The sequence below is a fragment of the Strix uralensis genome, chromosome 22, assembly GCF_047716275.1.
Source record: "Strix uralensis isolate ZFMK-TIS-50842 chromosome 22, bStrUra1, whole genome shotgun sequence".
Taxonomy (NCBI): domain Eukaryota; kingdom Metazoa; phylum Chordata; class Aves; order Strigiformes; family Strigidae; genus Strix; species Strix uralensis.
The window spans coordinates 11,662,313-11,803,002 of NC_133993.1; the positions used below are offsets into that span (position 1 = coordinate 11,662,313).

Sequence of the window (140,690 nt, forward strand, 5' to 3'; positions counted from 1 at the left end):
ATTATACCCCACCCCCTACTGCTTTAGCCTTCTCCAGGCTAAACAAACCCAGCTGGAATTTCTAGCACATGGACTCTTCCTGCCTAACATGCAGCCATGCAGGTGTTTCCAACACCAGCAGCAGCTGTGGTTGTGTGTTAAAGAGTTCTGAGCAAGAAACTGGACCAAGGAGGGGGAAAAAAAAAAGTGACACCCTTGTGCAGGAAGTGTCTGGTATAGAAAGGAGAAAGGCATCAGAGGTACTGCACAAACATCTTGGATACAGATGTGCTGCACCATGTTCCAGGAGAAAGTCTGCTGTTTTCTTCTCTTAAGGACCAGAAACTCCCTTTGAGAAGCAATAGAATCCTATGAAAAATTCAGTATCGCCAAGCACAAAGGGTGTTTGAGTACTACTTTTACTTTGATGCCTAAATTATTCCCTACAGTCCACAGACCTCTCCCCATTGCCTCAGTCTGTAGCCTCCACAATAGCTATGAAGCAAACAGCAATTACACATTTATTCCAACACCACTGATGTAACCCGACCGGGCTCTGTCAATGCATAACTCCGTGCTGCCTAGCAGGAAAGTGTAAAGGACAGTCTGAACTGGTAACAGGCTGCTTACTCTGCTGGCCTCCACATCAGCCCAGCTGATAAGGATGAAGACAAAGCTACACCTAGTTAACATACATGAATTCTAACCAGGAATCCATTCCCATATATTAGAAAATAAGTCCTGGACAGCTTCTGCCCCCCCATGGCTTCTTAACACTTTCTCTGGTATGATAAGGCAGCCTCACAGAAATATTTCAACTCATTTGTGCTGATGAAAAGGCAGGAACAGAGCCCCAGAACACCTCTGCAGTGCCAGAGGCTTTGGGCTGTACCTGATCTCAGATGCTATAGTAGATAATATCCAGGCTAAATATTTTTGATGAGCCTGCCTGGTGTTACAGCTGTGATTCCTACTTCAGAGCTGACGGCTTAGTGAAGTAAAGAACAAAAGAAACTGTGCACAGCATAGCCAGGCACTAGGCAAAATGCATTACCCAGAATCAGATGCTAAGGATTCTCAGCAGCACCTTAAGGGGAAAAAGGGACAGGCTGCAACAGTGCTGGTTGAGCAGCTGCAAGACGAAGCCAGCCTGTTACTGCCCCAGTGCAAGGTTAGCTCTCTATGTTGTTCCCCAAAAGTAGTAAATTCCTCCCCTCTGCATTAGGAATTTAGTAGTCTAGAGAAGAGGGGAAGGAAAGAATTCGATCGCCCCCCCATGTAGTTTTGAAATACTTCCATAAAGCATTATTTTGGTGCACCGGCTCCTACTGCTTCAGAGAAAGCACGGCCTGAACTCGGCGTCAGGGAAGTACTGGAAGTACTGACCAGAAAGACTGGGGCAAGGCTGTGTCCAACAGATCCTCCTGCAACTGGGACCATGGGAGGGGTTATGTACACTGAACAGCAAAGCTCAGGTTTCTTGGAAGTTGACACTGATGCAGCTGCACGGAGAAAAGCTCCTGTTAAGTTACAAAAGCAGAGCAGTTTTAATTACAAATATAGTACTTACCTGATGGCAAAGCCTCAGGCAAACCTACAGCAAGCACCAGACTTTCCTTTGTTTCTTCCCTTACTCTAGTGAGTAGTATAAAAGGCACATACTGCTTACTAGGACAGTTCGTATGCAGCCCCTTTAACCAGGTGTCCAGTTCTTTAATGATTCTGCTACTCATCACCCTCAGGTAATTACTGTAAAAGGCACAGCATGGCCTAGTCATGTCTCAAAAATGCATTCACCTCAGAGGCTTCCTACCCTGGGAAGATCATAAAACAAGCTGCTCTTGCATATGAGCAAACAGGGAGGAAATGCAGCTTGATCCTCATGTATAAAATGGCATTTCCAACCCATGCAGTGGCTGTGAAGCTCCTAAGAGCTAGGGCTTTATTACCAAAGCTGGAAGTCAGACTAGAGAAGTCAGTATGGATTCCATGACAGAGGCTGCATCAGCTCCCCCTGAACTGCCTACTTCCCTGGAAGCATCTCCTTCCTTTTTCTAGCTGTTCAGTCAAAGACTCCAGTGAAGTCTTAGATGCAGATTGCTACAGAAGTTCACAGATGATACTTTATTAGAAGCAGAGTTTCCACAGACCTAGTCTATCACCTCCAAGGAAGGAGGACATCATTCCTACAGACAAGGATCTAGCTGGAGCTAGTGCCTTATCTGCTAGGAAGGACCACCTTCATGTCAAGATCGGAGGGGCCATTTCACAAAGGCAGATGCAAATGAGTCTTGCTTGGCCTTTTACTCCCATCTAAAGGCAGCATTTAGTCTTCCCCCCCAGCTATCTTTTCAAATGTAGATTACAAAAAAAAGACAAACAAAAAAAAAATCAACCAATGTGGGCTCTAGAGATAAGAGCAGACTTAGTCTGAAGGTGAGGCTGTGTTGAACAGCCTCAACAGTTATGAAATATTGTCATATAGAAGAGAACAGCAATGTATGTCACTGAGCCGACGCTTCTGGCACTTACGCTGCCAGTAGCAATGCCTCGTTGGGCTACATTTGCCTCCACTTGGCAACTGCAAGACACTTGTTAACACATTTGCTTCTCAGGTTGATGGAAATTACAATTCTGATTCCAGCTCTGAAATTCTAATTTACATTTTTTTTACCTCCTCCAGTAAGTCTCCACTCCCTTTCCCCATCCCAGGAGGCTGGACTTCAGATATTTTTTCACATATGCCTCAATGCAGAGACCAAGTGACTGATTTACATAAGATCTAAACAATTAAGTCAAATACTTGCCAAAATTTTGTTTCCTTTGATCATTCCAATATTTATAAAAATACTTTCTATAACTTTCCAAGCAACCTAGCAGCATCTGAGCACTGAACAATTCTCTGAATGTAGCTACAATTTTTTTTTTTTAAACAACAACTTTATGAAAACAGGTTCTTTTTCTGCTCTGAAAGTACAAAATTATTTATGAAGTTGAACTGCTTAGCAACAGAAACAAGCAACATACTTTCTTCCATAAAAAGCAATTTATTTTCTTTGCAGTCTCGTTTTGCAGGCAGGGATTATTAGAAGCAGATTCTTATAGGACTTATTATAGGTCACTGGGATACTAAAGTGCATCTGTTTATTATCTCTCCATAGGTGCCACATACACTTCTCAGAAATAAGACTGACAACAGTGGTATAGGCTCGTGGTTTTAAGAATTGATTTATGTTGAAAATCAAGTGTTGGCTTTTCAGGGGCTGTACTTGTTGATAATTCTCCTGGTTAATGCAAGTTGACACTTTCATATGCAACAGGAGAGCTGTTTGTATAGTTTGACACAACTATAATCCATGGTTTAAGATTAACCAGGCCAATGCGTTTGTAATTACAAGATAATATTCCATTGTACTGGTATACAGACTTATTATTCCAGGTATGTTATTTATGCAAAACGAAAATATGGAGGTTACTCGCGAGTGCAAGTACATTTTAATTCAAGCCTTGAGCCCAATATTACTCTTTTAAATGACTGTCTCCCAAATATCCTCAAGTACATAAACGGGAACTGGCTGCAATGGTAAATAATACATTGCCATCTCTTTGATGAGACCGTGTTCTAAATTTTTTAACTTTTAAAGCTTTGTTTACATTAATTTAAATGACTATTTTGAAATGAGAAATCTTAATCTTTAAAGAACAGCCAGTAATTCCATCTTTATATGGTAGTCTTAAGTAACTTTATTGTTAATAAAAGTATAGTTATTTTACTCTGAACAAGAACACTACATGCACATAATCTCTGCATAAGTGACTTAAATTCTCAGTCCTTAAAATAATTACCAAGCTATCAGCACTGATGAGAATTTCTGAGCAATGGAAAAAGAACTGCAGATCACCCTCAGGACACAAGGTAAGCTTCGAACTCCTGGCACTCATAGCAAGCAACACTGTCTAATACCCACTCTCGAGTCACCATGGCAACATTGTCCTTTTGCTGGATTGCTGTAAGACAAAGACACAAACATGAAACTGTTAGCAGTGAGTCAAAGCAAGCTTAAGGTGAGCTTTCAGATTAAGCTATCTGCTTTATCTCTGACATTTTAAAGGCCTTGAAAGAAAACCAGTAAAAACTGATGTGGCGCTACTACTCCTTTTAACAATCCAAGTGATATTGCTGCTTCAAAAAGAATAACTATTTGGCAAATTGTCAGGCAGGAAGTTTTCAACACCACACAATAAACACTAAAAGCAAAGAGTGCAGTGCTTGTTATCTTTTAATTTAGGACCTCAGTGACAGAGCCTCAAGCTCCTGTCTGCTCAGGCACACTGAGTATGTGACAAGCATTAAGTCTCATTAAGAGAGAAGAAACAGAAAATTAATGAAGTGCTCCCAGACTGCTCTTCACAGTTTCAGGATCTTTTTCTTTATTTTCTCATTTTCCCAGTGCCATGGAAACAGCTGTTGTTTTTACATCGTCCTCCTGCTTCTTTTTTTGTGTTGAACTCCACTGTAGACTAACTAGCTCCCATTCATGCCATAACTCCCACTACCTCATTTAGAAGTAAGTCAGTCTGGAACACTTGCACTTCCCAAGTCTCATGGTTTCTCTGGTGTATTTCAATTAAAAAAAGAGGTGGGGAAAAAGGAAAAGCTGTATCAGTTAACGCTTTGTAGCTAGATATTCTTTCCAGACCAACAGAATCTTGTCTCATCTGAGACCTTCTCCTAGATCTTACTAGTTCCCCGTCCGACCAGAAAAGTTTCTGTATAGCTGATGATACGTAGGACAGCTGAGCCAAGAATAGGATTTGCCTGCCAGACTACCTTTTCAGACTCTATTGTTGATTCTTGAGATAATAGACCTTGTCCTTCCAGATTTTTCTTCCAAGACATACCTCCATCTCCAGATGCAGTAGGATTCTGACTCCTCTACAAACCTGACATGTAGCTACTAAAAGGACTGAGGTGATAAAGACACTCAATGTGTATCAAACCAGTCCATGACAGAGTGTCATTTTACCTCTATAATCCGTGTTTTCCATCCAAGCATCTGGCTGCACAACCACAACAGCAGTAGAATTCTAGGATTTCAAGAGAAGAAAAGAATAATGCTACTATTATCTGTCTCATTAAATTACTCTCACCCCTATCTGCAGAGAGCAATAACTGGACTAACTCTGCTTCAGTGCATCACTTTGGAGAGGAATTTAAGAAGTGGCAGTAGAGGAAGACAGACATTAGCTCCTAAGATTTTTGTGGCTTCTCTCCAGGAATGCTGTGACTAAGTTAAGGCACTAAAGGCTTTTTGTGCTGCAAAGTGAGGCACAGAGCTAATCTCTTTTGAAATCAGCAATCTGGCCTAGAGCCTCTGATCAGTTTTCACTATAAGTTAGCCTGTCTTCAAATACCCATGGCCAGAGCCTAGAACAAGAACTGCTGCCGTGCAGTTTGGCAGCTCTCTACCACACCTGTATGCACAAGTCTTCAACAAGCCCACAAAGGCCCCGTCATCATCTTCCAACACGCTGTGTATTATCTAACTGCAGAAGTGTAACATTCATTAACGTACTGTTGGATGTGTGAACAGATGAAGTTGCTTCACAACGGAGGCACCACAAAGCTCCACCATCCATTCTAGGTGTTCTGGAGAGGTCAGATAAACAGTCTATTACTTCAATGTTTTATATCACATTGAAACTGATACTATTCCCTAAGCCCTCATGTGTTTGTTCCAAGTTATAAACTATCATTATTTGAAAGAAATGTAAGCCTTAGTAGAGAGTAAGTCCTTTCACTTTCTAGCCTGCTGAGGAACATCAACTCACTTGCTTCTCTCACTCTCTAGTCAGCACTAGACAACACAAAAAAACCCTAAAAAAGCAAAACACCTCATGCCCAGAACTTAAAGAGAAAGTCACTAACAATCTATTTCCTCTTATCATAAGGATGCAAGACATGAAATTAAAAATCAGAAGTTAGAACTGTGATTATCTCATTAACAAAAGTAGCCAAAGTATTTAATTTCCACCAATTTGTTGAATTTATAGTGAAGATGATAAATAAGTCTCTCAAGTATAAGAGCCATAATTGATGATCACTGCAGCAGGTGAAAGCACTGCATCCTCTGTAGTAATTACTGTAAATGTCAAGAGATGTGAGGATATTTTACCCAGTCAAAATGAAGTTATATTGGACAAATCAGAAAGTACCTGCTGAATAAGCCACAAGAACAGGAAGAAAGGTACAAATATTTTAAGTAGAAAAATTCTAGCTTAAATTTTCAAAACATCTACTATACTTTAATTCAACTTTAAACTAACAAAAAGAAGCTATCCTGCCCAGCTTTCTTTGTATACAAACTTCTTTGTTGTGTGTTTCACTTTTAACATCTGCTGCTAAGAGATGACTACACTGAGGATGTGTCAACTGCTAGAAAAACAACACTTCAGAACTGTTTAGTAAGACAGAAGAAAAAAATGCTCAAATACAAGTGTTCAATAGCATCTAAAGCAATTACCAGATAGTATATTAACACTTCTCCTTCATTGCTAGAGAATTGGAGATAAACTAGATAAAAGGCCTGTTTTGATAATACCGCAAAATTGCCAGAGCAGTTCTCTGAAGACATCCAAATAGAAGAGAACACTGTTTCCATTCTATCTGGAGACAGAACTGGATAAAATTCTTTACCTACACTATACCTCATGTAGGTATCTTGAAAGTTTCAGAGTAAAAGAGGTACAAGAGTATCCACGAGGAGGTCAAATGTAAAACTCTGGTGAATGCACACAATCCCTCTCCAAGTATTTTATGTTAGGAGTTTATTTAATTCCACTAAAATGACACACCTGTAGTCATATCAGTGAAAGGTCCATAGCAACAGATCTCAAAGTCTTTAAAGATCTGAAAAACAAGGAACATGTTAACAGAGTACATATCTTTAAAGGACAACACTTAATATGCTGATTTCATTGCACTTCTAGGACTGGTTATCAGGCTACCACTGCTGCTGACAGAGCTCACCTTTCATGTATAAAAATGCTTAATTTATACAACTCCATATATACAGAACAGCAGAGAAACTGGAAGAATTTCCAGATATTCAGCTAGCATAGCACGTAACTGAAACAGTCATAGCAGGACAGGATTTTCATCCCTGATGTGCTCATACCTTTTCAGTCAGAGACTGCCTGGCCCTCTTCGGACCTTGGTGGTTTCTCCCATTGATTACATCGCCTCTAACTTCAAAGTTCTCCTGGAACATAACATAAACAAGCAATCAGAAGTTAGAGACTGAGAACACTCTCCTGGTCAGAGTTCTGCATCAGAACAGGAAGTTGTCAGATTTCAGAACTGGAAGCCTTACAATTAAGTGTGCACAGAAAATTAAGTAAAAGGATTTTCAAGAAAAATGATGGAGAGCAGTAATGAAACACCTGCAGCATCAGACAATTTTTAAAGAAACAAGTTATAGCTAAACTGTATAGTAGTCTAGCAAACTGTATAAAAGAAGGGGCACACTCCAAGACTGTGAGTAGTCTTCTTTGATAGACATTATCAGTACATAATTTCTAGATGTTCAACATCTATTTTATTTCCAAGCATTCACTTAGTATATACATTAACAACAAGTACAGTGCTGCATTTGATAACTTCAGGCCTACATCTGACTCAAACTCTCATTTCTCCAATACTTTCATGAAACTTCCAAAACTTCTATGCAGTCTAACCTGCTACAAGAGTATAAAGAACTGCATATTTTCAGTTTACTTGAAAAAAGTTTGGTTTTTGTTATAATTGGAGGCTCTTCTCCTTGCTTAAAGCAATGTGAGAGTGTCTGACAATGTTAACAGGTGTCCCATATTCTGGCACTCCCAGGCAATTATGCAGCAACTTCCCCCTTTCACCCCAAGCACAGGAGGGCCTTTAATACCCCTTCCTAGAGTGTTTCTGGGGCTAAGATTTTTCTTGTTCACCCTTGGCTTGGCAACAGGGCATGTGGACGCCATACCAGAAAGTGGACATTTCTGCTCATTAGGTATATGAAATCCATACTGGGTCACTAATATGACATTCTTCAAAAATACAAATACTACCCAGGAATACAAAAATCCACCTAAATCAGGGTCATATTAAATAAGCCATTGCTACTAGGAAAGGTAGTAAATGCTGGAACAAGTTTTCACTAGTTGGCTATTCTAAAGTTTAAACAGAAAACAAAGCTATGTATATAGCTATGTTCCAACATTATTTACTTAAGCAAACAATAGATCTCTTCCCTATGCTGTAATCCATCAATACCCATAGGGACACTTAAAAAATATGTCTATAACCTGTTCCAAAAAATAATAGGGACCCATTATGTCTTCAATAATAATGAATATATATAGCTTAAGTGAAACTTTTGGTCCTAGCATTTTGTCAAACTAAAATCCCAGTTTTCAGAGTCAAATTTCCATATGTTAAATGTTTAGACAATACTGGAGATTACCAATAGGTCTATCAGTGTAACGCCATTGCTTACATATTTGACATTTCACTCTTAAGAGAAAAGACCTACCTCATCCAGTATCCTTCCTTCTTTGAAAGACTGAATTACCCCTAAATAAAGAGATCAGAACAGGACAAGTCATTTTATCCAGCAAAATTGTTACTTATTTTTTATTTTAAAGTATTTAGAAGAAACTCTGCAAAACATCAGATGCCAGGACATGAAGATTTTTTTTTAATAAGTGAAGAGTACACTTGTGGTAGAAGAGCAGAGACCATTTAGCTCCAAAACAAGGTATACTTACACTGATAACTAACTACCCATTTTCTTCCTGCAATACCCAGAAAGTACTTCAGTGTCCGCTCACACACCAGCTCCTTATCTGCAGAGCAAACAATAAGATCTTTCAGTTATCCCATGAGTGAAAAAAACAGCTCTCGTTACTTGCAAGTAAAAGCAAAAGTTTTTAAGTGCAGCAGCAAAATATCAAGACCATCTATAGAAAGGTTCCAAAATTCTAGTGTCCTGATTCTACTAAGCTGACGGAAATGAGCAGAAGCTAAATCACATGTTCAACCTAACCTCTGAAACCTTTTGTAGCTATTCAGTAAAGGGGCAAGAAAAAGCATGAATGCTAGCCAAAACAGAGGATGCTAACAGTAGGATTCAGTGCCTGACACTGTCATAAACTTTTATATGACCATCCATTTAAGACCATCTTCTACTCTACCAGACCAGGCACAACTTCAGAAGGCAGTTTATCCTGTCTGTATTTGTATGAAGACAGAATAATCTACCTCTCCAAAAACACATGGTCATGGTGTCTATGATACACTTCCTGAAGAAAAAGGCAAAAATTGAGTCCATAGATTTTGAGTAACACAATTTTCTGGCTCCTTTTCTAGGTTGGTTTTCAGAAGCAAGAAAGGCTTATGCGATAGTTTGTACCCAAATACAAGTCAGCTAGAAGTGCTTCTATGAAGCAAAATGCAAGCACAGTATATAGCATACACACACCCAGATTTAGCTCAAAAGTATTTTGCTTTTTAAGAAAATGTTGATTAAAAGCTAGGTGGTAGCTTCAGCAGAGAGCTTAAATGTAACCTATGCCTAGACACAGTAGTATAGTAGCTTAATTTTACTGATGAATATTATGCTTTTCTGAAGTCAATATAATGCTGTTTCAGAATACAATAGTCAAATTTGAAACTGTAGTATTGTACTGAAGTTTCTATAAAGTTCCTTCAAGCTTTTAATAATGGATTTTTGGAGCTCTACCAAAGAGCAAAAACTTGAAGTACCTTAATTAAGCATGCAAATAATGGTTACAATGAAGTGTTAGTGCTGCTCTGTTCCTATGGAAACATGACTTCACTATCAGCTACCACCAGTTACACATACACTTAAGTCCCAGTTTTCTATTAAAGATAAGTTTCTTTCAAAAATTTAGAACAAATCCAGCATTTATCATCCCTACAAGGAATTAGGAAACCAAAATAGCATCTTATTTTCAAGAATGTCTATATCCCATTTCTTTAGAAACTATCTTGCCTTTTTTTATTGGTTCTGAGCTATTTCATGTTAACATGTTGTAAACACCTAAAAATTGTGACCAAACAGCTGGAGAAAAAATATTCAGTAACATTAACTTCAAATCACACAAGGAAACAAAACATACCCTCACTCTGATTCTATGAAATAGAGAAAGAAAGATTCCCAACTTTAAACAAAAAATATTATGATAAACTATTAATACCTTCTCAAAACTATTCTAACTTCTTGCTGAACTGTCTGCTTGTTTAGACTGAAGTTAAAATTCCATATGGTATAAAAATATAGGATTTGTTCACAGAGCTCCCAACAAACCTGTTTTCATTATGACATGAGTTGTTCCTTCAGTAATGTGGTTAGATAAAGTGCTCTGAGTTTTTCTCACAAACTTCCGAACCACCAACTGAAAAGTAGTTAAGAAAATTAATAGCTAGCATACCAGATTAAAAACCCCAACAATTCCATTTTATAGAAATATAACATAATAAGATAGTTAAACTAATGGTTTTATTTGTGCTGGCACACAGAATATACATTTCCTTTAAAGTCAATAATTTTGGCATTCAACAGGCTAAAGGGCAGCTCTCAGTCAGTAGTTTGTAAGCCAAAAGCTCCTCCTCAAAATGGATCGTAGAAACAGGTATATTAGCAATTCAGAACTGAAAAATTACAGAAATCCTCACTATGGATCAGAATTTGGGTCAAGAAGCAACATTTAAGAACATTAAAGAAACCAACCAAACAGCCCCCTCCCCTCCAAGCCCCAAGGCTTTCCAGGAATAAATCCTCTTGCTTTGGAACAATGTTTTTCCCCTAGACACTAGCCAGTCATTTAAAAAGTTCAAACTTCACTAAGCTTAATAGTGCCATTTACAGGCAACATTCTTCATATTTTTAGGACTGAAAGAGTTTGACTTGAGTTGCTGTATTACAAATCTGCAACTCCTGTAAGATTAGTTTCCATTATACTTAGATCTCTCTATGTTGAGGACTACAGTGGTAATCAGGGACAATTATCAAGTGATCTCTAAAACTTCTGAAATCTACTTACATGTTCACTTTGATTCAGACCCGATGCAACAATTGACATTTCTCTCCTGTTAGTCACAACTGCACTTGTAGCATTTTCTTTTCCAGCTGCATTGTGCAGAACAGATATAGGAAAACACACAGTTCTCTTCGATTTACACTCTTGAGCACAGCTTTTATTAGCATCCTGAGCTACAATAGAACTATTTGTTGCTTCTGCAGCTCGAGGGCTAAGCACCCTTACAGAGGAGGAAGACTTATTTGGGCTCCTGGTCACATTTCCAGAGAGATTTGATAAGACAAATGCACTGTTTAGCCTGGTCCCAGATTTCTGCTCATCTGTGTTTTCTGAAGGAAAAGATAAATTACTCCTTGAAACAACTTCATCCTTCTTGTAGTCTTGGTGGAAAGCTGTTGCTCTACCTTTTAAGTTTAAACACTGCAGTCACTTCCTCTCCTTATTTATTACTTCACCTTTGCCTTTGTCATTACTTTTTCCTATCTATAGCTGAGACACTAGAATACCTGTGAAATTTTTAGTAGCGTATCTGTCAAGAAGTACCAATTTATATGCAAGACAGATAATAACTCCTATTACTGTCAAAATGTTGTCCAACCCCATCCTGAGGGGCAGCTATACAGTTGGGCTACCAAAAAAACCCCAAACAAGAAGTGGCATCTTTTTAAATTGACCAGGAATATATAAATTAAAATCCTTGATTTACAAGAAAAAGTTGTATCTTGCTGGTATGTAAAAACATGAAAAAAGCAGAAATCAAAATGTGTTGGATCCCTCTTAAATGTTACCTGCTTCAAGCCAACAGTGACTATAGTCTTGCACTACTTCCTGCACAGGTTTTATCATCCCAGAAGGAGCTTTGCTCTTCAGAACACCATCACACTGAAGACCTTTCTCCAAATCTGGTCTCTTTAACAAACAGGATTTAGAAGATGGAAGCAACAATTCTGGAGACCTTGAGAGGGGGAAATTGGTTTGAATACCTTTTTTACTCTAAGTGACAGAACCATGTAGCAACAGCTAAGCTATTGTAATTGCTCAAAAGCTGAGAGGTATTTATGTACACATTTTTTCTTTTCCTCCTTTTTAAAATACAAGATTAGAAATTAAACAAAACAAAAATGTTTACCTTTCTTTTTCTAACTCTTTAATTTTACTGTTGAGAGAATCACTTGATATAACATGGAAATCATTGGCTGAAAATCCCTTTGAACTGCTGCATTTGTGATTTTCAAAATTTCCTTCTGAGGTTGACTCTGCTCCTTTAAAAAAGAAAACATTCTTAAACAAGCCAAATAAAAGCAACCATTCTTAATTGTTTCTTCAGGTAAGAAGTCAAGCATTCTCTAAAATCTCATCCAGATACACTTGAGAGAGGCAAGTGTCCCTAAACAGAAATCTACACAAAATACTGAGAAATTTGAAGCACAGATAAAAGCTACATTTTATTTCACATATTAAATCATCTACAAAACTAAGACGTTCAGCTATGGATGTATTAGGTGGAAAGAGCAGGATATAAAATAGGTACACTATTTAGTGCAGTTTGTTTACAAATCTCAACACATACCACATCTCTGTTCACAAGCAGTAGAGGCATTTATTTGCTAAAGGTGCCTGTAATTTTTATCAAACCATCAATAAGTCCAATCAGTTTAAGTTTTTACAAGTTAAAAATCCATATTCTAGCATAACAATGTGAACAGGCATTGTATTAATGAAATTATTTTAATTAGTTTTCCCATCTAAAGGAAACTAATCATCAATTTGCTGACAATCTTCAAGCAGTCTATAGTTATCCTATGAATCTGGCCTGAGGGGCTTAGAAGTGTCACATTTCAGTCTTGTCTATGAAATAACATCCTCAAACCCTAGCCAGGTTGAGTGCCCTGCAATTCAGCAAGCTTTGTTAGCTAACCATGGGCTGTAAGCAGTCTCTTAGTGTCAGTATACTGTTAATGTTATAATGGCTCAGGATGACCCAAAGATGAGAGAGAGCAGGCTGAAAGCACAGTGCAGCTGTTAAATCAGTAACACAAAATCCGAAGAGGATTACAGGGAGTTTCTTCCACAATAAGCAGTCCCACTTTCCTGTCAGGAATTCAGGTATCGAAGCAGCAGCCACAGCAGGGAAGGATGCTGTTACTTCAGATTTTGCAATGAATTGAACTAACCACTGTGTACGTTTCAAAGGCTCAGCCTCTTCACTTTTTCTGTCTCAGCTCCTTTTCGCCATGAAGGAGCTCTGTGATGCAGACAGACTACACTGACAGCAGAAACCAACTTGGAAGCAGAAGACCTATTGGTATAGCTGCACCATACTGGCTGACTTTTTTTAAATAGAGGTTAATCTAAAGGTCTCATACCTCACACAGCACAATGTCATCTTTTAGGAGATCAAAAGCAGTCTACAGATCATTTTGTGATATTTGACTAGCAGCCACAGCAGTGATGAAAGCCTTTGAATTTAGACAGAAAAGACTCCACAGTGAAAGCCATACACAGTAAAGGCATGGTAAGACACTAAGTAACTTTGAATTCCAGGATATCAAGTTATTCTAGCTGCCCTCGGAAAATAAAGATAACTGACTGAAACAAGACCACAGAATTAGAAATAAATTTTTAGCAGCAAGTAGGATAAAAAAAGCACTGGTACAATTTATCTAAGAGTTCAATAAGCATTACGTCTTTGGAAATCTTTAAATCAGCATTGGGTGCCTTTTTAGAACACTGAGAAGTTCAACAGTGAGCATCTCTACTTACTGTAGGCTTTGTTCAAAGAATGCTCTATGCTCTGTTGCAGAGCAGTTGTCAGAACAGTAATCTCAATGGCTGTCTTGCCTTAAAGAAAAACCTTAAATAAAGCCCTCTCACTATTACTTAGATAGCTGGCAGTAACTCACTTTATCCTCAACATACAATAAGGCTTCAGCAATTACTAAAGTATTATTCACCATTTATTTCCTGGCTTGTGTACTTTCCAGCTAGAAACTCTGTGTTCCTGTCCTGTTCAGGGCTTTACACACCAATACAGGTATTCTCCTCCTCTCTGCCCATCACCAGCCTGACCTATACTATATTACTTTTGACAGCCAGTACATACCTAACCAATTTCTGTCTTGTTCCTTGATAGCCAAAGGACAATTTCTACCACAGCAATAGAGGCCAAGTCCTTCTGGGTGTTCAGCCACTCTCCCAGTCCCTTACCCATTCCAGTGAAAGAAAACAAGAGTACAGCTAGAACTGACAGAACAGCAACATGGGTTAGTACTGCCAAGCCACAAACCTACTCAAACCATTTAGACAATTACACCATGTAATCTCACACATATTTGTAACAGGAGTCTTTTTAGGCTAAGTGTAGCACCTAAGTTATAAATAAAACATTTCATTGAACAGCTGAATTTAGGCAAAATTGTGCTAACATACCAATTTTAAATTAATACTATAATTTGTGGTAGAAGGAAAAAGAACTAGTAATAGTCACACAACTGTTTGTAAGAAAGCTGGGAAAGGTTTTCACTGCTATTTACCTCTCTGTCTCATTTGTTCCATTCCAAGTGTTCCTTCACTACTGGAATGGATAGGTAAAAACTCACAGGCCTGACTTCCATGCTGCTTTAGCACTGCTTCAAGTACAGCCATTTCTTGCTGAAGTTTTCTTAAGTTATTTTGCATAGCATTCTTCTGCTGCAAAGGATACACAATTGTGCCAACATTAGCAATCTCAGTTTTAAACAGTAAGATTAATTTCTTTAACAAACACTTGAAAATTAGAAACAGTAAAATTATTTTGAATTATTTTTTACCCCGTGTTCAAGAGGTGACCATGGTGCTTTTACTGTAATAAATAATGCATACATGCTATGTCAAAAGCAAAAACCCGAACAGCCACAGTTATTTTACTGTTCAAATCATTTCAGTTTAGACAGCTCAGAGTTTAATCAGTCAAGAAAAAAAAAAAACTTCTGCAAAGATTTCTTAAAGGCGTTTTGTCCCAACTGCATTAGTTTGCATTAGCCACTTAATTTAAAATTTAATAATGAACATCAAGTATTGAGCCTCTGCACTTTCCACCATTACTGAAAGCCCCAAAGATTGTCTAAAAGGAATGAAATATTTAATCCTACTCTTCCTTACTTTCTCTCTCAAAAATTACAATACCCTCTATTAAAAACATGCCATACACACCTCGTAAGAAGAGCTCAGGGCCTCAAAGGACCCTTTCAAAAACCTGAAACCTTCACCACACAAAGCAGTTTCTACAGCACTAACACTAGGCTTGCAGCTCTAGCACTGGCACCACAGGGAACTTCCTTGTTACTGAATCAATACAAAAACCTCAAACAGAAAACCCCCACCACACAACAAACCAAAAAACCCCCCACCAACTCATACTGCCACTATTCCACTCAACCCTAGAATATCCTAGAATCTCTATCAATGAAGCTACATCACGGGGCAATGTCCTGCCAGCTGCCAACATTTTGCACCAATACAGTAAACAGAACAACCGGCCATGAAACACAGAAATGAAATTCAATCTTCTTTGACATACATTAAAATCCACAGGGCTGTTAATGCTCAAGAGAGATTTGGCATAAGACCTGCCTTGAAGTTAGAGAACAAAAAAACCCAGCCCAACAAAAACCCCACCAAACAAAGCAAAACCCCAAAACCAAAACACACAACAAAAAAAATTCCCAAAACCCCCAACCAAAAAGCCTCCACAATCACCCATAAAGTCATGCCATTAAGCAGTAATCAGGAAATTAATAGTAAAGAAAACCCTGTGCTAAATACACCTTTCATTGGACACTGCCTGTTGGGTCTTTTATCTAAAATATTGTAATATGGAAGGATTTCATTTAATCTTTACTCTTAGAAGGCAAGTCTCCATGCTTCTAAATATCATAATGTAGCAAATCCAATCCTTATCACCAATCATTATAAATTCCTATCAATGAAGCTTTTAAATACAGGAGGCTGGAGTTTTCAGCATTCATCAAATATGGAGATTCATTAACTAGCATCTCCCACAATTAAGCACTGTAATCAATACCACATAACAAGTTATAGCCATTAGCATGCAATGTTACCATGGAAGGCAAAGTTGGACAATTCTTCATTAATTATGCTCTTGGAAGTCATCTAGTGACACAAAGAATTATGAGAAAAGCAGTTTCCCACTACACTGACTTCACAGCTTTCATGCACTTGCTTGTATCCTAGAATGCAAACTACTTTTAGAATTTAGTGCATAAACTCACTTACCTGCGTAGTAAGAATTTCACCCTGAGAGAATGGTCCACATGAATCTTCTACATTACTTGTTTCACTGTCATATCCAGATGCTTCACCTTGAAGAAGATGGAAGAAAAATCTTAAAAAACCACCAAAAACCCAACAAACATTATCCATAATCTCTTACCACACAGACCTTTTAGCCAACTGTTAACTATAATGATAAAGCCACAAGTTTTGGAAACACTTAAGTTAAAAGCACAGATCTACTTTAAGTGAACATTTTGAAGAATACCATGTCACACGTATGGCAAAGTCAATAGAACTCAAAGCCTTTCAATAGTGATGAAAGAGTCCTAAATATTTATGAAAGTCAAAAAAGTCAAAATAACCACTACAGAATTCTACAGCCAATTTCAACAAATGTTTCATCTGGGGAAACAGCTTAGGTAGGTTTTATGAAATTTTGCTGAGACGCAAGTATCACATTGCAGTAAGAAAGATTGCATTTCACTCAAAAATTAATTCCCATCAAACTCACTCAGTCCGGGCTCTAGTGCCCAGTCTATCTATTTTTGCTCCAAACAGAGAACACTGGAAGAACTTAATTTTCAGGAAATTAACCACTGAGGGTTTTTCATTTGATTGTTTAGGGCAGATACATTCCTTTAAAAGAGCAAGCACCACATAAATACAGAACAAAGTTCCCATGCAAACACCAAAACCCTAAGTGCAATGACACCATAGACACAGCTGCAGAGATTAAAATTTTGGTTTGTACCTCGGTTTGCTCCCATGTTTGGGTCTTCTTGGCATTCATCTCTGAAGTTAGTTTTGCTTCTCTTCAGACCTCCATTACAACTTTGAGAAGTTTCTTCACTCTCATTCACATTGCTCACTTGTTTGCATGTATGAATTTGTATTGAAGGTTTCTCCAGGTCTTGCGCTCCATCAAGTGATTCTTCAGACAGGTTGGACTGGGAAGAAAATAAGTTGACAGAGCGTTCTGACCCCTGGCTTGGTGAAACACACCCATTACTTAGGGCAGCTTCAGCCATTTTCTGCATATTATTGTCATCGTCACTTCCATTGTGAGGCGATGTGATGGGACTTACTGAAGACTCTACCACAGATGTCACTTGTTTATTGATCTGCAACGGTGTGCTTACTGATTTGCCAAACATTAATGTCTGAAAACATGGTAAATCTTCATCCTCACTAGATTCTTCATCTGAAGATTGCAGTTTCTGCGCTCTCCTTCGAGATCTTTGAATACCTTGAGATCTTGGCTTAGAACTAACATTTCTACTGTTTAGTTCATTTACCAGGGCATTGTCACATCCTTTTACAAACACAGCAGATCTCTCTCTCCTATCAATTTCAGAAAAGCTGGTGTTCTCTTCAATCTCAGAGCACAGTAAGCCATCAGGGGTTTCAGACAAACCTGTAAAATCACTATTCCCTTTAAGAGGCTCTTCTAGAGCCTCTGTACCTGAACACTCAGGCACCCCTGTGCTACCAGTTTGGGTTGCTTGTTCTTCATTCCCTTTTCTTTCTCTTCTGCTACTTTTTTTCCAAACGACTTCATGGCTGAATTCAGCAGGCCTTTGCTGACAAGTTGCAGGACAAATCATTGATCTGGACTGAAGATACAGTATTGGTCCTTTGCCATCAACAACCTTGGTCTTTCCTGCTTGATCATTTTCTGAGCTGAAGCATATTTCATCAGCTGTGTTTAAATCAGTTCTTTTGAAAGTGTGCTCTTCTGTATTACTCACATCACTCTGGCTTCTATTACTTTTGGTTGGATTCTGTCTCAACTCGCATTCTATCCCTATGTCAGTCAACACCATCTTTTTGTTTCCTTGCTCTCCTTTTTGCGATTTGTTGTTGCTTTCAGTCTTAGCAGTATCCATTCTTACTGGTGTCAGAGTCCCTTGATTTGAACCCTGTGAAACATCTTCTTGATGTTCCCCAGTGTGCGTACGGTCAGTGTTGCCAACAAAGTAAGTCAAGGGATTAACACAAGCGGATTCATGTGTCTTAAGCTTCTCTTTCTCACAAACCCTACTCAAGCATTCAGCAGCTGTATTCTCTTCTTGCAAGTCTTCTGTTTTTAAGTATCTGCTATGCTTATTTTCTACCTGTTCAGCACATGATATCTTTAAAGTTGCAGAAGCAGTATCTTCTCCTGCACACGCCTTCATGGGAGTAGGATAAAGGCTAAAAGATAGGCGTTTTGAATGCCTAAATATATTTCGCAGATACTGTGTGTCTAACTCACTATCTTCAGCTTCCTTGGTCAATTCTGAAACATTTTCAGCCATCGGCAACTTCTCAGTTCTGAGGTCTCCTGGAACATTTTGTGTGTCATGTCCACTGTCCTGGGGAGCAGCAGTACATGGTTCAGTCATCACTTCAGTTGGGTGGGAAGTGGTTTGCACCACAGTCACTGAAGGAGACTGTAGGATGACAGGGCTACCTAGTATTTCACCTTCTGGAGAACCTGCATCAGGTGCAAAGGAACTACAACTTGAATGCTGACATGAAGATGTAGGGTTGAAGACACTTCTTCCAGTTTCTGCAGTGTCAGATGAATTCTTCAGACTAACCTGTATTCTATTCCTTTCCAGATCATCAGCCTTTAGATTAGTGAGTGGCTTGTAACTCAGTGTACCCGGGGGCTCACACTGGGCTTTGCATTCAGAATTGTGAACTAACACACTCCTCTGGACTGCAAAGGAAGACCCTTCATGATTGCTATCATACTTTCTTACTCCCTTAATTACTACTCCTTTTCCAGTTTTTGTCATTTCTTCAGAAAGTAACTGAAGCCTCCTGCTGCGCCTGACTTGTCTTTGCTCAGACTCCACTTTCCTTGGTTCTTCACTGCTTGGATAGCTGTCAATCTGCGGCTCTTCTGGATCAGGAGAAAGAGAGTTTCTATCCACTAACTGTAGAACACACATGGTTCTAGTAGAACGTCTGCATCTTTTTGCTGCAGAACTTTTCTTAGTGCTTTTTTGATCACAGTTACTCAGTTCCAGCTCCCCATCACAGTGCTTGCCAGCCATCTTTTCAGTAGCTTTTTCCCATATGGATCCTCCTCCTTCCTCAAGTTCTGCTAGTGTACTATCCACTCTATTTTCAGAGAGCTGACTCTCATTAACAGCAGAGCTTTCATCACATCTTTTCTTTTCGGTATCTCCAAAGTTAACACTTTGAGGGCACCCATCTGCCTCTTCTGTATCTTTTTTGTTAATGAAATCCTCAGGTTGCAGGACACAGGAAGTCTTCCTTTTTCGTTTCAGTCCATCTTTGCTGGAATTATTCAAGCACTTCTCATAAGCAGCCACATCTTCCTTTTTTGTAGTAGGTAAAATGTCTCTCAAGATAATAGGGTGATTTGACTTCCTCTCTCTCTTGTATGTTTTCCCAAATATTTTGTCTTCGATGCTATCTGCTGTTTGTTTTGACCATCTCTTGTTTCCTTCAACCACTGCAGTTTCCATGGAATCTACCATAGGGTCAGTCTTTTCTGAAATACAGGAATCTTTATCTGATAAACACATATCTCCTTCACCTGAAACATCAGTTGCTCCAGCAGAATCATCCTGGGAAGAACTGGAAGACAGAATGTCGTTGCTTTTTGAAAACCATTCATTGACTTTCTGAATGCTTCGCTTCATTCTCTTCCTAGAAACTTGATTCAGGGTAGCACAGTGAAGCGTCTCTGGCTGAAGTAGTTTCTCCAGAGGAAGTTCTTTTTCACAGAAAGAATCATTCTCAGGTTCATACATTTCCACAGCTTTTACATTTTGTGCAATAATATCTATTTCCTTGCTTTTATCCAACCTGCTCTCTGAGCTATCTTTTAAGTCAAACTCTTTGCTTTCACTATTGTATTGAGTTTGCTCTGCATCCATTCCTTCTGTGTTCTTAAAGATAGATGTGTCCCCATTCCTTAAGGGACTGGCACTACCTACTCCATCACACTGCTCTATGATTAGGTCTACAGCAAGAACATTTAAAGGAGAACTCTGGTATTCAGTCACATTCACTTGGCCAGGTTTGGCATGTTCACCAATGCTGCGAGTGCTTTTCTTGCTCAAGCTTTCCTTCGAGAAATCACTTTCACCTGAAGATTTATAGGTATTATAAATTATTAAGCCCTATTTTACATCCACGAGAACAATGACTAGCTTAATAGCTACTTTGTTTTAAAAGAACTGTTCTTATTTCCCCCAAAACATAGTATGACACTGCACAAATCTCCCTCTAGAGAAAGGGAGAAAGATGAAAATACATGACATATGTTCATCCTATTTCTTACATGAATTAGCAGACAGCGCTCTTAACTTGTATTATAAGGGATAACATGGCTTATGTAGAATAGAATAAGTTTTGCACTTTGATCAAGTTATTTTTCCCCCTTCTGTTCCTGTGCACAGAATATCCACATTTTAAGTAACTAGTCTACAGGCAGTCTTGTATTATACTGTCACTAGTTGTAAGCATCAACAGAACTACAACATACGGGATGTGAAATCAAAATGTTAACTTGTGGTCTTTCTTTCAAGCTTAATCATTTTTGTCACCAAAACAAACACACCTATGACATTTGGTAGAATTATTTCTTCAGCACCTGGCTTGCCAGGCTGCGTATTGCAAGAATATTCATTCCCCTTCTCAGCACTCTCCAGTCCTTCTAGCTTTTCTTGAGACAAAATCTGAAGCACTTCTTTGTCTTCTAACCTGTTGGGAAGAGAAATCTACTTTCATTACAGAGAAAATGTGAATAGACATAATAGAAGATGATACTTAATTTTCCCTTTTTGCTCTGAAAGTGTTTTTGGAGAAGTCAGGCTGTATGATTGACACTTGCCACAACTAAGAACCCCTCCCACATTCCTGAATTTTACATTTACTTTCTAAAGCATAGGTATGTGCTTTTCTCCTGAAGATCTAATGTCTGGGTAAGCAACAAAACATTTAGAAAACAGCTTTAAAGCATATTATATGACAAACTGACGGGAGTCAGCTACCTATTCTACCTTGCTGCCCCCAAAGTTGAAAATCACTTGTCAGCTTGAACAATTCTATCAGTCCTATGCAAAGAAACTAAAACATAGGGATGAGAACACTGAGCTACTGTCTTTAGAAAATATGAATTCCTTAAATCACCTTTACTTACCCAGTATTGTTTGCTTGTTTCAAAAGCTCTTCGGATGAATCAGAGCCTAGAAACAAATCAGCTGTTACTCCAGTAGAAATAGTTTAGAAAGGCGACTTGCCAGATACAGTGTCTATTATCACAGAACCATGCATGCTTAGTTCTTTCTAGAGGTAGAAGCTTTCAACTTTTATCAGATGAAATCAAGTTTAATTGCACAGTATTCTACCTAATTATAATGACTTCTATGTATAAATATCTGCACTGCTCCAGCATATAATTCTGTTTAAATACAGTGACTGGTAACAGAGAGCTACTAAGAATTAATTAGCTAAGAGTTAGTTTCTAATTTCTAAATTTATACATGAAACAGCTGCTAGTATTTAGACTTTTGAACCAGAAGTCAGAGCAATATATCTGAATATCTGACTCGGATCCTTTGATTGATATTTGCAGAAGAAATAAGGAAAAAAGCAAGGCAATGAACACTATCTGTTAAGAAGAGCACTTCCTTCCTTGAAGTAACAGGGAGAAAATAAACTATGCACAGCACCTATCTTGTTTCTCGCAGCAGTGGGCACCAGATAAAAAGGAAGCTCTGAAAAGCTAGGATAGAAAGAAATGAAGTATTCTTTTCTCAATTAGATTTCATTCTTATCTCTGGTTATTCACTAGAGCCTCAAGCACTGGTGACAAGGCTTAATATTTTTTACAAACCAGCAGTTATTAGTTATAACAACTACAGCTTTTTTCACATCTGTAAGCATCTTCTCTTCTTTGGATCTTGTACACTGAGCCTTAAAGGTTTGCTACAGCAGCGTTATTTCCTACAATATAATAAATGAGATAAAAGCCCCTTTGGTTTACCAACTTGTAATTGTCCATCATTTGTCCCTTTGTTTTAATTTTGGATGTTACGGAGGAATTAGTGTTTATAAAGATTTTGAACTTCATCACCTCTCATTACTTTGCAAGCATTATACATACACTCAACTAGTGTGGATCTACAACAGATCTTACCAAACTCTATATAAATCCCTTTTTCAGAGTCATATTTCTGGGTTTTGTTTCTTAGGGAACACCTTCTGACCCCAGTATCTGTAAGCTGTGTATCCACATTAGCTTCCTGCTGACAGGAGAACAGAAAGGAATACTTATTGATAACAGTAAGCTATTTCAGAAAAGTAAGAATTACTTAAACTACAGCAGGGAGTGCTGATGCATATGAACTAAGCATTTAAATTGGCAGCCTCTACACAAAAACCTAACACATGTAATTAATCATACTGGTATCAGTAATGGAATGTGTTACTAGAAACAATTATGCATTTAACAGCTCAAATCATTAACAGTTTTATCTTACTTAGCATTCTATTCAGCATCGAGCAGAGGAGACAAACAACATACCATGAACAAACTCACACATACAGAAATCACTTTAAGTTGGGTAATGTCATAAGAATTCTTAAGATGTATTCATGGTCTTACCACTAGAAAAGTAAAAAGCCTACCAATAGTTAGACAATCTAATTAAACAAGCAGTATGAAAAAGCTTTCAATCCTAGTTTTAGTAACAGAATATATTATGGCAATATTATCTTTAAGTTTGGATTGCTTAATGCAAGCAACTATTTGAAGTAGGTTAGGAAGACAAAAATATTTAGACGACCTTGCCTGAAATATTAAAGTCAAACAGTAATCTGAAAGCAACCCAAAATCTCCTATTCCATTCATTTATGTATATGCATGTATGCACATTCCAAATAAAACACTAAACAATCCACAAAAATAAACTGGGGAAAAAAAATACCAAGGTGCAGTTTTCTTGTCCATTTTCTTTAGCACTTTTTCTCCTGTTTCTGAAGCCCTTACTTTGGATGACAGAACCTTCTTTATACAGGAACTCAGCAGCAGTGGGTTCTGTGGATGTTCTAGGAAAGTGATGACTGTTTAAAACTGAAAAATGTCAACAGGAAAAAAAGCAAAAATATTTTCTTACAGTGAGCATGACAACAGGCATGATATATTAATAAAATAGCCTTGCATAAACCCTATGCAACTAGCACACATACAGCTAAAATACAATTATCAAAGACAGACATCTGATCAAATTATTAGTCTGATTGTTCTTTATAAGTACTCTTGAAGTATTAAGTAAAATCTTGATCTTGCCAACTAATTTTCCCAACCAATTTTGCTTCTATGGATAAGCTAGCAAGAACAGGATCTAATATTAGTGATTTTAGAAAGACTGAACAAGTTGAAAAGAATTTGAAAAGAAAGTCTAGTTTAAAAAAACCCGCAAACCAAAACCCACAAACCACCACCCACCCCCAACAACATCTTGTTTCCCATAACATAAACAAGCATGCGTCTGACTTGCCAATACCCTTTACAAGGCACCAAGCACTAGAAAGGATAAATTTGGGTTCCAAAAGGAGATATATATATCTGAATGACACAAGTTAACTTACACTGTTATAGCACTTGCTCATTCAGGCTCTAAGACTGAGAAGTTAAAGCTGGAAGGGTGGCAAGAACAGGACTTTGCCACAAAGATTATTTGATACACACTCAGCCATATTTCAGGAACTAAAAATAAGACTGGTTGAAGTCATCAAATGCACAGTTTAAACCCTTAAGACTGTTCAAGAGATTATTGTATGAACCTTGGGCACTTAATGGAACTTATGCTTCTACATCCAAGAAAAACTTCTCCATATTGAGTACTGCACAGTAAATGAGATACCCTGCAAATAATGATGATGCAAGTGCCAAAATATTTTTTTTAATAAAAGTAGGATGTATGCATTCACAACACTTACACTTTACTCCAGTGTCAAGCTCAAATGCATGGACAGTTTCTAATAATCCTTCAATTAGTTGTTTAAATCTGGAATTTTCTTTCAGACTTCTGAAATAACATCATCACATGAGTTGTTTTAAGACAAATGAATGGGTCAACTATTAATAGTTCTCCAAGAATTAGGTTCAACAAGAAAAGGAGTAAAACTGAAGTGGAAGATGAGACAATTAGAAATTGTTGCCGAGGAATAACACAATTCTCCAAAGCAACTATTACTACAGGAATTAAAACTACCACAAAGTGAAAATCTCATATTTTTCCTCACATAGGTATAGCACTGAGAAACTAGTTGTAACAATTGAGTAATACAGTCTATAATTGATAGCACAGACATTTGTGAAGAATGGTGTCATCATCTGTGACCACTTGAAAATAAGGCACTAGAGAGTTACTCCGTTAGAAACCGACAGTTTACTTCACTCTTTCTTGTTTGTTTCAGGCTGCTGCTAAGACTTTTTAAAGACAATGATTAATTTTTCCTTAGAATTCAAACTTCTCATCCTCAAGCCCACTTGCAAAGATGCATTACCTCTTGGTAACTTCTGTCTTACACAGAGGACACTGTATTACACCTTTTTTCTTTTTGCTGAGGAGTTTGAACATGCAGAACCTAGGAAAAAAGAACAATCACAATGGTAACAAAAGGGAGGATTTTATTTTCTTAAAAACTGAGCCTAGGCATGCACCACTTTGTAGAAATCCCTCATTATCAAGTTGAATGCCTGTATTCTTGTTCTGGTGTTAATCAATCCCCTTTGATACATCTGTGAAACTACAATTATTTTTTATTCAGAATTGATTTCTCCCCTAAAATTGCTAGACATTAAGTTACCAAAAGACAGCATACATCACTAGCACTAAAGAAAAGAAGTATACATAGAAGATAAGAACAGGTTGACTAAGCATTGCAATTACAAGTTTTCAAACCTACCTGCAAAATATGTGATCACATTTTGTTGAAACTGGCTCTTCTAGCACATCCAAGCTACCAAAAGAAAAAGGCGGGAAAACAAGAACATGGAAGTTACATATAAAATAGGAGCAATGAAATAAGATTCATAAATAGTCACTTTCCTGAGCTTAAGAAAAAAAAAATCTTGGTGGAGAAGAGAATTAGGACACATTTAACGATTTTTCATTTGAGAACCAGGTACAGTAACAAATACTCATCAGACATTCTAGCTATCTAGGCTTTAACTACAATCTATGCTATTTCAGCATTTGTTTGCATTAAAGAACTACAGACCTTACTTACCTTTTAGAGACAAAGATCCAAAGCTGCTTTACAAACAAAACTAATCCAATCAGCTACATTTGTTTCATAACTGGATAGAGGACTGACACATTTAGGTTTTAATAGAAAAGCAAAATTTACTAGAATATAAGAGCAAAATACAGGTTCTGTCTTACTTTCTCACTTGAGCCTTACAAAACATACTTAGCCTTAAAATACAATTCTGTTTGCTGTCTGATAACCCACAGAACTGACAAAGCATTTGAAAAGAATAGAGAAGAGAGAGGGAAAAAAACAAAGACTCATTAACTACTCTAATACAGAGTTCATATTATTCTCCTGGCATACCATATTGGGCACTCCAAATTCTTCTGCATAGCTGAAAGCACATTTTGTATCTCTCCAATAGCAATCACTGAAAAGTCCATCCTTCACATCCAAAAATACCCTACAGAAAAACAAGAGTAATCAACTTTGTGAGCTGTTGCATCCCATGACGATGTTTTCTCCTGTATGGCTTTTCTGTAATATGTGGAACAGTATTGAACACTTCACTGCTATTTCTTGAGTTTGGCTTTACAGCACTGGTGGAGTTCTTACTCTGGATGTTTACAATTAAAACCTGTCAAGTCTCTTGTAGTCAAAGGAGTAGACTGAAATAGTTTACACGAGTCACATTCAGCAGAAACTCAGCAAGGGTATGCACAAACATAACAACGAAAAAAAAAAGAGCTTTTTAAGTGAAAAAGGATGTAAAGGAGACAGCAGACATGCCTATGCTAAGGACCCTGGGAACTGCCGACACCAAGCAGCACAGGTAAGACCCTACAGCAAGTATCGCAAACCCAGAACACGAAAAGAAACCACTTGACCTTTACTCGGCGGCAGCTCAGGAGCAGGGACAGGCCCTGCAACAACGCCTATCAGCAGGCCGAAGCGAAGCGGCCCAGCACCCAGCTCGCCGTACTCCAGCCACCCGGCCCCACCGTCCCGCCGCCGCAGGGAGAGCCAGTCGCTGCTGGTGCGACTCACCAGGACACTGCCGAGACAGAAACAGAAGGAAACCGAGACCGCCAGGGCCAGAGCCACTCGCCCGACTCAGAGGCGCTCACGCACCCTCAGGAGCCGCCCCGCAGCACCACATTTCGCGCCCTTTCCACCGCCCGAGACACGGCCGCCCCCAGCAGCCAATCCGACGCCTGGATCACAGCACGTGGGCCGAGAGGCGGTGTCTTATAATCGCCTTCCTATCACGTGACACCGCACTTCCCGCCGGGGAGGGGCGGGGCGGGGCAGGGCACGGCTGATTGGCTCTGCCGCTGCCGCGTGACTCCGCTGCACGTCTCTCAGCGGCGTGCGCAGGCCTGGCGCGGTGCACTGTGGGAGTCCCGGAAGTGCGTGTCTGCTGGCGGCGCACCGCCCCCGCCGCTTGCGCGCTGCTCGGCTGTGTTTGTTGTTGTGGTTCTGCAGCGCCTGGCCCCAGCCAACCAGAGTGGTGAGGAGGATGAGTGGCAGGCGGAACCACCAATAGTATCGCGCGGAGGATGGGGGGGCTGGCCGCGTTCGGTCCGCCATGTTAGGGTCGTCGGGCCGCCTGCTAGGGCTTCGCTCGCCTCCTGAGGAGCGCGGCATGGAGCCGCAGGTGAATCTCCGCGTTAGCTGCTGTGGGGAGACGCAGAGCTTCCTGGTGTCGGACTCGGCGCACACGACGTGGGCGGATGTGGAGGCCATGGTGAGCGCTGCTCGTCCCGTCCCGCCAGGGGAGGTGGAGCGGAGGGCCCGCCGCGGGGCAGCGGTGCTGCCGCCGTGAGGAGCCGCGTTGGTCAGGCGCTGGGAGCGGGAACGCCTCTCCGAGGGCCCGGCATCTTTACTCCCGGCTTCCGAAGCTGTGCCCCCTGTTTCGCAGGCTGTTAGAACTGGTGTTTTATGGTGCTGCAGTCTCAGTTTTTTCTTTTAGAGTTAGCCGTAACTTTTACTCCTGTTATATACTTAAAGGGGCGTGAGAAGCCTGTTTTGAATAAAATTCGTGGGTCGCTTGTTTTTCTGTGTGAGCGGGTGGCCTTAGCTTTGTGCTTTGCTCCTCTCCACAGTTATGAATACTTGGTTTTGGCACTGTACCCCTCTAAAGTACAGTCTGTTCCTATTATGTGTTCTTCTACTTGTTGAAGTAGATATGTTGAAGTAACACTCTTCTGTTGCCTATAGAACGCTTTCCTGAAAATTTATCTGTGCTGTCTAGGGTACTGAGTCACTAACACATTCTTGATTTGTTGCTTCTCGGTGCCTTCTGTGTGCTACTTCGGATATAATTGTTTTTGTTACTGGGCCATGCAGGCATAGACAGTTGTTTATGAAGGTCTGTACATCACGCACTCGGTATATTGAAGAGTTTTTGTTTGGATGTTTTATTTCCAGTGCTATTTAGTGAAAGTTCCTGTTTTGGCTGAGGTTGAAATTGTGTAGTAAGGATTCCCTTGGTTATGATGAAGCTGTGATGATTTTTTTTTTATTATTCTGTAGTAACTGTTCTGCTTTTTTACTTACTCTCAAAGCTGCATTGTAAGAGTATTTTGTCTCTTTCAGTGCTTTTTAGATAAGGTATTCTAGCGTAATTTGTAGGAGGTTCTTGTGTTGTGAATTACTCAAATTCAAAGTTTGAACTGCATCATCTTCACTCATTGTATTTCAGTTTTCTAGAAGAGGTGTGAGTTCAGGCTTAAAATACTTGGTGGCAAGTAGACTGTGCAGGAATGTCTGAACTAGTCGGAATCCTGACTGCATCAAAGCTGGAAGCAGATTGCTCTGTAAGCATGGTGTTGTCCTTAATCTGAAGTAGTCTGAGAACGAGGGTGTGTTTGTTCAAGGTGTGGCGTTCTATTACAGTAATGTTTCTCTAACCAAGGGAGTACCACTGGGTGTCTTTGCACTGTGTTGTGTGAATCGCTGTTTTAAGGTAGTATCAGTTAAACTGTGTCTTTGCTGTTTTAATGTATCATTAAACATGTATGGTGTTTATAAGGGATAACCTGATGTCTGGTTCTAGCTTGAGTTTTAGGGAAACAATCTGTGGTACTAGACATGTAGGTACAGACTACAGTTTCTTCTTGGCAAGCTGAGTTGGTTCTCTTGCTGCACTTCCAAAATTAATTTGGGACGTATCACTGGAAGAATCTGCCTGTAGCACAGTCATTGCAGAATGTATGTAGCTATGTCACTGGGCTCTGTGGTGCTATGTAAGTCCCAGCCATCTGCTGTCTTCTGAGACTGCTAGTGTTCTTCTTTTAGGTCCAGGCAAACAGAATGTGGCTTAGATGTATCAATTTTTCAGAGTTTCTGTCAAGAAAAATGCAGCTTGTGTAGGTAAATGATATAAAAATGCATGTGAGCTTCAAAGAATGTTATTCAACATAGGGAAACACCTGCCTTCATCTATGGTTTATTTGATGCTGCTTGTTTGCCCTATTAATGCAAAATATAAAATAGCTGCTCAGCTTTATTCTTCTAATTATGATTCCTGCAATGGTTTATGTGTTCACAAGTACACTGCATCAGCCAGTGAGTAGTAGAATGAGATCCTTTGCTCTTTTTAGTAGTTGAATGAGTCCTCGTTTCTCAAAACACAAATAGGTTTCTGGAAAAATGGCTTTGTGAACTGTCTTCCTGGTGGTTTTAAATGTAAAAGTTAGCATTTGGTGATTGTTGGCTTCAGCCTTTGTATATTGCAGTGTTTACCATGCCTGAGTTCACTAACCCTGAGTTAGTCTTCTTATAATGGAAAGGTTGTTGTTATTATTTATTTTGGGGTAAACATTAACTAGGGAAGGTGAAACATGAAAGAAATGAATTTTTTCTTCTCACTATAGAAAGTTAGTAGAGGTTGGAGGCAAGGCACTGTGGAGAGTTGTTCAGCCCTGGAAGAATGGACTTTGTAAGACAGTGTTTATTTAAACTGAGAAATTGAAGGGAGGGGCAGAAGGGTTAAAACATTTTTCTACATTAATAATCATGATTAACTGAAAACATCTGTAGTGCTGTCTTGTTTTGTGTTCTCTTTTTCTTACAGGTTAAAGTTTCCTTTGACCTGGACAACATTCAGATCAAATACATTGACGAGGATAATGATGAGGTAAAATACCTGCCACCCCACCCTCCCAACAGTTGGTCTACCAGAATGACTGGTGTGAACCTTCCTGTCACTTGATAATTTGTAGTGGGTCCTTCAAAAGTGTCTGTTATGCAGATCAGAGGTGACTTTTTTTTTTTTCCCCTTTGATAAGAAAATAGCTGTTAGTCTTGTGGTTTCGCTCTTAATGTAGCATGCTGAGTTTAAGATTTTTTTTAGAAGCTACTGCCTTTCTTTTTCCCACCCCATAGAAGCAGCTGGTGGTTCTGAGGGGGGATGCTTCTGATCAGGGACTCTTTTATTTTTCATTTTATGAGAATAAGGTAGTTGTAACTATTTGTGTCTGCAGCCATGGTAAAGCCCTGCCTCTTCAATCTACACTCCTTCCTTTGAAAAATGTAGGTCCCCTGTCATTAGCATATGTTTCCTTCAGTGATCTGGTGTACTCAAATCCTCTGCTTGTTTTATGCAAATGCTGTAATCTCCAAGCAGATTACTGACTTGGAAAACAAATTGGTTACTTCTAGTTGTCCTTGTTGAGTAACTTCCTGCTTGGCATAACCTCACCCTCTCATATTCTTTCTGTTTATCTGGAGATTTACAGTAGAATGTAGCTCTCAAACAGAACATAACTTTTGCAAACTCCTGTGTTCTACTTGTTGGTTTTTAGCTCTACTAAATTGCCGAAATGGGGATCTTTGTGTTTGTTTGTGTTTTTTTTTCCCTTAGAGGGGAATGTCAAGATGCTTCCAGCAACATTTCAGGGAAAGATTCTCCCCTTATTTTCCAGCCTGTATCTATAGAAATATATAGAGGCATCTGTTAAAGATCTTTATCAAATACTAATAAACATTGGTCAGAATCATGCAATGCTGTCGTGATTAAATAGCTTCTTGTATTAGTAACTTCTGTGTGCAAAATTAATAAATGAGCACCTGTAGAAGACAGGCTTAGCTTGTATCTGAAATGCTTAACTGTTCTCTTGTGGACATTAAAAGCAACCAACCTCTGTGTACTTGTATAGCAAACCCAGTGGTACTGGTGCCAGTTTACTTCCAGTAAATGAGACCACGCTTGCTCTGGGTGCTGGGAGGTGTCAGAGACCTTGCTGTGCAAATCTGGTAAAGGACATGGTCTGCTCAGAACACCACAGCATTGATTAATGATTAAACATGGCAGCAATAACAAATATCTGGAGGAGTGGTATTTTGAAAACTCTGAGTAAAAGTACATTTATTCTGAAAGTGTGTTAATTTTAAGACAATTACAAAAATATATCCATGGCTATTACTCACTGTTATTTCTCTTTGCAGGTCTCTGTGAATAGCAAAGGTGAGCTGCTACTTTACTGAAGTGAAATCAGTAAATAGACCCCAGCTGTTGCTCATGTTTCTGGAGAAGCAGTTGAGAATTCTTATTTTTTGGTTTTTGGATTTTATATATATTTGGCACCAAATCCTTCCCAGAGGAAGGAGTTTTTGATCCATAGGAGCAAATTGGAAATGGCTAAATTAATGGAATGTTAAGTCTCTAGTTGGTGAGAACACGTTTGCTTGTTGCCATACATACAACTTCTTCTTTCAGTAGTGCTATTTTAAAAGATTTTGCAGAAGTTATGGGAGACACTCCTTGATGTAAGGGTCCCTAAATACTGTGTGCTAAACTTACATCTGTTGTTTGAGATGGGGAAAATTCACATTTCTTTCCCTTTTTCTTTAGAGGAATATGAAGAAGCTCTGAAGGTAAATACTCTCTTTGACTTTTTTCAATATATTCATTCTTCTCCAATTAAAATTGGTGTAGCTGAGGGGAAAAAAACAGCATTACCTGGCCCATGGAAATCAGAATAACTCAGTTTTCTAGCTTTGGACACTAGCTTGAATGTGTTGCTACAGTTATTTTCCATCTAGGCTAATCTTGATTTGTCTGAATTAGTTGAATAGGCAGTTGTGGTTCAGGCCCCTGAGCAGCCCATGCATTGGTTAAATGACAGGCTTTCTCAAACACTTAAACACTAATCCCATGTTTGGAGATACTGGGCTCTAATGGGGTCCCTTTAAAAATCTTGCCACAAAGACTCTATTGCCATAGAGTACAACATGAAAACTCTAATTGGTATCAGTGCTTAGTTATGTTATAAGCAGTTAATTTTACTTAGACAAAATAAGAATTGCATTCCTTTAAGTTTCGTACAATATTAATGCTTTCAGAACTTTTTTCTCATGGTCTGAATTTCAAATTGATAATTTGAAAATAATAATAATATTTAATAAAGTTAATGTAACTTCCTAAACAGAATATCTATTGTTTACTGACTCATGTGAACAGCTTTATTGTAGATTGAAAAATTCCTGTGGAGTATCTGCATAATTATACTTTGGCTGATAATAAACTTTTTAATAAGCATACTGGTAGCCTTTAAGAGAGTCAGAATAGAGTTATCAGCTGACTGTTTCTTGGCATTTCACTCAGTCTTTCTTTTTGTGTGTGTTAGTCTTTCTCCAACTTCTCCAGTGTAGTGTAGTGCTGTATTTTTACAGGATTTTGTATGTTGGTTGTAAGTGGAGTAAATATGGTGTGTGTAAGTACTGTTTATTTAGATTGCAGTTAAACAAGGAAATCAACTTCAGATGAATGTGTATGAAGAAAACTCTTCTCTGAAAGAAACTTCGTATTCTTGTTCTTTGCAACTACATGAAAAAACTGTGACAGAAAAGTTGGCACTTCTTAAAGATGAGAAGAAACCTCTTTTGCACTATTCCATGCTAGCTCAGGGGTTAGAGGAAGACTTAAAAAATGAAAAGGAGTTGACAATTCAGGTAGGATGCAGAGCTGGATTATATATTCATTAAAACAAAGAATTCGTAAGTGTAATTTGCTTTATAGACTGGTTGTCATCTTTACCTGTTCATAAAACCTCTGAGTTCAGAAGTTGGTCTTCATTTTCAGCTACCTGCAAAATTCTTGAATGTCTTCAAGAGGTTATTTTGATGCTGCATTTAGAAATACAGATTCTTTCATGGTGACCATTCTTAAGTATTTTGATAAAGCAAATGGTCTCCTGAAGCCCTAATTGCCATCTAGTAACTTCTGGTTGACTTGATTTCTTTGGTTTTAATGTGTAATTACACTCAAATGCTAATAAGGCAGAAACCTTTTAGGAAAATGTCAGTGGCTTCCTTGTATTGCTTTTGCACTGTTTTCTGAAGAACTGGAAATCTTTTATTTTGTAAAGATGCTTGAGGGAACAGCTATTTGAAAGTGGTTAACTTGCTTTATTGAGGTTTTTTGCAGCTTTGCTTACTTAAGGTCTGTGACTTATTTTTGTGGTGTGTTTTTTCATTTTGGGTTTTTTCCCCAGCAAAAGTTAAATCAGACTAGAACAGGAAGAACAAATGAAAATCCTCCAGAATGGTTTACTAGCTACTTGGAAACAGTAAGTGTATTTTCTTCTGCATTTTAGTATTCTTAAAGGAATACATAAGAGGCTGTGGGTGGAAAGGATACCTGTGGTGCCTAACTGTATATATCTGATCACAGTTGCTCTCAGTACTTATGACCAGGATCTTAAAGGGCATTTAAGCACCTAATCACTTTGCTTTTGAGGTGATAAATGGAAAGTAGATGTCTAACTATGAATGTACGGTGTAGGTGTTACCTTAAAAAGTTTGATACGTGCCACTTCTTGTGAAAAGGGTATTGTTTGGTTTATGCACTTGATTGGTTGGAGTGTAGTTTCAGTAGCTCCCATGAGAGCATCCTTATTGCACTCCAGATAGCTGTAGGAACTTCGACTATCGAGGGCCCTCATCATAAGGGAGAGAGCATGAAGTAGTGTTGCTGTTAGAGACTTGTTTGACCAGTGTCAGTAGGGTGATACTTAAGGTCTCCTGAGATTTGAAGCATCGCATTTGATGACCTTGCTTTTCTTGATTTTTCAGCTTAAGAAAATACTTTTAGGAGAGCGAGTATAACCTATAGGTTGATATGATGTGGGTGTTAACTTGTTTTGAACAGCTAATGAACATCACTGAGAAGCAGTTAGATACGACTGCTAAGGATTAATTAGCTAATGAGTTGTTGAAACTAAAAGGTACAGTGTACAAGAGTATATGCATTTATCTTTAAGCTTTTTCTCTATAGAGTCTCCCTTCCTTTGCCACCTCTTTATACAAACTAAAAATAGGGGACCTTAATGGTTGTGTTTCAAACATCCCTGGTGGACAAAATCAAGACTTAATGACAGAGACTCCAGAGGGGTTTGTTGGGAGTTGTGTTAATTGTCTTGGAGATTAGTTTCTTTCCCTTAGTGCAAGGTTATGAAGAACCACCTCGATATTGTAAGCATAAGTTTACGATTTTTAATTTGCCTTGTTAAAAGCTATGGGCTAGTATTTTCTAGAATACAGATCGTCTTTGAGGATTGTGATACTTCGTTTAATTTCATCTGGAATGCGCTGGGGGGATGGGAAGTGGGTTCTGAACAGCTTTATGAATTATGGATTGGGAGAATTGGGACAGTGTAATCCAACTTTTAAAGGCATGTAGGTGGGTCTCATCCATGACTACTTCAATTTTTTTCCAGTTCAGGGAACAAATAGTTAAGGAAACTGTTGAGAAACTGGAGCAGAAGCTGCATGAGAAGCTTGTTCGTCACAGTCAGCCTCCAGATTTTTCTGAGAGCTCTATTACAGCAGCACCTCCAACTTCAGAGAGCCAGTCAGGGAATGGCAACCCGTGCGACTGGCTGATCTCCTGCTGCAACTGCCAGGCCCGAATTGTTGGAGTTCGCTACCAGTGCAGGTAGAATATCGTGAGAGATGGGCGTGTGAACGAGTCTGAGAAACTGTCTTGGTGTTGTAGACTTCTGTAGCATGCTGCGTGTTCTCTGCTGTGGCGGCTAGACCTTATCTGCGTAAGAGCAAGACCAATACTATGTTAAGAAAACGTGATTGTTAAAGTGAGAGAAATTTATAACACTTGCTATATTCTGAAATGCTCTTTGCATATAACATGAAGTAATTGTAAAGGAAAATGTTTTGTTCAGGTAAGTAAACAAAAAAGCAAACCTTACAACCAGCAGTCCTTTAGTCCTTTAAATAGTCCTTTAGTTCTGACAGTCAGTGGGACTAAGGCAGGTCATGCATTTTTTAATGATCTCACCGTTGTCAGTTTAATAATATGAAATAGGTTTTGACGAGTGTCAGAAGTAAGGTTTTTAATTGAATGAGACAATTGCTGTAAAAGTAAGTATTTTAGGGCTAGGCAGCAGCAGTGAATGGAATGACAACAGGGGTTTTCCTTTGGATGTTTATTTTTCTTGCTGGTAGGAGGTGACAGTTGTCTTTTTACCAGTCCTGTTCCTGCAGGACCAATCTGCTTTGCATCCCTGAATACTTCAGTTGACTTATCCTCTGTATTTTCATAAGTATGATGCTGTTTCTGGCACTGGATTTCAGTATAATGTTTTATCATTTATAGCAACAATTGTTAATCACTTGTGCTAAAGGAAGCATCAGGTTTTTGCAGTGTGTATTCAAGAAGGAAGTGGGAACTGTGTTGCAGTTTTGCCAAGAAGAGATAACCGATCTAGATATTCCAGGTGGCTCCAAATATTGATGTGTGAGAGAACCAGCTTCTGCTTCACTTGGGCATTGCTTATAATGGTGGTATGATAGGGAGTTTTTTCTCTGCAGAAATGTAAGGGTTAATTATCCTTCAGTGTATTTTTCCAGTGCATTAATTCTTTGTCTGCCTTTTAGTAACCTTCTGCCTTTTCTGCTTTGCAGCCTTTGTCCAGCCTACAATATCTGTGAGCAGTGTGAAGCAGGAACATATGCCCATGACCCTAATCATGTCTTGTTAAAGCTACGAAGACCTGTTCTATGTATTGCTGAGAATTACAGCCTTGCAGAGTTTTCATCTGCCCTGCCTGCTACTCTGGAGCAAGTTAGGTAAATGGTGGCACCTGTCAGTCCCTGCCAAGGTTATCCTGATAGCAAAGTGGAAACATCTGTATCAGGGTTGATGTTCAGGTTTTATTTTGGATTTAGAGATAACAAGAAATGGCACTCAAACTTTGTTGTGAGTAGCTAAAAATAGCTATATACTTAAATGGCCTAAGTCATGAATCTTACAGCTTTTTTAATAACAAATTAGAAAAGACAAAATTTCATGTCATAGGTGGGTAGCAAACTTTGAGAGCTTGCTCTTTCTTTGAGCATACTAATTTACTTTGAGCATACTAATCTGCCTGTAGGTTTGCTCTTTCACTGAGACAGATCAAAATATCTTCACAAGCAGCTATGAAGATGTTCTTTTAAAAACATGAGAGATCCAGTCTAGACGCATGAGACATTTCCTAAAGTGTTCCCTTTGAGACTAAGACCATGTTGGCTAAAACTAAATTCCAATCAGTTTAATGTATTGTAACAAGGTGGCTTATTCTCTCTGCAGGCTCCAGAAACAGATGGACAAAAGATTTCTGAAGGCAGAAAAGCAAAGATTACGAGCAGAGAAGAAACAGCGAAAGGCAGAGGTCCGAGAGCTCAAAAAACAGCTAAAATTGCACAGGAAAATTCATCTGTGGAACTCTGTCCATGTATTGGAAACTAGTGGCTCACCTACTCTGAAATCTGAGAGTCTCCAACCTAATACCTTCCTGTAAGAGATGTTGTTAGCTGAGCATTTCTTATTGTGCTGTCTGACCTGTTGTGATGAGACCAAGTTAAAGTAACAGAAGGAAGGTTATGAAATTGCTAATTTGAAGTATCATTTGTCATTGGACCCTGTGAGAATTTTGTCTGAAGGGAATTTGCAAGGTGAAGTGTTTCTACTTGGGAGGAGAGTAGGAGAAGAAAAAAAGCAACTGATGGTTATTATCAGGAATTTACAGATTTATATAGATTTAGGAGAAAGGGGAATGCCTAGGATTACATATTTAGGCATGCATGCACATACAGCGTAAATTAATGTTACTGTCAGTTTTAAAAAAGTGTGTCTTCCTGCTATATTGTCTGCATAAAGTCAAGTACATTCTGTGTGTTTATGTTCAGTGCTCTTTCTTCTTTCTATGTCATCTTAGGCTGATGATCGTTAGACAGCAGCCTTTGCAGGCAACCACTTTACATTTTCCATTCCCTTTGCTTTTATGAATGTACAGGTGTAAAACTTGTTTTGCTTTAGGTTCTGTCATTCATCCCTTCCATTTAGGGCATTTAAAGGTCAAATGAACATTAATCAATTACATTTGTGGGGAGCTTGAAATGGCTATCTTTGCTTCCTTTTTGCTGAACGGGCTTATTAGAAGAACAAAACCAATGTAATTTAGGTGCATATTTTTTCTTTTGGATCTTTTAAAGTTGGCATGTGTATGAGCTGCTTCGCCAGTCCTCTCTGTGCCCAAATTAACAGTGAAGCTTTGGGTTAAATCTAGTTTTGAGCCCCTTTGCTTGTAAGGCCAAATAAAAGATACTAGTGCTTCGACTATAGCACAGTCTTTTTGATTCAACACCATGAAGGTAACGACTTCATTCTCTTAACAGAATAGCACAGCCTGAAGTGCTGTGAGACTAAATCAAATCGAGAGAACAGTGAACTTTTCTGTTAAACCTGAGTTCTGTAATTACAATAATATTCTTCAAAATAAGCAAATCTTAGTTTGATGTGTTTCTTTTTTCCTTAAGCAAAGGAAAGCAAACTGCGATGTGGTGTTTAGACTTAAGATGAAAACAGTAGGTAAAATGTTAGAATTTTGAAACACTTCTAGAGATAGGAAACAAACTTAATGTCCTCCTCTGTTTTTAGCCAGCGAAATAGCAGCTGAGTGACTTCCTCAGTTTTGGTGTTTTTTTGGTGTATTTGTTTGTTTCCTCCCCCCAATCCCAGGAATCCTAGTCAACCCTTCCAAGCAATTGTCCCAACACTAAGTGCGGTATTTGTGGATGAGAATTTGCCAGATGGGACTCACTTGCAACCAGGAACAAAGTTTATCAAACACTGGCGGATGAAGAATACTGGCAATGTGGAATGGAGCGCGGACACAAAGGTATCTTGGCTTTGCTGTTAGATATTGCATACATGCATGAGGAATCTGAATTCTGTTGGAACCTGTTTAGGATTTAATTTGGCCTGTGAATTCACAGGCTGGGAGTTCTGGGGCAATAAGCTGTCTGGGTACTCTTTACAACTGCAGACTGTAGGAGGAAAGCAATCAAGGTTAACATCACTGAACATGTCTTCCAGTGCTGTTATAATGCTGCAGTTCAACCTTGTTTGCAACAAGTGTGTTGCTTTTCTGACTCAAAAAAGCCTTTCTTCTGTGAGTGGCTGTGTTCATGTTGAAAGATGGGGGGGATTATCTTACTTTGTGGTGATAGTGACTAATGTGAGAATGTTTATTAGCAGCCTCTCTTCTCCATGCCTAGTATCTACAAGGCCTTTCAGGAGAGGAACTTTAAGTGCTCCGTACTGTCTACAGTTTGCAGAGAAGTTTGTGAAGTTAATTTGTGCTTTTTCTGTTGTATATTTCAGCTGAAACTTATGTGGGGAAATCTGACCTTGGCATCTTCTGAAAAAAAAGATGTGTTAGTGCCATGCCTTCCATCAGGACAAGTAGGAACTGTCTCAGTTGAGTTTGTAGCTCCTAATATAGAAGGAACTTACACCTCTCACTGGAGATTGTCACACAGAGGGGAACAGTTTGGGCCCAGGATCTGGTGCAGTATTGTTGTGGATCCGTCCCCAGCTACTGACTATCTAGAAAGCAATTGGAAGGATTCTGACTCCTGTCAGAAGGATAAAGCTTCCAGCACCAAACAGGCAAGTAACTCATCTGGTATTTGGGGCAGTTCTGAATTGCCGAGTGGAAGGAGCAGTGTATATGGTTTGGTGCAATGGTGTAGTGTCCCTAACTGTATTGATTTCTAAGGGATTCTTTTGGTTGTTTGCTTTAATTTTTATTTTTAATAGAAAAGATACACAACTCATTGCATTTGTAAGTTCTAAATGGGCATTCCTTTTGACAGGCATGGGATTAGTTATCAGTCAGCAGCTCTATGTCTAGTTCTTTGAACTGAAACACTGCAGGATTTCTGTTTATGTTGGATCTTGTCTTTTTGGCTCTAAGATCAGTTGAATTAAATCCCTTAAGTTACTTGTGTTCTTATACACAAAATTCAGGCTTTACATTTCCTGTAATTGTTTTATTTGTTGCCTGCCTAAGGGGCTCCTGGAGACATTTATTTTTTTTTTGCTTTTGCAGGATGCTTCCTTAAAGACAGAGGCAGGTACTCGACTGATGGGTGAAATCATGGAGCAGACTGAAATACCTCTGCCAACTATTCCTTTAAAGATCAAAAATCTGCCAAGTGAGAGAGAATTTTATATCCCATCTGTTGATCTCCTCACGGCACAGGTAAAGCACTAAAATTCAGGTAGAGATTAAAAAAAAAAAAAAACCACCTTGGGTTTGATGCTAGGTACATAGACATCAAAAGAGAGTTGCAGAGTTGGGTCTTTCTCTGGCCCCTAACAAGGGAGTACTTGGCTTTGCCTCTTGCTGCCCTAACTGGTGTGCTATATTCTGTGATGTGGATGTACATTATGGGAAAACTGTCCTCTGAGATCATGCAGAGTAATTAACTAAGTAGAGTTGAGTTACTTTTAAGTTAATGGGATCTGATGCTGGGAAGCACAGTGTAGGATTCCATTTCAGGGTTTGCTGATGAGAACTGTGGTGTTTCTTTCTGTAGGATTTGCTGTCTTTTGAGCTGTTGGACATCAATATTGTGCAGGAATTGGAGCGGGTGCCACACAATACTCCTGTTGGTAAGGTTCTCCTATTCTGTGTGCTGTCTCTAGCACAGACAGCTGTCCTTTATGTTTTTCAGTCTTGGCTTCTTTTCAGCTTCACATCCTCAAGACCATAAATTCCAGACGTTGAAGGCTGCCATTTTCTTTGCTCAACCAGTGCCAGTGTAATACAAAGCTAGTTGTTTATTTCACCTAATTGTCTTGTAAGATAACCGGATTTCTTCAGTCTTGGAAGAATGTCCCTTAAAAAAAGGATAAAAGGTTGCCTCCTGGAGGAAGGAAGGTTCCTACTCAGTGACAATTACCTTTGCTACCTTTGTTTTTCAGACATGACTCCATGTATGTCCCCTTTGCCACGTGATAGCCCCTTGCTGGAGAAACCTGGCTTAGGTCAGATAGAGGAGGAGAATGAGGGGAGTGGATTTAAACCAGTACCTGGTAAGTAGTAGTCATGGGGAGCCTGGGGGTGAGGAGAGGAGGATATTGTCACTTTTACGCAGTCAGCAGACTTGATGTCTAAAAAGAATTCTAACTCTGGTCTTTCCCTTCTGTGGAAGAAAAAAATTCTTTGGCTCATAAACCTGTAGTCTGACGCTACTCTCTGATTGTAGAGATTGGAGCTTAATATATGTAGAATTCAGAAATACAAACATTTCTCCTGATTTGTCTGACCAGTAGAATTGTTGGGAGAATTAACAATTTGTCCTTTATAGACTAGATTATACTCAAACACTCCAGGTGTGGCCCCCATACTTCTCAATCATTTTCACATTCAACTTGAATTGAATTTCAAAATCTTTCAATTTTTAAAAAGAATTGACACATAGTTGATGTTAGCCTTGACTAGCCTAAAAAAATTCTTCTTATGCTTGCCTTGTGGTGGTGCTAAAATAATCTGTTGTGTTTCCTTTTCAAAGGAGTGATGGAAGCCTGCTTTCCTGCAGATACTTGCATAGTGAAAGTGAAAGCTGAACATCCACTGAACCAGGAGGAAGGGGAAGAAGATATGAGCGGGACTCAGTTTGTCTGTGAAACTGTAATTCGCTCTCTAACCCTGGATGCTGCACCTGACCATAAGCCCCCACAGAAAAAGAAAATCCTCCAGAGTAAGTACTGTCTTTAGCTGGCTTCTGTGGCTTTACTTTTTCTGCAGTCAGATATTTGGCCACAAATTGCCCTGCACTGCAGATGGTGATATCTCTTTAATTGTTTTTCACTATTGTTTTATTAGACTCTTTACAAGCATTTCAAGACACCTTCAGTTGCAATATGATAAATGAAGAATCTCCTAGGATAAAAACTAACTCCACTTCCAAAAAGGAGGCAAAGATTCATCAGTCAAGGGCAGTGACAGAAAATTATTGTGGTAAGTTAAAATAGATTTAAATTTAAGGTAAAGCTGTAGTAAAACTATAAAAAAAAAAAAATCAGGTGTAAAGATCTGACACTCTTCTAGGAAATTGATTCTCATTAGACCAAGAGAATCATTATTATGTCAGAAAATTGGTGTCAGTACTCTGAACGAGCAGCTAGTTTAACAGCTGCTTTAAAAACAGGGGAAATTGAGACAGAAAGGTTCTAATCAGGTAATCAAATTAGTGCTCATATGTTAAGCGTGGCGGGTGCTTCCGTATTTTGTATATGTAGGTTGAAGTCAGCACTTTTGAACTGTTTCTGGTGCATGTAACTTAGGAGCTGAAAACTACTGTCTAATTCTCAGTGGAGCTCTTTTCCTGTTCTTATTATAAGCAGCATATATATATCAGCAGTGTATCTGCACAGGCTTAACAGTAAGATCCGTTACTCTCTCACACTACACCCCCACCCTCCCCCCCAACAGACAAAGGAAATGGTACCATTAATACCAGCAGCAAAGGTTTACAGTTGTTTCTGAATGCTTGTCTCATATCTGGGACAATACTGTCTGCAGTTATCCATACAAAATAGACAGTTGTTAATACTTCACTTTTTTTCCCATTAGGGGACCTTGCACTGTCTGAGAGAGCAAGCCCCTGTAGTGATACCGGCAATTCTGATGAGGAAGATGATGATAAAGATGATGTTCAAAGTCAAGGCTCCTCTGCTTCATCAGAGGATTATATCATTATTCTCCCGGAGTGCTTTGACACCAGTCGTCCTTTAGGGGAGTCCATGTATAGTTCAGCTCTGTCTCACCCCAGCTTGGAGAAGACAGGAGAACCTGAAACAGGGCCAGAGAATCCGGAAGGGGGAAGCCAGTCACAGATTCAGCATGTCAGTGATATTCTGACAACCTCACAAACACTGGCTGTGGTGCCACTAACCCCAGAGACTGCGGACACCTTACCCCAGGCACAAAGGTACGCTGCTTGGGCAGGAGCAAAATGGTTATGTTGGTGTTGCTGTAGAGTCTGTGGGGTGTTGTGCCTAAGTTCAGTGTCCAGACAGGTTGTTGCAACAAAAGTTTTGTCATGTGCTGGAGCGAACGTCCTAAATCCTGCAACTTTTTATAAAGTTTGTACTCACTGATTAGGTGAGTACAAGAGTGGGAAAGAAGGGAGCATGCGAAGCTTTTCCTTTTGTCTGTTGATCTTGACATACCTACATGTGTACGTGCAGAATGAAAGTAGTAAAAGCATTTTTTTTTGCCTTACGTTCTCAGGAATCTTGCATCTCTTCAGAGTGCTGTCTTCCAAGAACCAAACCTATCAGCTTCAGAGAATGTCTCTTCCAGTCCTCATAATCAAATAAGAGAAGGTATGGACAGTGCTTGATGAAGGATGCATCCTGTTGTTATTGCCTGTTCCTTACACCTAGTATTGGATTTGATGTTTTGTTGTTCTTGAGGAGAGCAGAAGCATACCAAGTAATGATTGTTTTTTCTCTAGGTGTTGAAATTTTACTATATAGAAGATTTGAATAAAGAAATAATTGGCTTTAAGAGCTGATTGGCTCTTAAGAAATGGTAGGAGGGTACTCAGAAGTATTTGTATACATCTGGAAAATTACCTTGCTCTGGAATGAATGAACTGTGTATTTAAGCTGTTACAGTCACTGGGAGCTCAGACAGCAGTTCATCTTGTGTTAAACACCCACTGACTAATCGGCCAGATGACTTCTGAAATTCTTTTGACTGCAGTGAGAATCCTGTATACTCAGTTTGTGTCTGGATAACTAAACTTGAAAGTATTCATTTTGGACTGAACCCCATTTGTTTCCATTTATGTACATGTAGCATTTCTTCAGCTCTCATTAACTGGACAGGTTGATATTTTTTTCTTCCTCTTCCAGAACCCAGTGGTGAAGACAGTCATGGACCAGGATCTTCTGGATTTCTAACTAGTAAACAGAAGTGCTCAGAATACCCAAGGTAATGAAGCTGAAGCTGTGACTTCACAAATACTGTTTTAAACTGAGAACTGCTGAATTAGGCACCTAGGAAAAAGCACTGGCTTACAGATTTAATGTAGTCAATTTTGGAGAAAGGCCTGTCTTAAAAGGAAACACATGCTGAATTATATAATGCTATATTTTCATAAGATCTCAGTTTCTATTTATCGTGAATATGAAGGATGAAGACTTGGCAAGCAAAAGTGTATGAAGAGCTCAAACTGAATCTTAAAATTCTGTGGTTCTTTTTCTGGAAAATCTCAGGATTCTTAAAATAGGGATTGTGTAAGTTAGCTGCAAAGTTTGAGCATCTTAAGATACTGAGACTGGAGGAATGAGACAAAACATTGAGCAGAATATTAAGTGACTTAAGAATTGGTAACAGAAGTTACTCCGGCCTGAATGGATATGTCACAGTACATAGCTTTCACGTATAGATGTGCTCTTCTGAGTGAGAATACTTAATTCTTTACAAAAGGTTATGTTATGGAAAGCAAACTAATGTACTTGAGCATACAACCACAATTTAATAGAAGGTATCAAGAAAGAAGGAATGAGCTTCCTACATAGCTCAACTGCTGAACAACAAGGGTCAAAGGTTGTTCTCTCCACAAAGACTAAATCTCAGTTAGCACATCAACAGGGAGAGACTTGCATTTCATGTGGAGCAAACACTTGGCTTTATTGACCGTGAAGTAATACCTGACTTCTCTGCAGATACCCTCAAGGAAGCAGCATTGCAGGAGAACTGGTTAAAGGAGCTTTGTCAGTTGCTGCTTCTGCCTACAAAGCGTTGTTTGCTGGACCACCCATTATAGAACAGGTAAAAGTCTGTCTTGTGTGCTACGAGTTTCATAGAATGCCAACCTGAAATTATAGGTGTATGTTTTTTAAATGTATCAATACTCTGTGTAGGGCTTCGTGCAACAGTAAAATGTTAAGCCTGATGGCACCCTTTGAGGGATGCTGCTTGACCAGCAGATGGGGAAATCCGTGGCATGTCTCTTAGTGTCATATAGGAGTAGTAATTCACCACTGAAAGTGAACATAAACAGCTTAATTGTGGAGAAAAGGGCTTCTGTGCCTCAACTATATTCCAGTTTAATGCAGGACCACTGCTTCAAATGGCAGAAAAGTTATCTTACTACCTTTTGTTTTCAGCAGCCTGCGGCTACAGAGGAGCACACTGCCACTCTTCTATCCAGTCTGTGTGAGATGGGATTCTGTGACAGGCAGTTAAACCTGCGGCTGCTGAAGAAACACAACAATAACATGGTTCAAGTGGTAACTGAATTGCTTCAGATCAGTAACAGTGACTGGTACAGCAGCAGGTGCTGAACCTTCCTGGTGGAGGGGAGGATTTGTCCTCACTGAGTAAACTGTCATTGAACACTGCAGCAGTAGCAGGCTGCTCCTCAGCTGCTTTCTGTTTGGAGGTGTGACTAAAACTTTGGCTTTTCTTTGAGCTTTTGACTTTTTTCCCTCATGGAAATGTCAAACAGTGATTGTCACAGCATCTTATGAGTTGGAGACCAGAATTTCAACTGTTAATTTGGACCTCATAGTTAAATGAGTAGCCTTTAAGTCTCTAATTTCATACTGAATCCTTCTATCAGGGAATCCTGTAGAATCACTTAAATTTCTACCCAGATGAGAACTTCCCCTTTTATTGCATGTAAGGATTTTTATTTTAGGCAGCTGGAAACTTGTTTTCTTGACTTTTAACAAGTTTTGGAATAGGAACCAATGTAAAATGCTGCTGTAAACTGTAGTCTTGCCTAATTTACAAGAGATGCCCACAACTAGCAAGTTGTTTCTTCTGATATAATTTAGTAACTGATTTGTCCAATGCATGATAGTAACAGACTAAAACTTTACAAATGATTCTTAGAAGAAAAAGGTTGCTCATACACAAAAGCGATCTTGAACCATGAAACAACTCTTTAACAAGTGGTGACATTTTCAGGCTTTTCAACTGATGAATACCAGGAAAATCATTGTTTCTTGTAGCAGAATGAAGCAGGAGAGTGAATTTACCATCAGCGATTGAACCAGCTCTAGTAATGATAGTGCAAAGCGTCTAACAGGAAAATATAGCCTACATAAATATTTTGTTAAAAATGGAGTTTAAGGGTAGGAAAGGACTAAGAATCTTTACAGGCTCTTTGTAACAATGTTAAAAATTTGACCACTATCATTTTTCAGTATAGTGCAAACCTCTTACTCTGTTAATACCACATAGAAGAATTGAAGAATGTGTAGAAACCCAGACCTGAATTGAAGTACAAATTCTGGTAATGCTTAGGAATGGGAAGAGTGCTTGAGGTAGGGATTGTGTGACTTACATTATAGTTTGAAAAATGGATTAACTTAAGCAGTTTTCAGTGTACAGTCTCCTGTGATGGTTCTAGCTGCTGTGTTTCAATAGACACATCTTTAGGTTTAATTTTTCTCAAGATTTTGCTTTAAATGCCCATATTTAATTTGGAAATCTAAGAATTCCGTTCTGAATGTACTGAGAGAGATTTGATTCTGAAGAATCATGAGAAACGAGCAACATACACTGCTGTGCAGTGGTGTATCCATAGATAATTTTTCAGAGTCCAGTCCCTCTGAAGGTGACAGCAGTGTTGGCTATGTTCTTACTTTAAAGCAAACTTTTTTCCTTGCTGCAGTAAGAGACCATTGATCCTAAAATATTTTATATTACTGCTGCTTCAAACTAAGGTGTTCCTGTTTTGTCACGATGTAGCTGAAGCAGTATAAGTATTGTGACTGACCAGGCGATCAGTAGTAGTAATTTTTTAAAAGACATTAATACCCTTAGAGATAAGATACCATTAAAATAATTGAAGAAAATGTATCATACCATTTTTGTTTTAAACCTATTTTTATAGATTGTGGAAGATATACTCTTAAATGTTTATTTTGAAATACAGTAGAACTATTTTGCAGTGTTTCCCATCTCTCTGTACACCAGTACAGCTGTCTGCTGTGGACCAGGTAAAGATCTTTCTGTAACTTGAAGCCACTGTTTTTTTCCCCACCTTAGCTTAGGCGTACTGCTGTGAGTACCTCTTGGCTTATGCCTGCTCTAGATGAGGAGGAGGGAGGGCAGCAGCTGGTGAAGTTTCGAAGCACAGTGTGGTGATCTGCTTTGATCTGGAAGGCCCAGCAGGACACGTGTTCTTTCTGTGTGTACCTTCATACTTAGAATGTTAATGTGTTACATAAATTAACAAAACACTAAAACGTGTGAGGAACACTTCATTGCAGATTGAAATGTGAAGTGTGAAATGCTGTTTTCCTTAGGTTACTTTTTACTAGGGTTTAGACAATGTATGCTCAGGCTTAAGATAGAGATCTCTGTTGGCTTTGTATATTTTGTTAATGGATGCATGGTATAATTTATAATATATTCTATAGTGCAGACATGATCTCTGTATCTTATTTAGGGTGAGCGCTTTAGATTCAGCTGTGCTGAGGGGGGAGGAGGGGGACGACCGGCAGCACCGGAACAACCTTTTCCTCCGTCCTTCCAATAAAACTTTCTCCCTCGGGCTCCTCAGAGGTGGGTCCGGGGGCCCGGGCCGCCCCTTCCCGTCCAGCGGCGCCCTGAGGGCCGCGGCCGCCCCGCCCCGCCCCGCTCCCCGGGCGGCCGCTGCACTTCCGCCTGCCCTCGGCCGCTGCGGTGCCGCCCCGCGGCGCTTTCGGTTCCGCCTCGGGCTCGGCTGCTGCCCGCGGCGGGAGCCCGGTAAGCGGGGGGGGGGCGGAGGGGCCGGGCAGTGCCCGGGGGGGGCGGTGCGGGTTCGGTGCTGCGAGCGGCGGGGTCGAGCCGGGCCCGCGGTGCTCGGTGGAGGCGGGCGGGGGGGGGGGGTGTGTGCTGCGGTCTCGCCGGGCTCGGCCGCCGCTCTGCGAGCGCTCCCCGGCAGGGCCGCGGGCGGGCGGGGTTGCGGCGAAGCCGGGAGGCGGCCGGGGCGGGACGCGGAGGGTGAACTTCACCCGCTGCGCCTCGCGCTCGGTGCTGCCGGGACCCGCCCCTGAGTCTCCGGGTTCCGCGGGGCTTGTCCCGGCTCTGGGAGCAGCCGCCGCTCTTCCGAACGGCCGGGAAACGGTAACGGGCAGCGCCGGTGAAGCTGCAGCTTCGCTGCCTGCGGCCCTCGGGAGACCGGAGACGGGGACGTGCGGTGTCGGTGCAGCGAGGCCCTGCTTGGGTCAGAAGGTCCCGGACCCTTCAGGCATCTCTGTTCCGCCCCGCGTGCTGCGGGAGGCCGGGGAACGCCGTTACCTGGAGCCTCCCAGCAGCGTCTTGCGGGATCCGCAGTTGGGGCAGCGGCTGCGGCCCCTCCGCCGCCGCTGCCGCTCGCACGAGACCCCGGGGCTTCCTTTGGCCTCAAAGAAAAACCTCAGCTGCTGCTGGAATCGGCCCACGCCCTGAGCCCTTGCTCTGCCGCGGTGGGTGTGAGCCCCGGTGTGTTTCACAGTAGAGCCCTGAGGGTTGTTTGTGCGGAGCCTCCGGATCCTCGGCAGATGTAGCAGCTGCTGTTTATCAAAGCAAAACATCCCACCGACATCTGAGCTGCTGAAACGAGACTGCCTGGAGGAACGACTGGCACAGGTAGGAAACTGCATTCACCTGATGTCTTTGTGATGAAAGATAGTTGCTTTTGCTCAGCTTGGTATTGTTAATGCTTTTAGGAGGATTACTGGGAGCTGATGTAAAAATTTTTGATTGTCAGAAGCCTGGGAAAATGAGTTCATCTGTATTTTTAACTCTTAATAGAATCTAAAGATAGTCTGGTTTACCTGTTTTTAGATTCTGCTGTGCACTGTTTGACTTTAGTCAGGCTACTGTAACTAACAATGTGCCTGACTGAGAATGCCAAGGCCTTGGTGTTCAGGTGAGTTCCCTGCTGGGTGTAGGTGGATAATGACCAGTCAGGAACTTGGCAGTTCTGGGCTATGTTGGTCATCTCAAAACCTTCAGGAGCTTTGAGTCAGCGTTCCCCTGTCTTACCAAATACTATGAGATAAAGAAGAATCTGTTAAGCTATCTGGTATTCTCAGACACTTCTCCTCCAAGCAGGGTGTCTAGAAGATTGAATGTTTAAAAGAATGAGCTACTTGCAGTAACTCAGCTTTTAAAGCAACTTCAGAGCCGTGCTTTAAGAAACTTGTTAAATGGTAGGATGCTTGTGACCTACTGCAAATGCTAATGGTGCTGTTCTTGGAGGCTGTTCACAGAAACAATTTTGCTTATGTATTTTTGTGTTGGACACCTAGTGAGAATTCTTCTTGGAACCATGGGTGGAAAACTGTCACTGTTCTGGAAAACACCTGACCAAAAGGAGAGCGAAGACAAACTGATCTTACCCAGGCAACTGGATGCTGAAGATGAAATCAGGGATTACGCCAGTATCAGTGACTCTGCCACATCCTGTGCGGGCACTGCACGTCGAAGCTACATCAACTGTCCAACCTGTCAGGGAACAGGAAGGATCCCTGGGGGTGGGTGGTGTTTCTGTGTGCTGTGTCAGTGCTGCTCGAGCCTCTGAGCTTGATACGTGTCTCATTGCCCGAAGACCTTGGCTGAACCAGTTGGTCTTTATTGCATCCCGTCTAGGAACGTCTGTCTTGGTACCTCCAGCTCGCTGGTGGCTTCTGGGGGCTGCCTCTGTTGGGGGAGGATGGGGTGGGAAGGCTGGTAGTGCTGTTTCTGGGTGATTGCTCAGAGCCCACCCTAGAGCCCCTGGGGAGTTTGTTGTTTCTGCCCAGAGATGGGAATGCTCAAACTGAAAGTTTAGTTGCATCACATTTGCCTTCGGACAGCATCACCTGTGAAGTGAGTGCAGATGGACACCGGCTGCTGTGCAGTGTCCTGCAATACAATTCACTTTATCTACTTGTGTGCTTAGTGTGGTCTCTGATCTGCTGCCATCTCTTTCAGAGCAAGAGAAGCAGCTGGTGGCTCTGATTCCGTATGGTGACCAGAGGCTGAAGCCTAGACGAACGTAAGTCCTGTTAAATTTTCCCCTTTTCTCATCTTTTGAATGTTTCTTCTGCATATGAAGGAAAGTCTCAGTCCTCTGGGTGTTTTGTGCTCTGTCCTGCAGCAAGCCTGGTGTTTACTGTGTGTTTCCAGCAATAGCAGATGTTGAACAGTCTGCATGCAGCTGTTGGGGGTTCTCTAGCATTTTGTACTGTAATGCACCATGTCAGTGTGTGGGACTCTACCCTGCTTCTGCTGTGACCTGGTAGCTGGCAAATGGTTCTGCACAAACCCATCTGTTTCTGGCACCCAGGCTTTTATTATCTCCTCCCTCTGAGCAGGAGCAGAACTGCAGGTGCTTGCCTCTGACCAAGAGAATGATTGTGGCCCTGGTGCTGTTTTGTAGGAAACTCTATGTATGTCTTGCTGTGACAACCTGCCTGCTGACAACATCTCTCAGTATTTTCTTCCTATTTCCTCGCTCCATTACTGTGCTGCCTGCAGGACTGAACGCCTCCTCTGTTGGCTTCAATGCCACCACCACCAGTATATACCTCAACATGACGGTAAGTGCTCAGCTCACGGTGGATCTGAAGGGCTCCCTGCTATCCCCAGTGCCACTCCACGTGTAGGCCTGATTGCTGTCTGAAGTTAGTCTCGCCATTTCCACCATCTCGGTCCACTCTGGCTGCTCGGAATCGATGTCCAGAGCATATTACAGCGTCAGAGGCGTGGCTGGCCTGGCTGCAAGCGAGCAGGTCGCACACAGTGGCCCAAGGGGCTGTATAGAAGAAGCACTGTGACTAATTCTGGGAATCCTTTTTGTCTTGCATCCTTGAGCTGCTCGGTTGTCTCCCTTTGACTGTCACGGGAGACAGTGCAGCGTACGTGCCTTTGTGGCCTGGCAGGATGGATGTCTGAGGGTTGGAAAGGGAGGATGCAGCCGGTGTTGGCTGTGAGGTCGTAGCAGGGATATAATTTAAAGTAGCTTTGCAATGGTAACGAATGGCCCTGCTGCAAGGTGATTTGTGTTTTGGGGTTGTTTTTTTGTTTCTCTCTAGAACGTGCTGAACATAACTAATAACAACTTCTACCCCGTCGCTGTTGCGCAGCTAGACATAGAGGTTTTGCACCAGTCCCTAGTAGTAGGGAAGAGCACCATGAAAACCCTGCTGAATATGAGCCCTTTGCAGAGTGGCCAGGTGAGCTCTGCGGTTTGTTGCATTTTCTCCTAAACTAATCTGGACGTCCCAGACAGGGAGTTGCTTATTGTATGCTTGATCCATTGTCATCTGCCTGCCTGTTACTCAAAGCTTTCCCACGTGCAGCATCCCACATCCCGCTTTGGGAAGGGGTGTTGTAAGAATTTCTGTGTTGCTGAGTGTGAAGCTAATACCTTCCTGAGCACGGAACATCTGTCTGCTCTTCGGGTAGTGGGCTGGGTTGTGTTCTTGACTTAAAATGATGGCAAGCTTAAAAACAGGTTAGGCAGAACCCTGGTGGGAACAGCTTGAGCGCAGCTGATCCATTCTTGGTGTAAAGGTCAGGTTTGTGGCCTAGATGACCTTTTTAAGGCCTTTTTAGATATAATTTCTGATTCTATTTTCTTACCTACTGTTAAAAACAATTGTTAGGCTAAATCTTGAAATTCAGGTTCAGAGACCTAATGAGAGTCCAGTTGTCCCTATTTCAGCTCTCTGAATTGCACACAAACTAACTGTAGTTCTTGTGTACTTCCTACTTTTTCTTCTGTTTGTATTTGTAGATCTTTTATATGGTGGCCAGTAGGATAGTGGACGACAACACCTAGTGAGTAATTCTTGAAGATTTCTTCCCTTGGTTAGTAAGTAACATTAATGCTTATAGGCTTTTCATGACTAGGTTTCTTGTGCTGGTGCTGCCCGTAGAGTAAAGCTGAGCGAGTGTGTCCTTTTCAGTTTAACGTGTGGAGCTGATCTGGATATAAGCCTGGCACGTCCATTTTAAACTCATTTCCTTTGCAGTTTATTGGTATTCTCTGCTTAAGTGTTGGCTCAACAATGTTGTTTTCCATACTTTCTGATGAGTAAGTGATGATACCAATTTGATGTCTGGGTTGTCAACTTTAAATGCTCCATTTGTGAGCAGCTAAAGGTACCTTGTACGAACTGCATTTCTCTGCAAAGGACCAGCAAACTATGTGAAGTTCATAGCAACCAAAGCTTCTGTGCAGACAGGGTGGTGCCCGTGCTTACTAGATCCACAGCTGGAGTCACAGCAAAAACATGTTTTACTGGGGTAGATACTGTTGTGCTTGAAGAACTTTGCCTGCATAGCTGTTGTCAGACTATTGTAAAGACAGACCTTTTTGGAGAAGCAGAGAAGTGGTGGAATCATTGAGGACAGGAGACGCGTGGTACAGGCAGCTCCTGTGAAGTAAACTTTTCTCTTTTCTCTTCTAGTAACATTTGCACCTGGACAAAAGTCAAAGTTCACAATGTTCTGCTGCATATACAGTAAGTGGTGCTTGGTTCAGAGCTATAACTAACATCTGTGTCACCTACATTGTTTCTCAGCTCCCTTTAGGAAGGTCTGCAGTCACTGTTCTTCAAGACCAGGGCTGCCTACAGCGTGCATGTGCTGTTACCCACCTAGGTGTGCTGAGGTGTGAGGAAGAGATAGCTCTCCAAGCTGCTGCTGCTGCCCTGAGAAGTCCCTTGGATTCAGGCTTACTGACAACTCAAGCTGTCCCTGTTGCTTCAGGCAAGCTGGCCTGGCAGACTTCCTCCTGGAATATTGATTGTAGCTCTTGGGAAGTAAGAGCTTGGTCTAGAGCTAGAAGTACTGACTGGTTCAGTTATGCCTTCTTGCCTTGTGGTGTTGGGGGCAGACTCATTCGGCCCAGGCTCTGTCTGGGTGTGTGGGTAACTGCCTCCAGGTGTGCCGACAGCAGCTGTGAGGGCAAGGGAGGACAAAGCAGGCTCTTCTGCAGATTCCGTTGCCTGAGGCAGCTCCTGTTCAGGGGGTGGACCGGAGGACCATGCTCAGCTTGACTGTTTTAGAGTATGACAGGCCCTGCTGGGAAAGCAAACACAGGTCGGCTGATCCTCTCTGCCAAGGAGGAAGGAGCACAACTGCAGTTTTTAATACAGCTCCTACTGGGACAGGTTGTTACTGTTGTGGTCTGAGTTAGAACTAAACCAGGTATGTGAGACGGAAGCTCTTACAAGGTATGGCAGTACTAGAACACCTTCACACGGCCATGAAAGAAGAATGGTCTTCATTAGCTGAGTTTAAGCCACTTCAGAAAACTGCAGCAGAGGTTGTTTCCTCGTGTGGCCTGTGTCCAGTAGAGATGTCCCTGCACGCTCCAGGTTGTGAGCCCGCTTGTGCAGGATGGACCTCTAGGTTCACCATCTGCAGACTGTTGTCAGTGAGTCTGTGATTTCTTCAGGAAGGAGGAACTGCTTTTGCATCAGGGTCTCTTGTGCTTATCTAAAGCCAGGGCTTCACCTGCTGCATCTGGAAAAGGACTGTGAGTATTAGGAAAAGTGTTTGATTGGAGAAAGTATGTGGATCTCTTGGAGGCACGCCAGGCTGGAATTCTCCCAAGTCACTAAAGAAACGTCACTGGCAATCTCCTGAAACACAGGTGTTTAAATCTTGGCCTTCCATTGGAATTTGAAGGGTTGTATTGTCAAGTTTCTTGTTTTATGGGTCTTAATGCAGGTTTTAACTGCACTCAGTGCTGAGTGATGTGAAGTTTAAACAGGTAAAGTATGCAGAGAAGCCCCAGGCTACTCAAAGCACGGTAAAAATTTTGGACAGTGTGGAGAACGGCTCTGGCTGTTAAGGCAACCTTGTCCTCCTTAGCTGATGCTGTGGGCTGACAGGACCTTTGCTCTCTCTACCTGCCAGCTCCCCATTAGCCAGAAGCTGAAGATGATTCCAGTCATCTTTACACTTTTCTGCACCACATCTCCTCCTGCTGATATTACCCACCGATGGATTGCATAGTGTTAGGAAAAACTACTTGATGCAAATGGCTCTTGAGGTGGCACAGGACAGCGACTCAAACACACATGCTTTTGTTTCGCTAACTCCTTGAACAGCCATCCACTGTGACACTTTGGGAACAAGTAAATGGTGAAATGGCACAGGAGTGTTATGCTGAGGTAGGAGGTCTTAATGGGCTTCTAGAACGGCCAAAGCACCTGCTGCAACGGTAGTGATCTTGTAAAAGTTTTCTTTAATGCAGTCTGAAAGATGCTTTCTCTAACACGTGAAATTTTGCTGAGGGTGTTCTGGGGCTACGTAATAGGGACAAAACCAGATGGCAGTGGGAGCTCACCATGGGACCTTTACATTGTAAGAAGTCTCATCTGGGACAATCATAAGTGCAGTTCTGGTCTCGTTTTGCCTTGCAGGGGTACCCTGACCTGCGCGTACCTGTGTCATTCAGAGCAGCTGGCTTTTGAAGACTACCAGTACGTGGACTGCCGGGGGAATGCCACGCTACCTCGCCCATCGTACCACCGCCTGCCATGACTGGGACAGGTGGGCAGAGCTTTTGGGTGTAGCATATTCCACCACAAAGGCAAGTCACAGGGAGACAAACTTCTGGGATGACTTCTTAATCTGAGCTTAAAACAGGAGACTCGGTGTTTTCTGGGTAAGACTTCCATCTCTCATGCAAAGATAGTAACACACTTGGCCTTATGAACATGGACTCTGCTGCCCTCAGATTGCAGCTTTCGTTTTTCAGTGCCTTATCGTGGCTGACGCCTCGGCAGTGACCAGGGCATGGGGTGTCTCTGCGCGGCTCATCGGAGTGAGCCACGCTGTGTTTCACTGCTACTTTGGAGGCAGCACCCTACTAGTCAGACTAACTCTAGTTGTTTTCTCCTTGCATAATTTTGCACTTCTGTCCTCAATTTAAGTGTTTCATAACTTCAAAAAGGAGGACTACGATGAGACTTTTTGGCTGGATTGCATCTGCATCACCAGAATCTAATGATACTTACCTGCACAAGAGCAAGAAGCAGGACTGATGTCTCTGAGTCTTAAGAAAAACTACTACATGTCATATCAAAATGAGAGTGACTCTTGGGTGACTGCTGTTTTAAGCTGTCCAGTATAGCAGGTGAACATAGGCGTTTCTGTATATATGTGTTTTTAAAACAAGCTCATGCATAGCTGTTCCTTAACAGCGGCCGTTTCCACAGGAAGAAAATGCATTTTGTATCACGAACCAAAAGATTGCTGCTTTCCCGCCAGTGGTGTTTGGTGGTCAGCACATGCTGTTTGTTGTATTTTCTTCTATGTTTTGGCATTTAATGCTTTCAACTTGAAGAAGCATGAGAGAGTTCACCTCTGACTAGAAAAGCTTAGTTTGCACAAATGTCAGGAAACAGCTGGTTTTGGGGCTGTGGTGTGTTAGGGTTTTGGTTTTTTTTTTTTTTTTTTTGCCTAAAGCTGTAGAACTACCCAACAGACTTTACAGAAGGAACAGCCCTGCAAGCCTTCTCTCACAGTTGTATCCCCCAAACGATGGAGGGGTTAAACGTTATTCCTGAGGTTCTGGTTTAGATGCTGCCCGATGCATTCTAGATGGTAAAATAGGAGCCTGGGAGTTACTCAGCAGTTGGGCATTTTCCTGCATCTGTCCCACTGAAGGATAGAACCAAACTGTCGGAGTAGTTGAAGATTATGGAAGAAAGTCTCTGATCCTGTCTTTGAAATACGCTTCTTAAACCACCACCTCTTAGAGCTGTTGCAGAGGGGTGCTCCCCTCTCGTGCCATCCCTTGAGATCACACTGAAACGGGAACGAGTCGCCTTCCTCCCTCCAGCAGGGATGAAGAAGCTCCATGTCCCATTCCGAAACCCTCACGGCTCATCACCTCTCTTAAGTCCTTTTTGTTTTGCCCTGTCGTTGATTCTGCTCTGCACCTCCCTCCCCTGCTCTGGTGCTTCTCTACAGCTCTTCCCTGTCCACCAATGAAGGGCTCCTGCCGCCAGGGACCGAGCTCTTTGCGGGGCGGCTCTTCGCCCTTGTAGCCGCTGCGCAGTCCCCGGGAGGCGGCAGCTTCTCCGTCAGCGGGAGCGGAGAGCCTTCACGGCCTGGCCGAGACCGGCGGAGATGGACGGCCGCCGGGGCTGAGGCGGGGAGCGGCGGCCCGCTCTGCCCCTGCCGCCGGGGCAGCGCGGGGGAGCTCTGCGGCCCGGCCCGCCCCGCCGCTTTCCCTGCTGAGGGCGGCCGGGCGCGACCCATCGGCGAAGGACCCCGAGCGGGCCCGGCCCGGGCCCCGCCTCCCCCCGCCCCTCGGGGCCCCGCCGCGGGTGGTGCCGGAACCCGCGTCCCTCGCGCCCGCCCCGGATGCGGAAGTGGCGTCGGGGCGCGCGGCCGGGCGGGATCATGGCGGAGCTGGTGGCGGCGGAGGAGCTGGCGAAGCTCGAGTACCTGTCGCTCGTCTCCAAGGTCTGCACCGAGCTGGACAATCACCTGGGCATCAACGACAAGGACCTGGGTGAGCGCGGCACCGGCCCGCGGCGGGAGGGGCTGTTGCAGCCGTTGCTGTCGGCCAGGACGCGCTTTGCGAAGGGCCTTTTCGAATTCAGAAAAAAACCCTGATTGTTCCTCAAAAAACTTGTCGCGAGCGAACGCCTCGGTCTGGGCTCCCGCGAAGGAGCGTGGAAGCCGCTGCGGGCAGATGGACCGGGCGGGTGACGGCGCTGCCGGGGGAGCAGCCGGTACCCAGATAGGAAGTGCTCGTGCTGCCTTTTCATCGTCTGTTCTAATTTATTTTCTGCTTCTTCTTTACAGCCGAGTTTGTGATAAGTCTTGCTGAGAAAAATACTACATTTGACACATTTAAAGCAGTTCTTCTAAAGAATGGTGCCGAGTTCACTGTAAGCGAGATCTGAGCGTTATTTCTGTGTCGTTCTTGTCCTGGTATATTTTATAGAGCTTTTTGTTTTAAAGAAATAGGTGTGAGGAGTCATTGGTTTTCTTCAGTTAGAAAAATATGCACTAATTAGCTTCTAAGTATTCCTGTATCATTAAGCCAAGCTTCCTCCTCCCTCCTTCCTTTTTTAAAACTTTTGTAGTCTTTGCAAAGCATCTTTCTGAGGACTCGAGCTGCTTATTGTCTCGTTGAGGGTATAAAATATGGAAGGAACAAATTTTCACAAAGGCAAATGTTGTTGTAGGGTTTTCTGTGGTACTTAGATGCTGGGTTCATGAGTTCCTCAGAAATAACTGGGTAGATTAAACAGGTCTTTAAAAAATGACAAATAGAAAAGTCACTTACATGGGATTATCATAATGATTTTCAGATTCAATTTATTATGTCATCTTAGGATGTACATGAAGACCAGTGATACTTTCTGAAAATAACCAGCATCTTCAGAATTGAGGTTTTTTTGTCCTGCTAATAAACCCTCAATTGTGCCTTCTAATACAAAAGTGTTGCAGTTATTTCTTAAAGTATTTTATTAAATTTTTCAGGATTCCCTTATTAGTAATTTGTTACGGCTCATACAGACAATGCGGCCTCCACCGAAACCATCTACGAGCAAAGGTACACACAATCTTGTCCGTCTGTCAGTTCAGTGTAAAAAGAAAAACAAAACCTTTTGTCTTTTGTAGCTTTTGGCTATCTTTGGTAAGATTGATATAGTTATTGTTCTAGTCTTGTAAGGCGAGACTTTGCAACGTACTGTTGCGGTGGGAGTCTCTCTGTTGTTAGTGGTAGATTGACAAAGCCGTTTAAGTGCCAAAAACGTGCTGAGTACACTATTTAGAGTATTTATGTATTTTACAGATTCACTAATAATCAGAATTTTATTTGTAGGAAGGTAACATTGTGATCTTTGAGTTAAGTCTCTGTAAAATATCAACATTTGTATTCAGGTGAAAGTTAAACTTTATATTCAGTTACAGAAAAATCAAGAGCGAATTGTTCTAGCTCTTCTGAGTTTTGGCATTTTTTTGTTTGTCTGTTTTGTTTTGAATCTCAAAATCAGAGACAGTTGTCAAACCCAAATCAGAGAAGGAAAAGTTGAAGGAATTGTTTCCAGCCCTTTGCAGGCCAGACAATCCCAACATCAGGGTAAGGTCCTAATTTCAGATTTCTTTTGTATGTGAAAACATAATTTATTTTTTTCCCCGTTTCCCTTAGTTTTAAGTTCTTTCACGTTAACATCTCTCCTGCTAACACATGGATAGAAGCGAACGATGAGAAATGAAATACAGAAAAGGTAGAAGGCTGGTATTATTGCATACAGTTGTTAAGACTAGCTGTTACTGTTTTGCAGAATACCTGGAAGATGAGGCTCTTGTGACATGAAATTTGTAGCCTGTCCTTTTTTACATAATGTCTAAAAAAGTAACAAGGGATTACAAACTAGATAAGAATTTTGGACATTCATTTGCTACGAGGGACTTGCATTTTGTATTTCTGTAATAATTTGAGGTGTTGAGATGAAGCTGTCTTTTGTATAAAAGCAGAATTGGCTCAGTGTTGTGGCAGAATAGGGGGACAGCTTTATTACTTTTTTCCCCCCTACATCATGTATTTTATCTGATCTTTTTTTAATCTTATATTCCTTCTAAATAGATATGTATGTGATTATCCTTTCTGTAGATTAATTCTCTGTGACAGACTTTTTATCAGCCCTCTTAGAGGATGGTTCTCTGTTCTTGCAGAACATGCTGGATGAAGATGATGTGAAAGTTGCAGCTGATGCCCTGAAGGAACTCGAAGCTCTGATGCCTAGTGCAGACAGACAGGGCAGGCAGAGGAGCAGCGACCACCGGTGGGTTTCGGGTGTGTCTTTGTGGGATGGGTATTGGCAGTGGTATTGCTTGCTTGTTCTCTTCTTACGTGGAATTTCACTGCAAATATGTAATGTTTGTTAGGGCAAAGAAAAAGAGGAAGAGCCGGAGTCGTAGCAGGGACAGGAAGCGAAGGCGCAGATCTCGCTCTAGGTCTCGCTCTAGGACTTGGGATAGGAACAGGGGAAAATCCAGATACCGGTCAAGGAGCAGAAGTCAGAGTCCCAGTAGGGACCGTAAGGATCGAGAGAAGTACGTGGAGAAGAGCAACGAGAGGTGGAGAGACAAGCACATTGACCGCCCACCGCCTGAGGAGCCTTCCATTGGAGACATTTACAATGGCAAGGTCACAAGTATAATGCAGTTTGGATGCTTTGTGCAGCTGGAAGGACTAAGGTACCTTCTGACGTTCACAACAAATCTGGTACTATTCCATCTGAGTTCTCTTTTCTGCTAGCATCTTAAAGAGGTTGAGGGGCTACAATAAGGTATGCTGGGTTTTGATGCCAAACTGGAAGTCTGTTTCAGAAAAATAAATTGGATAGCAGAGAATGTTGTTCTTATAAAGAACAGTTTATGAACGTACACAACCAACCAGTTGACAACAAAATATTTTAATCGAGACTCTGACTGATCTGAAAGACTGTCGAAGCAATAACATACAACATTTCACGCCCTTCTGTTTCGCTGACAGGAAGCGTTGGGAGGGCTTGGTCCACATCTCAGAGCTTCGAAGAGAAGGACGGGTTGCCAATGTCGCCGATGTTGTGAGCAAAGGACAAAGAGTAAAAGTCAAAGTGTTATCCTTTACTGGATCCAAAACCAGCCTGAGCATGAAGGTATGGAACACATTTTATAGTGCTTATAAGTAAAGTTTGTGGTGCTAAAATTTTTGAAGATTATGCCTCTTTTTGCTATTTTTTGCTCTTTTTGATGAAAACTAATACGTAACCCTTGAAGTGGGAGTCTAAAAAAATTGAGTTGCTGTTCTGTATTTAAGTGGCCTATTACTTTTTGCTCATTTTCTGTAGGTTCACAGAATCAACTAGGTTGGAAAGGACCTTGAAGATCATCTAGTCCAACCATTAACCTAACACTGCCAGTTCCCATCTACACCATATCTCTCAGCGCTATGTTGACCCTACCCTTAAACACCTCCAGGGATGGGGACTCTACCACCTCCCTGGGCAATCCATTCCACTGCCTAATAACCCATTCTGTAAAGAAATACTTCCTGACATCTAGTCTAAACCTTCCCTGGCGCAACTTGAGGCCATTCCCTCTTGTCCTATCGCTTGTTACTTGGTTAAAGAGACTCATCCCCAGCTCTCTGCAACCTCCTTTCAGGTAGTTGTAGAGGGCGATGAGGTGCCCCTCAGCCTCCTCTTCTCCAGACTAAACATTCCCAGTTCCCTCAGCCGCTCCCCGTACGACACGTGCTCCAGACCCTTCACCAGCTTCGTTGCCCTTCTCTGGACACGCTCGAGTAATTCAATGTCCTTCTTGTAGTGAGGGGCCCAAAACTGAACACAGTAATCGAGGTTCTTTGTTTTGATGCATTGTTCTTAACAATTTTTTGACTTGACATGTTAGCTGAGTGGCAAGGCAAACCTCAAGCTGCTGCTATGTTTGTCTTCCTTTTTCAGTACGAGAGAAGCTTTTCATTTTAAATGAAATCATTGCTATTGCCAAGGCAGAGTGTTTCAGGCCTTGGGGTAACTTACCTCACAATACCAGCTGGGGGGAAAAAAAAAAGTATGCAAAATAGCATTTTATGTGTGTGTGCTGTTGTTGGTAGTAGTTTCTCTGAGAAACGTGCTCTGCTTTTTCTCTTGTGTTAGAATAAGTACCAGTGTTAATAGATAAGGAGATGTGCAATATAGGTAGAGCTGATTGATTAATCAATCTAATGTAGGATGTTGATCAAGACACTGGGGAAGACTTGAACCCAAACCGGAGGAGAAACCTGGTTGGAGAAACCAATGAAGAAACCTCTATGAGAAACCCGGACAGACCCAGTCACCTGTCCCTGGTGAACGCCCCGGAGGTGGAGGATGATAGCCTTGAACGGAAACGCCTCACCCGAATTTCAGACCCGGAGAAATGGGAAATAAAACAGGTGCATTTTCTACTCAGGGAAGTAAGAGTGTCAGTCAGTAAAACTGCTAGGGAGTTTTCTGAACTAGAATACGGCTCCTTGATTGTCTGTTTGTGTAGCTTATTCCTTACCTCTAAATTGCTGCCTTCCTGTGATTTGGGCCTTCAACCTTAGTTCTATCTGTGAAGTTAGCCCTGCTTTTGAGCAGGAGGTTGTGTTGCGGGAGGATATCGGACTTGCACAACTCTATGAGAATTACATCCAGCAAAGCCATTTATTTTTCCAATAGTACATACTTATGCTCTCGCCAAAGCTTTTACTTCATAATTAGTAAATCAGCAATTAGACAGCTATCAACCTTTTCTCCGACCACCATCAGACCACTCTAACACGCGCTGTGCAGACTCAACTTCTTGTCACGCGCTGTTCACGCAGCGGTAACTTCTCACAGTTCAGCACTTTCCCACAGCTCAGTGTTGCAGCTGTCCATTGTTTTTCCCTGCCACCTTGGCACAACTCGGCAGTTTCTTATCTTTCTCCCAAGGCCTGTTTCTCATCAAAGCCTTGCCGCTTCTTCAGGGCTGTGCAGGGCTGACAGGCTGATGTCTCCCACAAGGTTGGACCAGGTAGCCCCCAGAGATCACTCGGACCTGGAGGATCACATCTTTATCCAGTGACACTTAGGTGGTACTTGTTCCACTGACAGTATTTAGAATAACAAAAGGACTGTTTGCTCAGAGACTGGATGACTTAGAGACTGGAAGAGATGTGCCACAGTGCAGGACCTTTCCTTTGTTCTGAAATCACAACATTCCTTTGCTCCTGTTTTACAAGTCTGGCAATAGCATTAGAACTGAGACCTCGTGGGCGTGGGTTGTGTTAGTTCATGGGGACAAATTCATGTTGTATTCATTCTTTTCCCAGATGATTGCAGCTAATGTGCTTTCCAAGGAAGAGTTTCCTGATTTTGATGAGGAGACTGGGATTCTTCCTAAAGTTGATGATGAAGAAGGTGGTATTTCCGAGTAATCTTCTTGGTGTTGTAAATTCCTTGTGTTTCTAGATGTGTTTTGATTCAGAAAGAGGTGATGATATAAGTGGATGTGAAGTATCTCCTGAGTTGCTGTCATCTTAAACATTTGGAACTAGGGTTGCTCTAGCCTTATAATTAGTGATGTTCGAATGTGCCCTGTCTGTGCGTTCTTTTTGCTTGTGGGGTTTTGACTTTTAAAACTATCTAAGCACGTAACAATCAAGAATACACAGGAAGCACTGTTTGAAGAGGTACTTTTATGTACCTGAAAGATGACGTTTAACTTTTCTATAAAAATTGTCACTTGCGGATTTTAGATGAGGACCTTGAGATTGAGTTAGTTGAAGAAGAGCCACCGTTCCTTCGAGGTCATACTAAACAGAGCATGGATATGAGTCCCATCAAAATAGTAAAGGTAAGAGATTTCCAGGACTAAACCTAATCCACTTGATTTAATTAAATAAATATTTGGGAATTTAGCAGCCATTTTTCGACCTGGACGTTACTGAGAGCCCTGAAAAACATTACCACTGAACTGAAGATCCTTTCTTTACTTATAAAGCTGGGTTCTGACTTAACTGGTGACAGTGAAGTGGAATAATAGAACCGAAATGCACATTAGCCTGCAGCAGCAACCACTTCACATAACTGTGTTAGAACACACTTCCTCTGTTCTACTTTTTCTTACCTTTTGAAAGTAGAAGGTAGTAGAGAAGTACTTAATTTTTGTTGGTTGTGCCCATAATCCTCCTGACAGGACAGTGTAGGGGTGCTCCATATTAGTCATGACCATGGAAGTTCATGAGGCTGGGCTAATGGAAATATCCTGGAAGTCAAATAGATAAAAGGTTAACATCTTTTAAAGCATCTTCAGAAGGTGCTTCTAAAGGACAGTGATGACAGAGACCTAATCGAAGTTGAAGGGTTGGGAGTGCTTGAAGTCTTAACTTTTTCTTGCTTTTCAGAATCCAGACGGGTCCTTGTCCCAGGCTGCAATGATGCAGAGTGCTTTAGCTAAAGAGAGACGAGAACTTAAACAAGCCCAGAGAGAAGCGGAGATGGATTCTATCCCCATGGGACTCAACACACACTGGGTGGATCCCCTCCCTGATGGTATGTCTGGACACATCCAAGTGTGAACTGTGCCTTTTTTGTGGTAATTGAGCAACCCAGGAGAAATGTGTTGATACTGTGTTTGTCTGCCTCACTTGAAAAGGGAGGCAAAGAAGAAATGTTTTTTCTACAGAAGTGGAAATAGGAGTCTCAAGGGAAATGTACAGATATATCCTGCTGTCTGTCAAGGATGTGTTACTAAAAGGTGTGCTGGGTGGTGAAGCAGTTTTTTATGTGGAAATTAATGTAATAATGGGGGTATGCATGTAGGAACTTAAAAAACACTTAAACACACAAGTATAGAAGGCATAGATGATGAAACAATAGGAGCAGGATCATCAGGGTCTGTGCTGTGTGAACCTAGATGTATTGGTGAAACTGTTTCTTTTCTAGTGGATGGAAGACAAATAGCTGCAAACATGCGAGGTATTGGGATGATGCCCAATGATATCCCAGAGTGGAAGAAACATGCATTTGGTGGCAACAAAGCTTCTTATGGTAAGAAGACCCAGCTTTCCATCATTGAGCAAAGAGAGAGTCTCCCAATCTTCAGACTGAAGGAGCAGCTGATACAAGTAAGGGTCCTGAAATGGCATTCTTGTTTGAACAAGCAATATTTTAAAATAAATATTCTTGGTTTAGTTTGTTGACAGGTGAATAGCCAATTAGATAATTTTAGGTGCAGAACTGTAGCTTGGCGTAATTGTTTTAAAGAATTAGGTATATGTGTATTTTAATAAAACTCCAGATATTTACTGACATAAGTCAGAATTGAAACTAGGATCGTCGGCAAGGGATGAGTCAGCTAAATGGTTAAGTGGTTTCCTGGCTTGATCAGTAGGAACACTTGTATGATTTTTGGTCTGGGTCAGCTGGAGCAAGAGCACTAGGTGCTCAGTCTAGTCACTGTGTTGATTTTGTTTGTTTTGTGTTTATAAATTTTGACAGTTGTATCTATTACAATCTTTTCTAGGCTGTGCATGACAACCAGATTCTGATTGTTATCGGAGAGACAGGATCTGGGAAAACAACACAGATCACCCAATACCTGGCTGAGGCGGGGTATACATCAAGAGGAAAGATTGGGTGTACTCAGCCCCGCAGAGTGGCCGCAATGTCTGTTGCAAAGAGGGTGTCAGAGGAATTTGGTTGCTGCTTGGGACAAGAGGTGAATTTCCACGTTGAAGAACATGCCAGAATAAGTATGCGGAAAAATCAGTACTGGAGCTAGTTTGCTTGTGTGGGCATGTGTCTGTTCCCTTACAGGCTGGAAAATGAGCTTGCAGAATAATCAAATGGGAATTAATGGTGCTAATAAGTTTATTCTGTATCTTCAGTTTCTGCGCAACTCTTCTCTCTAGGTTGGCTACACTATTCGATTTGAAGACTGCACGAGCCCTGAGACTGTTATCAAGTACATGACAGATGGTATGTTACTGAGGGAGTGCCTGATCGATCCTGATCTGACCCAGTATGCCATTATTATGCTGGATGAAGCCCATGAGAGGACCATACATACAGATGTGCTCTTTGGACTCCTGAAGAAGGTAACGGAGCATTTAATTTTTATTGCTTCAGTGTCCTCTGTGTGCTACGTGTGGGTAGGAGAACATAGGGAAAGGCAGGGTCACACAAATCAAGTTCATTCATGTGCTGTCTCAGTCTCTTCTGAAGCAATAGGATTTGTAATCCAAATTTTCATAGGATGAGCCTCTGTGTGAAGACAAAGCAGGCAAAATTCAGCAGAAACAATGGGAATTGGCAGTCCAGAATGCTCATAATGATGGATGAGCAGAGGAGTGTCCTTGCTTTGCTCTTTCTTCTCTGACATAGGCTTTCTGTGATAGGTGCTGCTAGGAAAGGTTTGAAATGTGACCTTGGCAGTCAACTTTTTTAAAATTCTGCATACTGGAATGAGCTGCCTTTCTGCTCAGACGTTAAAACACATGATAGTACTGGCCATGTTTCTCTGACTTAAGTGTTATATGTTAATAGTCCCAAAGGCAATAAATGACTTGAGAACTTTTTCTTCTGCTGTAGACAGTGCAGAAACGGCAGGATATGAAGTTGATAGTGACGTCAGCAACACTGGATGCTGTGAAATTTTCTCAGTATTTCTATGAAGCGCCGATCTTCACAATTCCTGGCAGAACATATCCAGTAGAAATTCTGTACACAAAAGAGCCAGAGACAGATTATTTGGATGCCAGTCTGATTACAGTAATGCAGATCCACTTAACAGAGCCACCAGGTGAGTGGGGAATTGTCTAGGGTTATGAGCAAAATGCTCTCAGTGCTATTCTCTATGGTTCGTAAATAAAATGATGGAAAAGTTGGATGAAAGACTGAAGTATGTAGCTTCTGGCTAAGAGCTGTTGCCCAGGGACTAGCAAAAATTGGGGATTCTCTGCTTTAAATGGAAAAGGTGAGGGATGGAAATGTGGAGTTGTACTGAACAGTATTCATTCTGTGAATGTTTGAATTTGCTTCCTGTGTAGGTGACATTTTGGTATTTCTAACTGGTCAGGAAGAGATTGACACTGCCTGTGAAATCCTCTATGAGAGGATGAAATCTCTAGGACCTGATGTTCCAGAGTTAATTATCCTACCGGTATATTCAGCTTTACCCAGTGAAATGCAAACCAGGATCTTTGACCCAGCCCCACCAGGAAGCAGAAAGGTAATTTTAGTTGTGTGGCTTCATCTTCTACCGATGCGTTTTAGTAGTGGGTGTATTACACTGCTAATCATACTTCTTTTCATTCTTTTGGGTTTTTTTCAGCACTTCTGATTCCATTAGTTACAACTTCAGACAAAATTATGTAGTTATGAAGAAAAGGTGGCTTACATGCAGCTTAGAGCATGTTTTTGGTTGTGTACATGGCTATACATGTTATCTAAGCCTTTGAAAATGTATATAAAAACACCTGGTGTAGCAAACCTCTGCATGGAATGTTCTTTGTGTGTTTTTTAATGCTGCCTTTAAAGGATATTATCTTTAGTGAAATCTAAATGCAGTTCCTATTGGATGGATGTAAGTTTCCTACCAAACAGCTAGTGAATATCCAGAGATATATTCTGTGGAAGATTCTTCTCTAAATATGGACTGTGTTTGAGTAATAGGCAAAAATTCTCCTTGAAGTCCGTGCAGTCTACTTGCAAACTTACAATGATTTTTCACTTGCTTTTAATTATGGATTTTATCATGCTCTTTTCTCATATTGCCAAATCTAAAACAAATGTATATACTTAAATGCTGTCGATCTTTAACTGTAGATAAAGCTGCTTTCTGTTTGTCTGTGAACACATTTTTCCTTTCAATAGTGAATGAGTGTTGCATTTCTTTACTGCTCGTATCATGTAGAATGGACTGTTTAAGTTGAGCAGCATGGTTGCCTTAGCAACCAGACACAGAACTGGTACTGAGTCAAGCTGTTGTTGGCAGGTTGTCATCGCCACTAACATTGCTGAGACATCTTTGACTATTGATGGAATATATTATGTAGTGGATCCTGGCTTTGTGAAGCAGAAAGTTTATAACTCCAAGACTGGAATTGACCAGCTGGTTGTTACGCCGATTTCACAGGTAGGCATTCTGTGTTTGACTTTTTTTTTTTTCCCCCCTGCCGGTAATGTGTATCTTGATGACGTGGCCTCCAAGCCCATGGAAGCAAAGTGAGGCAGTGATAAAACCACACTTTCGATAACATCCTGAGACTCCTTGAGGCTGTGCCTAAGGAACACGTACTTTCCTGAGTTGTATTGGAAATCTCTTTCTATTAATACAAATAAAATTGTGAACAATTAATCATTTTATTTTGCTTGTGTTCACCTGTGCCTGTTTGCACCTGTTCACTGAGATGCCTTCTTACCTTTAGGCTCAAGCAAAGCAGCGAGCAGGAAGGGCTGGGAGAACAGGACCAGGAAAATGCTATAGATTATATACAGAGCGTGCTTATCGAGATGAAATGCTAACCACCAATGTGCCTGAAATCCAGAGAACAAATTTGGCCAGTACAGTACTTTCCCTGAAGGTAGGTATTTCACCAGTTTGTGGCAAGCCAACATAATCATAAGCATTTCAGTAAATGAGTCTCTGCCTTTACGAGCCTCATGAAGTACTTCTGCAATTTCACACCCTTCTAGTGAACAAAGGTGTTTTGGAAGGGAGACTGCATCAGATGCAGTTCTCGGGCACTGAACTTGCTCCGGTGTTTTTCTGTTGAGGGTTCTAATGTCGAATATCCCCCAAAACCACAAGTCTGAGCTGCACAGAACTGTTAGTTGCAGGAGGCTTGAGAAAGAGGAATCTTACGGGCAGTACACGTTTCCTATGTAAGGTATATTTGTGTTGTTAACAGATAAGACACACTGTTTTAGAGTGGTTTTTGATCTCCAAACATACATCTTCAAAGCGTGTACCATCCCTCTGGGAGTCTGCAGACTGGATCTAACCCAGTACATAGCAGCTGGGGAAGCTACTGCCTTTCCCCCTTTCTGGGAACAAGGGGAAGGGTGGAGACACATCTAGTGTCCATTGGAGCTGTCAAGCCACACTGGTCTACAAGGCAGGAAGTCCTCAAAATCAGCATTTAGCCTGTATGTCCCCTTGATGGAATCATCTTCCTCGAGAGAGATGTGCCAGAGCAACAGACTGGAAGACTGAATGGTGGGTGAAAGCCATACGTAGAAATACAGCCAAGTGTTCATGGCTGTGGTTACAGTCAGGATAAGGACGCACGGCTAGGGCTGCTTAAAGTTCTGTAGTGCCTCGTTGTTTGATGGGTATGTATCTCTGGCAGGAGTTTGGTGTCTTCCTTCTCGGTGTTTTAACTTGGGTTTTCCCCACTCCCTCTGTTCAGGCTATGGGCATCAATGATTTGCTCTCCTTTGACTTTATGGATGCTCCCCCAATGGAAACTCTCATAACTGCCATGGAGCAGCTGTACACCCTGGGAGCTCTGGATGACGAGGGACTGCTCACTCGACTTGGGCGCAGGGTAGGCAAAACAGAATACTGCTTAGCACTGGCTGGGTTGTAGATATTTAGGGGGTGACAGGAGAGTAGTTGTATAAGGATTTGCCTAGCACTGTTGGTTTCCTTTTCCTTTTATTGTCATGTTTTATTGGTAGCTTTTCACTTACCATAGTTAAGTACCTTCTGCTTTTTAAGGAGCAGCTATTATTTCTCCTTATTAATAAGGTTACTTTTGTTAATGTCTAAAAATTTCCTGTGAGTATTGGGATATTCTTGCAATAGTGAGTATAGACAAATAATTTGCTTTGTGTTGAGTAAAGTTATTCTGGGCAAAGCACACTGCTTTGGAAAGGAAGCATGGAAGAAAGGGCATTGCTCTCTTTTGCACTGAGAGAACTCGAGATTTTTCCAAGATGTTGGAGGGTACCCTGAAACAGGTTTCTTGCAGATGGCAGAATTCCCCTTGGAGCCTATGTTGTGTAAGATGTTGATCATGTCTGTACATCTGGGGTGCAGTGAGGAAATGTTGACCATAGTCTCCATGCTGTCTGTGCAGAACGTCTTCTACAGGCCAAAGGTAAGGAATGCAGCCAAGGAGCAGCAGTGTTCCAGCTTGGGTGGTTTTGTGTGCCTGCCTCAAGTGTTAGTGAGCATATTTGCCAAAATAAACCTGTAGCTTGGTTAGACTGTTTGCTCATACATTACATTTCTAATGCACCTTTTGGTTAAACACCCTGTAGCTGTGGATGTTGGTAGTTTGTTTGCAGATGGGAAGATGAAAGTTAGAACTCACATTCTCTTCTGTATTTTGCAGTAAACACATACAACCATAAACCAAGTCAGTTCCATCTCTGGAGCTCAGAGTACCTTTGTCATTTGTAGATACAGAGAATGTATTTCATCGTGGCAATCCTGTCCTTGCTGATTTCTTTTCAGTCAGCAAGCATCAGACTGTGCTGTGGTAGGATTCTTCCACAGCACACTTGTGTTTCATCCATTATTTCTTCATTATGATGGCCTGCTGCAGTTCAGTCTGTTAACTTCAGTTTTGGTCTATGTAGTTACAGTGTTTGATTAATGATGATTTATCTGCAGATTGGAGAAGTGGTGAGAGGTGGGTAGGTCAGCAGGGTCAAAGCTACTGCTTCAGCACTTTTGTTGATGAGTAATTGAGGTTGCTTCTATAGGAATAAAAAAACTAACTAGTTCAGTGCGTGCATATACTTCCTACAGTATAGGTGAGCCATTTACCTTGAAGTCCCCTTTCAAAAATAGGGACTGAAATTGAATAAAAAGCATCAAGGAGGGTGTGGGGGGGAAGTTCTTCATCTTTTCTGGTCAGGTCCTTGACACCCATGCAAGAGTGTTTAGGAGAAGTCTACGTGAGGTCTTTCCTTGGCAAGAACAGTTCTAGGCTTTGCTTTCATACGGGCATAGTTTTGGCTTAGGGAGAACAGTCCCAGTGACCTTTAGATTTTCATCACTTGGTTCTTAGTCTCTCACCATGCAAAATTGTGTCTTCTCAGTCTTATATCATCTGTTTCTTGGTAGACTTAAAAAGTCATGGTATGAGTGACAAGGAGCCCCTGTCCTTCATGATGCACAAGGATTGTCTCTGTGATGTAGATACCTGATTGATACATGTTTTATGTGTTAGGATAAACAAGCACTTGCTGATCAAAAGAAAGCCAAGTTCCATCAGACAGAAGGTGACCACCTCACTCTGCTGGCTGTGTACAATTCCTGGAAGAATAATAAGTTTTCAAATCCTTGGTGCTATGAAAACTTTATCCAGGCCAGATCCTTACGCAGGGCACAGGACATCCGCAAGCAGATGTTGGGCATTATGGACAGGTGAGCATGTCAAGAAGGATGAGTAGCAACTTTGTTTTCTTATTGTTCTTACATTTAATAGATAAACAAAATTTGCTAATCTGATGTTGGTAGCTGCACCCAAATCTGGTAATTTTTTTCTCTCTCACTCTTGTCAGGCACAAGCTGGATGTGGTATCCTGTGGGAAGGCAACAGTTCGAGTCCAGAAGGCCATCTGCAGTGGCTTCTTCCGAAATGCGGCAAAGAAGGATCCCCAGGAAGGTTATCGGACGCTCATTGATCAACAAGTAGTCTATATCCACCCGTCCAGTGCTCTCTTCAACAGGCAGCCAGAGTGGTAAGGAGGCACTGTTACATCATTTTCTATTGCAGTTCAGACTTTCTAACTGAAAAGGTTGTGGTGTGCACTATTTGTGGAGCACAGATCAAAGTATAGGCTGCTTTCTCAGCAGTCAGAAGAGTGAGAAAAGTTTCAAGTCTGCTTTTGGCTTTTGCTGCTGCTAAAATTAATGCCTGTGGCAGAGATGAGGTTTACTTTTTGAGCTAAGTCCAGGCCTGAAGCCTGCAGTTCTGTGTTTCTGTATTGTGAAAGTGAGTTTAAAACACTTGAGTGTTGAGGCAGCGGAGGGAGAAGGGGGGAAGTGGGGGGAGAGAGAAATGTTTTAAATGGAATGAAGTAGTTCTGTGCTGAAGAGTAGTTGTGAAGTAGGAGAGGAACAAGAAGATAGCTCTTCTGGGTGGTTCTTTTGGAGCTTATAAGGAGCCTTATGCTGCAGGAGAGTGAAACAGAGATAAAGGGGCCAGCCTAGGTACTCCAGCACTTGCCTTGTCTATTCCTGTTGGAAAAACTCAGTTCCAGAGTTGCTGTCCCTTTTCACAGGGTGGTGTATCATGAACTGGTGCTGACCACTAAGGAATATATGCGTGAAGTGACGACTATTGATCCTCGCTGGCTGGTGGAATTTGCACCAGCTTTCTTTAAGGTTTCTGATCCAACCAAGCTGAGCAAACAGAAAAAGCAACAGCGGCTGGAGCCCCTGTACAATCGCTACGAGGAGCCCAATGCTTGGAGGATATCACGCGCGTTCAGACGGCGATGAGCCCGGCTCCCTCAGGGACTCTTTTGGGGTTATGTTTGTGGGACTGTGATTTTTGCACTGCTGCAAGTGTCCCGAAAGAAAGCTTACCTACAAAATGAACAGAAAATAAGTGTTCCAGAGCAAAAGCACAAGGGGGCGATGTGTGCTCGTGTCAGCTGCCCCTCAGATTTCACAGCTCCCTGACAAATGTCCTGGGTCTCCTCAGTGTGTTGCATCATTTCAGAAATGGTTCTTGGAGCACTTCTTTAGTCATTCCCCTTTTAAGAGACAGAATCTTAGACTCGGAAATCAGGGCACTGAGATGAACAACAACAAAAAGATGATTAAAAAATCGTTGTTCACCAACCTAACTGTGTTCTGAATGACCAGACAAATAGAGGCTGGAATGGTTTGTTTCTTTACCCTGCTAAAAGGGTTTTATTTCTACTTAAGATCTTGGACAGCGGCTGTTTTTTGGGAGCTGCTTGTTCTCCATTTTTCCTATTTTAGGCATTTTCCTGTTCAGTGTAACTATTTGTCTTTTATGCAAGCCATCTGTGGTGAGATATTTAGTATCTGTGGCTTTGGGATAAGGCAGGAAAGATCCCTTGAAACCCAGCTAGAATGTCAGTTATACTTGGACAATGGCACAGGTCAGACTGCAAGTCTTATCCTTCATCACCATCTCCTCCGTGCTGAAGGCTAGTATATCAAACGGTAATTAACCACATCCACCCTGTAGCACGGCTCTGTCTGTGAACTAAGTGGTTACAGATGTTTAGCCTTTCTATACAATATGTCATGTGTTTTATTTCCACTTACAATGTTTGGTGACATCACAACTGTTGGTTTTTTTTTAATCGAATATGCTCTTACAGCTAAAATGTCTGTAAAACATTGTGTAACAGTTCCTCATTTAAAAAGGATTGACTATCCAGTGTGTACTATGTCATGCTGAAGCTGTCTGTAAATTATTTTTTCTGTTGCAAACAGATGAAACTTACTTGGTTCCATAGCTGCAGATACCCATTTGTTTTTTTTTTTTCCCAAAGCTGGGACATTTGCTGAAATTATTGTTGAAATGAGTAGTATGAAGTTGGCTGGTTGTTTTACACTCACTGAATTTGAAGAATGTTTCACACTGGGAAGCAGCTATATTGGAAATCTGTATCTGTGTACAGAGGTGGGCAGGGATGTTGTGTATACTGTTTTGTTATGTTGTATAAATGCCTTGAGCTTTCCTGTAGCGTTACATCTTCATAAAGTTAAATAGAATTAGAAAGTTTGTAAGTCTTTTCATTATGGCATTAGGCAGAGAAGGTTGTCCTATTGGATACTCTTCCAAGCATATTTTCCTTCCACGAACTCTGCAGCTGTGTCTGTTACTGTTTTCTATGAATATTTGCACTTGACTTTCAAGAGTCAAATGAAAGATGTAAAAGAGAAAATGTACACAATGAAAGTCCCAGTTGTACAGCATAACCTGAGGTATTTCTGTTCCAAATTAATTTTGTATTTGCCTCTCCAGTGTAGCCTCTTTCTGACTTATGGCAGGGGGAAGATGCATCAACAGAGAGGACTTTCTTTTTTTAAGTGAACAATTGTCATCTGTTTTGTGTGCATTATTTCTTTCCTTGGTGTAATTTTTTCAGTAATATCCTTTAATTTGTTTACAGAAACTTTTCCATGTCGACCTCAGCTGCTTGCTTTGGGAATACCTCACATCTAAAACTAGCCTGTGAAACAAGAATGCTGGCTTACAAACTTGAACCACTCACACATTTACTTTTTTTTAAAGCAAGTTTTATCAACTTGTTACTGCTCTGAGGTTTCTGAGTGTAACATCCTAATGTCTCCTACTGTTTATGTGATCTTTAGTTGTTTATATTGTGTAAAAACCTGAAAATAAGCTGCCTGATCCTAGGATAAAACCACAGATTTAATGCTTTATTCTGGCAGTATTTACATAACTGAATAGCCATTTTAGCCCCTTGCTGGGGCAAGTGTTCCTTGAGCTCTCCTGTGTTGAGGTGCTTCTGTAAGCACTTGCCAGCCTGCCTCTGTCTAAATGAACTGCATTATTTTAAATGGTATAAACTGTAGATCTGGTTCATTTTGGCTGTACTAAATGCACTAGCACTGGTAACACAAGTTTCTTACCTAAAGGCAAAATTTCTGTCAGCAGAAGCCATGTGTCTAGTCTGGAATGTTTTCGGAGGTGTTAAGTTTAGCATAACTGCTAAAAATTTCCAGAGTAAGTACGTATGTGTGTGTGCACTCTGTCAGCAGTAAATAGCCTCCTTGCCTTTAGCAGGTCTCTGCTGCAGACTCTGCTGGTGTGGGTGGAAGTTTCTGTAAGCATGCTGGGAGGTGAGCTTGCCCTGTCTCCAGCAACAGCAGCAAATAGAGCCCCTGAAAGGCCATCCCGCAGGCCTGGGTGGCTCCCTGCTCCCAGCAGTGTTTGGTTAAATTTGGTTGCAAAGAGGCTTCAGCTGTAATTAATGGGGAAAGCTCAGTCTGCCAAAGCACTGGGGTTATTCTTATACCTGGTGGCAGAGAACAAACTTAACAGTAGTGAGCTACAAGTGACTGGGGGGAAAAAATGGGGATACAGACAGGGTGAGAATAACTAAGCAAGAATAAATTTAAGGATCATCTTGAGTGGCATTCCCACAAGAGGTTTGCAAAATGGCACGAGCCTTCAGGGGGTGGAGGGGGTGGAGGTGAAGGCTCAGGCTATGGTTGCTGAATGGTTCCTCAGGAATTGCAAGCCATCTGTGAACCTCTACTCCTCAACAATATTGTGGCTTGTGGAACATTTTAATGCAAGTCGCATGGACTAAGCATTGCTGGTTCCTGTTCCCTGCTGGTTCCCCAGAGCTTGATGTGTCCCTCACCTAGCCGGGGACCTCGTTCTGCTTGTGGAGATGTGAATCTTTCTGAAGGGATGCAGCAAACAATCCTTTGTCTCAGACTCCAGCAGCATGTGCCATAGGCCATTTTCCATGTGTTCGTTGATGGTCATAAGCAAAGGATTTGCAGCAGAATAACTCACACATTCAAGTGTATGCACACACACCTTTTGCCCTTAATCCAAGAAAGATAAATACGACTTTTACAGCCAGCCCCACACATGCTCCATCTGTTATAGTAACTACCTTAACCTTACTAATGGGCTTGTTACCAGAGCCAGTGTGACAGCAATGTGCTACTTACACAATGGGGGTTTTGTTTTTCAGTAATTCAGTTTTCATGAGATTTCTGTGACAATTGCAGAAGGCTGTGATACTGACCCATTAGCAGTTTCATGGAATTTTTCATTTATGAATGTATTGTTCTTTCAAGCCAGCTGGGAATACAGTGAGTGAGTATCTGATTTTAGCAAATGTGTTTTGTATGTGTATGTTCTGTAAGCTACATAAATCCTCTGGCTGGTCTGTCCATACACTGGCGGTGGAGAAGCAGGGCTGCACTGATCTGGATATGCTGTTTTATTTGGATCAAAAATGATTTTGTAGTTCTTGTAGCTGGTAGGCCTGTGGGTCTGTCCAAACACAGCTTTGCTCGCCTCGGTGAAAGCAGTGCTTTTTGGTTTAGTGTAGAAGACTCTCCTACTTGAGTTTATTATTAGTTCACTTTTACTAGAAAAAAGGTAAGGAGGTAGAAGTGAACTGGATCATAGTCAGTGGCAGATCCTGGCTATTTTGGAATGTGAATGTTAGTTTCTACCATTTATGTCTGTCATAGTGACAGTGTCTGAAAAGCCTGTTGATGGAAATCCAGTGTTAGATTTTATGTTTCCTAAGCTTGAAGAAAATCTATCAGGGGTGTGGGGAGAAGCCTTATAAATTCTTACGCCTCTCTTGCCTTTGCCTCCACCGTGACCATTGAGGACTTAAACATGCATGTTGTAGAAGCTTCTGCTCTGCCCTAACCCCCTCCACGTAAGCCTGGCTCCCTGAAAAGTTGAGGTGGATTCATGGCCCTAAGGTGGATTTGTTTTTTACTTAAGCAATTTGAATGCTGTGTTTCTCTCCCCCGGCCTCTGGGCTGCACTCATGTTAGAGCTCTTCTCCACAGACATGAAGTGCTCAGCCTAGCTCTGAAGCAGGATCAGCAAGAATTCCCTGGCCGCTTTTGCATCCAGGATTTCTGGCGTTCAGGAAAACACCAGCTGTCACCAACCACAGGACTGCAGGTAGCCTGCCCTCTGAGGAGGCCATGTGCTGAGGACACATGCTGTGCTGCAGATGAGCTCTTGTGCAGCAGAGGTAAGGAGCACTCGCTTGCACAGCTGAGTTGAGCAGAGCCAGTGAGAAGATGAGGATCTGCTGGGGGACACAGGTGCTGATCCGTGCCCTGAGGGCACCCTGAGGCCTCTGGCCTGGGTGCTTCCCCAGGCCCCACCAGCCCCTGAGCCCTTGCTGCTCACAAACACGACCCTATGTATGGTCTACGAAGGACAGTGGGTGACAGAGTACGAGGCACTCAAGACCATATTTATTGTGTCTTGAGAAGTGTCGTGGTCTGAGCCCAGAGGGCAACGGAGCACCACGCAGCGGCTCACTCTCTCCTTCCCCCTCAGGAATGGGGAGGAGAAAATATTTGGGGTCGAGACAAGGAGAGGGAGGGATGATTCACCCATTATGGTCATGGGCAAAAGACAGGTTTGTTTGAGGAAGCAAAGGAACATCAATTTAATTTGACCACCACACCATCAACACTTAAGCCCTTCCAAGAAGTGGGGGTGACATTCAGCTAAAAGTGCAGGTGTTGAGCCAGGGCAGCCAAAGGCACCTTGCTACCACTGTTCTCTGTGTCACAGGGCCAGGCTGAGGTGATGGGTGGTGTCAGGGCAAGCTGGGGTGAATCAATCTTCAGCTGGCATGGGCCCCGACCTGACAAGGGAGTGGACTGACCTCTTTATCTAGGAACAACCCCTGAGGCTTGCTAGCCCCTGAGCCTGGGGGACCCCCCCGGTGACCCTGCAGGCTGGTGAGGTCGCTTGGTCCCTACAGACTTAAATGATCAGTACAGGCACTCCTCAGCCTCTGCTGAGATGTTAGCAGTTTGCTGTGCTGATTTCTTGCTATGTTTCTCTTAACAAAAGTAGGCAAATTTCATGATTTCTCAGTTACATCTTTCAAGTGCTTTTGAAACACCGTATCTGCTGGACTGTTTACAAGAATTTTTTCCTTCAATAACTAAGCCATGGGGTTTAGTTAATTTGCATTGGGATTCTTTAATTGTGTGGAAATCTTCAAATAGGTAGAAATCAGTTTAGTAGATGCCATGTCAGCCAGTGGGACATGCCCAGGTAATCCTGGCTGAGGGGAGATCTGTGTTTGTCTCACAGAATCAAAGCAAAAAGGACAGCAATGGTTGTACCTCCAAAACATGCTTGAAGCTAATTCAGGGAAATGGAAACAGGTGCCACAATGCAGCAGCTCAGCAAGAATGTCAGAGGCACTTCAGGTGCCATTAGCTATTTCAGCTAATAAGCTCCCCTGAGATGCCTCCCTTTCTACTGCTTTTCTTTCTCACCTGATACCTGTCCGTAGTTCCATAATGGCCAAGAGAATGGTTATTAATCTCCTAAGCAGAGGCCCTGACTATGCAGTGACTCTCTGTGGTGCAAAGGAACATGTTGGTTCAGCTACTCCTTAGGAGACCAGACATAGGAAAGCCCTTAAGGAGTTACCAGCCTAAGTAGTTGTAATCTGTCTTCAGAAAGAGGAGTGGGCTGCACATGGCCACCCTCCCCAGCTGCAGGAAGCAGGGAGGGGAATGTGCTCTCTTTGACAGCCTGAGGGGTGAGTACTGCTCTGGGGCGGTAAACGCTGCCCTCGGGGCGCCTGACCGAATGGCAGTGTCCTGCTGAGGCCTCCACGGAGTTCAGCTTTGCTCTTCTCTGCCTCTGTGTTGAGCATGCTGGCGGGCGCTTCCCCTTCTGCCGTCTCAAGGCGTTAGCCATCAAGGCATAAAGAGACCAAGAGCCATTGCACAAAATGTTTTCCAACATCGTGGTAGAGTACAACTTTGCTGTGATTCAAATGCGGAGGAGGATGGGGAGATGTATATAGGTGTCATTAGGGCTGATTCATTTATTGGAATGAATCTCCTGAGCGTCTCAACGAAACTAATGTCAATGTCCTTCTCAGGACCTCCGTAAAATGTTACAAGGAGTCAAATGTCATGGTGTTACTGCCCTTGGAGTCACCTATGCTCCCCTGTGGCTGGCTCAATGGTGTAAATGATGCACTGCTCCTGTTGGGGTCACCTCATCCCTAAGCCTGAACTGCTTGCTCTGCTCAGCAAAGTTCTTTCTAAGACTCTGTCTTATGGCAACCCCCATGGGGAGTGTTTCACAGGGTTGTGTGGAAGCTGCTTATCTCCCTCCTGGAAGCTCAATTGTGGCAAAGCCAAAGGTTTATGGCTCACCAGAGCAGGGAGCTGGTGAGTCCCACACGCTGACACCATGGCCAGCTCTGTTCTCCTTTGCTTTGCTGAGCCTCTTAAATAGGTGTGAATGAGAACATGCTGTACATGTGAGTGTCTCTCTGGTACAGAGCTTGATGTTCCCAGCAGGCTCTGTGTGGTGGGACAGGAATAGCACCAAAGGGGCAAAAGGGTATCTGCTGCTCTTCTCATCTTTTGAGGTGACACTGCTTGATGACTTGACCAGGCCAGGCCAAAATTAATTCCTGGCAGCTCTCATCCTGGCACTCTTCTCAGCACTGCTAGGAATGAGGCATTGTTCCTTCTGATGTGCCCGCAGGCCCTAGGCACGTTGTTGAGGTTGTGCCTAGCCAGATGACATCAGCTGCCTGTGTTCTACACAGCCTGAAAAAGACAAATGCACTTCCTAATAACTCTCTTGCTTTTCCCGTTCAGTGCTCAACCCATGAAGTGAGATTTGCTGCTGTCCTTGTCCTTCATATCACTATTCATACTTATTTCAGGGTATGGAATCTGGTAATAGAAATATTTCCTGGGTTAACGTCAGCAAATTGCATCAGATAGTTCAGTTCTGCTTGGCAACCCCTTAATACCAGGGGTAATTCCTTTGCCCTAGACAGTACACTTTAAGGGTACATCTGGGACATGCTGTAATGTTACATGTTAATTATTTACTATGACCAGAAAGGAACTTTGCATTGTGTTCTGGGTAATAGATTTATGGCACTTCCTGCTGGGCTTTGTACTGTTGATATAGCAGGAGTAACAGCAAAGCCGTTGCAATAATAGCAACTACACGGGAAAAAAAAAATAATTCCAGAAAAAATTACATTAGGTATAAATGACTGCTGAGAATTTATTTCTGGCTGGTCCCAAAGCATCATCACATCCTGAGGAATAAGCTGCTAGAGTAAATTTTGAATATAATGAGTAAACAGTAATAAAAAAAAGTGTGAGAATGTTAGGTATATTTGCATCCAGATGTCAGTGTTTGTCACGAGCAGAACTGTCTTTAGAGGGTTTTCCCTGAAGAAGGATGATGTCTTTCTTGCCTTTCTAATGTAGAGCAAAGCTCAGCTGTGAATTTGTACAGTGAAGGGATACTGACCTAAAGGTGTGTTACACAGGCTGTGTGTGCTGCCACACAGTGACGTGCACTTCTCCCCACTCAAGTGCCAAAACCATTCAGCTTGGGAAGAGACAGCTCTACTGTCTGTATCATGAGTTGTTGCAAATTTGCTGTATGAACAGGAATGTGAGTAACTAGATGATAGCAAAGCTGAAACATCATCTGTGTGGTGGGATGGGGCTGGCACTTTCAGGACCAGCATGAGAAATTTATGACACTTGTCTATTACCTCCAATATTTTCCCTAATCAGCTGCCTCTCTGTCTTGCTGAACTGGAAACACAGAGCATGTTTATTGACTCCCAGCTCTCTGATCTGGTTATTATAAATCTCTGCCCTTTGGAGGCCGCTGCCCCTCAGTTATGAGAACCCGATCTTGCTGCTTCCCAGAACTGCTCTGCAGCTATTGATCTGTTGCACTGACTTGACAATCCTGAGCGAAATGTGGAGCTAAAATTTCATTCAAATGTGAACTAGCTCCCTGAATTCCCTTTCTGGAATAGAGTACCCCAAAGAATACTGGATAAATGTAAAATCCTTGAGAATCCTGCAGATTGAGATACCAAATAAAAGCAAGCTACTAGTCTCATTCATTAGAAATACAGTGTTGGAGGCAGGTACAGCCCCCACCTACATTTTGCCTCCAGAAAGGCATAAATACTTCTTTTAGGAGGTACCTGATGCTCTTGAGGAAGGTGCAGTGTGAAAGGGCTTCCCTACTTCAGGGTACCACCTGTCCTTGCTGCAGCCCAGGTGGGCAGCATGTCTGGGCAGGACACACTCAGCTCTGCCCTGGGACAGGGTGTCACCCCCCCCCCCCCACCCGCGTGCCCTGTGCTGCCCTGAGCCTATCACCAGCTCAGCAGGTGGTAACACATGCACTTTCCTAGCAAGCAACCTGGAAGTGCCACTGCTCAAGACAGATGAATTTGAGGGAAAAGGTAATTAAAACCACAGAGCCTGGCTCCACAGCCAGTGCACTGTCAGTGTGGGAGAGTGGGCGATGTTCTCCGCAGCTGCAGAGAACCATTCCCCTGACACCAGGTGCAGCCAGAGGTTACATATTTCACTGTGATCTTTCAATCCTGGTTGTATGACTGGTGGTGAGGATGTCAAGGGAGTGAAATGTTCATTTCTTGAGCTCCACCAAGATTCAGAAGTAAACACATATTCCTCAGCTCTCTGGATCAGCTACCCAAAGCTGCACACTGGTGTCAAGGAGATGGGCAAAGCAAGTTCAGAAGGTAAGGGAGGACCAACCAGGGGCTGAACGAGGGTGCACTGGCCAAAAACATAGACCAATTTATTAATTATAGTATTTTTACACTCATAAATAGTAAAGGCAGCTTATACCAGTGGAAGGGTTCCCTTTCACCCTTACTTCTGGGGCACCAGAAGAGGTGTGCTTGCCAGGTGGGAGCAGGGCAAGGCAGGAGGGCCAGGAGCTGCCAGAACACCAAGTCTCTGGACAGTACAGCACCTGCAGAGGCATCAGCAGGGCAGGCTGCTCTGAGTGTCTGGCCTCTCCTCAGGCAGGGAGAGCTGCCTTTCCTGGCCCTCATGCCCAGGGACAAGGCTGAAAGGGCTGGCATTAGCCATGCAGGGGAGTCATCAGGGGAAATCAGGCTTTCAATCAATATACAGAATTTCCTCTACAGGCTACCACATTGGCAGGATTGGTGATGCTCTGTATTCAGCAGCTGGAACATCAATCTGAAGCAGTAGGAAACAGGCTTTTTCTGTATAGGTACACTGTACTGCTCCTTGTCTAACTGGGCACATGGTCAGAGCTGCTAATTAACAAGTGAGGCATCTCTCAGTGAGGATGTGGTGCCTATTATAACTGTTCACTATTGTGGAAAACCAAAGTCTAGTTAAGTAAGTTGCATGTGCTGCACTGGACTGCAGAGATAGCTGCCTTTCCAACACATCAGGATTTCCCTCAAATATGTAAATACCTGCAGAGGTTAAGTCTAAATTCAGATATGAAGAACTACATATGGTTTAGATTACTTTGTAAAGCATTTTCTTAAACACACCTCCACCAGGTTTGTTTCTTGCCTTAAATGATTTTCTAGCCAAGCCCAGGATGGGTATGCTCAAGAGCCTGATAGGTCTTCAAAGATCCTGAGGATTTGTTTAAGTTTTTCAGTTTGGAAAAGCCACAACACTACACTGAACTGGTGGCTCAAGGCCTTGCTGCCTCCTGCAACCCCCTTACCTGGCTTTGAACTGTGCCCCAGACCAATGCAGTCAGGCAGCTCTGGAGTTACCCTAAACTGGATGTTGACATGTACTCCAGGACTGCTCCAGTCCTGGCCAGTGCCTCCAGCCCCCTGTTCATAGTGCCTAAATACCAGATATCTCTGGCATGAAGTGTTATGAGCAAGAAGGTGCATGCACCCACAAGACAAAAAAGTATTCCCTGTTACCACAAAACAGTTCACAGGGAAGGCATATGATCTGCAACCACTGTGTTGCAGCCATCCTGGGAAGAAGGCAACACTGGCCTTGCAGAGGTGAGTCCACATGGGTCAGAGCCCTCCCTTGCTGAGGGAAGGTTATACAGGGGTTCAGTACATGTGCTGGAGGAATGGAGTCAGCAGCAGCATTGTAGCATTCTCACATCTGAAAAAACGCCCAGTAGGACAGCATCTGCTCCTTCACCAAAGAGAGGGACTGCAACAGGCTCGTTTGTTCCACCTGAAGGCAGCAATTACCTGATATGCTGCTGAAGCTGCAGCCTCGCTGCTCAGGAGATGCCTGCATCACTGAGAACGAGTCCTGACAAATATGAGAGTCTTACCACACACTGTCAACTGTCAGGTGATTATCCACATATGTACCTGAACACTCTTTCTAATCAAAGCAGGTGTTCACAGTTTAGTGCTGCCCTAGGCTGGCCTGAGAAAAAGCTTATACTGATTGAATACTAACCAGACATCTCCCTATATACACAAGCAAGGGTGGCACAGTGTGCTCCCAGCAAAGCTAGTATGTGTAGCCTTTGCTGTAAAGCTGTGGAGGGAGGCTCCCGAGGTCTGGCAGGTAAGTGGCATTCTCATCCAGGTGAGAAAGAGGCACTGTGTCCTCCTCACTGATCTGCCGGTCAAACTCTGCCTTCAGAGTTGGCCGCTGATTATCAGGGAAGGCCAGAGAGAACAGGGCTTCAGGCTCACACACGAACTTGTACACGTAGCGCTCTCCAGCCACCTGCAGGGAAGATAAGGGATGAATGCTGCAGGCCCACAGGCAGCACTAAGCAATGCTTCTCAGCAGTGGAGAAGGCTCGCAAAAACATCTGGCTGCTCTAGCCCATTGTCCTGAGACACGTCAGAGTTGTAAACTTCTCCTTGTGCAGTCCTCCTGCTTCTCTGCTGCTTTGGTCTCCCCTGGAACAGCTCCTGGGAAAGGGGATGCTGCCAGCTGACATCTTGTCCAGATAGCAACAGCTTCAACAGTCCCTGACCAGTCTGTACTGTGACATAATTACAGTTATCCTCTCCAGTGCCCTGGCTCTGGCAGACACTATCCCTACCACATACAACCAACCCTCAGGCAGCCTGTCTCTCACCAACAGCAAGTCTAGACTAATTATATGTCCTTGCAGATGCATAAATTCCAACTCTCCTGACTGCAGACATATACAGAGAAAGAAATTACGATTCCCCTTTATTTCCCATACGTTGCCTAGATTCAGCTCTTTTACACCTTCGTTTAACTGCTGCAAGGAGAAGTTACGGGGAAAGAAAGTTCAGGATGCTTGGCTAGCTCAAGTACATTCTGTACCTGCAAGGCTTCTGTCTCAAACAAGAGAAGCATCACTAAAGGCATAAAAACTCCATCTGTTTTGTAAACTGACCTTCTGCATGATGCCTTTCTCATAATAGTAGCGAAGGGATCGGCTCAGCTTGTCATAGTTCATGGCTGGACGGTTCTTTTGGATACCCCACAGCCTCGCTACCTGTAGAATAAAGCATCAAAGTGCATGAATGTCTGTGAACCCAACCCAAGGGCAAAAGAACATTATCCAGCTGAATTCCCTTTTGAGGAATGGTACCACAACACATACAAACATTTACAACATTTAAATAATAGAATCAAACGACAATTATTTAGCAGCTTTTCAACAAGAAAAGTAGAACTCAAACTGAAGTACCCTATAACAGAGAGGCATTCTCCTTGCCACTACAGAGCTTGTTTACTCTCCAGTATTCTGAAAGCTTGAGGATGCTAGAGGACTGCTTCATCCTATGCTTCACTTTATCTTCAAGGATCACACATATACCAGAAGTCCAAGTACAAGGGAACACCTCCACTCAAAGACCCAGTGTGCATTTCTTCCTACTACACGATTTTCAGCTTTGTCCATGAGACTCAGACATCTGTTGTAAGCATATGTCAGTTGACCAAAACAACTCCTCTGCACTGAAAGTGCCTGTAAAGGTTAATGTGTAGCAAGAAGAGTGCTAAATGCAGCTCTAATTGGAACAAGATACGAACAGGTATTACAGACACATCTCCCAGGTACTGTCAGATATCACTGTTTTTTCTAGAACATGACAGCATTAGAAATTACACCTTAATGTCATTTTGATATAAAAATATATTTAAGACTAGGACATATTTTCTTCCAGATTTTTATGAAAGCTTCTCCAATCAGTAGGGTTCAAAACTCCAAACCTCAATGTCAGCCTCAAGTAAGGTGCTAAGACAGCACAGGTCACTGCAAGCTTGAGAGTGGAGTGGAAGCAGTGTGTAATTTGACTCACCGAATTGCTGAGACTCTAAACTTACAAGCAGCCTTTCTTAAACCTACTATTTGTGTCACCCAAGTGTTTTGACTGCTTCTAAAAACTTCGACTGGCTACAGGGTCTAGCAAGTACCACTGGTAGGCAGGAGCCTTCACAGGGCAGAGGAAAAGCTACTTGGGAATTCACAGCCTCTGAAACAGTGGCTGCTCCCCCTGAGCCTGTAGAGAAGCTAAATGGTTTCACCTCTTCTGGCTCAATGAGCTTGAACTCCATCCCTCTACCAGTCCAGGCAATGAACTGGGAATTGGTTGGATCATCCAGTAAAGCCACAAGAAATTGCCAGAGCTGTAGAGATCCCCGTCTCTGGTATGGAGGTCCTTCCCGGTACCCTCCAGCTTCCTGCTTGATGTCTCCTGCTGAGAAGAAGAAACAAGGTGTTTCTAAGGGTAACAGTGCAAAAACAGCTGCAAAAAAAAAAAAGCGCATTTCACAAATGTTTACCTGGACTATTTCAGTTCACGTAAAACAGAGCAGTCAATTCACCAGCAGCTCTTCCAAGAGGAGCTCTGATGAACCTCACAATTAAGCTATTTATGCTAGAAGGCCTGTTTGCTGCTAAAAAAGCTCAAGAAATGGGATATCGAAAAGCCAGGTATGAACCACAGCTAACACACCTGCAAGAACACAGCGTAATGAACTACGTAGACAGTAGTCAAGTGTCTAACAGAGATGCTGGATAACCCTATCTTACACCCAAACTGCAAGCCATTCTTTCTCCAACCTTCAAATTTTTCTGGAACAACACAGACATCATCAGTAAAGGACCTCATCTGCTTGTCATAGCTGCAGCCTGAAAGAGAAAGCAACAGAGGCAGTGACAGCCAGACAGGCTAGTACGAGAGGGCAATGCAGGGAAAAGATGGTCACCAAGTTTCTTACCTGATGTATCTTCTGTGTTTGAATGGCTTGGATAACTCTCAACATTTATGTACATGGAAGGACAGCCAGGAACATCTACAGAACGATTAACAAACTCAGTTAATGAAAAAGCACAGGAGGCAGGATGATCTTGCTCTCTAGAGGTGGATAGGTAAGCGCAGCTGTCTAACAGACAACCTCTTAAGGCTCTCCCAAATGGTTATTGTCAGACTGATAACTTTTTATGTCTCAGCCATCCCACCACAACTTCATCTTCATCATGCTCCAATCATGAATTACACTAGGATATTTTTGAGGTACTATCACATGACATCCTTCAGAGTGGCCAGGATAGCCAGCCAGTCACCTATACACCACTCAATACAAAATCTTGGGCAATAAGCTAAATTTGTGTGACACCTCTTCCTCGTATCTTAAACTACGTGCTCTGCTACTGTTTTCACAGGTGAGAAGGCATTACATTTTTCTAGGCGTACTATGATGTTGTTAAAGGAGAGCAGCAGCATCTGAATGTTTACTACAGACTGTGTCTCACAAAGATCATTTCAGATCTCTTAAGTCTCCCTGGCTTTTTCAGATCATGCTAGGGCATTCTCACAAGCAGTTGAGAAAACATAAAGGAAAAATAGCCTGAGTTTGGAAACAAACAGAAAGTCTTTTCATGATCTCTGTGCAGGGCACTATAATTTACATCTTCCATATCTTGTGTTTTCTGAATCAAACCTGTTTTCCACCCACAGCTGAAATGGAAGCTGTAACTGGGAGCTTTGGGAAGATTTACCTTATGTTTCCCTCATACTCCTGTGTACAGTCATCGCTTTCAGTAGACATTTTGCTGATGCTAAGGGCAGAAGGGTACTCTGAGCTGACAGACTGTGTATTATTACAATCATAAACTACTCTCACAAAAAACATTCTTCTGGATTTCACATTTTCTTCCCATCTGGACAGAAGGACCCAGTGAAAGTGTAATATCAGCACAGCCACAGTGGTGGATTCTATACCCTTGAAGAAGCTTTTATTTATGTATTTATTTCTGCTAAAGTAAACAATTCAAAATGTCCCTTAAAATACCAGGAAACCATAAGTAACATTCCATCTAGAAGAGGGTACTGTGATGTAGGGATAGCAAGTCTTTGGACAGGTCTACTGAAAAAATAAATTTATCCCTTGTGGAAAAGAGGATTACCTGACTAATCTGGTATCTAAGGTGCTGCTTTTGGAATTATAAATGTTTTTCTCCTCTGAATCTGCTATGTGCTCTCTGTGCCCTGTTTCTATGAGAAGTAGCAGGTGGATGCTGACACTACAAGAGACACAGAGCATCACACTTGCACTTAGCTGAGTCAACCCAGACCCCGCTCTGTGCTTATGCCTGTCCTTGGAACTGGCCAGTTTATTGTTAGCCACCCCAGTCTCTTTACACAGTTTTAGACTTTTACACCCGTTTGTCAGAACAAAGCTGGCTTATCTTGCACAGTAAGCTTCAAAATGGGGCATCAGCTCTCTCAGTGACCTGCTGTGGCAAGTTCCCACTGGGTGTCAGCTGCTGGCGAGAGACTCAGCAGTGAAAGCTGACACCCACCAGCTGGGTTGGGAGAGCTGCATCTTTCCCTCCAGTTTGTGAATTAAATTCTGTCTCCAGTCAGGGAAAAGGCACAAGACCAAACAGTGTCATGAGCTGCAACTCAGGGTTGTGCAGTGCAATCCCTGCACCTTTCCTCTGCCAGTGCTTGAAGATCTGCTCCTGCTGCAGGTATCTGAGACAGTTTTTCTGTACAAGCTCCAAGATATTTGATACCTTCTGTTCTGCTACCATTTACAGAACATTTTCAGTATAATTTCTTCAAAGCTGACCTCACTGCCCTCCCTTTCTACGATCTACCAGCTCACTCATGTCCCTGAAGACAAAAACCCCCTGTGAAATTGGGAATGCACTTTTCTCCATTTCTGATGGTGGGAGTGGACTAATTATGAATTTTGAGAGTCTCCCCAGTGGCTACTTATTCCCTTGGAAAAAAAAGCATGCCTTTAATCTAGTATGAATGGGTTTAATGTCACCTTCTAACTCCTATATCTTGCTAAAGCTCTCCACCATCTACCAGAAAGTCCTTCTAAGAACAGGGCAGGGAAAGTGACTGTTCCAGCCTTCTCTTGGATGCAGTAAACACAACTGTTCACATTTCCTGCTACACAGCCAGTTTCCCAGATCACACACACTCCTGAAGATGTAGTACTGTTTCAAAGCCCAAAGGCCACCAGTGACAGATGTTCACCCAGGAGGTTGCTCCCCTGCAGGCGCACCTTGTTTATGCAGTCAGGAGGAGCTAGTGCTGCCTACCTGAGTCATACATGTAGTCCACCTGCTCCTGTTTGATGACCACAGCTGCTGGGAACTGACAGCTGCTGCCCGCCCGGCTCACTTGCTCGTACCGCAGGTCGCAGTACTCCTGTTTGAAGCCCTGATGAGCGTACTGGAGGCAGGGCTCAGACATCTGGCGCTGGCAGGCAACAGGGTCTTCCTGGGCCATGCCCTGGGAGGAAGGGAAGGAACGGCACATCTCCAGAGGTGGCTGGTATGCAGAGCTAGAAGAGGGGAGAGGATAGGGGGATGGCTGCTTTCTTGGCCCTCTGATCTCAGCGCTGGTGCACGACTGGTTAAGAGACAGAAAGTTCCTCAGCCTCAGCCTGTTACTAGGGCTGTAGGAGCTGCACATGTAGCTGGGGCAAGGAAGGGACCTCAATGAAAGATGTTTCCAAGGGCAGCTACACAGCCCATCATTCTCAGAATCTGACAGACTTAAGGTTATAGACTCCTTCAAACCCTAGGCAGCAGTGGTGGGTCTAAGGTACTTTGGATGGGAGGGATCCTGTGATTGCTGGAAACTGAGCACTTTAATCTGGATGTTGCAGCCCCTCCTCTCTGAATCACCAAGGAGAACAATCCTTCTTGCCAGTGGCTGCCTTCTCCTGGCAGTAACTAACCTGTTTTTGCTGAGGTATCCACAGCTGGATCTGGGGTTGGGTGGCCCCGCAGGCTTCAGGAAGCTCCTGTCCTGTCTAGGGAACTGTTGGAGCGGTGACTGTATTGGGGCTCCTGGACTGGGGGACTTGATTCCAACTTGTCTGGGTTGATCATAGGCACTGGGACAGTCAAACAGATATTGAAGCATTACAGTTCTCCGAGAAGGACTTGTGGCAGCACCTGGGGAGAACGTGTCACAGGCAGACACGCTCTCCCTCTATGCAGCCACCTAGGTCAGAAAACTCCCAGCATAAACTCCTTCCTTTCAAGTTATTGGTTGCCCCCACGCACAATAGCAAAACCCCTCAAGCAGAAAACTGGAGAATGTGTCTGTACTGAAGAAGCCATAACTCAGGCAAGTAGCTGGGACTGTGGGCAATGCTATCAGGGAGCTCCTTGTGGGACTGATTTTGGAAAGCAATGGGGGGAGAGACACATGACAGATGTCAAGACTGCTTTCAGCATCAGGACAGCTGAGTAACAGCACCAGGGAAAAGTAAAAAAGAGGCGAGCCCAGATCTACTCTACATAGGTCTGAGCTATCCAGTGCAATAAATAGCAGTCTGAAGAGGCTGCCATGAGCTGACCCACAGGTTAATTTGTTGTGCAGCATGCATGCACTGCCCTTACCCAGCAGGCAAACCAGACTGTTGTCATAACACTTCATTATCAGGTAATGCAGTAGCACTTGATTTCATAACAGCTCCTGTCCCTCCCCTGCGTAAGCCATGTTACCTGGCATAAAGGCACTGCTCGCCATTGTGGCACTGGAATGGCTGCTTATGGTTGCAGGACAGTGTGGGGTCCAAGGAGGGACTCTGTGGCTCCTTTTTAATCTTAGCAGGAGGACTGTGAAAAGCTACTGTGGGAGAGAAATGAAAAATCATGTTGATGCTTTTCTTGTTTAGGGGGAGATATTTCTATCAGCCAGTAAAAAGTCAACTGAGATGCCACCACCTTGTCCTTGGTCAGCTGGCTCTGAGAGAAACAGAACACCAATACATTCAACTGCTCACTGGACTCCACTGTGCTCTGCCCTTGATTTAGTAAGGTTTGTGTGATATATCAACCTCAGAAGAGCAAATCTGAGGTACTGTTAACATACTCCATGATAATCCAGAGCACTTAAAAAAGGATTTAGAGTGGGTATTTCCTAAGCTGTTCAGGGCTGGGACACACATTTTCTGTTCTGTCATAAGGGGTAGCATGCACAGACTATTTTTCAACACAGAAAAGCAAAGTTTTGGTTTGCATCATGAAAAATGCTCTTTCATTGACATATCTGGTAAGCATGTCTTGTGAGTAGCATTACCATGCAGCACTGCATTAAATTATAATGCACGAACATGACGACACATTGTAGATTTCCTGATAGTATCATTTGTCCTGTCGGACAATAAAGGTAAAGTTTTTGTAGACACAGCTGCAAAAGCTGAAGGTTTTCTGTGGCAAAATACTATTATATGTATCGCATACTATTACAGGCTGTCACCAGGCTAACTTGCTCACAGACACCACACAAGCAGTGTTTTCAAAAGCACCTAACCAATTTAGATAGCCAAAATCCCTTTTCTGAAGGAATTGCATCAGTGTTAAAGCACAGTACAAAACAAAATCTGACTTGCAAGTCCTTGCTTTCACTATAATAAACCTTAAAAGTTCAAAGAGCAGCTTGCAGTCCTCTCAGTAGCCTCCCTTTGAAGTATCTAATTTCTTTAGTATCAGGTTTATACTTCATCATTCAGGAAGAAGGCCAGGCCCCTCTACAGGATACTGTGAATCCTGGGCGGGAGGCCGCCACACTGACACTCAGGAGCTACCCAGATAATTTCCCTTTGTTGAATCTCTTCTATGTTAAGTCCAACATCCCTGAATGTGGGATTGGGGAAATGTCATAACTGCTCTGCTCATCCAAAACACCAGTGACAGTCCAGGAAAACAGTAAATTTTCATTTAATTTTCAGTGCACTGGTCTGTGGTCATGACCTGATGCAGACGAGGAGGGGTATTTCTGGGCTGGTTAGAATTTTATGAATAACAAACATGGGTTGCAGCTTACAGCACCAGGAAGTAGGATGTGGGTATTATTACTTCTTATGCTTAATTAAATACATCGGGGAGCAAAACTTCCTCTACTAGTTCCTCAGAAAAGCTTATATCCTGGCTGAAGGACATGGTAGGCATCTTCTACCTTTGCCTCTGGGCTCTGCTGCTGCTGTTGGGAGGTCACTGGGACTTAGGAAGGAAAGTAACCCCAGAAAGGTACATAGGTCTAGGCTTGTTTTTTAAACAAGGGAAAGGTCTGCCCTGCAAACCAAAACTGTAAGCTTTTACCAAGGCTAGCTCCAGTCCTTCTTCACCAGCTTACTCCCACCTCTTCAAGCTGACACAATGCTGCTTACAAAGCCTGGGATGTTCAGAGCTACAATTAGTTTTAAGAATGGAAAGTAACATCCTGATCTGTTAATACCTCATATTTTTGCTGAGTTTATCTCAGGACTGACCTGAACTGTATGTGCACTAGCCATCCTCAAGCCACTTCTCCCTCACATAAAGGGCTAATTGTCCCTTCAGAAGCACTGCAGCAAGCAGCTACCAAAAGGGATGGAGAAAGGGCTGCTGCTGTCTCTCTTCACAAAAGATATTAAGGTCACCTTCTATTGTGAACATTCCTCCCCAAAATTAATTTTCTCAGCAAGAGGGGAAAACTACCCCCAAATCTGATTCCTTTTGCCTACTTTTGGATTCAGCCTACACCAGAAAAGCCCATCTTTACTCTTTGCATCACGCCAGCACCCAAAGGGATCCAAACAGCTTGACAGAATCAATATAAATAAGTAAATCCAGAAGATACCAGAGCCTCATATTGTTTCTGGCTCCTGCAGCCAGTCCTGGCACTGCTATCAGCCACAGCAGAGGGGCCTGCTCACAACCAGCTCTTGGCCCTGTCCAAACTGATGGCAGGTGCGAGTGTGCAGACACCCCAGACCCAGGGAAGGGTCAAAAGAGAAAAGGGTCTTTTTATGCCTGGGGCATTCATTACCCTTCTATCTGCAGCAGTTCTTTTCAATGTATGGAACAAACAGATATATAGAACCCATCTAAAAATGCTGATATGTCAGCTGAGTCTCAAGGGGAAAAAAAAAAAAATTGCTCTGTCCAGTACACTGAAGTTTCAAGAAGCTAGAGGTGCTAGGAGCAATCAATTCTTTCCAGCCCCTAATAGCTGGAACAGGCTACCCCATTACAACTGGCTCATTCATTCATTCAGAGTGAAACATGGGACCAGCCCTCTCCTCAGTTCTAGGTTAAAAAAGGAGAAGAAACAAGATATGGCTCAGAGAGCAAGCCCAGCTGTGCTGCAGGGCCAAATCCAGGGAAAGGAGGTAGACAAGAATAACCAGTAAGAGTGCTTCATTTTAGTTTTCATGGGCAAAACTGCCCTGGGCAGCGAGGGGTATTAACATAATGGCACCAAAGTTGACTGCACCAGCTTTAAATGAACATCTCTACTCTGTTAGCTGCCAGACATTTTTATGCCCAGGGAGTGGTGAGGCATCTTCTTGTAGCCTTGACATGTCTGTCAGAAGACAGGCTCCAGGTTCCTGCAGCTGCTTGCAACAGCGGGCTGTTCAGAACAATCTGTATTCACTTCAGGCATGTAGTCTCGGCCCAGCATCAGCTTCCAAATGAAACGGTGGCATGCTGTGAGGACCAGCTGAAGCAGGCCCGGTATAAGAAAAGCAGAAAGAGTTGCATGGCCACTGTTTGGAAGGTTGTACCTGTGCAACATTCAGCTCCTTTTTAACATGAAGTGCTTTGACCAGTTCTCAGAGCAAACATTTGTGGTACAGTCTGTACACTCGTGTGCAAACACATGCAATCTGTTCAGTGGACAGGTCCTAAGAACAGAGAGCAAGCAGGCTAGCGAGCATCTCTCTTCAGGGATACTATGTCCTCATGCTGTGGCAGGTAGCAAACAGGACCATCATCTCACAGGCCATACTGGTAGCAGATCTCAGGTAGAGGCCATGCAGGTGAGCAGAGCCCCCAAAAAGCACCTGCAGGAGACACAGCACCTATAATACTGCGTACAGTCCAATTTCTTTTGCTCTGGGAGGAGTAATAGCATAAATTTTACCTTTGATTGTCACAGTAATGCATTTTTTCAGCTGTTCAGAGGTGCCTAGTTATCCACACATCAACTAATACACACATCTATTGAAACCACTCTGCAGAAGGGACTGTGCTAGTTACCACCACACAAAGTCTTTTGCATTGTCCAGATGTGGAGAGTTAGCCTGGTTTTTTTTGGTCACAGTCACAACAATGTAGAAATAATATTAGTACTTTAGCCTCAGTGTCTGTGTGTTGCATTTATGTATTTGTTTGGTTTAAGTGTATCCTGCCCTTCTCCCCTGAGATGTGTGATCACCCCCCATGCTACTTACAGTTTTCTGAATGAAAGTCAGGCACAAATTGCTCATCACTGTCTGGAACCTGAGCTGCCAGGGGAGGGAGGGAAGGAGGGGGGAGAAAGATAGAGAAAGAGAATTAGGTTTGGCACTTTGTATGGTATAATTAACAATAAGGCAGAAATAAGTGTGTGCAGGAGAGATCTGAGCTTTCTGCTGGGATGCACTTTAGTGACTAAGGATAATTTCCCTTTGGGATTAATGAACACAGTTCTTCTGCCTGCAGATTTACCCCTTAAGAGCCTGCCAGTTTCTTTCTCCCTTACCTTGGAAATAAGGACAACAGCAAGTTTGTTAGCTCAGGGTTCAAAGTTTTCATTAGAAACATAACATGCAGAGATTTTTAAGCATTTAGCATAGGAAAAACAACTACCAACTGATAAATTTGGAAAGGCTATGCCACAGCGATGAGCAGAACAGGAAACATCTATGCCTTCATATGCAATCTTTTCAGTAGCTCCAGCAGCAGTGGATAGCTTGGCACTAGTGGAATAGCCTACAATTTGTAAATCAGCAGAAGGAGAACATTTCAGAACAAAAAAAAGATTTATCTGGTAGCAGGAGAGGAAAATGGTTAGTAGTCATGTATATGTGATTTCATAAATGGTAAATGTAAGAAGTGCTGATATAGAGAACCTGACAGCAAACAGCTGCTTTTTCTCCACAAATTAGTACAGCAAATCTTATTGCTAGGCATTTGCCCCATGGACAGCATTGTCAGTACGTCTCCAAGAATAAAAGCAAGGTTTAAGATGTTTGAATATTTCAAAGATTGTCTAATAAAGATATCTGAAAATCTGCAGAGGCCCGATATACCTTGGAACAACCTACCTCACTGGAACAAAATGTTGCTGAATGTGGTAAGTAGTGAAATAGTTAACAACATTAGCATCTCAATGTTAAGAGGCTTCAGGCTTAATGCTTCCTTTAGACAAACTGGTGAGGCTCATGTGTGTTTGCTGATTTACACTTTGTAAGCTGATGCCTCTTCATAACTCAGGGGGTCATATTTATTCTGATTTACATGAAAGACTAGACTGCAAAAGCTGGAAAACCCACATAGATAAGAGTTTCCTACAACATCAAATATGGAGGCACTAGAAGAGTCACTATGTAGCTCACGGTATGGTCCATCACCTCCTTGAGTAAATAGTTATTTTAATTTAAAACTTAAAATATGAGAATTCTTCTTCCTGTGATGCCTATGAAAGATGTAGCGTGGTCGGAAGCTGGCATCTGCTGAAGACTGGCAGCTGTGCTGAACCTTATGGCATTATTCATGTGAACTCCTCATCTGCCTGTACATAGCTGCCTGCCTTTCCTGATTTCCAGCTTAGATCATTCTGCTCATGGATCGCCCATCACAATATGGCCTTAGACCATGTTTGAGTTGCATTGAAGCCATTACAAAATATATATAATAAAACAATGAAATGAGACATAAAACAAAGTAGTGGTCAAAGTAAAGGGACAGGAGGAATGGAAGCCCACTAATCTCAGTCACTTGAAGCTAAGCTAGACAAGACATCCCAAAATAAACCTTAGAGAATAACACTGCATTAACAAGCAGTGGATTAGAATGGAACTAGCCAAACTCTTTGCACAGCAATGGTTGTTCCTTCTATATGACCACAACTGGAAATCTAAATGATAAAAGGTGGGGAACAGAAAAAAAAAAACATACAAAATTCATTTTATGAATTATCTTTTAAAAATAACATTGTAATAGAAAAAACAACAGGGACCACATTGTATGAGCAGAGTTTGGATTTCACAGCCTACTACCTGTCTGTTAAATTGCTGACTATCTCCCTACGAGAATTACATACTAAAAGCAACAGACCACAGAAAAGATGTGAAACGAAGGGCACAGCTGAAGTGAGACCACACAACCTCACTGCTGGACAGTGATGCATGCAGACAGCTACAGTCCTGTATTAGATGGCTAAAGTGCCAGTTGAAAATTTAAGTTTTTATATTCATTACCCACTTCATATAGTTGCAATACATATAGCCACTTTCTTGTTCTCCCCAAACCAGCATCTATACTTAAAATAACTGGGATACTTAATCAGACATTTAAAGCGTAACCCCAGGCTTATTTTAGTCACTCAGACTGCAGGCATCAGCACGGGCCTCACCATCTCCCACACCATGTTTTCAAGATCTGGAGCACCAAAACTAAAGCTTTCTGACTAAGGATACACAAAGAAGTGCATCTCTCTCCTCCTTGAGCTACCTGTGCAACTTTTCTCCAAGGAAATTCTTTTGTTTCTCTGAATGCCAAATCACTTTTATCAATTATTTGGCTTTGAAATTAGTTCCATACAGTTATCAGCTGCCAGCTTCACATCATTGCATTCTAACCGATTCTGGTAAAAATGTTGTAGAGGAAAACTTCAGATTTTTAGTAACAAGGCCTAAGATTTTTTGGCATCTGTTTCTTTTTAGAGTCATCTGTATGCAGACATTATTCTTTTACCCTGCAAAGGAGAAATCAGGTGACACTATTAAAAAATATTCTAAAAAGCCAACAAAGGGATACTGCTATGAACAAAATCACACAAATATATATATTGACACATATACATACATGTATATGTGGTTTAAATTTGTTAACATTTTTCACATGACTGATTGTTTGTCATGAATTTATATTTCCAGTTTGCTTCCTTACTAGGTTTGTTTCTCTTATTTTGAAAGTAACACCAAGAACTGTAAATAAAATAATAAAATAGCTAAATTTCTTTAAACATGATAGAGGCAGAGAATAAATAACATATTTCATATTTTCACTTTTTCTCCTGCATGCTTTAGGAAGGGTACTCTTAAGTTTTCAGTTGCCTTCATCTCATGAAAAAATGCTAACATATAGACATGTACAAGACATTAATAAAAAGAATTGTTTTCACCATTCGGGAAAATAATTTGACATACTGGTGAATGCAGAAAAACAAACAATAGTTTGCTTCAGAGGGCAACTTTTCTTGTTAAAAGTCTGGAAATGGGAGTCACCATGGGAGAAAGTAGCTCCCCGTATATGCAGTCTAAAACCATAAGCTAGAACAGTAAAACATGCATTGAATTTCCCAGAGATTTCACTTACTATGATTAGATGTTATGAGCAATGCAAAAAAAAAAAAAATTCTACCTATATTCTAAAAACATGCAATAGGGTTTCCATTATCATTTACTAATCACGTATAACAGCAGATTACCTCTTTCTATACAGCACTGAGACCATGTGTGACCTTCCCTTCACCCCAGGGCACTTACGAGTTCATTCAACAAACACTCTGCTATGAACATATTCTATGCAAATTATTTAGATTAGTGAGCTAAAAATGTTATCAAACATTAGAAAGCCTAAAATTGAAAGTCTACCAGAACTCAGCTCTGAGGCAAATGTATCTTATTAGCAGCTCAAGATTTCTGAAGATTTAAAAGAAACCAGTCTCAACCATGTGTGCATATTCAGCAGATCTATTAGATGACCAGCAGCTAATACCTATTTTTCTACTCTGATGTAACTCAGGTGAGCGTTTTGATCCTGGAACAGCCTCCAGGCAATTTCTTTTGCATCCTTACAATCTACACACTCCTGAACACTGTCCAATCAGTGTAATTTCATTTCAGTTTGAAATGAACATAAAACATTTGATTTTTTTTTTTTTCTTAATAATCTTACTTAGTTGGCAAATATCTTTTTGGAGGCTTTAAAACAAGCACTGTTTGACATGATTGTCCTTCACTTGTGGTAAAACTAAGGGAAATAACCCTGCTCGACATGCCATGCATATTTTTATATTATTATTGTTAAATATTTAAGTACCTGTATCACAGTCAGTACTTTTATATTTATCAAGAGTCTGTACTTGAGGATATATTTTGAATTTTCTAGAAAATGGACCATTTGTAGTACCGGAATTGAAGCAAATTCACCATATTGTTTAAAACTAGCTTCACTTGGAATTAACGGGACTCCCTGAGATTTGAAGTTTTCTCTTCCTTGAAGTCAAAAGGCAGAACAATTTAGACCCCAAACTAAACAGCATATAAATTCCAGGAAGGTCCCTTCAAAGAATTATCTTAAAAGAGGGGAAAAAAAGTTAAGAGAAGCACTTTGTTCCCTAAATTAAAAGAACACATTATTGTTTAAGAAAAATATCAACGTTCTGGCAACCAACGAAGTGACGAATTAGCATAAAATCTAACCAGTTACAAGTAGCCTGAAACGAAAATTGTAACCAGGAAAGCGGGCCAACTGCCAAGTCCCATTCTTAAGCAAATACCCAGCACAATAGCGTGATTCATGCGTCTTCATTTATACAAGCCTAAGGTTGGCAAGTCTGAAAAAATACTTAATGTTTGGAGCTAGTCAAACAAAGCAAAAAAGCAGTACGAACACCAAAAGACAAACAACTGGAAGGCGAACAAAACAGCGAGGGGAAGGAGCCTACCTTCTGTCAGCCAAGTCTCCTGGAACTGGCTCAAGTCCTGGAAGAGATCTGCGCGAGAAGCGAGATGTTTCCTCGGTGAGCGCTGGGGAGGAACGGTGGGATGCTCCGGCGACGGAGGCGCCGGGCGGAACGGGGAGGTGGGGGCGGTGGCGCGGGGGGAGGACCCGGTCTCTGCCCGGAAGCCTTCACCGTCCCCGTCCATCCCCCCCCATCCCCCCTTACCTTCCGAGTCCTGCGCCGGCGGCAAGCCCGGGTCCCCGGGGCTCTTCCCAGCGCCCATCAGAGCTCCGCCACCGGGAGCCGCCCGGCCCGGAGGCTGCTGCGGGGAGAGACGGTCAGGGCGGGGGCCGGCCGGAGAGGGACCCAGCCCCGGAGCGGCCACTCACCTGCGGGAACGCGAACGGCACCCTCTGGTCCAAGTACCCCTTCATCCTGCCGCCCGTGCGCTACCTCCGCGGGCACCGGGGGGGCTCCCGACGGGCACTGGGGGGGGGGGGGCGGGGGGGGGGGGCACCTGCCCCGGAGGCTCCCGGCGCTGCCACCGCCCGAAACTCGGGATGGGGGCGGGAGCGAGCCCGCCGGCTCCCAAGCGGGAGCAGCTCCCGGCCGGGACCGGCCCCCCCGCCCCTCAGCCGGCGCGGCCCCGCCCCCTCGGCGGTCAGGCCCACTGGCCCATCGCCCCGCTGGCGGACCCGGCTCGCCCGCTCCTTTGTTCCACCGAATTTGTGAATGAAGCTCTGGGTCGGGGCACGCCTGCCAATCCCAGCTCTTTTTGGCCCTCGCCCAGTGAGAAGTGGGAGTAGCTTTAGCCTCTGGGGCCAATCAGATCGCAGCGCTCCCGCATTCATTCAAGGACAGAGCTCCCATTCATAAAAAAATCGTCCTGAAGTTCATTCACGAAAGGCTGCACAGGCGCCCCAGCTATGCCTGTCGCGCACGGCAGGAGTTTGCTGAGCCTGCACTTCCAGACTCCCACCCGGCGTGGCACACGACCAGGCCTGCCCGTTCTCACGCACACTGCAGTCATTTTAAAAGTCTTCAGGTATGTTCAGTTCTGTTCTGGGGAAGTTCATTAAGTTTCAACAAGATTTGGAAAAAATCTCGCTCATGCATCTGGAGTGAAAATAATTAAAGCCCTGGCTACCAAAATCAGTTTTAGTCTTACAAATGTTAAGGGACAAGAACATAAAATGAAAATCCAGTCCTGGGATTTGCACACCAAAAAAAGTGGTTTTGCCTGCTTTTGTGTATGTCAGGTGCAGTCTTCTGTGCCATGTGCACACATCCTGCTATTTTTTCAAATTTCTCCCTTAAAGTTCCATTATCACATTTAACATTTATTGATCCTATTTATCCTACAAAAAGTATCAGTAACAGTTGGAACCCGGCAACAGTAAGATAATAATTCATGAAATGTAATCTCCTAGAAGTGAAGTAGATGCTCAAGAGAAAAAGAAGGAAAGGGGAAGTTATCCCTAAGGCTAAATGGAAAATGTACATTTTTGACACATTTTCTCTATAGCTAACACCACCAGTGTGATGTACTGATATGCTTACTATGAAAGGGGTATCTATTACGCAGAATAACGTGTTTAACTATTTCGTCAATATGTATTTTAATCTTTCTGCTAGCAGGCTACAGCTCCAATGTTCTCAGGGCCCCAGTCTGTCCAGAAACCTGAGTGAAACACAGTTCTGACCTGTCTGTGGGAGCAGAATGAAAACGTTGTGTCAGGAAGATTACATCCAGCGACTGGTCCCACATGCCCAAACATTGTGGACATGTGGTTAAATGCAGCACTGGAATTTGAACTTACGCTGGTTTGAGAAGATCACTGAAGCATATGAATTAATCTTCTGAATTTTCAGTTTTACTGAATTTGTTTCTTCTGCATATTTTTTTGTAACATTCTATTCAGGCTGCTTTAATCTAGTTTTACTGGAGAACTGGAAGAGAAAAATTCTCCTGGTTAGATTGTTGTTAGGCAATTTATACTTTAAATATCTTACAAAGTCTAAGTGTCAACAGATACTCGTGCTTTGCACTTTTACCTGTACATATCATAGCAAAATGGTAGTTTGATTTCCAGTTATTAGTGCTACATTTCCTGGTTAAGAGATAATGGAACCTTTGTTATTTTAGATCTGATTTCAATATATGGTTGTGCTCTGAACTCTAAACGGGATGGGATTTTCTACTGTAATATTTGTTTACTTTATGATGTTCTAATTTCCCATGCAACTGGCAGTAACGGAACTGCTGATGTAGGAGGAGCCTCAGGTCTCAGCACAGTTGTCTTTTCACTTCCTTGTCACTGTGAAGAGGGATGAGAGACTTGAGACTCTCTAGAGCACAAGCGAATGATGCTTTAAATTAGTTTGCCTGTTCACCTACCTCTTTCTGTCTCCTGTACTTTCCTCAGTCATCTATATGAATCCTTTCTTCTGTTTTCATGAAATTGAAATAGTAAAAATATTGTTAGTTAACAATTTGGAGGATGTAGATTTTATAAACAGGGCATTAGAGAAGGCTTGGATTCCTGGAAAAGCTGTTGACTTCATATCAGGAAATATTCATGATGGGCAAACAGCAAATTATGTAGCTCACTTGTTTGATAGTTTCTCCTCTGTTTCTCGTGTGCTTGTACAAATATGTCACGTTTGTTTTCAAAGGCTGACCAATCAGATCTGGGAATATGATTCTGGAATTTCTCTTGGTAGACTCACCAATTAACATCAAGGGTGATTAACTACCTTCTATTATTTTTTTTTTCTTAAGATGTAGAGCGTCTGAAGAGTTCAGAAGAGATATACAAACAAGGGGGAAACTGATTCTTGTTTATGAAGTAATAGATTTATTATGAAGCAATAGATTTATTCCAACATTGTAATCCACACTGCCTGAGGCATTTCTTCCCTGGGCTTATAGCTTATTTTTCTTAATTGCCAGTTGAGTTTTGTGCCTTCTCTTTCCCCTTCCATGTCCACCTCTATGATTTAACTGTTTCCATCTATTGTACTGGTTTGAGAAAACCCAGTCTTGAGTTTCAGATGCAACCCCTGCACTTCACACCAGCTATGGTTAGTGCAACGTAAAGCTCCCAGTGATAGATCCTGACACAAACAGGAGCAAACGTCAAATGTCTTAGAAAGTGACAAACTGAAAGTTGAAAAAAACTCTCTGTACCATAGAATGGAGCATGAACAGACCTCCAGTTTTATAAAAATTATAATAAACAGCTGGATGAAGAGCTCGTCAGGCATGAAATTAGCCCAGCCTTTCTTCAATGACCTGTTGTTCCTCAGACAGGAATATCGTGAATAAGGTGCTGAGTCTAGTCATTGCCTATTGATATCAGCCATCTTTGCCTAGTAAGGTGATGCAATACCTCAGAACACACAGAAATCCTGACACTGGAAACACCTGCCAACTAGTTGTGTGCAGTTACGACTCAACCTCACTAATTACAGAATGCGAAGAAGAGGCTAGGAGGAAGGAGCATGTTCCCTGACCTGTCCTAATCCTCTTCTCTCAGTCACTGCTTCTCTGTCTCTTGCTGTCTGGCACGTGGCCAGAAACATCAAGCTAGTTTCTTACACTGTAGAGAAGCAAAATGCAAGAGACTGAAGGAAGCATCATTTAAAGAACTTTTCCTAGAGGGAATGTCTCTGCTTATGTTTTAACAAACAGTCCAACACATGGGCATTACATGTGCAGATTCTCTTGCTTGCAAGGGAAAATACCTTGTCTGTGTTGCTAGCTACTCTTCTCCTGTAGCACACATGATAGTGGCTTGGACTTTGATGTGAAAGGTCTGAGGGTCAAGCCCTTGCAACCTGTCCATCACAGCTTTGTTGCATTCTACCATCACTGCAGCTGCCTCTTGTTAATGTTGTTCAGGATACCGATGTTTGAGCCTATGCACCTGATGAGTCTGTGTGCTCTTCCATCTAGTCTGATAGACAGACTCAGGCCAGAATCTTAATGAGGAATTTCCAAATCACCATATTCAGCAAGGGACTGGTAAAAGAGTGTTGAGCTTAGTAGCTAACCATCTGATTACTGTGGGATGGTGTACAGAAACAGAAAATGTGAGTTTTCACTTGGTAATATGCAAACTACTCCGCAGTCCACTTTCTAATGTGTCCATCACCCAGCATTTTCCAGTATTACAGCTGTTCTTGGTGATCTGGTTTAGTAATGTGAATGACTGTTTATATCCTTGAACTGCATTTTTTTGTGGGGGCAGATTAAAGTGAAAAAGTGTTCATTTTCTTTAACTATTGAAGTTCGCCTCCCTCCATCAACACAATTGAATTTTAACAATGCTGTCAGATAATTGCTTATAAAATTATGTCCAGAGATCAGGAGTATTGTCAGTTGACTAAGTCACAAACTGCTCTTGGTCCTTTTATTTTGCAAACTGCAACATTAAAGTTAGCTAGGATGAGTAAAAGAAACAATGTCATCCAACTTCCAAGAGGGATGTTTCATAGAATACCAGGTTGGAGGGGACCTCAAGGATCATCTGGTTCAACCTTCCTTGGCAGAAGCCCGGCCTAGACAGGATGGCCCAGCACCCTGTCCAGCTAAATCTTAACAGTGTCCAATGTTGGGGAATCCACCATGTCCTGGTTTAACCAGGATAGGGTTAAGTTTCCCCAGCAGTGGGGGGGAAGCTCTAGCCGGGTTATTCAGATACCATGCCGACGTCACATCCTGGCAGGTCACATTTTTCCTGACGGGGAGCGCGGTGCACTCGTGGGTTTGTACATCGTGCTTCAAACTGCTGTATTTGGTAGCTATTTTGCTCTGTTCATTGCTATCACTATTACTGTTATTGTTATTGCTGTTGCTCGTTGTGTTGCTATTGCATTGTTGTATTAAACCTTTCCTTATTTCAGTCTTGGGGCTTTGTATTTCACTCCCTTTGTGGGGGAGGGGCAGCGGCCGCGTGGTCTCAGACCCCGGCAGGGGCTAAACCACCACACACCAGTTCACTGGGGAGATTATTCCAGTGGCTCATTGTTCTCAATGTGAAAATTTTTCTTCTTGTGTCCAGTTGGAATCTCCCCAGGAGTAACTTGTACCCATTACCCACCATCTTTTCCATGTGACTCTTTGTCAAAGGGGAGTCTCCCTCTTCTTTGTAGCCACCCTTTAAATACTGGAACATGGGGATAAGGTCTCCCCATAGCCGTCCCTTCCCAAGGCTGAACAAATCCAGTTCTCTCAGCCTTTCCTCACATGGCAGGCTTCCCAGTCCTTTGATCATCTCTGTGGCCCCTCTCTGTGGCCTCCCCAACCTGGCCACTTCTTTTTTTGTATAGTGGGGACCAAAACTGAACACAGTGTTCCAGGTGTGGCCTGACAAGCACCAAGTAGAGTGGGATAACGTCTTCTTTATCTCTGCTGGTGATGCCCTTGTTGATGCAACCCAGCATCCCATTGGCTTCTTTTGCTGCAGCAGCACTCTGGTCACTCGCATTGAGCTTGTTGTCCACCAGGACCCCCAGGTCCCTTTCCACAGTTTGGCAGTGTCCCCATCCTAAATCATTTTGAGACAAAGTGAAGCAAAAAAAAGGCTGTGCCCAATGAAGACCAAAACAAGATCTGTCATAATCAGTCCATATTCCTAGAAGCAGGATGGATATAGCTGGCAAAGACTAGGGAAGTCTAAATTGAAGACACAGGTTATTGATCAATGTTTGAAATGCACAGTATATCTTCCTGCTCATAAGTTCTCTTTCTTGAGCCTGAATATGTAAATTCCAAAGATTACTTTTGTTCAGTCTCTTTCTGCAATCTGCAAGAGGATCTATGGTAGCATGAGTTATTAACTTATAATTTGAACTTCGTGTTTTAATTTCAAGATGTTGTACAGGGGCAATATGACAGGAGATTTCCACTAGCCCACAGAACTTGGCTTATGAGACTTGCCATGCTTTTCATCTCTAGGTGACTTTCTATAGTGAAGGTAGTTCCAGTATGTGAGGAAGTGTCTGGGTAAGTTTCTTGCACCTTTGTGGCTGTCTGAGACACAACACAGACTCTGGAGAAAGCAGTTTTCTATAAGGTCTTGTGAATAAAATGCCCCCTTTAAGTATTCATGCCAGCTACTTATTATAATCTAAATGAGAGAAGACAGTTCAGGCACTTTATCTGCAGGAAGGAAGCAATTAAATTATTAGCACTTTGAGAAATTAAATGATGTAAGTTATGGCAGAATAAGTTTAGCAAAATGTTATAATGAAAGAAAACAATTAAAAAGAGTTATATAAGGTTGGGTGGCTTCTTTATTATGATAGAGTGAGTAGTTAATTGATTGTCATATTGCTATAATGTACCAGGGCAGTTGTGAGAGCAAATAGAGAAATTTCTGCTCAGGATGTATGGAGATAAAGTGCAGAGAAAGGGACATGTCTTCTACAGAAATGAGAGTGATCAGCAGTCTGCTACCATCACTTCCTTTTCCCTGTATTCTGTGAAGATACATGAAGTACAGAGAAATTCCCTATCATTATCTTCACCTTCCAAGGCCTGATGCTGCAAGACTACATTTAGTTCTCTTCATGACAGTGATGTGGGAAGCAGAAGTGCTTCAGAATTGGATCCCAAAAATGGGAGAAGCACAGAGGTTGCTTTATCAGTGCTGGCAATGGAGCCATGCAGATTTGTACTAGCCTTGCCACTGGCATCCTGTTCCTTTCTGAGAGTGCTCGTGAATCTGCAAACTCTCCTGGGCTGTTAGTCAGATGTTTTGTGAAAGAAGCTGGAAGAGAATTGTATCCTTTGCCATAAGCCCATTGTACTTTGTTTAGCACAAAGAGAAGCATGTAGTTTCTGGCCAGGAAAGCAGCTGTATTAGAGGAAAGGAAATTAAGCTAGAAGTAGCATGTTGCAAATCACTTGTATTCTTGCTCTGAAGAATCAGTTTCTTAAAATCTTTGAAGATAACTCTGTGCTTGCTGGTACTCATAGATTTTACACTATGCACAGGCAGTACCACCTCTTCTACTTCATTTTTAGTATGGCTCGTACCTTTGCTGTAGTCCTGCCCTATACCTGAAACTCAGAATCAAAACCAAAAAATGAAACTAGTATTGGGTCATAGATGGCATTCCTCAGGGCAGATCAGGAGCAGGTGTGAACACAGGCAACTCCTCAGTCTGTCTCTGGGGCTGGGAGGTGTGCTGGGGCAGGGGACCGACAGGGATGAGTCCTGTTTGCAACTCTACCACAGTCTGGATCTGGGCGAGCGCTCTCAACTTCTGTGCCTCAGTTTCTTGTCTGCAGAGGGGCAAAGTATTTGTATACTTCATGGACACCGGAGGTGCACCATTAAGTAGTGTTTGCAGAGTACTGACGTTGACCAGAAAGGGGAAAGGATTGGGTTAAATTCTGTTACAATGAAGGTTATAATAATTATAATCACAGTAATAGTTTTCTTATGATAGTTTGGCATCTTTATTACTCTAATTGCAGAAATCATAGGAACTTCTCCTTAAATGTTTACATGTTATCACTTAAAACAAAGGCACTGAAAGGCATAGGCAGGTGAAAGATATGCATTGGCCATCACTCTGTAAAGTTTTACAGGTTTGGGGAAAAGTCTGGAAGGCTGGAAGAGTTGCACAGCTTGAGCAGCATTAAGAATATGTTGCTGAGAAAAGCTTGGAGAAACTTACAGCATGGAGCCTTCATTGTTCGGGAGTCAAAAGGGAGCTGTACCTTTTTTGTAAGGTATTTGAAGAAATGCCTGCCTTGATTATAGTTTGTGTTTCTAACAGACATGACCTTAAGACTCCCAACCTTTCTTTTGTATCGGATAAGGCAACAGTATGAAGCATTAAAAACCAAGAGTATGAGGGAAAGGTGCCTCAGTGTAGTCAGATCTGCAAGCTCTGCTCTCTTTCCCTTTCTTTTCTCTACTCTTTGTTTTTCAATGTTTAAAAAAAGTAAATAATAATCCTGCCCTAAAGCACTCTGCTCAGTTTTATCTTGAAAGTGGTGATCTCCCGGCTTCATCTGTTCTTGTGATGCTGGCTGGTATGCAGCTCTTCAGTTGGAGAATATTTGTGTGACTGCAGGGATGACCAGAAATAATCACAGAGATGCTACTGGAATAAGGTGCCACATGCAACAAGTAGGAGATTTTGTCAGCAACACTTGGCTAGGCAGCTGACTTGCTGTACTGAAATGAAAAAGGACAAAAGCAACTGAGGTAGTAAGGAGGTAAAGGTGCTAGTAATTACCCAGCACTCAATCAAGGCCTGGGAGAGGAACCGAGACTTTGCTTGTAGAAGTACAGAGCCAGGGTACCAAAGCAAGACTCATAGCTGTTAGCAAGCACTAGCAACTTATCCCATTATGGTTGAAGTAACCACCAATAAAATCTAATCAATGAAATCCCTTTTAAGTTGGTTGGATCAGTGACCCAGAAAATAGCTCCCCTGCAGAAAAGGAAATGATAGTCTATAAAGTGAGAAGTCAATGGGAAAAATCTATTAAAGCAAGTGAGCTATAAGGAGACCTCTGGTGTTAACTGAAACCTTTTGGAAAGAAGCCACAAAACTCGCAGCAGACTTTTAACCCTTCAAATGCTGTCATGCCAGAGAAGAGCCATCTGTCCTGCTGTAGTCCAGGAGAGGGCACTGCAGACAGTCCAACTCCCACCTTGGTAATTCGCACATTTGCAAGGAGATGTCTATCAGGTGGAAAGAGATGCAGCAGAAATACCAGGGCAGTCAGGTTTTCAGACTCAGCTGAGAAGTTCACAACTGGGAGTTTCGGAGCACCAACAGTGTGGGTGGTGATAATAGTGATCACTGCTCTAGTGAAGTGCTCATCTTGCAGGACTTTGAGTTGATTTCTCCCCCTGCCAAACAGTCAATTCACAGTATACCTAGAATTATCACCCAGCTTTTTTGTACTGAAGAAGTCATCCAGGAGCCTAGTAACCAGCATGGTGCCCTGAGCCTAGGACAGTACAGAAGATGAATCTGATGGACCCAGGAGTGCATTACGAAGGAAAGGGTTTTCTGGCACCCAAATTCAAAGTAACCCACTCAACAAAAGAAGTTGGAAGAAAAAAAATTATTCCATTTCACATAGGATTCTTCTTTTGGTCCCAAAAGCAGCTTTCCGTTGTCTAGCTTTAGACAGTATTGATTGATTGTTAAGACTGGAAGACAATAAGCAGAGTCTCTGCTTTGCTACTGCCTCTTCTCAGGAAATTGCTCTGTTATGTCAGAAACTAAACAGGGATCCAACAGACATGGGAACATAATTAAATCACAACAAAACTGGGAAAAGCATCTTGAAAGAAGTTATTAACACAGACCTCCTGAAAATTTAATCATTCAGATTATGCTATGCATTAAATTCCAGCTAAACTTAATTTGGCTCAATCAACTTGTAAAATATTTTTACAAAGTGCTAGATCATCTGCCATCTCCATTCATTACATAAAAATGAAGAGAAATTCAGTGATGCAAAATAAGTCAAGTATCTAGGAAAATTAGTTATCTAGAGCTAGATCTTGATCAATCAATACAGATTTTAGTCTTGCACGTGAATCACATTAAAGGAGCTAAGAACAGCCATGTGGAAGCAGAAGTATCAGTGAAATCTGTTTCCACATTTTCAATTTTAAAAGTATTGGAAGTAATACAGCAAATCTGCCCCCTGGGACACTTAGCTCCTTTTGCTTTTCTCTTCACTTGCTGCCTCTGACTATTTTTATTACATGTAAGCAGAAAAGGGGCGAGGGGGGGTGGGGGTAGGGGGGAAGGGAAAGGAGAAAGCTCGTAAACACCAGGAGACTGGGTGAAAAACATGTGTAACCTCTGCATACCCTTTTTAAAAGCAGTAAGAAAAGTCCACAGAATTACAATTTGAGAAAACTTGTTTTCTAAAGAAGCTGCTTTGGGACTGGAAGGTCAAAGAGCTGTAGGAGCTGAGATTTTTCTTCCTGTAGTAACCATTATGTTAAAACTCCAGATTCTGAAAGTCTGAAAAGAGGATCCCACTTTATCAGATTTTTACCTTGTTTTCTTTATAAATTGCTTAGTCCTGGTGTTTGGCCAAGTAGGCTTGCCAGAGAGAACTTGGTGCTTAGTGAGGGGAAGAAGTGAGTCATCCATTTACAGCACAACACATTTTCTGAATGAACACCCTGATGGGGTGGGGTTCATGCTGCTTTGCCAGACAAACTGGTATATGGCATACTGAAAACCTAAAGATATAAAAATATAATATGTATTTTATATGAAATTAATTTTAAATTAGCTATTCAAAAGCCATTTTAAGTCAGCATAAATGTACCTCCCAGAATAGTCCACTCTTGGTCTTGAAAGAATAAAGAGTGTCATCTTTTTCTGACTGTGGATATATTTATACGGGGAAGCTAGGAAACTTCCCTTCCTAACCCCACTGTAAGTAATGGTAGAAGACACCAGGAGATACCACTGGTCAAGGTGTGTGCCCTCCCTGGAGCTGGGCAAGGGGGCAGCTCTGCATGCTTTGGGGGTATGGGGATGGTGAGGTTTTTGAGCAGCAGATGTAGAGAAACAGCCTTGTCCCACCAGATCAAAGGCCACATCCTGCTGGAGCTGCAGGCCCTCATGCACCTCCATCTGTCTGGCCAGTTTCCATGCCTCTCACTGTACTTTCTCTTCCATGTAAAGGGCAGCAACAGTACAAAAAATCCTCAGCTCTGAACTGAATTGAACTTACGGTTTCTTAGTAGCCCAGAGTTAAAAACAATAATCCAAGTTTTTGAAATAAACCTTTATTTTTTCCTTATGATTATCAGTGTAGGAACATTTTAGGAATTGGTCACAAGAAAAAACCCCCATAAATTTCCCAACCAACTCTGACAATGTTTTAAAGCACCTAACAATTGCTTCTGTTTGTCAGACTTTTCAGTGTAAATTCATGGTGATGTACCGGCCCTAATTAGTTAGGGCACTTTGCTGTCCGATCAGGTTGTTCCAGCACCTTTTTCCTTTCCAGAGCACTTCCCTTTATAAGAGACTCTGGCCTCTTCTGAGAGATGCTGAAGTTATGGAGTACAGGGCTTGACAAAGCCATTAGTAACACAGCAGAGCACTGGGTTGCTTTGAACTTTCACTCCATATACAATTCCCCATCATCCAAAGGTTTCCTTCTCCCTTGGTGTTTAATCCTTTTGCAGACTTGGACAAAGGAAAAATACTTCTTTGGCTTTAAGAGGCTTCCAACTAAAATGGGGTCAGAGATGGAGGTTCCCATGAAGTGCTGAGTCAGGTTGTCTCATCTGCCTCTCTCAGAGCTTCCGTGGCCCTGACTACTCCAGTACTGACACATCTCAGTCATTCAACACAGCAGCTGAGGCTCAAAGGTGTCATGGTTCTCTCCTAACTTGTGGCATCTGCAGTGGTCTGAAAAGTGAAGTTACAGTATGCCTGGGTCCTGAAAAAACAAGACTCCATACTGTCCTTGCTCAGTGTGTCAGAGGCCTTCATGGAAAGGGGCACTGCTTTGTGCCTTATGGAGGAAGATACACACTTTTGAGCAGGATATAAAAATAATTCACACCCACATCCCTGGATCCCAGAAGCTTTTGCAGCCTGAGAGTATGCCCTTGCTTCTCTGACACAAATCCGACAGGAGCAGGGAGTAGCTGATCCACATTCTTTTCAATGGCTGTATGGTAAGAAACACTTCCCAGCTTTGGGCACAGCACAGGGAATACCAGTCAAGATGCTGCTTGATCTGTTGGGAGGGACAGAAGGGAGTTGTTTGGACCATTGCTCATTCCTGTTTTGCACTCCCTTTATCATCTGTAGTCACCTCAGCTCATCTTCCTCTCCTTCCACTGAAGGAACTTTTTGCTCCTTTAGCGAACGTGTCTTTTTCAGCAAGTCCTATGCATAGCAGAACCTCCAGAGGAAAGACAACCCCCTGTGGCTCCTCCTGTTTACTCCAGCAAAGAATGAAGTGATTAATGAGGCCAGAACATATCTTTTCTCCCCAGGATCCACCAGAGAGACACAGCTGAATAAATACCCCATGTTATTGTGGTCTGCTTGATTGGGAGTTGAACTGCAGGTAGCAAAGAGCAGTGCCAAACGTAGTTATTGACACACTCTGCATCCACTGACAATCTTGCAGATGAGAGAGAGTCAGAAAGATTTATAAGGACAAAGTTAGACTCCTAGCTTTCCCTGCGCTGGAACTGGAGCGCTCTGGGCTTTCACTGGGGGCAGGGGATGACTCAGTCTCATGCTCTTCTGCTCTTTCAGCATGTGCCTTTAGATGAAGTCTCTGAGATACAGCATAGATGATCAGTGTAGGCTGTTTTTTGCATTGTCAGTCATCTCTGCCTTTACACATCGTTTTTCACCCCTCTGTAGTGATAATTCATTTTCCTAAGAAGCTTTATATGTTTTGGGCTCATATCCTTGTGGAATAGTATGCAAAGACCCTCTTAGGGCACAGGAAGGTAAAGGATTAATGCACTCTCCACTTAGCCAGCAGGTGAAGGTATGTGTAAGCAAGACTGGATTCAATAAGAAGCATAGGATCCTATGGAGAGTTCTTATAATCACCACTCCTGGCCTTGCAACAGTTTTTCTTTCTCTCCTTCCCTTTGTCTGCCTCTTTTGATAGAGAATAGAGATGATTTTTCTGCTTTAAATAAAAATAAATAGTATCTTTGGATGAAATTTTCCCATGAAAGGACTTCTGTGCTGATGAAATCTTTCTACTTCATAGCTAGGGAAGTGGTAGCATAGAAAAAGGTGGAATGAGTTTACTTAATTTCTATTTTTTTCTTTAATAACATGAGTTCCAAAACAGTAAGTTCAGCTGCGTTACTTACTTTTAGGTAGACTAGCCTTCTGAGTTGTCTGTATTTTCATGTGACTTCTGTCTTCTGTTGGTGTTATTCTTGTCCATTTCAAAGTGTTCCTCTGCACTTTGTAGCTCTAGAATAGTCATGAACTTGTCTTCCTAGATGGAATATAAAATCCTTTGAGCTGAGGGTAACATTATTTAACACAAAGCTATTAAATCTATGAAAGGTGCTGTTTTGTATCTGAGTCAATATGGTGGCTAAAGCAACATGAACGCTCAGTTCCATATTCTATAGGGGGTTTTTTACTTTTTTTTTTTTTTTAAACAAAACACCCAAAGACCCCAAGATAATAGTACAATACCTGCAGTATGACATCTTATTCCTGCTGTCTGGGAGGTATGCAAGTAGTAGGAAGGAGTAGGAAAGTGTTGTCAGTAAGATTTTCAATCTTTTGCTCTCCACAGGTTGCTTCATAGACCTTAGTGTGAATGACAACAAAAAATGGAGATTAAAAAACTAAACATAAACAATGAAAAGGGAACAAAACTAAGTCTTCAGGATGTGTACAGTGCTTATGTCTCAGTAATAACATGCTATCAGGAGATGACTACTGCTTCCTTTCTGGTCTTTTAGAAAAGCAGTACACAGAAGGCTGATTCTCAGTGGCTGCAGACTCAATACACCCCATATTTCCAGACCCTCACAGAATGCATTAAGGTTAAAACTTGCACTAATGTCTGGAGAAATATTGAGCAGCAGATGAAGTAATTTGAACAGCATCCCTGGCTGTTTACAAAACATGATCATTGTCAGTCTTGCACATACCTGTGGCACGCCAAGGCATAGCCATTTTTAGTTGCTCTAGCAGCAATGCTGTGTATTTCCTGAAATAAGGCATTTTCAGGATTGATTGCAAGACTTGGGCTCCTTGCTGGGCTTTCCAAGCTTGTTGAAGTACCTCTTGGTATTGGAGGGCAAAAGGGGATGCCCAAAATTTGTGTTCAGTCACTGGTTTCACTGAGCTCATGAAAGGCTGCATCTTGTGTAATTAACAACAGGATGCAAAGTTAGCAAGAATGGAGAAGCAGAGTCATAACTAGGAAAGAAAACATCAGTGATTTTTTTTCAAAGAAAATCAGTACTGGATGAATTTATTTGCATGTTGTATTTAACTTCTGAAGTGTGTTAAAGTGCCTTGGACTTGAAAATAGAGTAACTCTTCTGTAACCCTTTTCTAAAGCCTACAGAGAAAAGAAGGATGTTGATTTAAGATATTCAGCAAAAGGTGGGGGGAACCTGCTGAAGGTTCCTGCTGTTTAGGGTCATGGGTTACATTGCACAGCCTACCGACTTAGGATCAAGCCCAAGGTTCTTGAGTGATGGAAAAATATTTGACACTATTTTTCAGTGAGCCTAACTTGCTAACATGAGCTGGCTGAGTGAACACAGAGACACTGTAACTAGGACAAATCCCACCTTCCTCTGAAATTTCTAAACCTCTTTTTTTTTTTTTTTTTTTCCTGTCAGATTCCAGACAGATGAAATTTTCTTGGCATAGACCCATTCCTGGCAACATCTCTCCTCTGAATCACAATAAATCAGGACTTGAAGGTTAACTGATTGACAATGTGAGAAGAGAAGGTGCCTGGCTTTGTCGATCAAATATGGCCTCATCTGACCACTAGTCTGCCTTCTCCCTCAGGTCTTGCCTGTGCTATTTCTCATTTTCTGGAAAATCCCAAGTTTAATTTGATTCCAAAGGTTGCTGGGCCCAGTTGATACTGTTGTTTGTATGATAGTGTCAAGAGTGAGTACATTCCTTAAATCATAAATCATCTCAACCTGACCCCAATTAACTACAGACCCTGGATTTCATTTCTCTCGGTTCTTACCAGCCATAACAAATTAGGTCATTCTGTGTCAGTGAGACATTGGAGCAGACACCACTGGGAAAGTCACAGGGAACTCTGTGATCCAGTTATGTTGCAGGAAGAGCAAAGGAGATGAAATGGGTCATATCTTCCTATTGCTTTCTAAATAGGAGTGCCATGGGATACTTGGCAGCACAGTTAAAGGATTTACATAAGGATACAGAAAACTATGTATCTTTAAGTTTTGTTTAAATTGTGGTCACATAGAGAATAATCTTTGACACCTATGGCTACCTATCTTGCATAAGATGATTTAGTTGTACCTGTCCAAGCCCTTGTGCAAAAACCCAGCCAACCAGTCAAACACATCATGAGCTCAGATGTACATTATAGACACCTGAACTGTCTTTCCCCGTTGAGGACTCCTTCAGTTTTATGCAACATGCTGCAAAGATTGCATGGGGCTTTTATAAGAGACTGTGCCTGGCTTTCTTAGAAAATGCACCGCTGGAGAGGCTATGGTTAATGGATCTCTCAGCTTTGAGAGATTCTTCTGAACTACTACAGCACCATTAAGAAGGATTCATTGTTCTGTGGAGTAAGAAATTTTTTAGCTCAATGCAACCCAGAAATCAACAAGGTGTGGAAAGGATGCTGAATCCGTCATTCCAGAGGCTGAGATGTTTACCTTGGATTTGAACAGGAAAACCCAAATGACTCTTTCTTATAATTCACTGTTTTCACTATGTTGTTTTACCAGTAACACTTGTCTTGTTCAGTTATTATAAAGTCATATAAGTGTAGTAGCAATACAATAATGGTGAATAATCAAAAATTCCATCCCGATGGAAGGGCAATCAGATCAGTTCTCTAAGGACTACCAGCAGGAGAAATTTCCTAGCTAGACTACATCCCTTCTTTAAAAAGCCCGTGTGATAAGATGAAGAGATGCAGAATTGAATCACAGCTGCACAAGTCCTTTTGAGGAAAGACCTATTTAAGAAAATGTCCATACTGCCTGTGAATGTCTGAAGTTCAACATTTCTAATGCTTCTACCTCACAGAGAGCTTGTATCATAGACTGGAGCAGACCACCAAAATCCTTTATTAATATATTATTGGTTATGGCATAGACATTACAAAGCATGGAAAAAAGGAAGCCTTTGCAGAATGGGCCTTTGCAGTCTGGAACCAGGGTAGAAATATAGAGTTTACATTTTGGATTAGTAATTTGTTTATAGGCAAGTCCTAAAGCTAGAAAAATTTCAGGCTGAGTGTGAATAGATAATTGTGTTTTCTGACATAATTCTTGGCACACAGCAATGGTGCTGTATGCTACCATTTCCGCACCTGCTGCACAGGGAGTGGAAGTTAGTAATTTGAACACATAGCTTACTCTGCAAAAAAACAGTCACCTGCATTTGCCTTCACCCCTGCTGGGGTGGGAACAACCAACCTTAAAGGGAATGTTTAACATGTGTAACAGAAGACATAAGTGACCACAGGCAGGAAGACCTCAGAGATGAGAGCAGGGTCTGAACTGAGCAGCAGTATACACTTAAACACTAATTCCAGTACCTGGCAAACAATTAAAGCAGGCACCCAGTCCACCTTCTTCCTGTTGTGCCTGAACAGCTTCTTGCAAAGTCCAAGATATTCTAAGGAACACACTCATTGTCTACATTCTGCAGTTCTGCACCTAAAAGCCCAATGGATAACCTAGAGCAAGAGAAAAGCAGCTTGCAATGCTGGCAGTAACGTGAATGGAGGTGGAGGCATCTTAAGCACTGCAGCATTTACACTCATGACCAGACTTTAAATTCTAAGGCTTAATCTGTGTACAAAGTGCACAGGTGTGTTTTAAAATATATGCATCATCGTCTCATATGCCCTTATAATTGTATCTTTACTGACTTCAGCAATGGCCTGATTTCAGATTATATAAAACAGGAACAAATGTCATGAAAGCAAGTCAGAGCTGCCAACATTCAGTGTGTTTGAACATTGCTCTCCCACAAGCAGCTGTAGGACAGACAAATATGGCCATTAGCGAGTGGTGTGACAGTCTGGCAGGTGGTGTGGTAGGTTATTTAGTATTTCAAGAAATGCACTCCCAACATTAATGGCCAGTTTCACACCTGAAGAATAAAGCATTTTCCTTTTGGTTCCAGTAAAAATTACCTGCCTTTAACCCTGTTGTATACCATTGCTAACTTCTCAATAGAGTGATGTAGTTTTTATTTGTGAAACCTCATACCGTTAAATGCAATGAGCTCATCCTTTTTCTTGGCATCATCTCATCTTGATTCTGGGCAAAGACATAATGAAATTACAGCAGAGAGAAGACTGTAAAAAGAGAGCTCATTTTTCTCCTAAAAGTAATGCTAGTCAAGTTGGCCCTAGCAGCTGTGAAGGAAAGTGAAAATTCAAGCCAAGTTTCATATTTGAAGTTATACACAGATTCCAAATCCAACATCATTACTCTTGCATTGTTTTCCAAATGGTGAGTTATATTCTTCACATATGTAAAAGATGGTGAAGCAACTGCAATTAGAATAGAATAGTTCAGTTGGAAGGGACCTGCAAGCATCATCTAGTCCAATCGCCTGACCACTTCGGGGCTGACCAAAAGTTAAAATGTATTATTAAGGACAGTGTTTCAAATACCTCTTAAACACCAGCAGATACGGGGCATCAACTACCTCTCTAGGAAGTTTTTTCCAGGATTTGACCAAGCTCTCGGTAAAGAAATGTTTCCTAATGTCAAGTCTGAACCTCCCGTGATGCATCTTTGAACCATTCCCAGGTGTCCTGTCCCTGGATCCCAGGGAGAGATCAGCACCTCCCTCTCCACGTCCCCCCTTCAGGAAGCTGTCGAGAGCAATGAGGTCGCCCATCAGCTGTCTCCTCTCCAAAGGAGACAATCCTGAAGTCCTCACGGGACATTTCTTCCAGCCCTGTCACAGCTTCGTTGCCGTCCTCTGGATGGTTCAAGCACCTTCACATCCTTACATGGTGGGGCCCAGAACTGCACACAGTACTCCAGGTGAGGCAGCACCAATGCTAAATACAGCGGGATGATCACCTGCCTGGCTGGTTATACTGTGTCTGATGCACCCCAGGATGCGGTTTGCCCTCTCGGCCTCCAGGGCACACTGCCAGCTCCTCTCCCAGTTTATACTTGGGTCTGGCATTACTCCTCCCAGGTGTAGAATCCAGCTTTTGTTCTTGTTAAATTTCATGACATTGATGTTTGCCCAGTGCTCCAATCTATCTAGATCTCTCTGCAACTGTTTTAACTGTTTCTCAACATCCAGGATCTGGTGTCCACAGGACAAGTTTTTCACTGGCCTCAGGATATTTGACCCTTACATGTTTCACCTTCAGCCCTAAAAAGTTCTAGGCACAACTTCGTCTTCAGGTGCACTCTCAACTTGTTACTGGCTGAGAAATTCTCACAATGCAAAAAGAAAAGAAATAAAAAGAAATTATTATGTATAAGCAGTAATGAGATGCTGTGGGTCAGACTCTGATCTCTCAAAGATGGGCAGAGTTATTGCTTATAATAACGTCAGGATAAGAATGGTATTGTCATTGGTCTACCAGACAAGGGCTCCAGATGTCTCAGTTCCCTTACTAGTGCTTTTCCAGCATTGGATGTCCCCACTTTACAGTTAGAGAAGGAAGGTACATAGAACTATTTTTGCCACCTTCTTGATACTTACCTATTTTAAATGACAAAATGCCTTTGAGACAAGGCCTGCTCTAAGCTGAACGCTGTGAGGTTCTGATCTTAACTAATATCTCATGGTGCTACAAAATGCAAAGGGTAAATGACTCAGAATGTTTTCCACTGAGTTTCCCTTGTGGCTTTCTCAGACTTTATGAACAACTCTGCTAGAACTGGGAGGCTTGTTCTGTAAGAAATCTTGCACAGGAAGAATTTAATTATTGCAGCAGAGTGACTTTTTTCATGCTTATTTATCTAATGTTTGAATGGTTAGAAATGTCTTCTCAGTATGTGCATTAAAGACTTCCTGCCTGGAATGTGCAAAGGACTCTGAACATTCACAGGATATTAAACAGATTCATAATGGAACCTAACAGTATAAACATATCTTCAATGCAGACAGGAATGCCACAAACCCTTATGTTGTGTAAGGTAAAACATACCCCAGTTGTGTCTGTGTTCTCTACTGCAAATAAACAAGGGAGAGATGTGCCTAAAAATATTTGTCTGAGATAATTTCTTATCTCATTATTTCATTCTCTTTTTAATAGATTTATTTTTTTTTAAGGTGATACTTTGAAGAACTTTATTATAACTTTGCTATAACTTCATCCAGCTAAATCAAGGCCACTTGAAGGCAGCGAGTAGTCTGACACAAGTCCATGCTGGTAGTCCTTTTAAATAAGAAGCCTTATTTTACACTTCGTGTCATTTGCTTGGTAAGAGTGCATAGAATAGAGTATTGGATACATATGTCTTCAATGTATGCTGAAAATGTTTAAACTAAAACAGTCCTAAGACTAAAAGTACATTTTGGAATTCTTTTTCTCCTTACTTTCTATTTGCAAAATCCTTCATGGAGATTCTCTTCCTCCACCTCCTCTGTGGTGTCTGACATTGCTTTTTTCCTTTCTAAATCACCCAGCCATTTTCTAGAGCCGCACACAGCTGCCTTTGCTCTGCTCTGCTCTTTCTGGCATGGCTGATGAGCAGTTATTTTACAGTTAGGGGAGAGGTACCATCTTTACAGCCAGCAGCCAACCACATGCCATAGAAAAGAGGCACTGTTGGTCAGAACTTGACCTGAGCAAGAAATCTCAAAACACTTGAATGAAGCTGTGGCAGGTGCATCCGCCCAATGAAAGCAGAGCCTCTTAGCTGCTGAGGTGTGGCAGCTCCTGGCTGCCTTTGTTCTCAGGGCTTCGCGGTAGTTGGGGCCTTTGGCCAATGGGAGCCGCTATTGACTACAGGTCAGATTCGGCCTGGGTATAAATGTAGTCCCGTGAGAGAGCCATCTTAAACTCATGCCCTGGGGCAGCCGTTTTGAGTTCCTCCCCTCAGGCAGCCATTTTGAGTTCGCTTGTCCCCTGGAGCCGCACGCTGCGGTCAAGGACTCTCCCCTTGGGTCAGGACGCTGCCCAAGGAAACTCCTCGAGGGGCCTTGGGTCAGGACGCTGCCCTGAGCAGGTCCTCGAGGTTGAGAGTCCTCGCTTGTCAGGTGAGTGATAGAGCATTTTGGGTTGCTGTTAAACCCTGTGGAGTTCTTTGTTAGTTGCTGCTAAACCCTGGAAAGTTGTCCTGTTCTTCTCTCGCAGACATTCGAACCTGTAATTTATGGAGAGCTAGTGAATTGTGTTAATAATAAATTTTTTATTTTTGGTGGTTGGTTGTTTTATTTGAGAGCCTCTGTAACAGAAGCTCAGCTTCTTGAGCTACACTTTTCCCCAGAATCTCCTTTTCAATTCTTTTCAGCCAGAAAAAACTTTGAATAATTATCATGGAGAGTGATACTTCTTTTCCCTGGAAAATAACTTCCTGGCCAGATTTGTTAGTGACCCTGACACTGGACCAGAGGTCTGTCCTCCTCCCTCCCTGCAGATAAGGAAAGTGGATGGAGCAATGAAATTACATCTGATAGATTTTTCTTTTTCTGAATTGGAAACTGTGTGCAGATCCTCATTAGTTATGTCACTTGATCATCTCTCATGAGAGAAATATAGAATGGAAAGGATTGAAATGTAGATATATAGAAAAGTGTTGAAATACAGAAATATAGAACGAAAAGTAGATGAAGGTATAAAACTGTAAGGATGTTTGTGGTGAGTATTGAAAGGAGGAAACAATCCTTTTTCTGGTGTCACTCCCTTCATCAACTTCACTGTAGCATTGCTGGGCTAATGCTCACCTGGTGATAAATTCCCAAGTGTAGGAAATAATGTGTGTGGGATTCTGTGTGACAGATTATCATGGGGTATGAGTGTGGGACATTGGAATCTTTCATTGAATTAAAAATTAAAGGCTGTAAGAAAGTGTAAGTGTCAATTCACATGTCTGTTTCCTGCTATAAACCCAGGTAATCATGGCATGATTGAGGGAGGTTTGAAAAATGTTTTCTTCTTTCAAAAGGAAAGAGAGAAACAGGACTCAAACCTCCATGGTGTGAAGTCACTGTCCTCTGTTACTCCCTCTGTCATCTCATCACAATCTGTTTCCAAAGGAGCTTCCAGAAAACTGGCTGCTTACTCTTCTGTAAAAGTTATTTTTAAAAATAAAATAAATTACAGTATAGAGGGAGGGAATAGTGGTGGACGTCTGGTCCTTTATGAAAATCATTCCTTCATGTAGGAATTAAAACAATGTCACATTTTGTGTGGGGAGGGTGGGAAAAATAGCTGCGGGGCTCTGCAGACACCTGCCCATACCCAGTACTGCAGTGGAAACTGCCCCATCATAATTCACAAATATAGCCTGAAAGGTGATAGCCTGATGCTGAGATTATTTTACAGCCACACCAGGCAAGTTCCAGTCAGACAGAAGCCCTTCTACTGTAATCACTGGAAGAAAATGGGTTTCCTGTCTATCTGCCTAGAAGTGCTGCATGGATCCAGTATTCAGAGTTCAGTCACTAATGCAGACATATAATATTTCTTGAAGGAGATGTACACTTTCCTCAGGGGAAGGGAATTACCCAAAATATGAGATGGTGGCTGATGAAACTTCATATGAGCACTGCTAGAGGCAGGGGAAGAAAGTGGGATAATTGAAAAATTGTGTGTCTGTTCTGTAAGCTGCCCTGATCCGTTGTGTGTGCTTGTCTCTGTGAGAAGGAAATTCTACTGGAAGTAGTATTTGTAAGCTTTGCTCATGTAGAATATGACTTAGTCAAAATCTCTGGCTGTGAAGTGTTTTCCTGAAAGGGCTCTCTTGTTTTCCAGACAGCGTGAACTGAAGGGTTTGGTTCGTTAGTAACACCAAGCCCCTGCAATCAGAAGGACTGTGCATGTGGGGACTTTAAGGACTCTCCTCATTAGCTCATGACAGGGTGGGAGGCTGGAGGAGAACTAGAGGAGAAATGTGCACTTTCAATAGCTATCAGGTACCCTGTGTGCCACCTGTGTGCTCTGGGTGCAGCTGCATTTCCTGCAGCACCCTGTGTGCTGGCTGGGATATGTGCCAAGCAGGGAGCAGCATGACATTCCTGCCCCCAGACCTGTTTCATCTGGGGATGGGGAAGAATGAGTTATTTCCCAGTGGTTGGGATGTGAAAGACTATTGAAAGGTGGAAGCATAGGAGTTCTTGGCTAGGAGGGGAGGAAATCTGTTTTGAGTGACAACAGAAGCATAAGATAAAGGTGATCAGGTGGAGCTCTGGCCACCCCCAAGTCCTCTACTTTCATGACAATAATAATAGCTCACTCTCCCTAAAAATCTAGGCATTGCTAAACATGAGCATGTAATTTCTACTACTCTAAAGCTAAAATGGCTGTGTGTGAGCTCATCCGCTAGCACAATGATCTGAGGGCTTTACATGTCTACACAGTGTGTCATATACATGCAAACTCTCAAGCTGCCCATAGACCAATGTGTTCTGTAAAACATATATGATGGTCCATGAGACATGGCAGCTTCAGACACCTTTAAAAGACTGGACTTCCAATGGTTTGCATTCAGACCAGGTTTTTTTTCTGTGTGAAATGCTGGGAATCCTCTGATGGTTCTTCCCCACATTTCCAGCCTGATGTCTTTTCAGCTGAAGGCTTCTCCAGCTTCCACAGAAATATGTTTCTCTGCCATCTGGTGTGCGTTAACCTTTGCACCCCTTAACAAAACATTAGACTCTTCTAGCCATGTGATAAGGTGTATCCAGTGAAAAGAGAAAAATGGCAAGCTAGTTTCTTTCCACATTACACTGACAGAGACTGTTGTTTCTACAGCAGAGCAGCATCTCGGGAGAGGTTAATGTTTGGTGTCATTCCCTTAACCCAGGAAGACATGATCATACTTGGCTTTAGAAGGTGGAAAGGGAGAGCTGCTAATGCAGAAAGAAACTGTGGGATTGCTTTCATAATTGGTAAGAAGGAACCACTGACCAGGGGAGTTGCAGGGCAACACTCTCGCATCACATGACTGGACATACGTATGTCTGTATACAGGCTCAACCCAAGTGCCAAAGATTTTTCCCTTTCTGTTCACACTTGCAAGGATCATCTATACAGACAACACTCAGTAGCTATAAAGTATCTGTTGTCAGAATTGCTGCATCATCTGTTTATTAGTGTAAGATACCTGCTTCTCTCGGCTAGATCTACAAAAGATATCTATTACTCCTGAATATGGAAAAAGCAGTATTGCAATTGCTTTTATTGGGACTGTGGGATTTGACAATAAAATAGAGGATATTCTAAACTATATGGGATATCTAGACATGCTATCTGGGACATCTACATTATCTCCTAATATTGCACAGTTAATCAAAGAACAGTGGTGGCTTCCTCTAGAAAGCATAGGTTGCTTGTATCTTTTCAGTGCACATCCATAGCTGGCTATAACATGTTTGCCTATGTTTATCATTTAAGCTGAGATTTTGGACATAGCTCTTCCAGCAGTGTTTACAGCGTCAATCAATGGTCCTGTGGCATAACCATAAGATGTGTGTTTTGTTGAAGCTGGCACTGTTTTATCCAACACTATCCGCTCAGCTGGATGAGAAAGGATACACAGAAACCAAATATGCAACAGCTGAGACAGTAACTCTCTACAACTAAAGATTTGGATTATGTCTTGGCCAAGATGTACACTGAAATAATGTTTGACAGAACACAGCCATATCCTGTGTGGGACTCCTCTCCATCTCATTACTCAGTAAAATAAGGTTGCCTTGTCAGGCCTGATCCAGAGCATTTCCTGTCACAGGAGCTGAAGCTAGCATTGCTGGTGCATCTCTAGAGACCCACCTTAGCATAACAATGAACGGTGCAGATAGAGGCTGCCAGCAAAGAGGGGAACACTGAATAATGAGGAGGGGCCAGACTATTGGAAAGTTTATACAGGGAGTCACCCTAGATTTGTGTAACTCAACTTGGAAGGATCTCTTTATGCTCCAACCAGCTGAAACTGTAATGTTGGGTGCTGTAATGTTGTTTCTCTAGAAATTAAAGGTCACAATGAGTTGAAATGCCAATTCAATTGCTTTTATCTAAAGAATTCAAAGTGAATTTTAATAAGGAGGGTTTTTTGGTGAAATACGGAATTTGAATTTTTGTCAGATTGGATTAATCTTAATTCCAGAAGTTATTACATACCAATGGTCTTTTGTGTGTACTCTCTCTAGATATGTATACGTATGTATAGGTATCTATCATGATTTTGATATGCATCTTTTAATTTTACTTTTTTTGACAAATTGCTTCTCCAGATTATTAAATATAGAAAAAGAAGCATCCTGTTTTTTTCACAGGTTTCCTTCATAGTTGGCGTTCTTTTCACTATATTTATTTTGTGACTACTATCCACTACCTGATAGCATAGTATGGAGTTCTTGGGAATGTGTCAAAGTAGCATGTTGGAAGAGGTGTGAGTTCCATTTGCTCATTTTCAGAACTCACAATTTGGGGGATGCTTTAAGCTGGTCATACAGGTTGTGTACCCAGCAATGCTCACCTATATGGCTTATCTTTGTTTATAATGTCAAAAGACAGAGAACCTCTTAAAATTCATATGCCTGCCACCCCAATGTGGTGCAGTAAGGTTCAGTGAGGATGGTATGATTTCTCCAATTTTTTTTTTTGCAAGATGAGCTGCCTGAGGATTTATTAGAGACTTTGTAGGTCAAACTAGAGAGCAAGCAGTCGAGCATAACTGTATAGGAAACTTGAGAGATGCACCCAGAACACTAATCTTGACAATTTTTAAAAAGCCCAAAAGGGAATCTAGAAAATTTCCTTTGGCAAATCTCTGTTAGCTTCCTTTTCAAGATGGAGACCTGTCTCAGGATTCTGGAAAATGACACTTGCCATAAATTCCCAAGATTGGCTTAGAATCCTATGAGACTTGCTAAGGTCTGCATTGCCCTGTTGTCCTTATCCTAAGACTGGCTGTTTTTTTATGATGGTGATATAATTATTATAGCTTCAAAAGGTAATGTGTATTCTCTTCTGTCCTTCCATACTGGCTGTACTAAGCTCTACTACCATCTTTAGATTGGTCTGCTATAAGGAGCTGCACCAGCATACATTTTCTAGAAGATACACTGCCCTAATAGTAGAACTATGGTAGTCCTATTTACCTTTCCACTGATCAATGCCAAATATATAATGCCACATTTATCTGTTCATCTTTGAAAGGACTGGTGTTTCCCTAGATCAAGCCAACTGGAATACAGGGTCCTCTCATGACCATTTAGTTTTGTGTGACTGAATTTACATGTCAGTTCATGTACTTTCATCGTCTACTCACAACTTCATACAGACTATATCAGATTTGTCTCTAAGTTGCAATTAATTAGCAGGAGAAATCTCATAGCTGTAGCTGACACATCACAGCTTGAAACTGAACTCCAGCCCCAAATAGCTCCTCTCTGCTTGCAAATGATAAAAACAAGGTAGTCTATTATCTTAAAATCTTAAACTAGACCTGGGATGCAAGTGTCAGACTGTCTGGGGCCCTGTTATTGAGGCTGGCTGTAGAACAGGAGATGCTTAGACGCTCTAGTGCCAAATTATGGCCCTCTTAGCATTGTAGCCACTCCAACACACAGGCCTAAAAAGGGACTCGGGATTGCCTGCTCAACCCTTGACTGTGTAGGTTTGAGGATGCATTGCAAAAAACATTCTCCAGTCTCTTTCTTCACACCCCATGCACCCACCCCACTACTGAATGCCAGTACTAGATAGCCTACATGATAAAGACAGGCCTTGTTCATCTTCCATAAGTTTAGTACCTACTGCACAGGAGAAAACCATCACAGGAAAAGCAGGTCAGGAAAGGCAGGTAATGGATGTTTAGTCATGTGACTGTAACTGGTTCAGACTTCTTGTCCACAGGGGGAAGGGAATAATTATCTGCCCCAGATGGGTCACAGATGTCTTTGGACAAAGAGCAGTGGTTCTGCTTGAGCAAATCTTATGGCCAGACAGCCACTAGATGTGTCTTGCTTGCTCTCTCTTAGCACCTTGTTTTTGCAACCCTTGCAATAAGCCTCTTGGAGGAGATGTAGAAGGTATCACAGCTTTTTTCTGAGTTACAGGCAGCTAATTCAAACAGTTTTACCCTTGGGATGCACAACTCTCCCTTCCCCATCTTTGCCTCTTACACTGTCAGGGAAAAGTACGAGCAGGTGGTTTAACAAAACATTAGCAAGGATAGGTAACAGCTTTAAAAAGTGTTTGAAGGGAAACAGAGCTGTTGCTTCTAATTTTTCGCTTTGCCGTCTCCATAATGAAATACAGTCATATCCACTTAACTAATACCTTATGAAAAAGGAAGTGTTGTGTTTTTATTGGACACCTTTTATTACCAGCCTCGGTGAAAAGTGCAGTTGTGAGTAAGTATCCATTCCTTAGGCCTTTTACCAGCTTATAATCCTGACAGAGAAGGGCTCCTTCTCAGACAGCAATTTGCAGCAGCAGGAGTTACTTTTTCTAGGGTCTATAGTGATAGGACAAGGGGAAACAGTTTTAAACTAAAAGAGGATAGATTGAGTTTAGATATAAGGAAGCAACTTCTTACTATGAGGGTAGTGAGACGCTGGAACAAGTTGCCCAGAGATGTTGTGAATGCCCCCTCCCTGGAAGTGTTCAGGGTCAGGTTGGACGGGGCTTTGAGCAACCTGACGTAGTGAAAGATGTCCCTGCTCATGGTTGGAGGGCTGGACTACATAATCTTGAAAGGTCCCTTCCAACCCAAGCTATTCTGTGATTCTACTGACATGACAAAGTGGTAGGAAATTCCCCAACAGGGTGCCTGTTCATGGATTATAACAATCACACTAGTCATATCAGCAATTTCAAGATTATCTTGGAAAGACTACTTCTGAAATGAAGTGCATAGGAAGTATAATGCACCTTTTCTGCTTGGAACTCCAAGGGTCTTGCCTAGGAAACTGTAGATGTTCTTGTCCACTATAAGGCTATTTGAGTAGACACACTCACTGTTCGGAAAGTGTTGCTTAAAAATGGAATGAGATGTTTGTGATCAGTCAGTCAGAATTAGCGTTATTTGGAAAAAACCCAAACAAAATGAAAAAATAGCAGAACACATTGAGTCAGTCACTGGCAGGTACTTTGCTACTTCTAGTGCTATGTGCAAGGTGTTTAAACCCTGTAATAGCAGAAAATAACTGGGAAGAGAATTTCCTCCACAGTAAATGCAAAGCACTATGAGGTGAAATTCTTCAAAGCACAAATCTCTTCCCTAGACTAGCCATGGGCCTGCTGACATAAAACTTCCACACAGCTCCTCCAAAGACCTGTTCTATTCAGAAATGAATAAAAATGTTTCCAGAATAGCAGTCTGTCACTTCCTTAAGCTCTGGTGATACCATCCTTTTTTCATGGACCAGGTAATTTTCCACAATTCCTTAGTGGTGGTGATTACTGAGTAGTATCTCTTTACATGGGACAGGTTGCTCTCAGAGCCTGGAAGAGCTTTGGTAATAATAGGTGTTTGACAAAAAAAAGAAACAAAATTATTACTGTGAATTTGCTATGACCAAACCATTGAAAATATGTTCCAATGGGTCATCTACCCCGTTTCCCATTCCTGAAGAATACCTGTCCTCCATTATTGCTGGATTTCTCCTTGCTCCTGTACTAAACCAGACTGTAAATAGAAGAATCTGGGTTACCCTGCAACATAGACAGGATTCTTTCATGAGAGGTCTGTGCTGCAGGAAAGCGAAAGAGGGAAAGAACATTTTGTTACTGGACATGACAGTAAGGCCTTGCAGACATCTGGTTTGGCGTGAGATGGATGGTATATAGCCAAGCACAGCAGCACTCTGGCACATATTTAAAATCCAATTTTTATCTCTGGATCTAGAATGCAGTAGGTTTTTTTTTACAAATCCTTTTCTTGTGCTTAATTCATAATAGTAACAGTCTGGTAAGACATACATGCAGAGGAAACATACCAGAATGTTGGTTCTACTCTGAGGAGTTACTTTCTCCAGGCTGTTTCTGTGCAATCTTCATTATACTTGTATTTGTAAGGAAATGATATTTTCTTTTGAAACAGATATTCTGAGTATAAGCTTGTCTCAGGTGTTTAAAGACAACCTTTATTGTTCAGCTCTGAAAAAAACACTTGGAGGGTTAACATGAAAACTACAAAGGGATTGTAATTTAATAGTATAGTAATTTCATAGCTGTGCACATATTCAGCTGTACTGACAGTTAACTGTTACTAGCTTCATATCTATTTTATTAATGCTAGTGATTGTTGTAAAATTTCACTGAAGCCCTTGACTGGATGGTGTATAGTATCATCTCCATAAGACAGCTGTAATGTCTGAAAACATTTTGACCTCAGAAATTACCAAAGTAAGTAAATAAAAATAACCAGGACATTTGAAATCAATAGCTTTTATATTTTGTTGTATCTTTGGCAAGCTCTACTTTCATTCAGGTATTCAAATTTCCAGAAACATAGCTCCTTAAATAAGTACCATCTAACTCCAGGCAATAGCACCAGACTTTCTCCCAGGTGTAACCTGGACAAAAAATGTCTGAGTTCAAGTCTTGTCCAATAACAAAACTAGCAAGTCTGGAGTGCTTCCCTTCTACCTTAACAGGGCATTGAACTAACTGCAGTTGTGCTGCTTCCCCCCCCCCCCATTGTCTCAAAGTACAAAATTAAATACCCTTTTTTAAGGGAATTTGTCAAGAGTGAATAAGAGGGAATCGTGTATTTTGCTGGAAGGCCCTTTGTCTGTAGCCTTTGATTCATATAACGTATAAGACATCATTGAAAAATCCCAAATGAGTAAATACTTATTCACATGTGAGTTGAAGAGCTCATTACAGAAGTCTAGATCTGCAGTTTACTCAATTAAAAACCATGCAGTGGTATTAGACAACAGTTAGAAAACTAGGTCAGGAATTCATAGTACCATTGTCTTCTGCTTCTAAGTCTCCTGATCTCTACTAAGCTGATTTGGCTGAAGGGGGTGAAGGTGGTGATGGTGTAGTTGACATTGAAAATCAGTGATTCTTTAAAGTTATGGACTGTCTAAAGTTTTTCTAGTGGGGTTGTGGATCTGTCTAAGACTTCATCAAGAGTACAGACATGAGTACACGCTTTCTTAGTGACCTCTGGTTATTTTTAAGTTGTCCAAGTAGTTCCATTGACTGGAAAAAATGCTAGCTTAATGCTGTAGAAAGATGCAGAGAAACTGAGGGCTAACAACATGGGATACAGAAGCTATGTAAAACAAATTAGGGCCTATGCTACATTGACATCTGTCTAGGTAGAAAAAATGTCCATAAAATCTATGACTATAAGGAAAGTGCTTCTCTTCCTGTATTTAGAAGAGGCAGCACAGATATAAAGGGTTACAGCACATATTTTTATGTTTATACAGATATCCCCTTTCCCTGTGGGCTGTTTGCATTGGCCTTATATGGGCAGAAAGTCTTGCTTCTCTGCCTGCATGTGCTTCCTGAGGAAGACCTGCCAGACCTTTACGATGTTATGTGGGTGATTGTGTGCTCAGATTATTTATTGAGGATCAGGCATGGGAAGCATTGTCAAACATCCCCAGGTAGCTTACTTCCCTTCTGTGAGGAGAATAAAGCCTGTTGTGTATTTCTGCAAAAAATAATTGCAGGTCAGAGATTTTGCTCCCAGACAACAGACTTTGCCTGAAAGATTCTTGGCACCAGGGGTTCAGGGGTCAAATGCTTTGATGTCAGGAGTGAAATGTTCCTTCACAAAACAGTAAAGTCTTAGAATAAGCAGATGGTTTCATGCGGAAACTGCCTAAGCATACAATAATCTCATAGGTGACCCATACCTTATTTCTCAAAAGCCATAGCAAGAACTGTTTAGGAGCTGTAATTATGGGTATGGACTGATATCCCATTGACTAGCTTTTAAGTGAATTAGGATGCAATATACTACTGTTGACAGCTTTCTTGAAAGGAAAGATTTATTAGCTTTCTTTCTGGGTGAGGGTGAGGAGGTGATTTTGGTTTATGTTGGTAGCCAAGAGCCTGAAAGTTTTCATCACAAAATAAGCTGCTTCTGCAGCTTGCAAACTTTCTAACAGCAATGGGGGCAATGAGGTGATGTACAGTGTGTAATTGGTTTAAGAGCTTACAAGGAAATGAGTAACAAAGAATTTCTGCCCCATGGTGTTTTATGTTCCTGGAGATGAGGGTAGGATGTCTGAGTTAGCACCAGAGTTCTTCACAAAAACAGCTTCATTGTTTGCCAAGAGCTAAACTAGTGAGTTTAGTCAGCCTAATCAGAAGGCACCAAGGTTTAAGCAGAGCCATAGACATTTTCTGCTCTTAAAGTTACAGTAAACTGTAGCTTCTCATCTGTGCGTAGGCAATTCTTTTAGCCAACTAGTTTTACGTAACCTGAATAGTGAGGTTATTAACCTATAATTAGTGTCAGGTTGGTAACCCAAATTATAGTGCTCTGTCATAGTACACCTCAGCTTACTGCTGCTGGAGTAACTAGGATCCGGCCATAACTTTCTGTCTGTAAGATCTCCCATCGAAACATCGCACCGTTCACATACAAATGTCCTGGGAGGAAATTGAGGGTAGTGTTTCCTTACCATAAAGATCTGAAGAGGCACGGGTGGATCTAGCTTAGAGAGAGGACATGCATACTCTTAATTATTTTAACTGATTATTTATTATTAATTTGCATTAAATGCAACATTCATTTAAGCTTATGGTGACAAAGTACATGTTTTTTTTGCAGAGAGAGGTGGACTCTTCAGGGGTAACAGTGCTTGCAGAATATCTGTCTAGCTGGTCTGAGAAGTAATAGGAATACCCCTCCGTGAATACACTCACAAGATTTACGTATGTTTGCATCCATGCTGTGATCACAGCACAGTTTGTGCAGAGGCCCTGTGAAACATCAGTGATGCAGTTTTCTTCTTTTTTTTTTTTTTTGTGTGGGGGGTGTGTGTTTTGTTTTGTTCATAATAGGTAAGAGTTGTAGGCATGCTGGAAGTAGTATGGTGCAGGAAACTGTACAGTAACACAGCTAGCTCCCTTGTCCTGCTGGCCGGTGAGTGTCAAGCAGCTGCTGTTGCAGAGGGCTGGCTTGGAGGTGCCTTGTCCCTCAAGCTAATAAGGAATGTCCTGCAAAGCAAGGCCCTTGTTTCCCTGTGCATAAACATCATGAAACACCTGGTGTTTCATTGTTGCCATGGAATGCTGAAAGAATTCTCAATCTTCAGTTTGTGAAATACATAATAGATTTAATGACTCTCTTTTTAATGAGAGATTCTCCTTTCTCCATTCTACCTGCTGGGTTTGGTTTGAAGTTGAAAATGCCTTGTATAACTTTTCACTTCTCAAGTTTCTTTATCTTAAAGAATTTTTTTTTAAATTATTTAATTTTTAATTGTTTTTTCACAAATACATACTCTAAACTGTTCATTTTTTTTAATCTGTCATAGAATTTGGAAGTGTTAAAAAAAATAATGTAATGGAAGTTTTTTCTTAGTAGATACAGTAATCAGGTCTTTGAAAAGAATACAGCATTTCTGTTCCAGAAAAACCCCCAGTTGATATTTATCTATTTTGAGGTCTTTTACAAGTGGAATAACCACAGATAACTTTATAAACCTATTATTCAGATATGCAACTTTATATCCAGCATATCTGCAGTCCACATTAAACCCCAATAACAATGCATCAGAGTAAGATGAAAGGCAGGAAGTATGCCACAGCTGCAAATAATGGTTACCTTTCAAATATTTAAACCAAAGTGTCAGTATTCTCAAGAGTCAGTGTGATATGCTAGTGTAAAATTCTGTTTAAAATACAGCATCAGTACATTAAATAAAAAGACAAAAGAAATAGAAATGGGCACTATGCTTTTCTAAAACTTCATAATTTGATATACTACAAGTTATGGCTGAAAGGGGGGATTATTTCAAGTGAAAGTGTTCTTAAAACTTCTGATGGTGCCATGGCAGTTTATGATTCTGTATCAGAAAGCTTCTTTTACGTATTGTTTGTATTAGAAGTATGGGTAGTTGGCTGTGTCAGCTTTAGTGGCTTTAAAGACTGCTGGTAAAGTTTCTTGGTGTCCTCAAACCCTGCCAAAAGCAGAGGTGATCAAAACCACAATATGTTTACATGTTTTGAAAAGCACAGATAGTATTAATTTGTATGAAATACTTGATCAGTTATAAACACTAAAAAAAAGTTTCTCAAAAAATAACCTATTAACGGGAAGTTTGCAAAAAGGGCTAAGTTGGTCACTTAACTGTAAATTTCATAAATCCAGATACTGATTTAGAGGACAGTAAGTAATGAGTGAAAAGCCACACAGTGCCTAGATTAACAGATGCTTTTATATGTAATTTAAATATACACATATACATGTTTATTTGGAGGAAAGTTTTGTCTCTAATGAAAAATGAAACAAGAATTAGTAGACAGTAAACTCAGTTAAATCACTCCAGACAACATTGTTTTCTGCTTCTCCTGGCAATCCTGAATTCACAAAGAAAACTGTGGGTTTCCAGAGACATTCCATAAATCCAAAAGAAATGCAGCACTAAAGAGTAGTTTCCCTTTAGTTAAAATAGATTTAAATGTTGAAAACAAAATAGTGATAGCTATTGTGTTGATGGTTGAGGGCTTAACCTCTGCTGTACCTGCTGTGACATCTGGTAATGACTGCTTTGAAAAAATATTTGAAACTTAGATCTAGCAATTTAATTTCAGGATTTACAGTAAGCTTGAAAGAAATTTTCCTCTGCAAACTGCTACCATCAACAAGGGAACTGTCTTCTTGGACCGTCAATGTGAAAGCCATCTCTTCAGAAATTGGTAAGCAGAATCCTGTGTATATAGTTCTGGTCTCAGATTTTTATTTTTTAATCTTACTGCCTAGCCATACAGGTGTTCATATTGCAAGAAAAATCAGTGACTATCAAAGTGTTTATTTCTCTTAAAGTAAGGCACAAGGAAAATGTGCCTTGTCAAGTCCAAATGCAGAATTAATAGATATGAGCAGGGAAAGGCTGGATGAGAATACAGTTGCATTATCACTTGCTGACTGGCAACCTGTATTTTCTGAGAGTTTGAGAACCTAGACAACATTACTCCTGTTTTGTATTCAGTGTCTGTTAACTTTTATTCTGAAGACACATCTGTGGTAGTAAGACAATTCCAGAGAGAGTTAAATTCATTCAGACAAAAATCAAAATCATGCCCTCTGGCTTTTTCCTACTGTTTTCTTTAATTGCCTCTGTAACCTAAAGCATCATACAACCTTTTAAAGACACAGGACTACAGGTTTTGCAAGCAGGATCATCTCATGGTGTAGCTGACCCAGAGCAGTGTTGCATCCACTTTCTGATCAGTTACTTTCTCCATATTCCTCTTCCATTGCCAAAAGGACTAGTCAGAGCTGGGAGATGCAGCAGAGTCGACATCTTCTGTGTCCCGTTCATGTGGGGACACTGGTTGCCCGCCTTTAACACGTTTCCACTTCATCCTTCTGTTTTGAAACCATACTTTGACCTGGGTGATAAAAAGGCAATAATTACTTATTGACCCAATCTGAGCTGTATAAGCAGACCTATGCATATACGTGTGTATCAACAGACAACTCTTTTGTGGAATTCTAGAAGAAAAGGTGAAAGGAACCTCACAAGTTTAAAGAATCCATCTCTCTAACAAAGGCAGGATTTATTCTTTCTAAACTATTCCATGCAGATGTTTCTCTGAGACCTGCAAAGGCAGTAAAAGTGCTTTGCATGGTATCTGTCTTTATGTCAAATAAACGTCAATCCAATGGGCACAGTGCATCTAATGTCTTTTAACATCTAGTCCATCCAATCTAATGCTTCAGGAATTATAATTTGCTTCACTTAATTGAGCAATTCCTCTATTGTCCACTAAGCTTTGATAAGGAAACCCTGACTGAGATCACAATGAGAGAACAGAAATATCTCTCTCCATGGAACTCTGCATTTTTGTCTTTCCTTATCACCTCAGAATACTACCCGATCCAGGAAGAATGCATGTATTGAACATATATTATTCATAATTTCCTGGTACTCACAGTCTAAGGTGATCTCTATTACATCTGTAAGCCTTAGTACATATTGATATGTCAATGAACAGTAGTAAACAACAGCTCAGTAGGTATTGGTTATCCCCAAATGTATCTTCAGTTTAGATAAAGATATTTTTATTAACTACTTGCAGAAATTTGTAACAAATGTGTTTTAAAAGAATGTGGAAGCTTTGCATTAAAATACCTCTGTGCCATTGCAAAATTACACTCTTGAGTAACATATCTGTTTTTTAGCTTTAGAAAGAAGTTGTGGTGGAGGAAGAGGAATCTGGGGAGGCAGGGATTCAGGAAGTACTTGTCTCTCAGTGAGATCCAGGTTCACAGCTATCTCGTATCTCCTGAGCCTTGTCAAGTAGTTATGGTGGGCAAATTCGGCTTCCAGCTCCCGTAGCTGCTCCTTTGTGAAAGCTGTCCTTTCCTTCCGTGATTTGCTGCTCGTTTCTGCCTTGTTGCTTGAGTTCTGGTTTTCTAAGAGGCAAGCACATGTTGTGTAATTTGCAGTTACATTGATTTGTGTGAACGTGTGTATTGCAGAGGTCTGATATAAACTACTAATTGAAGTGCTCAGTGGAAGTTGGAAGAAATTCGTGTTATGCACCCTCAAGCTCAGCATGACTTATCAGTGTTGCTTGCCAGTCTTGGGTCCAAGGGGACAGAAGTGGGACAGCTCAGAGTCAGGAAGGGGTATGTTGTCAAAACTGCAGAAGCGCAGGCCTGGGTCTGTGAGGTCAGGGATGAGCAGCTATGGGAAGGAAGCTCTCATTCCTTGCTATCATTGCATCAAAATCATTTCCTTCCCCACATCTTTACTTTCATTCCTTATATACATATCATTGCTTTCCCCTGATCTACCCAGCAACAGGCAGCAAAGCTAGCACTTTGTGTATATGATGTGTAATATCTTAGAGTGCATGGTGACAACTCTGGTGCAGGGCGTAAGGTAAAGTCACTTAGTAAGCACCCTAAGCTAGTATATGGGCTGAAAACATTGGGGGGCAGGGAGGAACATGGTAAAACAAGCAACACCAGAGAACCAGTGTTCTTTGAATTGGCACATAATACTCTACACTTTGAGCTTCTTCTAATCCTTGCTAAATTAAAACTATAAGATCTGGTATCTGTGTGCATGATTGGCCTCAGTATCATCCTTGTCACTGTGCTGCCCTGAAAAACTTTTTTGCTGTTGGTGCACTTGGCTTCAATGTGGTCAAGAGTCATATTTGAAACACAAATTTCAAGCCATAGCCAAAGGGATGCTGTACAAATTATGCTAAAAAGCAAGCACAAACTGATTTTGCTTGAGACTGTGGCAATCTATTTTTTCCTTTTTTTCTAGTGTTTTTAAAATGCAAGGGAAAATGCACTTGTTTCAGTGAGTGAAGCCCAAACTGCCAATCTTTCAGGGAGTCTGTCTTACAAGTTCCTTGACTCTTTTTCCCCGCTTGCTCCCGTGGTTGGCCAGATTCCCTGAACTGAAGATGCTAGTAGGTTTTTTGTTACGCTGAGGATTAATTACTTAATTTTTGTGTGTAACCAATGTGCAACGAAGTTCTGTGTATCCTAGCATAATATTTCTACAAAGAAATTATATACAAAATGTTGGCAATGAGCACAACATGCAACATCATCTTCTAGAGGTCCCTTTGGTTGCCAAAGTAATAAAGCTGGAAAAATCTATCAGGTGTGGCTGTAGGCTTCATGATTGATCTGATCTGAGCTCTGTCCGTCAGAAATAGAGATATCAAACGTAGCTCCCATTAGTGATAATGCACCCAGGGAACAGTGTATCCCATGCTGCAGCTGTACTGCTCTCCACTTCAAGGACAATAGTCTTGTTTGCATCAACATTGTTCTTACTTCAAAAATCCCCCCAAATTTGGGGACAGTATGAAAACCCCAGAAGTTTCTCCCCATGCTTTTGCCCATAGTTGTACAATCCCCTTCATTCTTAATCTCTTACTGGACAAACACACCATTGCATGTTTCCCAAAGGCTAACAAATGTGACTTTTCAGAGAGTGGTGGGGAAGCAGGATTTGAAGTGTAGATCTCTTGCTGGGAACTTTGCCACCAGATTCTGGGAGCCTTGGTCTCAAGAGCTTCCCCCTGGGTCTCTGCTCCCCTAGCAAACATATGGAGGGGTGAAGCAGCTTTCCAGTGCCACTAACACACTGCAGGAACTAAAGCCACCTCTGTCAAATTAACCTGGGATAAACACAGCTAACGCAACCTGAATATGCATGTGAGCTCACCACTTACCCCTGTGCGAAGGACATGCTTTCTAAGGGGCAGTTTTACCAGTCCTTATCTCAAAAAAAAAAAAAAAAAGTATTTTTAAATAGCTAAGTATTTCTGGGAACAGAGGAGGATGTGTAGCTTTGAGGCTGTTTGCCACATGGTGTTGTAAAGAGACATACGGTTATTCATGGGTGGAGGTTTTGTGATATTCCAAAAGTGGAAATTAGGCCTAGTTGCCTCAGAATTTTGACAACAGAATGTGCAAAATGGCAAATGTTGTGTGAAAGGACAAATTGATTTGGAAAGATTTTCCTACTCTACTGCCAGTTTAAAAAAAAAACCCCAAACCTGCTCAGGAATCACAGGAAGATCTGCGTCTCTACCATGAAGCATGCATACTTGCAGGATCTCAACCAGTTTCAGTGTGTGGTTGAACTGAACAGCTTCCTTTCCCCAGGGCTGCATCAGAATAGGTGTAGGAACTCAAATAGTACATGTTCCTATGCTATAAAGTTTCCCAACAAAAACTCTGTCAGGCACTAATACATACATGTGTGTATGAAGAGGCAACCTGTTCCCTGCAAAACAATGGGCCAAATTCATCATTTGGAGCTGTTCAACAGAAGTCAGGCTTTCTTTGTGCTTACAACCAGCATAACTGAGTTGGAGAATCTGGTCTCATGAAGTAGTACTCACTCTCCCTCACTGGGTTGAACTGGTTTACTAAAAATAGCCAGTACACAATGCTTTGGAGGAAGGCGTAAGGACTCTGCACTCTGCAGATACAGGATTTTGTCACCACAGAGGGTACTTGTATTGCTTAGAGAGCAGCTTAGGCACAGAAGTATGTGGGTCACTAATGCCTGTATGTGGAGGATCCTACCTGCTTGTTAGATGTTTGTGGTGATCCACAGCCCAGATCAATGCACCTCATGTTTGTTATTCTACAAACTACTGTAGATGTCTGAAATTTTACCCTCAGTAGAAGAAAGTAAAATAAAAATACGAAACATCTACACAGTGTTACTTTTTTCCCCATACTAAAGACTTTGAGGGCATATTTATTCTAAGCAATTAAATCAAGTAGTAAGACACTGATAGATTTTGCTGTTATGGAATATAAAATTCTGAAAGCTGTCAGGAACATTGGGCAAATAAAGTGACTTTATAAATGGTGGATTCATTTGGCAGCTGATGTTAAAGTATCCAAAAGTTACTTCAGTGTGCACCACACGGAATAATGCTCAATGGAGGGTGCAGGCAGAGGGCTATGACACAAGACGTTCTGCACCCAGACCACTTTAAACTGATCAGGGACTTGCCTGTGCTTTGCTTTTCAGTCCTTCTCAGGTTATTTGCTGCTGCCTGCTGCTATCTACTCTTACCTACTGCTTTTTATGCCACCATGACTGTAGATGTGAATTGCAAGCTTAGAAAATCCTCTTTACAGTTAGGGGCAAGACTGAGAAAAGTTGGCAGATTTGGGAATTCAGATTTTTAATATAAAATTTTCCAGAATTCCTCAGACAAGGACACTGTATGTCTAATGTTATTAAGGGAGTCATTACGGACTGTTATCACATTCTCATTTCTACTGTAACCTCACTAATATTCTGTATTGTTTCATTCACATAAAATAAATCTGTCTGAATTCTGTTATGTATTATATTGCTATTGTTGGAGATCTAGAGACTTCAAGTGCATAATAATGCAAGTACAATTTAGGACAGGTCAGACAAACTTTATTGAAATTTTATTTGAAAATGTTAATGGCTGTGGCTTGTCGATGGACAGCAGAGGCAGCTGTGAAAGTTGACCTGAAGATAGAAGTTAACCTAGTGTTATTTGGTGAGCCTGTGAAGTCAAGACTGAATACGGCATTCTAAATAACTAAAGTCTGTAGTGGAAGGGAAAGGTGTGTGTATGTTTATTCCTGAGCACTTGTAGCAGATGCCACTGTTGTTGTTGCCATAACAAAGCCATTCTTTAAAGGTTTTTAATATATCTGTGCTTCAAATAAAGTTTTAAAGATTGACAGGCTTTTTTATTATTTTTAAACCATTCTGCTTATTTGTCTGAGAAATATGTTTATTTTAGACTTTTCTCAGAACACTCTGCAAAGAGCCATGTTCCAGGATCTTCACTGTGTATCTTATAATGACTAGGGTCTTCACAAGAACCAAAGGTTTTTGCACACACTAGTAAACAAATCATGGTAATGCTGTATCTGTATTACAGTTCAGGTAAAATTGTGGTGGATAAGGCACCAGCTAAAGAAAATAGTTTATTTTGTATGTTTTGTCTTCAAGTGATTTCAATATATTTTTCTTTACTAGCCCAATCTCTGAAGAGAAGGCTCTGGGTACCTAGATTTTTAGAAAAGCATGAAGGAAAATTCTCAAGAGGAGAGAAATGACTTATGTTCTACTTAGAATAAAGAATCACTATGCGATACGTCCAGCTACATTTCTGGAACGGCTGTAAAAGTGAAGGAAAGCACAATAAAATTGCTCATAGAATTTTTCCCCTCATTTGTTTTATTTTGTCTGGGGACAGAAAGAAGGAAAACCTTGCAGGAGGGATATAAAATAATTCTATCTGCTGTCTGGTAAGCAAAGAAGGGAGTGAAACGAAAAGCCATGGAATCCACTTTGAGATGTTTTCATTATTCTTCATTCGCTAGAGTAACAACTTCAACAGACAGCAACAGTTGCTAGAAGGTAGGAGACACCATACCTTTCAGTGATGTCATTGCTTACAGCTTCCCTGTAAGGAAAAGTATATGGGACAGCAGCAAGCATGAAAAGAAAATGTCAAGGGTGCTGGTAATAGAGAACAGAAGGAACATTTGTCTTCTACTTAAAAAAGGGAAATGTGCTTTGGAATCAGTCTCTTAAAGAATAAGGATATCCCTCTAATCTGAGTACACTGAAATCTGCTGTTTACCTATGACTAGCAAATGTTTTAATAAAAACATTATTCACTTTTAAATTTTTTTTAAGCTTCTTTGCATTTGGGATTTTAGGAAATTTTTGCCCCAAACATGCTTTTTCGATAGAAATGAACTTAAATTCTACAAAGATTGCTTTCTAAAGATAAAACAGTTAACTGAGGGCAGTAAACCAGATTCTGGGCATAAAGAGGTCGGGAATATTAGTTATTTTATGTGTTCCCTGACAGGGAAGAGAACAGAGATTAGGACTAATTGCGTGACAGAGAGCATGAATACCAGCTTGTTTAAATTGCAAAATGGATAAATGAAAGTTGTATTAGAGGTGGCTCTTCTGTAGCCAGCCTGTAAAACCTAAAAATAAATAAATATTTTTATCACTGTGTTCTTTACTTGTAAAACAGGGATACTGGAAAATATTCCCCACTTCATAGCAGTGCTATGGGAAAAAAACACACTGTAGCTTGTAAATTAACACTATAGCAAATGAATGCATATAAGCATCTTAAATTTTAACAGCTTCCTTGGGAGAAAACAATTTTATGTGTATGTCACATATCTGGATTTGAGACAGCAGCACACCAGAGGTGGTGTAACTGTGAAATTATTGAATATTGCACTGTAGAAAAAATGTGTTTTGCTAGCTAGGATGACACAATGAAAACTATCTACATTTTCTGCGTTGTTGGACGTTGTACTGATGGGCAAACTCGTAGTACCTCCTGTTTTGACATAAAAACATTTAATATTTAGTGAGGCCAAATAGAATTTATATCTAAAGGAATACTTTGCATCTTGTACTTCTTATGATAAACTGAGATGTCAAAATCCTAGTACAACATTTCCAACTAGCACAGGCAGCTCAAGATGCTCTTTCACTGCCGTTCTCTTACACTTGGACAAATGGCAAGGTATGCAATATATAACTCCACATCCTAGAACTTTCAGCTCAGTTTACACATGCCATGTGGTTCCTGTTTAGTTACAGCAAATGTGCATTGTGCTGGTGAGTAAAATGCCTGGTTCAGTAAACAAGATGTGCAGGACTGAAATACAAGCACCAGAGGTCATCAAAGAATAAGCCATTTAGTTTCAATGTTGTTATTGTGTAATTTTCCCCAGTCAAGAATTACAGAATGTTTTCCTCATCAGCTTTATTTCTTAAATTCTAATCTCACAGGTGCTCTGATTCTATAGCCTGTACTATCCCACAACCCTGATTTCGTATCACCTACCTGAGTTTTCCTTTTTTCTTTTGGATGACTTTTTCTCAGTCTCACTTGTAGTATTTACTGGTACCTCATCATCTTCATTCATACCCACTGTCGCACTCACTAGATTTGGGCTGCTGCCTTCTGACTCCCCAGAACCCAAAGCCAGTCCTGGATTTAGTCGTCTTCTGGCCTCAGTTGCTGCAAAATGCCAGTCAGAGTGTTGGAAAGAGGTGTGCTGCTCCACAAATGCTCGCTCCTCACATGGGAAGCTATGGGGAGCAGTCACCAGGCAGGAGGTTGAGAAATCTGAGTAAGTAGCAAAATCTGATTTTTGATGGAAAGAGAATGGTGCTGGTGGGTAGTGGTTCAGCCCTGAAGCTGTGGTGACATCCGCATGGGTGCTTCGCAGGCACCCCCAAAGTGGGGCAGGAGGTTGTGGACTGCGCATGCAGCTGCTGCTGGTGGGATCCATTTGCTTCCAATCCTGTTCACACTCCAGTGTTCGTGACTGGTTATAGCTCAGGCTTCAAAACCAGAAGAGGAGCAGAGGGGAAATCTTCCAAATTTTACAGAATAGATTTCCTCCCTAAACAACAGCTTGTTTGAGGGTTTTATGCTGTTGCAGATTTGTTACTTTGGGAACTCTTCTAAATATCTTCATTGTCCCAACTGGAAAACAGTAATCAGATCTATGCAGTGATTGCCCTGAACTGCTTCCCAAGGCCTGAAGCTTGCTTCCTTGTGAAGTGCTGGACATGAGCGAAACACTTTTTAAATACTGTGCTGGGGAGAGAGTGACAAGTTTGTGAAGTGAAATGTGAGAGGGGAGGGAGGGGTTAACATACATACACTCAGTCCCTCCAACCAAAGCAAAGCAGGCAACTATTAATCATCTGAAACCTTATATGCACATCTAATGGGATTTGCAGATGGAGCCTTTTAAAGAAACCATGTCTGTATTTTTTTTTTAAAAGGGAAAGAGCAGCATACAAAAAAGGCTTTAATGTTTCCCTGTAACACTATGAAGTTATTTTTATTGCACTGTTAACAAAATTCCCCAAGTCTTGAATTTGGAAAAAGCCCTAACACAGAATTCAACAGATGCCAAATTTCAAGAACTAAAGTGGGAAATAAGAAAGGAGTTCACTCATTATATATAACTCAAGGCCCAACCTTAAGTTTAAAAAAATTATTAAACCTGGCTTGTGCACACATGTAACGTTTTGAGTGATTGTTTGTTTTGTTAGGTTTGTAACACATGTATTTGCTGAGAATTGGAGTTTGCTGCCAGTGGCAGTTACTCTTTCTGTAGTATACTTTCAAGGGAATTTTCAAGATGCCACTCCTTCCTGCAAGAAAATCTCCTGCTTTTATGGCAATGGAAGAGATGTTTTTCATCTTTTGTTGAAAGTTTTATAGTTTTTCCTAACAGAAAGCAGATTCTTGGACCCTAGAGCCATCACAGTTGAAAAGACATTAACAGGGAATCTGTTCTCAATCTCTTTTTCACGGAAGTGTGGCATCTGGGAATGCCCAAAACTCTGCTGTGCTAGGGTTACTGCAACTTCTCTCAATGTTGTTCTCCATGTTTTTAATGACAATTTATGTGTGCATGTGTTCTGTGTTTCCATAATCTGCTTGCAACCATTTCCAATACTTATTCCCCTAGGTCTTGCTATATGTTCTGTGCGCTGCTTTTCCCTTCTTCCCACCATTTGTGCTGGGTTTTGCGTTCTCTCGTAGACAGAGATTTAACAGATGGACACAGAGCCTTCATTTTTCACAGAAGCTTAAGTGATACTTTTATTTGGCTTCTGTATAATTCAGAATTGTAACATTTCAAGGAATCGGGGGGGGGGGGGGGGGGGGGGGAGGTGTTCTTATGCTGATATATTTGTTGTTCTTAGAGCTTGGTCTTTTCCAAGAAATCAAGTGGGTTTAGTCCAGATCTTTCTGAACAAGAACATAGTATTCTGTTCTATCACTTGAATCTTGACTTTCTTGCAAAATACTAAATATCTGATATCTAATTAATTCTTTAGGAAGAACTCTCCTAAATATCTAAATCTGTTGCTGCGTTGTATTAGAGAATAAACATTAAAGCATATTTCCTACTCACTGTCAGGAAGAAAACCCCCAGACTGCTGCTCTTCTAAAAGGCCAGGTTATAATGAATTTATGAATGCTGCAAATATTCCAGACACTTGCAGAATCTAAGTTAGAGTCCAGAACTTTTTGCCAACGCAAAGTATTTCATTTACATTCTGTCTGTGTGTTGTCATATGTATATAGCACCCACTTATTTCAGTCACACAGGTTAGTAGGGGTTTGTACATATTCAAGCCTAGGTCTGTTGTTTTTCAGTCCTACTTTCAGTCTACAAAAAGATCTAGCTAATTATGCAATGTTTATGTCCTTGCACACATACTTGGGGGGATAGAAGGGAAGGGAGGATTGTCTGTTAGTCTAGTATTCACTTCATCCAGGAGTAGCTTTAGGCTCCCATTCAGGAATCCCCACAAGGTCCGAGCAGAGGTGTATCTGTAGGGCATGACAATTCCTGCACATCACTTTGCATTCTGAGTTAAACTGCTCAGACCCTGTTTTCCCAGTGGAGCTCTCACTGTTATTCCTCTAACTTCAGATGTGGGAAAAGGAGATGGCGTACCCTTTCCCAGTGTGAGAATGCTTGGGCCTTGCGCTGCTCCAGCACCTTCTGCAGCTGGTGCCATCACTCCACTGCTCAGCAGGGGCCTGTTTGACCCCTGTGTCTTCCTGACACTTCATTCCTGAAAGAAGAAAGAACAACAATCCTCCCCTCTTGCTAAATCCCATTTGTTGGTTGAGGCAACCACCTTTAACCTTTGTAAAGTCAACATCTCTTCAGTTAAGCACTGTGTTGGGTAGAAAAAAAATGGCATGGATGGAGATCAGGTTTTGTAACAAATGCTCCCATAACAAGCTGAAGGCTGGGGAGTGGGTATTTATCCTTGAGCTTTCTATCAGTTCATTCTTTGACTCCCCCAGGAAAGCATTTCTCAGTCGTCTCACACACGAAGAAGCCTCAGAGCTCTGGCTCACCCTGAGACCTTGGAAGAGTAATTTGCATAACTTCATGAAGGTGAAATGACAAAAGTTACGCCGTGTCTTCACCTCTTTTTTTCTGGCAAGGCAATTTTCCTTCTCAATAAAGAAAGACCCGAACCATCTCATGCCACTTTAATGTAGCCTTCTTCTAAATCACCTTCATGCTTGTGCCATTTCTTAGAACACAGGAGCTGTGTGGGGCAGGAGCCCTGGTCCCACTCTGGTTTTGCTGCACCTGACCCAGTACAATTGTGTCTGGTGCTTTTGCACCTGAAATCCAAAGTGATTAATTCTTAGAGTACAGATTTTACTCTGATCACAAGATTTAGCTTTGCAACAGAGAGACACTGGCTAGATGCTTATCTTGTCAGAGTTCAGGAAAAATTTACAGACCTTGTCATGGAGAAAATTCTAGGCACCAAAGTCTACTCTTGAAATTTTATGATCTACTAAATTGTAAGTTAATAACACCCACCATTAATAAGTAGTGGTCTCCAAAATTATTTTTTTTAATAAATTCTAAACAATGCCATGCTATGACCTGCCATGTGTGCAACTGAAGTCACTGGGAAAGATTTCCTCCATGGGGGTACTGGACCAAGACTGAGGAATTCCTCGTACATGGAAGAATTATTAACTCTGTTGCACATTTATAGCACTGATGAAAGAAAGCTGGAGAGCAACAGATAGCCGATACTAAATTCAGGAAGCTGCTGCTTAGTTGCAGAAGTTAAAGATGGAAAAAGCTTATTAGGTTAATTAGTCTTCCTACAGTTAGTTCTTTTATTGTTCTCTGTTAGACATTTTCTTAGAATCATAGAATGGTTTGGGATGGAAGGGACCTTAAAAATCTAGTTCCAACCTGCTTGCCATGGGCAAGGACACCTTCCATTAGACCAGGTTGTGTAAAGCCCTGTCCAGCCTGGCCTTGAACATTTTCAAGGTAGCCACCACTTCTCTGGGCAACTTGTTCCAGTGTCATTTTCTAGGATATTGCCCAGACCCAAGTAACTGTCACAGTTTGAGTCTTCCAGTTTCCCTTTGGGGAAGACAATTCTTCACTATTTCCTAGTGTCTAGACTCAGTTCTCACTTTTACTGACACCATCTCGTTATTCAGAGTAACAACCTGTTGGCACTGTGCAGGTGGAGAGCAATTATTCAATTGAGTTTTAAAATTTTGTCTATCTTTGATAAACCATCTTAAACACAAGCCAGATGTATTTCAGCTTTTTTTTTTTTTTTGGCAAGTCAATCACTATAGTCTCCTAATCGTGTTTCTAGTACTTTGAATTCTCTCCAAGCTGCAGTGTTAGGAATGAACATTCACTAGCGCCAAGCTGAGGTTGTTGGTACAGTTTCTCTCAGTGAAGAAGGGAGAATAATTTCTGAAGGAAACTGCGGCACTGCAGGATCACGAAGCTCAAGTTTTCAAGGGATTCTGTGTGAGATGATGTGCTTCTCTGTGCCTAGAACCTACCTTGCAAATGCTCCCAGTTGTTGTATATCTGCTGAATAGCAGCATTTCCCTAAAGAATGAATGTGATGCTAGGCTGAAAGCCATTGCAGCAAGATGTTCAGAAATAGAGATTAAAAAAAAATTATACTGCTGTCTGAAGCTGCTGGGTCAGCAAAGACCCAGTGATAAGTGCACGGATACTGAAACAAGATTACGCTCATTGGCATGGCAGATGCTCCTGGAGGCAATTCAATATTCCATTAGAAAGTCATCTTCTGCCACACACAAGTCATTGCAACATGAGGGAAAGTTGTTGTTGACTATTTACTAAGCTAATCCTCCTGAGCTGTTCTCATAAGATTGGTCATTTGGCAGTATCGTATTTGTTTGGAATCTAAATAAAAGATTGGAGCTGGCCCTGGGTTTGCCTCATCTGCTGGGAATTTTTGACATGTTAAAGTATTGCAAGAATGGATCATAATACCCAGCATCTCTGAAGTTAATTTGCAGGGGCATTTTGCAGACATGCTTCATGAGTATTTACAGTTCTTATTCTTACCTGGCAGAAACAAGTTAAATAGCTTTACAGAGGCTGAAGTAGAGACGTGTCAGAGAGTGTAGTTCCCTTTTACAGCTGAGTAAAGGCCAAGACAGTTTGAC

At 41.8% G+C, this 140,690-nt stretch overlaps 6 protein-coding genes and 1 long non-coding RNA gene across 19 annotated transcripts; 4 read left to right on the plus strand and 3 right to left on the minus strand.

Annotated features, from left to right (window-relative positions):
* Positions 1-1,459: 1,459 nt before the first annotated feature.
* BRCA1 (BRCA1 DNA repair associated) lies at positions 1,460-26,768 on the minus strand. 5 transcript variants are annotated; one of them, XR_012631906.1, is made up of 23 exons: positions 25,942-26,030; positions 25,291-25,344; positions 24,889-24,969; positions 24,319-24,407; positions 23,304-23,449; positions 22,514-22,619; positions 21,515-21,560; positions 20,933-21,075; positions 17,102-20,458; positions 16,351-16,436; positions 14,610-14,766; positions 12,206-12,338; positions 11,865-12,031; positions 11,080-11,405; positions 10,344-10,431; positions 8,782-8,859; positions 8,547-8,587; positions 7,158-7,241; positions 6,835-6,889; positions 5,556-5,629; positions 5,007-5,067; positions 3,826-3,987; positions 1,460-1,481 (listed from the first exon to the last, which is right to left on the minus strand). XR_012631906.1 is itself a non-coding variant. In XM_074891861.1 (23 exons), exons 2-23 carry the CDS (start codon positions 26,019-26,021, stop codon positions 3,884-3,886), a joined length of 5,559 nt encoding a protein of 1,852 aa, XP_074747962.1. In that variant the 5' UTR covers positions 26,022-26,041; positions 26,626-26,768; the 3' UTR covers positions 3,700-3,883. The 5 variants fall into 5 exon arrangements, 4 of the variants coding, with proteins under 4 accessions (XP_074747962.1, XP_074747964.1, XP_074747963.1 ...); XM_074891861.1 differs by lacking the exon at positions 1,460-1,481 and adding an exon at positions 26,626-26,768 and having other exon boundaries at positions 3,700-3,987; positions 22,514-22,622; positions 25,942-26,041; XM_074891863.1 differs by lacking the exon at positions 1,460-1,481 and having other exon boundaries at positions 3,700-3,987; positions 11,080-11,165.
* A 249-nt stretch (positions 26,769-27,017) lies between these two features.
* NBR1 (NBR1 autophagy cargo receptor) lies at positions 27,018-46,330 on the plus strand. 2 transcript variants are annotated; one of them, XM_074891854.1, is made up of 21 exons: positions 27,018-27,325; positions 29,657-29,719; positions 31,030-31,048; positions 31,436-31,458; positions 32,317-32,535; positions 33,078-33,152; positions 34,302-34,519; positions 35,506-35,670; positions 36,173-36,379; positions 37,604-37,763; positions 38,249-38,536; positions 38,979-39,131; positions 39,469-39,544; positions 39,857-39,967; positions 40,447-40,635; positions 40,761-40,895; positions 41,511-41,868; positions 42,171-42,265; positions 42,800-42,878; positions 43,616-43,721; positions 44,063-46,330. In XM_074891854.1, exons 1-21 carry the CDS (start codon positions 27,167-27,169, stop codon positions 44,234-44,236), a joined length of 3,072 nt encoding a protein of 1,023 aa, XP_074747955.1. In that variant the 5' UTR covers positions 27,018-27,166; the 3' UTR covers positions 44,237-46,330. The 2 variants fall into 2 exon arrangements, with proteins under 2 accessions (XP_074747955.1, XP_074747954.1); XM_074891853.1 differs by having other exon boundaries at positions 27,019-27,325; positions 44,060-46,330.
* Positions 46,331-46,419: 89 nt separating this feature from the next.
* Positions 46,420-54,162, plus strand: TMEM106A (transmembrane protein 106A). 3 transcript variants are annotated; one of them, XM_074891856.1, is made up of 9 exons: positions 46,420-46,652; positions 47,383-47,516; positions 48,182-48,406; positions 48,846-48,909; positions 49,294-49,453; positions 49,949-50,089; positions 50,653-50,696; positions 51,329-51,382; positions 53,294-54,162. In XM_074891856.1, exons 3-9 carry the CDS (start codon positions 48,202-48,204, stop codon positions 53,412-53,414), a joined length of 789 nt encoding a protein of 262 aa, XP_074747957.1. In that variant the 5' UTR covers positions 46,420-46,652; positions 47,383-47,516; positions 48,182-48,201; the 3' UTR covers positions 53,415-54,162. The 3 variants fall into 3 exon arrangements, with proteins under 3 accessions (XP_074747957.1, XP_074747959.1, XP_074747956.1); XM_074891858.1 differs by lacking the exons at positions 46,420-46,652; positions 53,294-54,162 and adding an exon at positions 51,522-51,723 and having other exon boundaries at positions 46,728-47,516; XM_074891855.1 differs by lacking the exon at positions 46,420-46,652 and having other exon boundaries at positions 46,763-47,516.
* A 176-nt stretch (positions 54,163-54,338) lies between these two features.
* DHX8 (DEAH-box helicase 8) lies at positions 54,339-71,121 on the plus strand. Of its 4 annotated transcripts, none has more exons than XM_074891849.1 (23): positions 54,339-55,395; positions 55,692-55,777; positions 56,376-56,448; positions 56,894-56,979; positions 57,576-57,685; positions 57,789-58,100; positions 58,399-58,543; positions 59,620-59,823; positions 60,727-60,814; positions 61,153-61,250; positions 61,801-61,948; positions 62,342-62,523; positions 62,922-63,116; positions 63,310-63,495; positions 63,989-64,199; positions 64,447-64,628; positions 65,394-65,534; positions 65,827-65,982; positions 66,811-66,948; positions 67,375-67,503; positions 68,584-68,780; positions 68,918-69,097; positions 69,641-71,121. In XM_074891849.1, the coding sequence occupies exons 1-23, from the start codon at positions 55,245-55,247 to the stop codon at positions 69,858-69,860; spliced, it is 3,618 nt and encodes a 1,205-aa protein (XP_074747950.1). In that variant the 5' UTR covers positions 54,339-55,244; the 3' UTR covers positions 69,861-71,121. The 4 variants fall into 4 exon arrangements, with proteins under 4 accessions (XP_074747950.1, XP_074747952.1, XP_074747951.1 ...); XM_074891850.1 differs by having other exon boundaries at positions 55,264-55,346; XM_074891851.1 differs by lacking the exon at positions 57,789-58,100.
* A 7,576-nt stretch (positions 71,122-78,697) lies between these two features.
* On the minus strand, positions 78,698-95,511 carry ETV4 (ETS variant transcription factor 4). 2 transcript variants are annotated; one of them, XM_074891775.1, is made up of 12 exons: positions 95,467-95,511; positions 95,303-95,399; positions 95,081-95,128; positions 90,597-90,650; positions 86,881-87,007; positions 86,106-86,264; positions 85,462-85,706; positions 83,121-83,195; positions 82,963-83,031; positions 82,425-82,594; positions 81,289-81,390; positions 78,698-80,639 (listed from the first exon to the last, which is right to left on the minus strand). In XM_074891775.1, exons 1-12 carry the CDS (start codon positions 95,509-95,511, stop codon positions 80,418-80,420), a joined length of 1,413 nt encoding a protein of 470 aa, XP_074747876.1. In that variant the 3' UTR covers positions 78,698-80,417. The 2 variants fall into 2 exon arrangements, with proteins under 2 accessions (XP_074747876.1, XP_074747875.1); XM_074891774.1 differs by having other exon boundaries at positions 82,425-82,597.
* A 31,818-nt stretch (positions 95,512-127,329) lies between these two features.
* Positions 127,330-136,208, minus strand: MEOX1 (mesenchyme homeobox 1). 2 transcript variants are annotated; one of them, XM_074892413.1, is made up of 3 exons: positions 135,507-136,208; positions 129,380-129,552; positions 127,330-128,525 (listed from the first exon to the last, which is right to left on the minus strand). In XM_074892413.1, exons 1-3 carry the CDS (start codon positions 135,955-135,957, stop codon positions 128,403-128,405), a joined length of 747 nt encoding a protein of 248 aa, XP_074748514.1. In that variant the 5' UTR covers positions 135,958-136,208; the 3' UTR covers positions 127,330-128,402. The 2 variants fall into 2 exon arrangements, with proteins under 2 accessions (XP_074748514.1, XP_074748515.1); XM_074892414.1 differs by having other exon boundaries at positions 128,411-128,525; positions 129,269-129,552.
* Positions 127,722-133,840, plus strand: LOC141953666 (uncharacterized). The gene is made up of 2 exons (XR_012631956.1): positions 127,722-127,829; positions 133,658-133,840. It is a non-coding gene; the product is annotated as an uncharacterized LOC141953666 (long non-coding RNA).
* Positions 136,209-140,690: the final 4,482 nt, after the last annotated feature.

Excerpts from the sequence above, each read along its gene's own strand:
- BRCA1 (XM_074891861.1), bottom strand. The coding sequence starts at position 26,021 with ATGGACTTTTCAGTGATTGCTATTGGAGAGATACAAAATGTGCTTTCA. Across the intron at positions 21,561-22,513 it reads AGGGATTTATATAGAGTTTG|GCTCTGATTCATCCGAAGAG; the intron begins GTAAGATCTGTT and ends ATTTGTTTCTAG. Across the intron at positions 10,432-11,079 it reads GTCTGAATCAAAGTGAACAT|TTGGTGGTTCGGAAGTTTGT; the intron begins GTAAGTAGATTT and ends ACTACTTTTCAG.
- NBR1 (XM_074891853.1), top strand. The coding sequence starts at position 27,167 with ATGTTAGGGTCGTCGGGCCGCCTGCTAGGGCTTCGCTCGCCTCCTGAG. Across the intron at positions 40,896-41,510 it reads AGTGACAGAAAATTATTGTG|GGGACCTTGCACTGTCTGAG; the intron begins GTAAGTTAAAAT and ends TTTTCCCATTAG. Across the intron at positions 41,869-42,170 it reads ACCTTACCCCAGGCACAAAG|GAATCTTGCATCTCTTCAGA; the intron begins GTACGCTGCTTG and ends TTACGTTCTCAG.
- TMEM106A (XM_074891856.1), top strand. The coding sequence starts at position 48,202 with ATGGGTGGAAAACTGTCACTGTTCTGGAAAACACCTGACCAAAAGGAG. Across the intron at positions 48,407-48,845 it reads AACAGGAAGGATCCCTGGGG|AGCAAGAGAAGCAGCTGGTG; the intron begins GTGGGTGGTGTT and ends CATCTCTTTCAG. Across the intron at positions 51,383-53,293 it reads AATGTTCTGCTGCATATACA|GGGTACCCTGACCTGCGCGT; the intron begins GTAAGTGGTGCT and ends TTTGCCTTGCAG.
- DHX8 (XM_074891849.1), top strand. The coding sequence starts at position 55,245 with ATGCGGAAGTGGCGTCGGGGCGCGCGGCCGGGCGGGATCATGGCGGAG. Across the intron at positions 65,983-66,810 it reads GTACAGTACTTTCCCTGAAG|GCTATGGGCATCAATGATTT; the intron begins GTAGGTATTTCA and ends CCCTCTGTTCAG. Across the intron at positions 68,781-68,917 it reads ATGTTGGGCATTATGGACAG|GCACAAGCTGGATGTGGTAT; the intron begins GTGAGCATGTCA and ends CACTCTTGTCAG.
- ETV4 (XM_074891774.1), bottom strand. The coding sequence starts at position 95,511 with ATGAAGGGGTACTTGGACCAGAGGGTGCCGTTCGCGTTCCCGCAG. Across the intron at positions 95,129-95,302 it reads GCCGGCGCAGGACTCGGAAG|ATCTCTTCCAGGACTTGAGC; the intron begins GTAAGGGGGGAT and ends CTTCTCGCGCAG. Across the intron at positions 86,265-86,880 it reads GAGCAGTGCCTTTATGCCAG|TGCCTATGATCAACCCAGAC; the intron begins GTAACATGGCTT and ends TGACTGTCCCAG.
- MEOX1 (XM_074892413.1), bottom strand. The coding sequence starts at position 135,957 with ATGGATCCCACCAGCAGCAGCTGCATGCGCAGTCCACAACCTCCTGCC. Across the intron at positions 129,553-135,506 it reads AAGAAAAAAGGAAAACTCAG|AAAACCAGAACTCAAGCAAC; the intron begins GTAGGTGATACG and ends CTTGCCTCTTAG. Across the intron at positions 128,526-129,379 it reads TGGATCTCACTGAGAGACAA|GTCAAAGTATGGTTTCAAAA; the intron begins GTACTTCCTGAA and ends TTTATCACCCAG.